Consider the following 103,884-nt stretch of genomic DNA (forward strand, 5'->3'; position numbering starts at 1 on the left):
TCTGAAACTTCCTTTTCTTTGCATTTTTGTCATACCTTAATTTAATGTTTGATTGAGAAGAGTGAAGATTAGTTTTTGTAACTTCACAAGCCTTTCACAACTGAAATTAGAAACATAGTTATGAATATTTATTTCTGAGTCTTCATTTGAAAGAAGTTTCTCATTTCGTCACGTCAATGTTCCACGGCGAGTATGTCCACAAACTAGTGCAAAAGAACGTAATCCTATGATTCTTGAACTGATTCCTAACATCAAGCAACAGTAAATAAACACATTATCGTTTTAATCCTTTCCGGTATCAAAACAATATGATCGAATCATACTTCTCTAGTTTGATGAAATGTTTCTAATACCCGTTGGATTTCAGGGTGATAGGCAGAAGATTAACCTTGCTGGATGCCTAATTCATGTTTAACTTGTTGGAAAAATGCAGACACAAAATTTGACCTTTGTTCAGATTGGACAGATTTGGAAAAGCCAAATAGTGTAAAAACATTATCAAAACTTTTAATATGGTTTTAGTTTTAATATTCTGCTCTGGGAATCTCGTGGACGTCAGCAAGTATTGGTTGCTTGACTTGGTCTTAAGTGGGAGAGCGACACGGTCTACCATTTTTCTGCTAAATGGTTCGTCAAATGGATTAATAGGTTGAAGATGAGCCTTAGGTCTGATAGGGTTTTCCTACCATTTGACAAGTGTTACAAAATCTACAGTATTTACAAAACACTTTTGATTCTTGGCCAATAAAAACGATTCAAGATCTTGTGATACGTTTTCTGACCCATAAAAGACCACTCAACGGAGTTTTGTGGGCTAGACTAAGAATTTCCTGTCTATACAACTTAAGACCAACAATCAGATATCTCACGGACCACTGCTCACCAGCGGGTACCTCAGATGGTATATATGTTCTCATAAAAACCCCATTTGTAACAAAATAACGAATAGGTACATGTATCGATCTCTGAAGCCAACAAGGAATCAGCAGTAGGGAGTGTGAACGCTTCAAAGTTTAGAAGGGTCCATTTGCGAAAATAAAGCTTCCTACGAAACAATGAAAACACAAGTGTCACGGAATTAAACTCTTTTATTTACTGATTACATGTACTAGGGGTTTCGATTTTTGTGTACAACCATACCCGAGGGTGATTTATGTATATTGTGTCGTATTTCGAAATAGTGAGTTCGGTTCATCCCATGCAGCGCGTGAGAAGTGCTCTCGATGGGACGAATCGTATGCCTACAATGCACAGACTGTCTGTGTATAAATACCTCACCGTACGAAACAGTCTTGTCAGCGGGCAGTCTGCTTCAAGGACTTCCACATCTTCAGCTGTAGACTTGTCTGTGACCAGAGTGTCTGTGTCTGGAGTGTCCGGAATGTCTAGTGTCTCTGTCAGTGACCGGCGTTTCTCTGTCTGTGATCAGAATACACTGGTCAACAGTGAAATCATTACTGACTTGAAAAGGCCCTAATCTGTAGTATTTTGGTGTGCCGAACACGAATATAACCGTGAAAAATTTGTATTGGCTCTCGTTTTGAAGATATTCATATACCTCATTTTCTATGTTTCACTGTGTAAATTTCTCCAGTAGGACTGCAGCAACATCCGGAATAATGATGTAACATTGCATAATACCATCATGCTCACATCATCCACAGTTGATTGCATCATTTTCTGATGCAATGCAATACTAATGCCATGTGGCTGCTGAAGTAAGTTGACGTCAGCAGTGTACTATACATGTGTAGGCCTATTATACTAATGCCAGGCGGCTGCTGAAGCTGACGTAAGCAGTGTACTATATAAAGCCCAATCAGATAGGTTCAGCATTTAAAATATTTTAGACGTTGTGCGAGACAGTTCAAGCTACTGTTACATAAAACTTATTATTTTATCCATTTACGTACAATAAAGAACAGTAATGCCTCGAAAGTGTGTTAATACCGCGGACAATTTTTGCTATATTTGTGGGGAAGTGACATTTGCCAACCAGAAGAAAAGTATCAATTCTCAAGTGAAGAAGGCATATCATCTTTACTTCGGATGCAAGGTTGGTGACCAAGACAAGCCTTGGGCTCCGCATATATGCTGTGCTACATGTACAACACAGCTTTCACAGTGGTTGAATTGCAAAAGGTCATCAATGCCGTTTGCAGTCCCAATGGTGTGGAGAGAGCCAAGCAACCACCTAAATGACTGTTACTTCTGCTTGGTTCCTCCTCTTTCCGGCGGAATAACGAAGCGAAAGAAGTCGAGAATAGTCTACCCAAACATTCCGTCTGCATTGAGACCAGTTCCACATGGTGAGGGACTTCCTATTCCAGAACCTCCAGCAGAATATTCTCTTGATTCATCTGACGAAGACAAAGGTGAGTCGACCTGTTCTTCTCCTGGTCCATCAGCATGCAGTGATCCAGATTTTCACTGTGGTGCATCATCAACCCCACACAGAATAACACAGGAAGAACTAAATGACCTGATTCGTGATTTGGAATTATCAAAGAACAAGGCAGAATTGCTAGGATCAAGACTCCAACAATGGAATCTTCTAGAAGAAGATGTCACAATTACTGCATATCGAAAGCGCCACCAGCAATTGGAGCCTTTCTTCAGAAAGGAAAGTAATCTGATATTCTGTTCCGATATTGAGGGCCTCATGAATGCTTTAAAAATCACTCATGACCCACAAGAATGGAGACTATTTGTGGACTCTTCGAAACTGAGTCTCAAGGCTGTGCTTTTGCACAATGGAAACATTCTTCCATCTATTCCAGTAGCGTATGCTGTCCACATGAAAGAGACATACGATAACTTAAGGTAGCTACTGAATTCCATTGAGTATAACAAGTACAGCTGGCACCTCTGTGGTGATTTGAAGGTAGTTGCCCTTTTAATGGGACTGCAGCAAGGATATACAAAATACATGTGTTTCTTATGCGAGTGGGATAGCCGAGCAAGGGAAATGCACTACATGAGGAAGGAATGGACTCACAGGCAGAATGTAGCCATTGGAGAGAAGAATATCCAACACCCAGCTCTGGTTGAGGCTCAGAAAATCTTGCTACCACCCCTTCACATCAAACTAGGTTTGATGAAGAACTTCGTGAAAGCCATTGACCGGACTTTGCCAGCATTCCGATACCTGCATGAAAAATTCCCTCGACTCAGCAAAGCAAAGATTAAAGAGGGAGTTTTTGTGGGTCCTCAGATTCGAGAGCTTTTCAAAGATGACCGGTTCAACAACTTGCTGGAAGGTGACGCGAAACAAGCATGGAATGCTTTTCGCCTAGTTTCTACAAACTTCCTCGGAAATGTTAGGGCAGAAAACTATAAGGAACTAGTAGAAGACATGTTGATGAAGTATAAGAAACTTGGCTGCAATATGTCTCTAAAGATTCACTTCCTTCATTCCCATTTGGATTTCTTTCCTAGCAACTGTGGTATTGTTAGTGATGAACACGGCGAACGTTTTCATCAAGATATCGCAACAATGGAACAAAGATACCAGGGAAAATGGTCCACTACAATGCTGGCTGACTACTGCTGGACACTCCTCAGAGATGCTCCCGAACAGCTGTACAAGAGACAGGCGAAGAAATCTAAGATGTAGTCAATGACTTGATTTTTTATAGGTAGGCTATTACAGTTGACCTTTTACTATTGGAATGCATTTCGTTATGTAAACATTAATTTCTTGCAGATTACAAAAAAACTAGAGCCAATTTTGCAATTTGACTGTCATATTCGTGTTCAGCACATAAAAATTGATAAGAATTGACTAATTTTATTTCAGTAACATGACTTTTGTAAAAATTTGTTGTCCAGTGATATCTGTGTCTGGAGTGACCAGAGTGTCCCTGTCTGTGTCTGTGTCTGGAATGACCAGAGCGTCTGTGACTGAAGTGACCAGAGTGTTTAATGCCCGGAATGTCTGGAGTGTCTAATGTCCGCAGTGTCTAACATCCGGGGTGTCCGGAATGTCTACTGTCTGTGTCCGGAGTGTCTAATATCTGGGATAGCTGGAGTGTCTAATGTCTGGGGTGTCTGGAGTGTCTAATGTCCGGCGTGTCCGGAGTGTTCCGAGGGTCCGGAGTCTGTAGCAGCTATGAAGCTGAACTGTAGCAGACGTGGAGCTGAAACAGTGTACTGATGACGGAGTGTATGTCTGTACATGTAATTTGTTAGCCGTGGGCTAATTTTGGGGTTCGTAAATCCCAGTGTATTTTTCGGGACTGTAAAGATAAGTTGTATATCTGTCCCTCTTTCTCTATCACCATGATGTCGCTACCTGAGTGAATGCATTTTACTACATGAGTAAAATTGTACATCGTTTACTACCTGAGTAAACTATATCCATCGTTTCATTGTCAAATCGTTGTGAACCATTCATTCCTTGTCTTTGTATTTGCTAAATTAATTTATTTGATTTTTTCATCATTAAGTCTGTGCATTCTTATGTTAAGTAAATCCATTATTTGGATTATATATACACGCACATTTTCATAATTAGTTGCTCATTCAAGTCATGCATTATTAGACATTGTATTAATATCATAGTCAAAAGTGTTCTGTTGTGAATCCGAAAATCCCACCCGGTTATCTTGTTACAACAAGGTCAATAACGCCAAACATAAGCCTCTAACCGACCGAGATTTTCTCTAATTTGGTTAGCTCATTTTGTTACTTTATTGTTGACACTTGTGTTTTCAATTTTTTATGCGTGTATGTTTACGCACCCGATTACTCAATTTATGTCGTTACCCTCCCTGTTGCTGTGTGTGGTGTAATTAAATCATTTTTATATCAATAATGGAATTTCACACAGCTAAACTAGCTCGAGAGCGACTAGAGGCAATTAAGAAATGCATTCCAGTCTGTGATTCAGTCAAAAAAATTATAATAACGTCAACAAGCACAAGACAAATTCATGGAATAAACAGAACAATTATTTAAACCGATTACGAAGGCTACCGAATGAATTACAAAGGCTACCAAAGATCTTCCTACGTTGGACCAAATCGCTTAAGCAACAGGAAAAATAGCAGAAAAAACTATAACACTAAAACGGTTTTAAGAGAACTTCCAGATAAAATAGCTGCTGCTCAACGAATGCGAAAAATAATTGAAGGTAGTGACCTAGCTCGTGCTGAAACGGGTGATGTAAAAGATCGTATACCAGAATCAGGAGAGAGAAACGCGCTGATCGATAAATTTACCAGAAATATTATTACTAATATCAGGAACACCAAAAACATAAAACAGCTGAGACCACCATGAGGAGTTTTAATGAGAAAGAACAATTTCTGAGTCTTGAGTACCATGATCGTTCTGTAGGCCGTGAAGACTGGTATAAATGGATATTTCGCATACACTACGGGTTAATCGGGCCCGAAATGATGATACAAGATATATTGAGTTTATCATTGAGATAAAAAAAACTATTTTGCAGGGTTACAACTATCACCACCACAACAACAACAAACAAAACAACGACAACAGAAACAAAACCAGCAGCCGCATGAACCAGTCCAAACAACAAGTGAGGAAGAAGAAGGGCGACAGGATGCAAGTTCTTGCAGATGTGGACAGACTAGAAATCCACATTGGTGGAAAAAGAGTCGGTAATAATTACCCAGAAATCATTAATTAAGCAGCTGCTATTTGTCAAAGATTACGTACAGGTGGTATTAATGTGTATCGGTCCGTTATTGATGAAATCGTTGATGACTACCACAGTGACTGAGGTATGCAATTAGATACAATGGCAAAAATAAGACGATCATACATGATGCTCAACGTGGACCTGTAATGGTCAGGATGATAAATTCCCGATTACCAACATATAAAGCGATCTACGGAGATGGACTCATTGATATTGTTCAGGGACTATTTAGAAGGATAGCCCCAAAAGCAATAGCTATTACAAAGCAACTGGGAATGAAAGCTATTGAGTTGCTCGTGATAAAGGTATTGGTGGTGTTGGTGATGTTGCTAGTAAAGCATTCTCGGTAATCAATGACAGACCAGCACGATTAATACGATTAAAACCGCAATCAGTAAAATTGCCAAGCACTGAAGTGATGCCTGCATATGTTGTAAATGTCAGTAAAATAATAAATCAAGCTGCAAATAAAAAACCTAGCAGAGTTGGCTGGTGTACCCCTATCAGAAAAAGAAGAAGAAAAAAGATAATTGCAAGTCTGATAGCAGGAAGTCGTCTTCGTGGTAGACGATAACAATTATAATAAAATGTTCAAAAGTGTATCTGATCGAGCATTTGAATGGACTCTTGAGTCCTCAAAGGTGAATCGATACGTGATTATCAATATTATTCTTATGACGCAAGACAGCCAAATCAGCGTGGGTGAATTGAGATGCAGGTTCAGGATACAAGCAGATATTTCTTACCACCGAGGCATTTATTGAAGTAGAAGGTGAAATTCTAAAAACAGATAATACTGATTACGTAGCTGATTCTAGTGTTGGTTTTGTTAATAATGGTATTATGGCGTTGTTCGACAGCGCTATTATGGACGGAAGAAATATTGAATCAATGATATTTGACAAACGTGGTATTACGGAGGTTTCACTGAGAATAAAGGGACATAAAGAACCTTCTGAAGAAGTTTTGCTACGTTTTGATCAAAATCATGTTTCACGTGCATTTCCTTGTTTGATGACATGAATGGGACTTGATCAAAATAGTGAATTCGTTCTGCAAATGTCACTTTTAGATTTTACAACGCTGTATCCGATCTTCTATTTTTCGCCGGAACACCATGATTTATTTAGACAATCAGTCGTTAATATACATTTTCGAGCTCGTGTGGCAAGAGGAGCTATTGATAATTTACGAGCAATCGGTGTTGTACTCTTGGATAAAACAATGATACTTGAAGGTGTTGGTGGATGAATGAAAGTTATTGATGCCCCAGTAGAAAACATGTAATTAAATATTATAATGTCATAGCATCATGTTAGTGTTACTCTGACACCTGGTCATAATAAAAATCTACAATCAGGATCAAACGAGAACCGTGGAATAAACATATCAGTAAAATAAAGAACATATCAAACGCGGTCGGAATAAACTATCATTGTCAGAACGTCATATCAGACACATCAATGAAGCCAAACGATCAAATACCGGCGTACGATTTAATCTTTCAGCGGGAGTCATCAAGGACATCAATAAAACGGCAGGTATATTTCCATTTCCTGCAGCTATACCAGCGTTAATAGCCGCTGAAGCCCTAGCTTTGCAAAAGCAGTTGCACTTGATGCTGTTGAAACTGGGATGATATTAAAGAAAGCAAAAGGTCACGGAATGAAGACTTCAAAGAAAAAGGGAATGGTCAAAGACTGCCAGGAACACCCCATTTGTGGTACCGAAAGGATTTAAGACTTACTGGGACACTTCCTTGATTCTTTCCATGTCCATGTTTGATTTAATTGATGCTGCTAAGCGGTTAAATATAAAAAATTCAGAGGTGTTTTTATGAGTGATCAATTACCAAAACAACCATATTTCTAGGAAACCGATATCATTAATCTCGATAAAGACTGTAAAAGATTCGATTGGGTTGCATACGCGATTGATCCAAATGGAATTATTTATTTCGATTCCTATGGACTGGCACCACCAAAAGAATTTTTAAAATAGGTAAGCACTGAATTACGTAATATTCCTGCAATCTGGTATTGAACATTACCAGCACAGATAATAACTGATCCTCCAATACGTGGCCGTGAAGTAACTGCTGTACCCGACGCTGTGTCAAAGTCCCTTATACCACCTCATAAAGTCGTGCAAGTGTATACCACGTTGTCTATCATATTAAACATGTCTCAGTTAATATACAATTTACGGAAGATCTTCTCGCCTGGATAATGAATACTAATAATGTCAACATCGAACGAATTACTACAACAGATCGTCGCTAACACAAATCCGTTGAAAACCACAATATCAGCAAGCTCAACCAATCAGGAGTTTAGCGTTAGCTTTCCAACTGAAATTACACCCAAATAAATAGCACTAGTACAATTACGAGTGCATCATAGTTGGCCAAATATTAGATCAAAGTCATTCTGTGGGTAGCAAGCAAATAATTCACTTGTGTTTGCGTATAAAAATAAACCCGATGGAACCCTTGATTGGCAAATTGTGAGCATACCCACGGGCAGTTATCAAATCTAGTAGATAAATGATGAATTCCAGCGCAGAATTAAATAAAAATAGCTATCACTGTTCACGAACCAATATTATCAGCGGCGATAGAAATAAACTCGCTAGATTATACCGTCGATATTTAACCAGCAAAATATCTCAGACTCAGTAATGATCCATACAGTGGAGGTCGTCATAGATCACGATGTGTTTTGCCATCACATCAACAATCGCAGACAATCTTGTCTGTGATGCAATTGATGGAAGTTATCAAGTAGATCTTGAACAATCCAGTCAGGCCCAGCAAAGATACGTATTTTTGTTATACATTTACACCGCAAGCGCCCCCTGGATTTTTGATTTGTTAGAACACGTTAATCCAGTTTATCTGCGATGCGATGTTATAATACGCTGTTATAACGGATGCATTTCAAACTTACTGATAAACGCGGATGCTCGCTTGATTTAAGAAATAAAGTTTTAAATATAAATCTGTATGTGCGTTCGTAGAACATTTTATAAATCTGTTTTTGAGTCTACGAACTCACAAACAGTTATATATGTGATGTTATATATGTACCAACACACGAGAGGTTTTGCAAACAACAAGGAGGTACTCGAAAGTGCCGTCAGAACTATACAGAACAATATAATTATTGATGAATACCGCGATGAAGAATTTTTGTTAACGCAGAAACAGTTAAATGAGCCACAGCAAGAACATATTATTACGATTGTGTCCGACAGAGATCAAATTTTGAATTATGCACATTCTTGAATTGAATTTGATCAGGTTAAATAATAGTATAATCTCATTCTGAATAAATATTATTATCAAATGAAAAATAAATAATTTAATCTGATTCAGAATAAAAATAAGGCCAATTTCTTCAGATTGATGGGTATATTACCCATAGTTTTTTTTCTTCCGATTATCAAATAATTTCATCAAATCGATTGATATAATAACAATAACAATACATTTTCAGATCATTAGTCAGATTCATTAACGATTTTATATTCAATGATTTTCTCATTGATTTTAGAATGCGTTTAATGCTATTACTATTATTTTGGATTAATGATTAATTTCGCATATTTGACGGGTATATTGCCCCATATGGTTTAGATTATCAAATAATTTCATCAAATTGATGGAATATTGCACAAATTAAATCAGATTATCAAACAATTTCACCAAATTGATGGGATAAATAATAATCAAAATAACACAAATCTCATCCTTGTCAAAGCCAAGGCAGAAAAGAAAAATACAACAAAGATTTCACAAATAACAAATAAATAAATTATAACATAGTTGTTTTTACTGATTCTCGGCCAGACCTCATAATTTGCTGTGGTAAATGATATTTAGAATAGAATATCTCGGTCCGATTTCATAAATTTGATAGGGTAAATGCTACTCAAAATAAGGAAAATTGCAGCCTTGATATATTCAAGGCAGATTTTTTTTATACATACAATAATACTTGCACAAATAATAAATAAATATTATCATCTGAATCAGAATAAATATAACACGCGTTCTTACTCGGTGTCAAGACTTTCACTTTCACAATCACTAATGACTGTATCACCACTTTTGCAATTGATCGTTTCACGATCAGACATAATTTTTCTCAACTGTCTTATGCGCGTATTCGCAATCTTTTAGATTTCTTATTTGTGATACAATTCTGATCTACTTTTCTCAATCTCGTGTGAGAGTGAAACGAATTGTGCAACTTGTGTATCTTTCACTGTCGCCAAGGACGTAACATAGACTGATGAATCAACTTAATGAATCGGTACTCTGCTGGTAATGTATATATATCTTCAAATTTTCGTTGTTGTAATTATTCAATATCACAAATATTTTTTTAAAGATCAAGTTGATGAGAAATTTGTATACCTTCATCATATAATTTTTCAATCGCTGAAATAATAGAATTACTTTTTTCGTAATTCATTATATAATAAATATATATTCAAAATCAATTTTATTTTACACAACACATACTTTTAGTATAAATAATCTTAGCTCTCAAGACGGCACTGCACAAAATCTTAACTATAGTAGCTTATTTACAGCATTAGATATAATCTTACATCCAATGATGGCACATCCCCCATTTGAATCCCTTCTGCATCCCTAGATTGTCAAACGACATTCTAGTAGATCCAGATGGTACATATATAATCTTAATTCTAAGGGGGGCACAACACATATATTTACAGTATTTACAGTTTATATAATCTTAATTCAATAGACAACACAATATACAATTCTAACTTAATTCTACTGACGGCAAAACACCCAGTTAAAACTTTTTATTACCAAACGATATTCTAGCAGGTCCAGAGGATTACATATATACATATTTACAGTATATATAGACTCTTAATTCTATGGCCAGAACAACACAACTATTTACAATATATTTAATCTTAATTCTAAGGACCGCACAACACTAACCCAATTTAATTTTTAATTCTATGGACGGCACAACACATACAAACGGCCTTTTTTACGTTCGGCAGATTTCTACACACTCTCCCACGATCAACCCCAGGGGTGCAAAAGAGCACATACCACGTAGTGACATGGTTGGAGGGTATATTTTTTCCATTGAATGTTGAGCAGTTAAGGCGAACCCCCAACGATAATACTGATTCTATACTATATAAGCTGACCAATACTTTGAAATCAAACATTAGCTCACACAACGTACGTGGTTTGTTCGCTGTTTGTATTTTTCTTTTTCATTGATTATTATTATTTACAAAATCTAGAGGAATCAAGAAACCTGACAGATTAAGAAAAAAAGATAATTTTTCTTGAAAACTAACAAAAAGAAAAAAGAAAAAATAATTATTTAGAAGTGAAAGTAGTGGTAAAATACAAGTAGGACATTTATTTAATCTTTCTACTCATCCCCTGACAAAGTCGTCACAGAGTTACATCCCTTGTTCTTGCCAGACAGTTACAACAAAATGGTCTGTATAATGTTTACCTGGATCAGCACACGAACGATATGATTCTTGTTTTCTGAATTTTATGCAAAAATGATGGACGGTCACCCTTTCAGAATCCCCTGACGTAGTCGACGACTTTGTCGATGGGGACAAGAAATACAATGCGTGAGCCACATACGAAACGCGACAGTCATATAATATTAAGCAGTAACAAGCGAGACTACTACATAATTACTCTATCGGAGAAAGTTTTACAGATTTATCTCCGTTCACATTTCTTGCAGTGTGTAGTACTTAACTATTTTTTTAAAATATTCGTTCAAAAATGCTGATTTGTTTATATTATCTGTGACATATTGTACCGAACGCGAGTAAATATCAAAATGTTTTCCAGCTGCATTGATTGGTTGAAATATTATCTCTTCGCTAGTCTCCATATTCAGAGATTTAACAGCTTTTGCGTGTTTATTGTGTTTTACAGTTATAACCAAAATCGCAATTCTGACTCTGTGTAACAGCTTCTAAATTACATAAAGAATTATTTTTCTGATCTAAATTAAAATGATCAATCACAAGACCTTTTTCTATTACTACATGGAAACACTCGTACACGATTTTCCAACAATAATATATTTTATTTTTCCCGGCATTGAATATGAGATAACCAGTACTATTAACAGCACCGATCGTTTTTTTTAGTCGACAGTTTATAATTACACCATCACGATATACCTCATAATTCTTGATGATGGGATGTTTCATTAATTTATTTTGCTCCATCAAGATAGTCCTCAACGTTTTTATGGGAAAATCATTGGAGATATTTTTTATATCATAATATCATTTTAACTCTCTGTATTTTTTACCACTGCATTACACACACAACTGCGTCTCTACTCTAACTCATTCGCTTCATTTCAAACACGGTTTTGGTCCTAGACTCCCTATCCGTACGCTTTGTAGGTGATATCAACATAATCTGTTTACGCAGGCATTGTTATAAGGGGTTGTAGAACCTGTCATTAACCATTTGCACCCCCCCATCTCCCCCCATAAATACACACACACACACACACACACACACACACACACATATATATATATATATATATATATATATATATATATATATATATATATATATATATATATACTTCATTCTAAATATATATTTGCCTTAATTATCATATGGATGAGTTTGAGATATTACCTGCGATTCAATACTCGCAAGTTAGATTCGATCTTGATAGAATATCCCCTGACTTGCCGAGGCGAGCTCTGGTTGATCCGACGAATAAAACTCTGATTAAAAGTATTTATGACGCCAAGAAATAAGTTCGCGACGATGGCGTGGTTCACTTGTGGTCAACATGCAGAATTATACAAGACGTTGAAAAACGTTGACTCGATGCTACAATGATTGAGCAACGAGCAGCGACGATTATTAATTGTCTCGACATTCACAGATTCTTTTTTAGAATAAAGTTTATTGCGGAGCTAGACAATACTTGGATTATCCGTGACAAACTTGACCCTGTTCGATTACATCACACTGGAAATATTGTTAGGTTAAATAAAAATTCCATACCAGGAATGTTGACTGTTATTGACAAACCATATTATGAACGAACTTATCTTGTGACTGCTTTTGTTTATGCAAGATATCCGCTGAATGATAAACCTAGCTTGATGATCTCAAACCGATGAAACTTTCAAGGCTCAACTAAGTTACTGAACCAGTTACAGAACACTTAACGGATTTATGACGTAAAAAAATAAACGAGTGGGCAGAAATAGTTAAAGACAACGGAGCGTCCATTAAAGACATCGCTGAATTAGAAAAAATATTAAGATTTCCAATGAGAGTGAAGACATTAACCGGAGAAATTTCGTCTGAATCGAAAAATAAAAAAATGGTGCTTCGATAGAGATTGTTGGTCATAACGCACTCGCGTGGACTTCGGATGTAACAATATTTCCACGAAACCGAACTAAGAAATTATATGACGGTGATAGTTTCGATAATATCATAAATATCAGTGAAAGCGATCCTGTATTCGTGTGGCTGTGTTAAAGTTCAGATGATGGAAACTATGATCAATTTGTACAAACTAATGTATATATTTATCGTACAGAATCTCTCCACGAAGAAATAATAAAAATCTTGCGCTGTAATATACCAATGATGAAGAACAATTAATGATTTTTTGTTTTATCGTTCCCTCAAATGCTACTCATTTCGTTCAGAAGGAAAATTCATGGAGACCAACATTGGTGCAATGTCTTGAAGACATACAACGTAGTTGTGTGGAATACGGACACGGAGGATTGTGGAATACTAAATACGATTATAAGGATGTTATCTCTATTGATATGGTTGCGTGTTACACTGGAAGTTTTCTTCGAATGGGAGACTGTTCTGTATATTTTAAGAGATTTGGATATCCAGCACACGAGATGACCAGAGTTGCGATAAACGCATCTTTACCAGATATTGACTTAATTCTATTTGCATGCATTGAGTCATTCGAATTTGAATCAAATAACCTTCATCCGACTGTGGCTGTTTGGTTTGGGAAACATTTTAACGAACGCGGCTTAGCTCCAATAGTTTTATTACGATATATGCTTGATATAAAAATATTAATATCGTTAATTGTAAGTGACGCAATTATATTAACAAAATACACAACAAGAAACAAAGTAACTGAATGTATGCCGCATTCCAAACTAAATACACAAGCGCAGATTCATCATTACACAACAACATTATTACTGCGCACATAACACATAAATTTGAACTTAGTCGCGCGCTAGACATAACTTACAAAAGAAAATGGCGTGTCTAGTTAAAATTTAAATTTGGAGTCATATTATGAATGAATGCGCATTGCAACAACTTTTCCATTTGATCTGGAATGAATCGATTTTGGTATTTGTGTCCATTTTACGAAATTTTGTGATTATGAACTGGATTTATATGCGACATTTCCACTTGAAATACATCGGATTTAAGAAGCGAGGGAGAAGCGAATTGACGTCTGCAAATGTGTTTCTGTTTCTGTCATTGAATCTTTGAAATCATAATGTGGGGGAAAATATGAAGTCTTTCAATTGCAATCATCAAAACAACGCTATGGAATTTAATGCTTATTTCATTTTGAGTGCAGTAAGGATGATGTAATTGCACTTATATTCGAAATTGCAGTACAATTTCGAAATGTATAATCAAGAGTGAGGACCTAAGACATGGCTCATGTAATTCGGATTTGCAGAAGCATGAAAGTACATTTTTAGGAAATTCAGGATGTAAAACTGAAAGTATATTTTTTGCCATCCTTACCAGCTAGAGAAGACAGTTTATGCCTTGTCACTTGCATGTTATTTGTAAGGACTTTTTGTGACGTCTGCTGTATAGCTAGACTAGATCCGATACATTGTATCAAAAGAGTTATCGCGGAATGTGCCAAAGCAGCTGGCATGTGGCAGTCCACGAAACATCTGCTTTACTTAATTCAGAAACAAATTTAATCAACCAAAACGTAAAATTCCTACTACGCGAGTGTACATGATTTGCTTACAAATAAAAAGTGCTAGCGTCTGCATCCAGTGTTTGTTTACAACTGAAAGTAGTTTCTTTATGAGAGCAATATGAAGTTGCGCGCGAGTTCAGTATCGCGAACTATTGAACAAGTCTGACAATGACAAGTTAGCGGAAAAGAAATGATCATATAATAATGTTAGGTTACCTAACGGAACTAAATTAGGTACAATTGTGAGTTTAACTCATGGTGACTCATCACAGTTTACTCATTTAAGATCTTCGATGCTTGCGTACGATTCGATAAACTTATTGTCGATGATAAATCGATTTCCAAATGCCGCTGTTAGAGTCGCCAGAGATTCATTTTATATCAATACAACCATACAGGATTTCTAGGACAATGACATATGCGCGGATGCATCATGGGGAGAATGGAGAATAAAACGAAAAAAGATACTTCGTTAGTTTGAATTTGCCGACATTGTAATCAAGGATATTTATTACAAAAATTAAAAACTGTGGCCATCGCAAGGGTCCCCGTTGATAAATTCGTTCGAACGCAGATGAACTTCAGTTGCTGCTTTAGTTGATGGTGGTACAGCTTCTTTATACCTACTTGCAACGTCAACGACAGTCAACGCGTATTTGTATGTGCGTGATTGACGTCTACCAGTTTTAACTCTAGCGTGTGGTAAAAGCAAACTATCTGCTTGATGAATTTCATTGGGAGTGCTGCCATCAAAATGTGCGTACTAAATCTGTTTACGTGGTGGTAGATATTTTCCATATTGCCTGTCGTGCTAACCGATTGGCAGCAACAGAATGTGCGACATTTGCTGCATCAGAAAGTTTACTAATCGCTGTTCTACCCCTCCAATGTCCTCTTGGGGTATAATAAATCGATTCCATTTATAATACTAATCGGTTGATTAATTGCCAGCCAATAGCACTAGCCTACCTTTCATAGCAGATTTTACTAGGAAGCTAGCAAGTATTTCTCTGAGAGATGTTTTATTTATGGAATTTAACGAATGAATCAGCTTCACATCTGCAATATGTCGCTGATGTGTTGTAAATCCTTATTTTATACGCTACATCATGAACGTAGCACGCTTGATCGATCACATTTATTGGAGACTCTCCAGGTCTTGATTGGTCTCGTTCGTCAAGTGGGATGTCAACTCGGGTTCCAGAACCACAATAATTATATCCAAGAAGATGTTTTTTTTCTCCTGGGTATTTAGCTGATGGAGCTCCTGGTTATTATCCCAGTGAAGCAGCGATATCATCACCTGTCTTCATACGTGACGATATAAATTTGTATTTTTTGTACCACATTTCACATATTTGCCTGTAAATGCACGGTTTTTATTTTTTGTTATTATTGTTGTTCTTCCACTTGTAGGGGTGGGTGCTCTGCATCAAGCACCATATAAATCCATATTATTTATTATATTCGTACAACATGGATATCATTGATTTCCCAGCGACACGAAAGCAAAAGCCAGTTAAGCATCACCCTGCGCTACCAATTTTTATCAGAGCAATTATCATAGGTCCAGCTGGGTCTGGTAAGACGCAATTGTTGTTTAATATGATAATGAGACTGCTCAAGTGGGTTAAGTTATATTTAGTGACGCCATCTGTAGATGATCAGGGATGCTACGATGTGCTTAAAGATTTTAATAAAAACGCGAAATGGTTTGACGAGGATGATAATGATATTATTGATTTCATCACCGATATTGATGAAGCCCCATCTGTAGATGACCTCGATGGATTTATTATTAATCTCGTAGTATACGATGATGTTTATAGTGTCGGGTTGCTAGCCCCACGCCCAACCATCCTCCGCTTACATCCGGGCTTGGGATCAGCAATGGCCACAGTTACGAGACGAGCAAGTGGGCTTCCGACAGAACAGATCGTGTTCGATCCAAATAGCTACTCTTCACGTCATGGTCGAGCAATCGTTGAGTGGAATTCTTCGCTTTACATCAACTTTGTTGATTATTAGAAGGCATTCGATAGCGTAGACCGAAAGACACTCTGGAAACCTCTTCGTCACTATGGCCAACCAAGCTGGTAAACCTGATCAAGAACGCTTATAACGGAATGTCCTGCAGAGTCAGTCATGCAGGACAGCACACAGGCAGCTTCCTAATTCTGACTGGCGTGAGGCGGGGCTGCTTGCTGTCGTCGTTTCGCTTCCTTCTCGCCATCTACTGGATTATTAAGACGTCCACAAATGGGCGGATAAATGGGATCCAGTGGACATTGTGGAGTCAACTTGAGGACCTGGACTTTGCCGATGACCTAGCGCTCTTGTCCCATAGTCAGCATCAAATGCAGGACAAGACCAACGTACTGGCAGCCACATCGGCTCAGGTTGGCCTAAATATCGACAAAGACAAGAACAAGATCCTCAAGATCAATTATGTCGTAACAGCCTAGTCACACTGCATGGAAGCCCCCGCCCCCCGCATGGGTAACGGGCAAAACTGAACTGAATACGATGATGTGATGCTGGACAAACAATCAATCCAGTTCGGATTTTTCGCGAAGCAGGTACAAAAACGCAAACGTGATTTTTGTTACCAAGCGATATACTTAAATGCCTATAGTGATCAGACATGACTGTCATATTTTAGTTGTGTTTAGCGGAGTTGCTGCACATACTATGCGAAACATTCATCAGACTTGGTGTTCAGGGGATATGGATATAATTAAGTTCAAAAACTTCTTTTCACATGCGCAAGCTACCCCACAACGATTTATCACAATACATTTACATGATCATCGGTCTCGATATCTTGTAGGTCTTGGTAAAATTGTCGGTTAAGAGACAGGATCAGGGTGGGTGAGGACAAAAATTGAGTGTCCGGGTGGGTAAACGAACACACAAGCGTCAAATATAAAGTAACAAAATGAGCTAACCCAGTTAGAGAAAATTTCGGTTAGAGGCTTCGGTTTGGGGTTATTGTCGTTTGTATGTTCATTTTTTCGTAGGAAGCTTAATTTTCGCACATGGATCCTTCTAAACCTTGTACGGTTCACCCTCCCTGCTGCTGGATCTCAGGGTCTGTATCCTGTTTGACAATGTCATTTGCCACCCTGATTAGAATGACGAGCATGAGTAGTAAAAAAAGAGGATCATTGTGATCAATACCCTTTGATTGATACGTACCAGTAATAAAAGTGACCTCATTTAAAGCCTAGGAAACAATGTGTCAGCTAAAGGCGTAATTTTCAGATCAATATCATTCGCAAGAGCTCTTTGAGTCATAGCTCTGATAACTGCAAAAACTGTATGAATCAGGGATTTCATTTTCAATGGGATCGACTTTCTGATCCAAACAAGACTTGTTATTTACAAGAGGATTGACCACAACCTTATATCCAGCCAGGTCATTGCCTGGTAATAAATAATAGGTAAAGACGGCACTGTACCGACTGACACGGGTCCTGAGACTAAGTCTGATGACAAAGTTTTACAATGGACATGAACATTAATGAAGCTGCATTCTGAACTCTGACAAAGAACACTTCAATCAGAAGAATACTTCTTATAAAAATTCATAGTACCTGATAATGAACGTTTCTGAAAAGCGCATGTGTCCCTTAAAATTTGAATAAGGATATGATTGGGGGGAATCACTAATAAGCGATACAGAACTTTTCGATATGAATGGTTCATATATTTCCATAATACAGAAGACTGGGGATTTGACCCAATAAGCTGTGTTGCTTTTAATACATGACATTGACCTTGACCCCTTTGAAATAAGAGCATTTCGAAAAGCTCTGTATTGATTCTGCGGGTTATATTTCGATCGGTTACATTAAAAAATAACGTGCTCTCTTTTCGTGCAACAAGTGCACGTAGGAAGAGATAAGGATTTTTATCAGTCTTATCAGACCCTTGATTCCTAAAAGTTGTGCCAGAGTGAGATTTAGAAGTACTTGTATGAGACTGAGCATGTTTTTTTTTTAAAAAGAAAATCAAAACATTGCTAAGAGAAAGACCTATCGATAAAAGAAACAAGGATTCAAGGAATAATTATCAGCTGTACGAGCAGCATTTTCTAATATTTCGACCTTTCGCTCATCAAGGTAGGTCTTAACGTCAATTCTCCAACTTAACTCTACAGTTATTATGAGTTATCTGAAATTATCGTAGTCTTGACATGCATTCTTGGCTGATCACACCTATCAAATAATTGTTCTTTTTATCGTGTTAGTGTTAAGAAAGAATTCCAATATTGTATTTGCTCGTCTACCAATAGACTTAACTACTTTGATGTACCAACTGTCTTGATGTATCGGAATGAAAAAACACAGAACGTCTTTGAATAAATTCGCAATAATCCCAAAAGAGTGTTTAGTCCAAAGAGTCAATAAGCACTCTGTTATTCCAATGAATAATCTAAATAAGTGATTTTTAAAAAAAATAAATTGTATTCGAACACAACAGTAAATAATTACACAGACTGAACTTAAAAAGGCAACGAATAATTTTGTATACTGTATCCTTATATAAAACTAAATCACAATAAAATGACCAGGATGTGGGTCAAAACGTTTGCTTCCAGAACATTCTAATTTGTAAATAAGCCCAGGTCCTGAAGTCAAATATCAGTAAATAACTTATTTATAACTTACAAACATGACAAAAGACAGGTGAGTAGTCAAGTAGGCTTCTACCATCAATTACGCGCATAACATTTTACTTTATACATGTAGTATTACTTCATACATGTAGTATTACTTTATACGTACAGTATTACTTTATATATGTAGTATTACTCCAAACATGTTTTATTACTTCAAACATATAGTATTACTTTATAAATGTAGTAATTATTACTTTCTACATGTTATATTACTCCAAACATGTAGTATGCCTACAAACATGTAGGATTACTTTATACATGTAGTATTACTTCAAACGTATATTATTACTTTATACATATATAATTACTTTATGCTTTCAGTATTACTTTGTACATATAGTATTACTTTATACATATAGTATTACTTCAATCGTCTAGCTGTTTTTTAAGATCTTCTTATGATTATCATTTAAACGAAATATCTTGTTCGTTTCTTTAACAATTTTTTCTGTACCTTGTTATGTATATCCAATTTATATTATGTGCTTAATTTTGTCTGTGGTAGAGTGTAGAGATTTTGCTCACCCGATATTTGTTAGTTGTATTTTTTGCAATCTGTATACTTGCCTAACCTTGTTTACAAGTTTGATATGTCTTGGTAGCGAACGTGTTGACAATATTTTGGAATTTTCCATTAGGTTTTCAAAAAATGTTATGGCGACATAGTTCAAATGGGGTGTATATAAAGAGATTTATTTAATCAAAGTCTTCATTCTCATCTTAAGTTTAGTCTGTGGTGTCATTGACTATTTTGTTTAACTACATTTTGACAGGAATTATGTTTTCAAATTATTCATTGGAATTACTAATGCTCATTAACGTTTTGGACTAAAACACTACTTGGGATTACAGAGAACTCATTTCGAAAACGTCCTGTATTACATCAGTATGCATCTTCAACACATTCAATGCTATTGGTATGTCAGCAGATTCAAAACTATTGAAATTCATACGGAACATCACATAGGTTTGGACTTGTGATAAAAAGTCCAGAATTATTAGGAATTTATTTCACAAATAAAGTTCATTTTCAATTCTCACTTTGAAGTCAGTAGAAATTACTTATTTGTTGATTTCGCTTAACTTGTTGGCTTTGCTTTTATGTTACGCAGTTTAAGATAATACAATCGTAACAACTGGGAACAAACATTTGGATCTAATGAGAATGAAAAATATAGGATGGTAACACGTGTTGATGCACTGTCATGAACCTATCTGAGGGACAAACTATTAATGCGGGATTGCGGAATTGAAAAGCGCATATAGCATTTACATTGGAATTACAAACATCGCCGTTCACCCACCCGAACGTAGTCGTATAAAGTTTCCAAATCAGTATGTAATAAGTATTATATACTGTAAGTTCGAATGTTTTGTACAGGGTATGAAAAAAATCAAAGAAAGAACTAGTGCTCTGTCCAGTTGAATTTGAAATGAGTCAGTGTAACACAATAGTAAATGTTATATTCTAATTGTCACTTATTTACACTGACTATTATCTATAAAAAAAAATGAATTACCTGCCGATTGTAGATATTTTGTTACGTAGTGGAACAAGATATACTTGTAAATTTTTTCTTCATTTTTAGCTTATTATGCTTACGAAACAGAAAACAAATTTTGTTTAAATTTCATAAATATTGAAATTGTATATGGACTGATTGATATATATTTCTTTAAAATATTTATAACTACCAAACAAATTTTCACCTAAATACTATAGAGTAAAATGTCTACTCCCTTCCTGGAAATGGACTGTATTCAGGTACAAAACAGGGAATTAGACATCTTGACTAGACAATGACAATAATAAAAGCAACCACTAAAAATACCGCTAACATGTTTCTGCTCATTATCATTGCTAATATTATCATTATTATCGTCGTTGTAGTACTAGTAATCTATTTATTTTTACATTTTATTATTTGGTCTAAAGACCTCCATGGAATGTAAACGTTTCTTATTTTAACGAGAATTATTTTAAATTAAATACTGTCGTGGGCGATCTCGCTCTGTAATCCCCGTGTGAAGTCGTGAACAATTAAAAGCCGATATGCAGCACGAGGGTGCCATTTATTTCCTAGACTGTAAAATAACATGAAGTATAACTCAGATGTACAGGTCATTGGCATAAGAAATTAGATCTTTATTGAATTGTTGCAAATAATTCTTTACTGAGACTCAGTTTTGAATCTTAACCATAAAGCTTTTGTTACAAAGTCAGATGATGAGTAAAATACATATTTCTGACACATTTTACTGTAATTTAACCTTTCAAACGCATTTACATTTTTGTATTGAAATTACATTCATCTTAACACAACTTGCTTTCCGACAATTTAGGCTGAATTTACTAAGCTTGATCGTATTCAATCAGATGGTAAACCCCGCAAATGATTACACGTATAAATACGACATGGTGGGAAACATTTCTTTTATCGATAATGATAGGGTATGGTTATTCTTTGCAAACTGATAATCTTATTAACAATAGCTATTGTAGAACGTATGAAGCCTTGGTCAAAAGTTCTAGAGTAACCGTTTATGACATGTATAACACAAAACCGAAATTTGCCCTACATTAACACATATCTGCCGTGGCAAAAGATGCGTGAAGATTAGTGTCTATGATATACGCAAAAACCGTGTGTAGGTCCAGATTTGCATGTGTAGGCTAAAATGGTGTCGAGAATATGATAGCATTCTAGATCGATCATACGATTTTGCTAATTAATCGACAATCGACCATTAATCGAGAAATATGGGCATCACGTCTTGCCAAAACCAAGCTGTTTGTTAAAAGCCTTAGACGTCCGAAAAGAGCAGAACTCAAATTATGCAACATTGATCACTTAAATTGCAATTGATTAATTTATTATTTTCTGAAACTGACCAAATGCTCGACAACATCAATTAATCCGAGCACACTAGATTTGGGTACGTGCTTATCGCATTTGCGTGAGCGTTATACACGAGCCAGGACAGCGGTATTTATAACATCGGCGGAATCACGATAATTATTCCAAAGGTCTCCAGAACGTGAACTTTTATCAGCGCATGTCAGATTCTCACCATGTAGGTGATTTCGATTTTTTTTTATAGATTGTCTTCGCTTTGATCCATACGAAGCATCATATGCACAGAAAATACGCCATATCGTCATGTTTTCGAATGATTCATAAAGCATTTTCTTTATAAGAACTCTTCAGCGTCAGTGTGAACGTCAGCATTAGCGCTGACGTCCAAGTCCATGTAAACTCCAGCATCACTGTTGACGTCAGTATCAGTGTTAACGTCAGCGTCAAGGTGACATATTTGTCCCTAATTATGGTTCTTTACAGCCATGTGCAAATTCATCTTGAAAAGGGCTACGCATTATTACCGCAAAATGGTCCCACTGGTGTTATTGGGGCCATGCGCTGATTAAGATAAATTAATTAAAATAATTAATAAATTAATAAATTATGCCTCCATATAACACGCTCTAAAAATAAATCATGGCGGAGACTGAGAGTAGTGAAGAGGTACGGGGTCTGTGCGTTGAGGCAAGGCGGTGTGTGCCATGAATAAGGGACCTGGTTCGATTTTTGTTGGAAATAAATTATTATTATTATTATTATTATTATTATTATTATCATAGGTCAAGTCAGGATATGCCTGCTGCCGAATGTAACAGTTGTAGGTTCTACCTATGACTGTTCACCAAGAGTGGACTGCTGCACCCGGCTCCCTGTGGAAAGTCCTCTCTGGTCTAGCAGGCGGCCAAACAGGTATTTTCATGGACGGAGAAGGGCGTCGGATCAGGTGCATTAGGACCATCCTGAACTACAGAGCAGCCGTATTTATGATCACACTGCTCATTTTCGTAGTACGAGGAAGGGGCTAGATAAGGTGCCCGAAGCGTTGCCTGCGTCACATTAACCATGATCTGCATACTGCGGTTGATGGGAATCTCACAAAAAGACAAAGGTAACGCCACTCATCATTGGAGCCTGGAATGTGCGGATACTGTCGGACAGTACATCAGCAAATAGACCTATGACACGTGAAGTATAGCGACGTGAACGTGGTGTTGGATTTGACATCAAGTCAAAACTAGTCACGAAACCCACAAATCTACCAAAGGTCACGAATAACTCACTAATGCAAATAAAGCGGTACCATCTTAAATCACGGAAATGCAGCATGTCTTTTGACTCAGGTATTTACCAAGATTACAACCATAACCTTTAGTTAGTAGAAATCTACATGGCTTTTGTGTACATCGTAAATATACGTCATGGAATTCGTGTCATCAATGTCAAGGGAACATTGTACATATGCCTGTGTGAGTCCGTTTGTACATATAATAACATATGCCTGTTTGAGTCCGTTTGTACATATATTGACACATGCCTGTGTGAGTCTGTTTGTACATATACTGGCATATGCCTGTGTAAGTCTGTTTGTACATATACTGGCATATGCCTGTGTGAGTCTGTTTGTACATATACTGGCATATGCCTGTGAGTCTGTTTGTACATATACTGACATATGCCTGTGTGAGTCTGTTTGTACATATACTGGCATATGCCTGTGTGAGTCTGTTTGTACATATACTGGCATATGCCTGTGTGAGTCTGTTTGTACATATACTGGCATATGCCTGTGTGAGTCTGTTTGTACAGATACTGGCATATGCCTGTGTGAGTCAGTTTGATTAATCAATATCATTTGAAGAAGGCCTTACAGTAGGAGACTTTCAGAAAAAGTAGTAAACTTGAGTATTTCAAACACACATACATGCTTGTGGTCTGAGAGAGAGAGAGAGAGAGAGAGAGAGAGAATCAGACAGACAGACAGGCAGACAGACAGACAACTAATAAACTTTGACATATTTCGATTTGAACCCATTTAAGAAAGTACACATCTGAGCTACGATAATTTTGTTTCTCGGACATAAACTATTGCATGAATGCATTAACATCGATTTTTGAGCACTGGAGGAGTTGACGTGGATCTCAGGCTTGCATTACTGTCGGTTGGGTTGAAATTTGAAATACATAAATAAAAAGAGACATAAATAAGTAGAGAGAGAGAGAGAGAGAGAAAAAAGATGGACATTAAATGAATATTCAGATAAGTTCAATACTTTAGATTGAATCTTACAGTAAATTATTATACACTTATTATAAATTGTTCTTCCCAATAAACATAAAGATCACTGGATAAATGGTTTGGACAGTTGTCATAATATTTTGAATATCAAAACTAAAACGTGTTTTTCCTTTATTTTTAAAAGTAAAAGTTATTTTATAATTGAATGGAAGTAGGCAACCAACTGACTTTATGCAACCAGCATGTTTGTCATACCATGCAACAGTAATGTTTGCCATAACGTAAATCAGCAATAATGTTTGACACATCACAAATCAGCAATAATGTTTGACATAGCATAAATCAGCAATAATGTTTGACACATCATAAATCAGCAATAATGTTTGACATAGCATAAATCAACAAAAATGTTTGACATAGCATAAATCAGCAATAATGTTTGACATAGCATAAATCAGCAATAATGTTTGACACATCATAAATGAGCAATAATGTTTGCCATAACATAAATCAACAAAAATGTTTGACATAGCATAAATCAGCAATAATGTTGGACATAGCATGAATCAGCAATAGCATGAATCAGCAATAACGTTTGACATAGCATAAATCAGCAATAATGTTTGACATAGCATAAATCAACAAAAATGTTGGACATAGCATGAATCAGCAATAGCATGAATCAGCAATAACGTTTGACATAGCATAAATCAGCAATAATGTTTGACATAGCATAAATCAGCAATAATGTTTGACATAGCATAAATCAGCAATAATGTTGGACATAGCATGAATCAGCAATAGCATGAATCAGCAATAACGTTTGACATAGCATAAATCAGCAATAATGTTTGACACAGCATAAATCAACAATAAAGTTTGCAAGAAAATAATAATGTAGGTATATCATTGCTTTGTGATTGTGCACACGCTTATGAGTTATCGGTGTGCTTTAGTATGTTATTTAACGTGTGGAATCTTCACAGATAAATGTCAGCCACTGTATCTATGTAAAGTCTACTGTCTCTGTCTTGTTAGCGAGATTGGGAGCACGGTAGCGAACTAGATACAAAGGATCTAAAGCGATAAAATGATTACTGCCGTGTGGTTCAAAAGATTAAGTCAAAAAACATTCAGTCAATCAGGTTAAGGAGGAAAATCCCCTAATCACCTTCTTTATAGCGGTCGAATATGGGCGTCCGTTTCGTATTGTAAGATTGCTCATTGGTTAGCCGCTGGACAGCAGACCAGAAAGGTTCGGGTCCAAATTCTGTCAGTAGATCAGTTTTGTTCAGCTACTCTGGTGTCTTTGGGCATAGCACTTTACTCCAATTGCCTTTGCACTACATTCATATGTTAATGTATTGTAAAATACCAAAGCAATCCCATCCAAACCCCTTATGCACTCAAGGTTGGGTTATCGAATCAAAATAGCATTAATCCCAAGTCAATATTTAGTTGCCGGAGTGGCTTTGGTTGGGGTAATAAATAAATTAAAACCACACCCACCCCAACCTATTTCAGCACAGTCGCATGAAAAAACTGACTTCACATCTTTTTTGAGCACGCTAAACACCACTCTCTATTACACCATTACATTGCCATACCCCAAGCACCATTTTTTGAACATTACATCGCCATACTTCAACACTCGTGTTCTGAGCCTTGCATCACCATGCCCCCCTCCATCTAAAATACAGGACTGAAAAGTCAGAGAACGGACATGTGTACAGTTAAAATTATTTAATGTCTTAATTGCCCTATTCAGTTCGAATCTTTTTATGCTACCATTTCCAATGACAGTGGATAATTTACACACAATATCAATCGGATATACATGCAAAAATCTTTGACAGCATGCTTGCAAAATTAGTCTGTGTTTCATTTTTAACTTGGAGGAGACGGTCTTATCCATTCTTAATGATACAAATTCTTCTACAAGTCTGCTACAATGAAAATAATTGTGTCACTCGGATTCATGAGGAAAAGAGGTGTAACATTTTAGAAATGTACATTTTAATTGAAATAATTTTAGTTTGAGACAAGGTCATCAAGTTACATCAAAAATAACTCTAGAACGAAAATCGTAGATAGTGCATAATCTTATCAAGTACGAAAGATGCACCGTGCACACATACGAGTCATTCGCCTGATAATAATCAGGTCATTGAATGACTCACACCGTATATGTCATAATGACCATCTTCCATACTTATACAACAGAAAACATCCTGAACATTGCATTATGCTGGAATTCACAAAATAACTCTTATTTTTCTGCTTTGCAATTTTAAAGCTTTCAAATGTCTTTCACACTATGCATCTCAGGCTTCGTCGTGAAACCAGTCGTAAAGTCTACTTAGCGTCACCACAAATGCGTGTCGTTAATTTGGGTCTAGATGGTAAGTATGACGTAATATGTAAACTATAACATCTGCTTTAATCCTCATCTAGCAGAACAAGACAAAACAAAATGCTGCTGATTGCAGTTCTCTTTGTATTACCATTCTATGGTAAGTTTTTACTACTACTACTATTGCTACTACTACTACTACTGCTACTACTACTACTACTACTACTAATAATAATAATAATAATAATAATAATAATGATAATAATAATAATAATAATAATAATGACCGCTCCGGTGGCCTAGTGGTTAGAGCGTCAACCTCGGAAGCGGGAGGTCGTGGGTTCGAACCCCGGCCGAGTCATACCAAAGACTAACAAAAATGGTACTAACAAAAATGGTACTAACAGCTGCCTCGCTTGGCGCTCAACTTTAAGAGGTTAGTGTTAGGACTGGTCGGCCTGGTGTCACGATAATGTGACTGGGTGGGGACATCATGCTACGTGTCTGCGGCATGATGCCCCAGTGTTAGACATCACTGTAAACTGCCACACTGCAGACATCGTATCGACATGACTGAAAAATTGTTAAGGATATATAAGGATGCTTCAATATCTCTTGTGGAAATGATTGTTATGATATAATAGAAATAATTTACTTTTGCCTGATGTAAAAATGGGTCTATCTATTTTACTGCTAACTGTACGAATGACAGATGGACCATGTGGTTTATTCAATTAAAATCCGAATCACTAGTTAGCATCCTGATTCTGATTTTTCGTTTTATTTTCGCCAATCAAAAGTATGATACCGAATCACGTGTATTCTGAATACGTAGTAAGTCAAGTGAATCCAAGATAGCGACACTGACCCTGATTTTTAAAATCACTGTAGGTAATTTATTTTATAGACAGTCCTGATTCTGACTTATGGCAGAATGGAAATCACGATTCCAAAAATGAAATGCAGCCCATCTTTCCTTAACGATCTAATACAAGTAAATCCACCCTGGGAGATCGAAGCACACACATGTAGCTGTACGTGAGAAAACAAAAATGCGGAAATACGCGAGACTTGCCAGCTGTTATTCCAAGTGTAACCAGCAATCGGGGTGTGGGGAATGTTGCTTTCTAATCTGTCAGATTCAGTGTTCGATAACGTTTACAGCAATATATGTACAACATCATGCATTTGATCCAAACAGCAGACAACGGGATCCCCTACTCTGATTAACCCGCAGAAAAAAAAATTCGTAGATAATGTCCATGTTGCTTTGAAAGTGGAGATGGTAAATATAAATATTTCATTATAAATATTCATCTCATAAGATCTTATAGATAAAAGGGAAACAGTGGTCACATGTAGGTCAGTGCTGTCTCGTTCGATTTATAATGTTAACCTATAAATTACGGCACAGTCTAATGCACGGAAAGTCATTTTGGAAAGAACTCATGCAAAGATTATGGTTCAGCAGTTTTCATTTTTGTCGGAAAGACAAAATATTGCATATATTATTGTTATGGTCGTGATGACTTGTTCTTCTGGGAGATACGCAGATAGAAATTAATGCAGTCACGTCAAAGGAAGAGACATGTCGCTTACATTTTGTAATAAATCTTCATATAAAAATATTTGTTTTTTTCTCTCTATCTTTCTGAAAAAAAATCATACTTTGGAAACAATTTTAAGATGAATTACAGTCACATTTTTTTTTATCCTTACAGTACTTCAAGGTTGTCGGAATTATGACATATTTATTCAATTCAATAATGATTGCAGGGTTTTGGAATATTGGGAGTACCTACTCTTTCGGTCCTCGTATCATTTATGCAAGGTTTTGTAATTAAAAGCATCCACTTCAAAATTTAATACTGATTCCAGAACGAGTCGTAAACCACTTATAAAGACAAATGAAAAATCCCATTCGTAACTAACCAAGATATATTTTTAGACAAGATTATAATATGTCTTACGCGATGAAAATTTTGCGTAACACATCATATCAAACTAAATGAATATTTCATAGAACATCATTTCAAACCAAATGAATATTGCATAACAGATCATATCGAACTAAACAAAATATATTTTTTCGCTGATAATTGGATTCTAAGTTGAAGTCTGTGCTAAGAATAAACAAACATGATATTATGTTCAATCTTCGCTTGCCCGTTTTGCCGAAACACTGAAAGTATATAATCCAAAAACTTGGTTGTTGTTGTTGTAGGGTTTAACGCCATTTTTCAGCACATGATAGGCTATACATAGCGGCCAGTATTAATGGTGGAGGAAGAACCCGAGAAAACCCCCGGAAAGAACCACCGACCCACGAGAAGCTACTGGCAAGCTTTCTCATATATCCACATCCAAAAACTTGGAATAAGCAGTTTAGTAAGACACTAAGGTTAGTTTAAACCGAACGGTACTTTTTATTGGAGTTAACATTAATGATAAACGTGAATGCACACAGGGCATTGCATGACCATGCATCCGTGTCAAACGTGAATGCACACACGGTATTGCATGGCAATTCATCCGTGACAAACGTGAATGCACACAAGGCATTTCATGGCCATGCATCCTTGACAAAGGTGAATGCACACAAGGTATTGCATGGCCATGCATCCGTAACAAACGTGAATGCACACAATACATTGCATGGCCATGCATCCGTGACAAACGTGAATACACGCAAGGCATTGCATGGTCATACATGAATCAGTGAAAGACATTGCATGGTCATACATAAATCAGTGAAAGACATTGCATGGTCATACATGAATCAGTGAAAGACATTGCATGGTCATACATGCATCAGTGACATTCGGGAATGCACACAAGTCAGTGCATGGTCATATATACATCATTGACCAATGCGAATGCACACAAGAATTTGCATGGTCATCCACGCAGCAGTGACAAACGTAAATGCACACAAGACACTGCATGGTCATACAGGCATCAGTGCACAACGTGAATACACACAATGCCATGCATGGCCATATATACATCATTGCCCACAAGACATTACATGGCCATGCATTCATCGATGACAAACGTGAATGCAGACAAGACATTGCATGGCCATGTATGCATGAGAGAAAAACGTGAATGCACACATGACATTGCATGGCCATACATGCATGAGTGACAAACATTTTAGCACACAAGACATTGCATGGTTATGCATCAGTGACAAACTGGGATACACACAAGACATTGCATGGTCATACATGCGCCAGTGACAAGCATGAATGCACACAAGACATTGCATTGTCATACATGCATCATACACTAATGTGAATGCACACAATACATTGCCTGGTCATACATGCACCAGTGACAAACATGAATGCACACAAAACAGTGCATGGCCATGCATACATCAGTAACTAATGTGAATGCACACAAGACATTGCATGGTCCTACGTGCATCAGTGACAAACGTTAATTTACTCAAGACATTGCAGGGCCAAGCATCAGTGACAAACGTGAATACACACAAGACATTGCATTGTCATACATGCACCAGTGACAAACGTGAATGCAGACAAGACAATGCATGGTTATACATGCATCAGAAACAAGCGTGAATGCAAACAAATCATTGCATGGCCATGCATGCATCAACGTACACATGACATTGCAAGGTCATATATGCATCGGTGACAAACGTGAATGCACACAAGACAATGCATGGTCAAACACGCATCGATGACAAGATTTAATGCACACAAGGAATTGTATGGCCATACATGCATCGGTGATAAATATGAATGCACACAAGACATTGCATGGCCATGCACGCATCAGTGACAAACGTGAATGCACACATGAAATTGCATGGTCATAGATGCATCAGTGGCTAATGTGGATACACACAAGACATTGCATTGTCATACATGCATCAGTGACAAACATGAATGCACACAAGACATTGCATGGTCATACATGCATCATTGCCCACAAGACACTGCATGTCCATGCATACATCAGAGGCAAACGTGAAAGCACACAAGACATTACATGGCCATGCATTCATCGATGACAAACGTGAATGCAGACAAAACATGGCATGACCGTGTATGCATGAGAGACAAACATGAATGTACACATAACATTGCATGGCCGTACATGCATGAGTGACAAACGTGAATGCACACAAAACATTGTATGAACCATACATGCATCAGAGAAAAAAGTGAACGCACACAAGACATTGAATGGTCAAACATGCATCGGTGACATACGTGAATGTACACAAGACATTGCATGGCCAAACATGCATCGGTGACATACGTGAATGTACACAGGACATTGCATGGTCAAACATGCATCGGTGACATACGTGAATGTACACAAGACATTGCATGGTCAAACATGCATCGGTGACATACGTGAATGTACACAAGACATTGCATGGTCAAACATGCATCGGTGACATACGTGAATGTACACAGGACATTGCATGGTCAAACATGCATCGGTGACATACGTGAATGTACACAAGACATTGCATGGCCAAACATGCATCGGTGACATACGTGAATGTACACAGGACATTGCATGGTCAAACATGCATCGGTGACATACGTGAATGTACACAAGACATTGCATGGTCAAACATGCATCGGTGACATACGTGAATGTACACAAGACATTGCATGGTCAAACATGCATCGGTGACATACGTGAATGTACACAGGACATTGCATGGTCAAACATGCATCGGTGACATACGTGAATGTACACAAGACATTGCATGGCCAAACATGTATCGGTGACATACGTGAATGTACACAGGACATTGCATGGTCAAACATGCATCGGTGACATACGTGAATGTACACAAGACATTGCATGGTCAAACATGCATCGGTGACATACGTGAATGTACACAAGACATTGCATGGTCAAACATGCATCGGTGACATACGTGAATGTACACAGGACATTGCATGGCCAAACATGCATCAGACACTAATGTGAATGCACACTTTACATTGCCTGGTCGTACATGCATCAGTGACAAACGTGAATACACACAATACATTGCATGGCAATGCATGCATCAACGCACAAGAGACATTGGATGGTCATGCATGCATCGGTAACTAATGTGAATGCAAACAAGAGATTGCATGGTCATACACGCATCAGTGACTAACGTGAATTTACACTAGACATTGGAGGGCCAAGCATCAGTGACAAACGTGAATACACACAAGACATTGCATTATCATACATGCATCAGTGACAAACGTGAATGCACACAAGACAATGCATGGTCATACATGCATCAGAGACAAGCTTGAATGCAAACAAATCATTGCATGGCCATACATGCATCAAGACACACAAGACATTGCATGGTCATACATGCATCGGTGACATTCGTGAATACTCACAAGACATTGCATGGCCATGCATGCATCAGAGACGAACGTGAATGCACACAAGACATTGCATGGCCATGCATGCATCAGAGGTAAACGTGAATGCACACATGACATTGCATGGCCATGCAGGCATCAGAGACGAACGTGAATGCACACAAGACATTTCATGGCCATACATGCATCAGTGACAAACGTGAATGCACACATGAAATCGCATAGTCATACATGTGGAAATAGTTGCATCGTGTAACATCCTCGGATTTTATCCAGTGTGTGTACATTTAGAGAAATTAACAAGGATGCTGCACTCCTCTTGATCTGGCTCAATCTCAGCTTGAAGGACATTTCCGCATCCGTTAATGCAATTTCAATATTATAGGAAACACAGTAGAAAAAATAATTACAGCCTAGGGAGGCTAACTTTTTAAAGTTCTCCGTAAGCAATAGGAATACATCGTTTATTTAAATTAGTTTATGGAAAATTAAATAGTATATATTGATGTTTTGGGGAAATATATGCAAAAGTTGCTCGTATCACTACAACTAGCTAATTCGAGATTATTCTCTAGGGAAGAGAGAATTGCCGAACAGTTATCATCGGATTTAGTTTTGTTTATATGTACATTTCATAGATGGAAATTATACAATGACAAATATTGCAGGTCTGGCGTTGGACTGCACCATGCTGCCGGACGGTGACTATGAAATCGGGTGTAAAATTTATGCCACCTGTACAAATCACGTGCTTCAGATCCACAAGTGTGTAGAGGGCACGGTGTACAACAGGAATACACACAAATGTGATGAGTATGTAACAAAGTCAGACAGACACACGCACGCACGCACATTCACATTGAAGCATATGAATAGATGTACATACCATACGCATCGATATAAATAGTGCAACCTTACTGACAAAATTTTATAAGTTATGTCTTTTATATCTCATTATTCAAGATATTTTGAGAATAATTCATATCAGATCCGAATTAGCTCTGTAAGGTACGTCATGACGATATAAAATTTCCAAGGCAACTCATTGCATACATACAATGAAAACTCTAAAGACCGAAAATTTATTAACGAAAATATTATTAGGACAACATAAATTTTTTTTGGACAAAATTGTTTCATATTTCAGTTACATACATTTAACTCAGTATCCGGACTAAAATACTCTGAACAACGAAAGATACTTTTGATCTCAAATTAAAATTTTGATCTCAAATTAAAATTTTGATCTCAAATTAACGTTATAAAACCGAGACTAAAACACGCATTACTAGTCAATGGGCTTTAGGAAACCCGTAGTTACACTGATTGAAAAGACCGCTCCGATGACCTAGTGGTGAGAGCGTCCGGCTCGGATGCGGAAGGTTGCGGGTTGGAACCCCGGCAGAGTCATACTAAAGACTTGTAAAAATTGTACTTGCAGCTCCATCGCTAGGCTGTCAGAATTAAGAGGTTAGTGTTAGGACTGGTCGGCCTGGTGTCAAGAAAATATGTGACTGGGTGGGACATGATGCTACATGTCTGCTGCATGATGCTCTAATGCTAGACATCACTATAAACTGCCACACCGCAGACATCGTAGCGAAATGATTGAACAATTGTTAAAGCTACGTTAAAAATCCAAATCACACACACACACACACACACACACACACACACGAGATAAAATCTTTACTATGTAATACGTTTTGTGTGTAAACTGACATTGATAAGGAACTAAAGAAGGGACGGTTATAACTTATGGATTGGAAATGTGAGAAACCTGTGTATGACAATCAGACAGACAGACAACGAACAGATAAATGGGCAAATAGAAACACAGAAAACAAAAATTATTGACAGGGAGACCGACTGACAGAGAGCACAGTTCCATTTGAAACGTTTTATCATGATTAATACATATTGTAACTAAATTATTGGATTTCTTCAGTCTCACAAATGTTGACTTTGTTTTTTTTTTTTGTTTTTTTTTTAATTTATTAAAGTCGCCTTTTCAATTGCAACTAATATATTTCACAAATTACCAGTCCTCACTTGGTGCCGCCCCCTTGTAACGAGGCAGACCACTGCGCCTTATTATCCGATGGATTATACCCTATAGCAAATGTGAACTGTACGTCATACTACACTTGCGTGGCCCACACTCTGCAAGGGATCAACTTTTGCGCGCCAGGTACGTAGCAATGAAGTGAGCGTGTTGGGCGTGCCCACTTTGCATACAGGTACGGCATGGGGGGGGGGGGAGAGGGCCTTTGCCCCCCCCCCCCTCCAATTTGCATGTGCTCTAAAATTGATGTAGCCTATATATGAAAATGAACGAGCCCGTCAAGTTTTGTCCCCCCCCCAATCAAGTTTTGCACCACCCCACCCCCCGAAAAAAGTTGAAATGGCGTCCCTGTTTGCATATATTGATTTTTTTTAATGTATGTATTCCCAAGACTGCTTTAGTTGGATTATGACAATTTTGATGTTCGTAAACAGTGCACAATGTTTTAAATTGACAATACCAGTAGTATTTTAGACAGTTCATACTAATAGTATTGTAAACATAATATGCCAGTGTGACATATACCTTAAGAGAGGTGTTTATAATGTGTCACATTCTTCAATGGACAAATGCCAAAATAAAGAGATCGCAGTTATCTTATGTTAACTGAGTCGACAAATATTAACTTTATTTTTGGCATTTTTCATTATGTCTCTACACCAATGTGAGCAAGAAATGAGTTTTACAAGGTTAATTTACACCTGTATTGTAAGAATAATGCACATTGATTGTAAGTCATACCAGTCTTTTAGTGGTTCAAACTTATTCTGACTTTTTCTGCCGTCCCACCTACCTGATTATACCCCAGACCACTGCAGGTTAACCACTACCGCCCCACCCCTTCATTCAGTTGTGTTACATTTTCAAATGTAGCCTAATATGGGTCACGAAAAGAACAATATATGTAATTCCAACATAGGGATAGTGAACTATGACTCACAGGTATCAATCTATGGCTTAGGTGAGACTCAACTCCGGGACCTTATGATCGCGAATCCATATCCCTACAGACTAGGTCATGTTATCTAGCTTGAAATAAATACATGCATTCCATCATAATTAGAACAGTGGAAACACTGAGAAAGCGTATGTGTGCGTGTGAGTGTGTGTGTGTGTGTGTATGTGACATGCTTCCATTATTTATTTATTTATTTATTTATTTATTTATTTATTTATTTATTTATTCTTTTAATTTGACTCTACTCAGACATTATTAACCAATCAGATTTTATAAGTTTTTGCGAGTCTGATTATATTTATGCCAATTTTTGTTTTCGTAACCTGCGTGGTTGGATTTTCTTATTTCTAGCAGGTCTGTACGACTACTTTTCTGCGTTAATGACAGCCTGTAGATAAAGAAACTACACAAGTCATATAAACTTAATGGCATTAGAAGAAACGAGTCACACGGATCAGCAGTTGGCACACAATTTACTGGATAATGACACTGGTACCCCTGTTTTGATATTAAGTACAGACAAAAATAAAAAAACGGGGATCCAGGACCCGTTTTAGAAGAAGCACAGGATGCAATACCTTAGAGAACTGGAGAATCCAGACTAGCTGTTAATGTTGTAGGTTTGAATTTCACCAGCATACTAAGTCTGGACTTTAATTTAAGTCTTGAATTTAGTAGTCCGTATGACCAAAATCTGAGTACGAGTTTAATTTGACAAATCAAGTCGGGATTTAACTCTGAGTCATACGTTTGTGAAAATTTGCCTTATCTTGGATTTCACCAACATGACTAAAAGCTTAATTTAAACTGAAGTGTGTAAGCCTGCGACCCAATGGCCTGAACTCTAAGACTGGCATAAAGCTAACCAATCAAATCTAGACCTAAATTTCAGAATTATGTTGATAAATTTCAAACCAGGACGCACAGGAAACGCATACAAACAGCTATCGGATTAATGGATGTATGTGTAAGAAGGTGTTTTCAATGTCAACAGGTTTTCGCCAGAAGTAAATTTTCTTGATATTTTAACTAGCATTGACAGTGTGCTACCAACAAAGGCTTCTTCACTCGAGAAGTTTTCTATTTACACCAGTTCTTTAAAATATATAAAAAAAACTTAAGCTGCTCTTCTGACGTAAGTTCTTCTGACGTAAGTTCTTCTAAGTTCTTCTGACGTAAGTTCTTCTGACGTACATAGAGGTATAGCGTATTACGATTCTAGGTCTTAAACAATATAACAGAAAAAAAGAAGTGAAACCATCAGTGAAATTAAAAATTGACAAACACTTATTTATCTTAAGTACAAAATGAAAATTCTAAAGAGATTAACAGTATTGTAAACTAAATTACCGAATAACCCTAAATGTCCAATGATAGTGTCCAATAATATATAATGTTTCGAATAATTTCAAATAGTCTTGAATGTCCTGGTATACCCGTTATCTTGAATATCCTAATATACAAGTAGTCCTGAATGTCTTGGTACATCAGTGATGTAATCCTAAATGTCTTTGAATGAATGCACAAAAGTCGAAAGTAATGTTTTAGTCCATCAGTCGATGAACACTTTGTAAGTTCCATTGAATAGTTTGAATAATTCCTCTCAAATTATATCTGAACACAAATGTAAGTTTAATAGATTCTCAGAAACTGATGATAAGACAGGAACGAACATACTTGTTCACTTCTGACTATACATACATATTTTCGCTTGACCTAAGACGCAATGGAGTACACTGGAGTTCCCGAAATTTCCTTCAAATTGTAAAAAATGTTCGCTCCGAAGCTTGTAACAAAAAGGGCTAGACCTTGAACTCGAATATCAGTAAACTTGTTTTATAACTTCCAAACATGACACAAATCCGGAACACAGAATCTTTTCCCCCAATCACGGACAAAAATTTAAAAAATCACTATATAATTAAATATGTATAAAAGTGCTTTTATTCCCATCTAACATTCCTTAAATCCTCCTATACTGTTCAAAGTAGAAATTGCATACGTTGGATTCTATTTGAAAAGTGATGTATATCTTAAAAATAGTTTCAAATTTGTATGAACTCGTCGGGTTGGGAGAAACAAAAATTAAAAGAGGAAAGTCAACTGGTACACGGCAGGAACTCAATATTTTGATGCAGATTATTGATTTATCTATTTATTTGCCAGACCACATTTCATTTCCTTAAGAGCGCCTTTCCTTGAAGTAATCGCTTAAGCTAAATTTTAATACCCTTTTATGATTTCTATATTTTATATGGCATTTTCACTTTAAATATGGAATACTGATTATCTCACAGATAAATATAAATAATACGTTTTTGTTTTCTTCCCAGGAACGGTATTCAACCAAGGCCTACAGACATGCGATTGGTCCATTAACGTGGCGCCCCCTTGTGGAACCAAACATTAAACACTCGCTGTATCAGTCACATATCCTGTTAAAACGCAATATTTCAACAAAAAAGAAAAAGTAAATATTGTCAAACAGGTTAGAGTTGTGTTTCGTCCAATATTTAGTTTTATAAACACGGGTGGGAAAGCCAAAGTGGCGAGAGTATTACTGCACAAAGAATATTTATTTTTTTTTTTAAACGGGAAGAGCGGCAATTGCCTTCCTCTCAACTGCGGACATCCATGTCTATTAAAGAAAGATAGATGAAACCGATCCGGAACCAAACATGTTAACAGCACACGCTCTCTCTCTCTCTCTCTCTCTCTCTCTCTCTCTCTCTCTCAGACACTTGATCTCTTTCAAATTGAACATACTTCTAAACGGTTATATTTTAACAAGAAGTTAGACGATTAAACAAGGCAAAGTAAATAATTCCACATGGCAATTTAAACAGGCATGACCATTGGTCTAATTTCCAATTATTTCTTAATATGAATTTATATATAGGGATCTGTAAATAGGATAATCGTCTAAACTCATGTCGAAACTGAGTTAGCAGTATCCTTCGCATCATATCTACAGTTTAAATCCAGAAGCCTATTAATGATTTTTGTGTAGATTGTCTGGATAAAATAGAAAACATTAGTATAATTGCCAGTTAAAAATGATTAATGTCTAAGAGTACAAATTTTCTCTGATCCAATTATGAAACTCAAATATATTCTTGCCAAGGAAGAAATAGAAAACGACAGTTGTGGCGAACTGGTTTGCTAATACCAAGCTGAGTCCAGCTTGGAGTCATCGCATTTACACGCGAAAACATCCGGTTGGGGACTTCACCACCAGGCCCGTAAAAAACACCGTTAGTTGTTTCTACAACATCGGGTAAATATTACCGTTAAGTCCATTGGGATAAGATTCTCCGATAATTATAAAAGAACAACATTAACTAGACTGACGACCACCCCCCCCCCCCCACCCCAACAGACTAATATTCAACAGAAATGCACATCCCCGTGTAGCAGTTCTTGGATAAAACTAGAACGATCTTTCACGGCATTAACAAATATGTAATCGTGTATTTCTAGGCCAACGTGACGGCGGGCAACCTATCGCTAGAGACATAAATATTCCCCTGGAAATTATTTCCTATGATAAAATTACAGTTGGATCAGTGAAGAAAGTTCATTGATTGGAAATGCATGTGTGTTTTCGTATGCGTTTTGCACCGGACATGATGAATTTTGCATAGGGTCTTCCTACCGAGCAATTATACTACGCCTTGACAATATTAGTAGAAAAACTTGATATACCCTAAAAATTAAAATAATCGAAGCAAAACAACAGCTGCTAGATGAAATCGCCATGAAAACCGTTTAATTTATAAAAAATAAAATCGCGTAAGTCTTGACGTGGATTTTATTTGTGGACTCACCGCAACATCATTCATGATCCTGGTGTGGCCGAAATTGCGACTACGTCAACTATTGTCGATTTACTAATCGGAATTGTTGTGGGATCCACATCAATTGTAACTGGTGTGACAGGCGGCAGCGAAAACTATTTTAATTAAGGTTTCATTAGCAAATATTTGTCTTTCGGAATTCTGCTGACCACCCGAATTAATCATGTCACAATTGCCAAGATGTAATAACGATTACAATGGTGGAGTTCCAACTATGCTGGTCGAAATGGAAAATCACTGCAAAAATCCCATGTGGGAAAACGTCATGGTGAATCTAGAAGGGGTTTATTGTGGGAGAAACGCAATGGACCAGCAGGTCTCAATGCATCATTATCGCCCGATTGGGCGCAAGTGAATGTCTTTATGCACAAATTCGATGCCACATGAACCCACCTAATAAAATAAATTAATAAAGTTAAAATACACCAGTAAAGTCAACAAGTTTATTATTTTTGGAGAGTTATAATAAAGAAAAATACAAGAATATCATTCAGTTGACCTGAAAAGTCAATGGAAGGTCATCGTAAAAGAAGTTGATGGGTCCCAGCCTCAGATTCATACATACACGTCCGAAGGTCATTTTTGACACCAAGTTTTATTCACGGTGCAAATGCAAAACTTTCCCTTACGTGGTATTTTTAAATATATTGTGTACTAAACAGTTTGATGCAATTCAAAATAGATGCCATCCAATCCGCTTTTTGTTAGGATTTCTACTTGCTTTGAACCCTTGTGTCTTTTGCAATTGGTGGCAGTCAGTGCTTATGATTAAAAATATATAGGTTGCTTTCCCCTCCTAACAAAGAGTTGCCTCCCAGTAGTACGTTTTTTCTTGTTATATAGTGAAACATGCACTATAATAAGACTGTCTGTTTGTTGTAGGTTTTTTTTTTGGGGGGGGGGGTATTTTTTGGGGTGAGGGGGTGAGTTGGGGTTTATTTTGTTTTTTTGCTTGTGGGTGGGTTGGTGTTTATTTTGTTTTTGGGGTGGGTGGGTTGGGGTTTATTTTGTTTGCTTCTTTTTTTTTGGGGGGGGGGATTACATTACTAGCTGTCAATACTTATGAAAAGTAAAACTACATAGTTTTGATTCCTTTGTATATATCTTCCGTTTTGTATCTATTGATTGACAGGTATAACTAATATGCAAGCGATACAATAATATTTTTCATCTAGATACTGTATAAAAAATATCTACTCCTTCCACAGAAAGGACACAACTCAATAAACAAAGTAGGAAAATTACAATTCTTAATGAGACAATAACGACAATCAAAGCAGTTACTACTATTACTACCCTTAATAGTAATGCTACTAATAAAGTACTTCTATTCATTATCATCACCAATATCATGATAATTAGCGTCGTCGTATTCATCGCTTTTATACTAGCCCTCTTTATAGTTTTCTACTTTGTTGTTTAGTTTTAACCCCTTGAGGAATTTAAAATTTTCATACCTTAGAATAACCAGAATTATTTTAAATTAAATATTGTTGCGGACGTCCTCGAGTTTTAATTCCTGCATGAATTCGTGAACAATTATGAGTCAGTGAGCAGCCTAAGTGTGCCTTTATCTGCTAGACTGAAATATAAAGAGAAGTGTAATTCAAAGAGAACGGTCATCTATGGGAATACTGTTAAATGCAATATAAATATTAATTCAGCGTCACAATCATAACAAGTTTATGACTCTTGCGTTGGTAGAGAAGTCGGCAGATATGTATGTATGTAGGTAGGCCCGCCGGTATCTAGGTAAGTAGGCAGATAGGTAGTTAGATAGGTAGGTAGGCCTTTCGGTGGTTAAGTAGATATGGTAGGCCCGTTGGTGACTAGGTAGGTAGACAGGTAAGTAGGTAGGCGCATCGATGGCTAGGTAGGATGATAGGTAGGTCCGTCGGTTACTAGGTAGGTAGGTAAATATACTAGTTGATGACTAGGTAGGTAGGTAGGTAGGCCTGTCGTTGGCTAGGTATGTAGGCAGGTATGGTTGGCCCGTCGGTAGATAATAGATAGGTATGGTATGTCCGTCGGTGTCTAGGTAGGTAGGTATGCAGATCGACACTTTGGTGGCTATGTAGGTGGGTAGGTAGGTAGGCCGGTCGGTGGCTATGTAGGTAGGTAGACAGGCCCGTCGGTGGCTAGGTAGGTAGGCAGGTATGGTTGGCCGGTCGGTTGATAGTAGTTAGGTGTGGTAGGTCCGTCAGTGTCTAGGTAGATAGATGGTTATAACTTAGTATATAGGATAGGTTGATATGTAGGTGGGTAATTTGGTAGCTAATAGATCTGTGGGTGGGTAGACAGGTCCATGAACCGACATGTTGCTTGAAAAGAAGGGGTAAAGTGTAGCATAGACCACCCATCTCTCTCTCTCTCTCTCTCTCTCTCTGTCTCTCTCTGTCTCTCTCTTATCCTGAAAATCTGCAACGAGGGAAAAAAACGGAAATAGCGAAGGTCAAAAATCAATATATATTTCAAACCGCTCATTAAGGTACTTGGGTTGTACAGCAATCAGTCATGTAGATTTATCTACTTTCTCGATCTTGTGACAGTCGAAGACGATTTCAGTCGAATTCATCAACCACCACTTACTCTGCACCGACTTACCGAAGGAAAATGAAATTTATTGCATCAATTTTGTCACCGTTCGTGCTTTTTATTTCGATTGAGGGGCATAAGTAAGTAAATCACCTGGAGTGCTATGAGACAGCCCACGTGAAGGCACTCTACTTAAGGATTACACCTGACCAGCATTACTGCTGACAATATATACACTAGTATGGCGAATTTGAGCCAGGTATTTTCATTTAAGGGCTAGACATAAAAAAATTAGACGGTACAGTCTACCAGTAGGTGTTCGTCTTGAACGTTTAGGACTGGCGGAAGATAGGATGTTTTCCCTATCTGTTTTAGGACGAGACCTGTAGTTAAAAATTACAACGGTATTCAACACGTAAGTAATGTAATAATCTACTAAACTGTGTCATTGGTGTATTGCGTTGTAATGTCTAATGATGTTTAATCTATAGAATGAGATTACTGGGATGTCATGAGAAAGTCTGTATATATAAAAATCCAAATCACACTCATATATATATATATATATATATATATATATATATATATATATATATATATATATATATATATATATATATATATATATATATGTATATATATATATATGCTTTTTCTTCTGACAACATTATTTTAATCATGCAACATATATTTTGTATGCATTACATGAATAAGTTAGGAAATGTTGAATTTAGCCTCGTGGTTGTTAATAGAGTTTAAATTAGCTTTGTGGATGTAATAAAAGTTTAAATTAGCCTCGTGGATATTAATACAGTATAAATTAGCCTCGTGGATGTTGATAAAGTTTAAATTAGTCTCGTGAATGTTAATACAGTTTAAATTAGCCTCGTGGATGTTAATAAAAGTTTAAATTAGCCTCATGGATGTTACTAAAGTTTAAATTAGCTTCGGGGATGTTAATAAGGTTTAAATTAGCCCTGTGGATGTTAATAAAGTTTAGATTAGCCTCGTGGATATTAATAAAGTTTGATTTAGCCTCGTGGATGTTGCTAAAATTTAAATTAGCCTCGTGGATGTTGATAAAGTTTAAATTAGACTCGTGGATGTTAATAAAGTTTAGATTAGCCTCGTGGATATTAATAAAATTTGAATTTGCCTCTTGGATATTAATACAGTATAAATTAGCCTCGTGGATATTAATACAGTATAAATTAGCCTCGTGGAAGTTGATAAAGTTTAAATTAGCCTCGTGGATATTAATAAAGTTTGAATTAGCCTCGTGGATGTTGATAAAATTTAAATTAGCCTCGTGGATGTTGATAAAGTTTAAATTAGCCTCGTGGATATTAATAAAGTTTAAATTGGCCTCGTCGATGTTAATAAAGTTTAAATTAGCCTCTTGGATATTAATACAGTATAAATTAGCCTCGTGGATATTAATACAGTATAAATTAGCCTCGTGGAAGTTGATAAAGTTTAAATTAGCCTCGTGGATGTTAAGAAAGTATAAATTAGCCTCGTGGATGTTAATAAAGTTTAAATTAGCATCGTAGACGTTAATAATGCTGATACAGCGAACACATCAGAGCGATTGCAAGATAGATAGATAAATAAATAGACGTATGAGCTACGAACGTGATTTGTCGATAATAAAATGCATTCGCCATCTGTATGGTATCTGTCATCCAGCTTTCCAAATTTGTTCCGCAATGTTCATGTACTAATTTTTTTCTTTCTTTTCGAAAGATTGTTATAATCGTCCATTTTTAACATTGAAAAGAGCTGGGATATTTCGCACAGTAGATGTTTGTTTCTCCAACACAATTTCCCTTTTATCTCATATAAGGTCGAGTCACGTTAATGGCGTTAAATTTATGAGGAATGTTTTGTAAATTGGTACATTCCTAAAGCCGACTAGTATTGAAATTGATGTAAATTGTAACATTTCCAATGTCTACTGAATAGAAATTGATGTATTTGATACATTCCTAATGTTAAATTTAAAAAACAAATTCACTTACTTCTTAGGTTTGTAATGCCTAGTGGTATAGAAATTGATTTATTTGATACATTCCTAATGTCACATTTTATTAAAAAAGTTATCTTACTTCATAGGTTCGTAATGCCTAATGGTATAGAAAAGGATGTATTTGATACATTCCTAATGCCGTATTGTATTTAAAAAAAGTATGTACTTGATACGATCATAATGTCACATGGTAAAGACATTATGTATTTGATACATTCCTGATGCCGAATTAAAAAAAAATAATCACTTCTTAGGTTCGTAATGCCTAATGGTATAGAAATTGATGTATTTGATACATTCCTAATGCCCTTTCGTATAAAACAATTCACGTACTTGATACGTTCATAATGCCTATTGGTATAGAAACTGATGTACTTGATACATTCTTCATGGCGAATGGTAAAGAAAGTGATACATAAACCTGTCCCCAAGGCACAGGTCACATACGTCGCTGGAGCATGTTCAGTGTATTTACGCTATTTTAAATCGGGGGGCTATTATTTCTTTGATATTTGTTTATTTAATGCGAGGGAGTTTAAAGAAACTATTTTGTTTGCCACGAATATGAAAATAACTCAGTTATTTACCAAGATAACGGCCAATAACCGGTGGTCAGTAATTAACGAAAATATATGGTTTTTGTTGACATTGTAAATATACATTATGGAAAGAATGTTATTAATGTCAGGGGAAGAGCGTATTTTACATATCTATATTGACATATGCCTGCCCGTGTGTGTCTGTTTAAGTAATCAACATCAGTTAATGAAGACACTGCAGTAGAACACTTTCAGGAAAAGTCCTAAACTTGTAATTACAGACACAAAGGTTTGGAGGGAGAGAGAGAGAGAGAGAGACAGACAGACAGAGAGCATTGACGTTGAACATACCTCACCCCCGTAGTTCATCTTGTTTAGTATCGAGACGTGAGCTATTTTGTATGAGTGCGTTAACTTCTAAGTTTGAACACGATAATACATTTAACTGACACTGTGGAGTTGACGTGGATGGTAAATATCATGTTTGTTTGCATTACTTCGGATAGGTTATAGTTTAAAGGAGAGAGAGAGAGAGAGAGAGAGAGAGAGAGAAAATCAGCGTTCAAATAAACCCATTAATGCAAGTCAGAACCGTATGAAAATTGTTATTAACTTCATATCAATTATTTATCATTATAAAACTTAAGCATCAGTCCATAAAAGGTTTGTAAAATTGTCATAAAATTTTGCAGATTGATTTACTTTGCCTTCAAAACGGGAAATGAAATTTTATAACTGGTTCAAAGCATCAAGCAAGTGACTTCATACAACAAGCATGTTAGCCATAGCATGAATCAGCAATAATGTTTGCCATAGCATACACCAATAATAATATTTTACTTTGTTTATATCAGCAATAATGTTTGCCATATCGTAAATTAGCAATAATGTTTGCCACAGCATAAATCAGCAATAATGTTTGCCATAACAATATCAGCAATAATGTTTGACATAGCATAACTCAGTAATAATGTTTGACATATCATACATCAGCAATAATGTTTGACATATCATAAATCAGCAATAATGTCTGACATAACACTAATCGGCAATAATGTCTGCAACAAAACAAGCAAACAAATGGGTAATTGATTGCTTTATAATTGTGCATGTGCTTTATGTGTGATCGACGTGCTTTAAAATGTAATTTCACTTCTGGAATCGTCACAACATACATATGCTAGACACTCTCTACCTATGTATAGTTTTATGTCTGTTTTACAAGTGAATGTGTGTGTGTGTGTGTGTGTGTGAGAGAGAGAGAGGGGGGGGGGGAGGGGAGGAGAGGCAGAGTAGGAGGGAGGGAAAAATCTTAAACGGATGCAATTATTTAACGCGTAAATGAAAAACACGATGCCATTAAACCAGCTGATTCATCTCTCAATCAATTAACAAATCAATGATCAATCCGCCAGTCATTATTTAGAAGAACACGACCTCCTGTCACCCTCCCCATGGGCGTCCTTTAAGGGTTGTAAGGTACATTCCTGGGTGCCCTAAGTCAGCTTTGTATCTAGGGTGTTCATTCACACGTTTGTACTTTAGCTAAATTAGTTGTAACGTTCACGACTCACAATTAATCCTAGAGCGCATAGAATTCTCAACATACACCGCAGAAGTCTTGAATAATCAGATATTTGTACACCGCCATCATTATCAGGTGTTTGCCCTTTATACTGAAAAAGTCTTCGTGTATTTGATGTACCTTCAAGTACTTCATTTCTATAAATAAATATGTCCGTCTTCTAGCTGAACCAGTTACATTCAGGATCAAAATCCATGTATGCACTGGATAGAACCCAATGTATTGCTGAAGAAAGTTTGTGATTAATCTGTACACTTTTATAAAACGTAAAATTTAGTATGTGTGTTTAGGATGACATTATTTTGCAATATGAATTTAGCATGCGTTTTTAGGATGACATTACTTTGCAATATGAATTTAGTATGTGTTTTCAGGATGACATTATTTTGTGATCTGATATCGGATTAATGGAAAGACGTTTGATGAAGAGCGATGACGAGCATATATTTTCAAAGTTAAAGAAACATTTTTAAAAGGTTTAGAACAAGATAAAAAATATTCAATATAATGTCTACGAATGAGAGTTTAGAACAAGATAAAACTATACAATACAATACAATTCCGAAGTACTAGTCCGAAGAAAAAACAAGTTAATATTTTTCCATACGAATGCAGTGACCATTTATTATACGCTGATTTCGTTTTCCTGCCTAAAGCTTAATAATTAAGAAATACACGCCAAGAAACAAAGTAATTGAATTGATGCTGTATTTAAAAAAAAAAAATACACAACCGTAGATTCATTGATACACAGTAACAATATTAATGCGCACATAGCCCCGCCGGCGTCCTTTGAGCCTTATCGCGCTTGACATTATTTTTGTGAATAACAATTCTCGTTTTGTTCTACTTAAACTTGAAATTTATTGTCACATTTGGAATGAATACGCATTGAAAAAACTTTTGCAGTTGGTCTGGAATGGATGGATGTTGTTTTTTGTTGGCCCATCTAAATTCTTTCTTTTTGCTTACGATGGACTGGATTTATTGGTTCAATTCAATGCAGTAAGGATAATGCTATTTCTGTTGGAAATGTAGTCGAAATTACAGTACGATTTCGGTGTGTATCAAGTTTTCCATGACACATGTCGTGCCATTCGGATTTGCAAAACCAAGAAATTACATTTTGAGGAAATTCAAAATGCATAAATGTAAGTATATTTATTGCCATTCTTATTACCAGCTAAGAGGCTATCCTAACATTGTATCAAAATAATTAAACGGGGAAAATTGCAAAGTACCTGTTGTGTGACAGTCCATTTAGGTATCGGAAATAATACTTTTTCGTCGTCTTGTCTCATTAACTCTGATGCTCTTAGCTTCCTACCTAAACCTTCAGTTGCATTTTTTTCTCGACTTTAGTATTTTGACTGATTAGTAAAATGGTACGTCTCCGATAGATGTGCGATGATAGCCCTTGGCCTCAGTATGCTTTTCTGTGTTATTTTTATGGACCTTATAGAACACTGGTCATAGTCTGAACCGTTCTATTTGCGAAACGTTAAGAATATTTCTCGTAAATAACTGTTTAAATGATCATACTAGTATTTTCAATTACTGCATCTCTCAAGTTTGTTGTTGACATTGCGAATATCACGTTCATTCGTTTGGTTGTTTAAAAGTTTCATTTGTGACTTAGTGAACTCTCCCACATAGTTAACTTTATCATCTCTACTTTCAAATGGACGAAACAGCTTGTTTAGTTTATTCACAAAAATGTAACAAATCGAAAGCTAAAGTGGTTTGCTACATGAACGAGCCCTGTTTGTTTACAAGCAAAGTAGTTCTTAATACACAGTACTGTTTATAGACATAATTTGTTCAATATGAATCATTACAATATGGAATACAAATTATAGATTTTACATATAATGATTTGTTAACCATTGCTATTTGTACAACTCTAAACATAAACTCAAAACGGTAATCGTCAAGAGCTGAAAAAGATACAAATGTACACAATACACAATCTTTGCAAAAACAAATTACTCTGGAAATAGCAATCCATCTCTTATTTTAAACGCTTAATAAACAAATTTTGCTAGTGACCACAGTATTTTCTAATTCTTTAAAGTCAACAGTTCCATGTGCTTGTGCATGGATGGTGTGTTTCAGTACTTTCGAATTCGGTTAACACACCCAAGCTAGTATATACAATGTATACTAAAATAAATGCTATTGATTTTCAATATCATGCTTGGCACAGAGCATGTAATCTTTCACAGTATCAGTCATATTGCTTCCATATGTCCCTGCTTCAGTTCTCAGATTATGGGAAGATACTAGAAATTTTGTCAAAGCCGCTCGATGTTTAACATATCGCAAACATCTGAAATGATCTTCAAAGTCTAAGTGGGTTTTTAAATGTTTTTATAAGGACAGTTTGTTACATTTTTGTAATTTATTATTCCAGTCTGATAGAAAAGCAGTTGTAACTCTTTGTTTAAAAATTGGAACAAACTTGGAGCCATTTATAGAATGAGGAAATATTCGCACTTAAACAAACCCAAATCTGTTTATTTAAATTCCATATGAGGAGTGTAACCTAGTTGATAATATTATTTGATTCATTATCAATATATAACTGTGTACATGAAGTGCCCAGTATATTATTTGCAGAATGTTTAATTGTAAACCAATATTTAACAACTTTGCCAGCCTTAAATATTTAATTGGGATTCTTCTACGTTCACCGTATACACCAACGTCAGAAGTATAAATTATTATACTTTGCAAATATTTTAGAAACCTTTGTTGTATACATTCAGTGGCGTCAGCTTGGTGAAAATGCCGTATCACTGATCTGTAATGTAACACTGGAACATCATAAATATAAAAAAAGTTTCAAACATTTATTATAGTATAAGTAAACAAAAATTCAGATTACAAATAAGCGTAGTGATTGCCTTTAGTGCTTTATCAGTCATTGTTTTGCTGGTCTTTATAGAATTGTCCATTGCTCGAGCAAACAAAAGCAAGGTAAATCATATTGTCCAGCACTTCAATAATACACATGGCTATATTCCTACTTCGTTTTTCCTTAATGGACAAGCGTTTCTAAAGACCATAACTTTTGTCAATAGTTTAAAAAAAGGTATTACATCTATTATACATACAAGGTATTACATCCATTACACATACAAGGTATTACATCCATTATACATACAAGGTATTACATCTATTATACATATAAGGTATTACATCCATTACACATACAAGGTATTACATCCATTATACATACAAGGTATTACATCCATTATACATACAAGGTATTACATCTATTATACATACAAGGTATTACATCCATTACACATACAAGGTATTACATCCATTATACATACAAGGTATTACATTATACATACAAGGTATTATGCATATTATATCTGTTATACATACAAAGGATTACATTATACATACCAGGTATTGCATTATACATACCAGGTATTACAATATACATACAAGGTATTACATCCAATATACATAAAAGGTATTACATTATACATAGAAGGTATTACATTATACATACAAGGTACTACATCCATTATACATACAATGTATTACATCTATTATACATATAAGGTATTACATCCATTATACATACAAGGTATTACATCCATTATACATACAAGGTATTACATCCATTATACATACAAGGTATTACATCTATTATACATACAAGGTATTACATCCATTACACATACAAGGTATTACATCCATTATACATACAAGGTATTACATTATACATACAAGGTATTATGCATATTATATCTGTTATACATACAAGGTATTACATTATACATACCAGGTATTGCTTTATACATACCAGGTATTACAATATACATACAAGGTATTACATCCAATATACATAAAAGGTATTACATTATACATAGAAGGTATTACATTATACATACAAGGTACTACATCCATTATACATACAATGTATTACATCCATTATACTTAGATGGTATTACATTATACATACAAGGTTTTGCATTATACATACAAGGTATTGTATTACATATACAAGTTATTACATTATACATGCAAGGTATTACATTATACATACAAGATATTTACATCCACTATAAATTTATTACAAATTCTACAGCACTAAAAAAATTGGGTTTAGACATCTCTTGCACTTTTGTCATCTTGGGTTGTTGTTCACAGTTTAAACTTGTCATGGAATTCTGTGAACAAATAATATTAGCAAACCAGACGTTGGAACTTTTAGTGTAGGCTTGATACTCTTTTGATATTCATTTGCCAGTGTGAGAAATTGTCTCTGTCGTAGTCATTAGGTCTCATACAAATGGAATAGTGATGGGAAGACCCAAAGTTCCATTTGTATTTTGAACGTTTTACTTTAAGGATTAAGAGTATTCAGTCCTTTCCTCAGGACAAATATTTCCATTGCCAATAGTATTCAGTCATTTCGTCCGGATACAGTTTTTCATTGCCAATTTCATTCTTTCATAGTATGTTTTGTGTTTATTTTCTAACATATGGCCGGATTGGAGGGGGGAGTTTCCGGTGTTAAAGAAAACCTCTCCCCCGGCGAAAAAAAAGGAAAAACAAACGTATACACACAGACGTACAGTTAATTCCCACTTTTAATTTCATCATCGATTTCTTCTTTAGTACGTTTTTTGGGTGTTATGCACACTTTGAGTATATAGACACATAGACGTTTGCTTTGATGCCCTTTCGACGAAAGTCAGAGCCAATTTGAAGTTTTGGAAACACCCCACTCCCCTAACACTTGACCTGGTCTAGTCCTGAATATGACCTGCATGAAGTAATTTTATGCGAAATACATAATACATGAATACATTTTACTTTGTCTTATACTAAGTACTTATAAGCTATAAAATCAGTTAGGATTTAATTTATCTCTTTTTATGGATAGAGAAAATCTACGAAATTAAACCCACTACAAAAAACAATATGTAGATTGGATGCTAAGGTAAATAAGTTGACCGAACGAAGTTGTATCAACACTAAATCGTCCGTAGACTCCCAACACCTTTTTCCACGCGCTTCAAAACAGGCAGTGGAAGAATTAGGAGAATGAAGTCTCTCGGAATATGTATTTGACAACAGACAATAGGAGAATCATGTCTCTTGCAAGATGTATTTGAAAACATGCAATATGAGAATCAAGCCTCTTGGAAGACGTATTTTACAACATACCATAGGTGAATCAAGTCTCTAGGAGGATCTGTTTGAAAATTGACAATAGGATAATCAAGTCTCTTGAAATATGTATTTGAAAACAGGCAATGGGATAATCAAGTCTCTTGGAAAACGTATTTGACAACAGACAATAGGAGAATCAAGTCTTTAGGACGATCTGTTTGAAAATTGACAATAGGAGAATCATGTCTCTAGCAAGATGTATATGAGTAATTTGAAGTCATATATCGTTATAATTCCTTCATTTGAAATCACCACCGACCGTAGACTGTATTGTTTTCTGCTAAGTAAAGAAATACAAATCATTACATAAAACATGCTAAATTTAAAGTAGCTTTCAAAGATCCAATGCTTATGTTAAGTATGTTACTGAAACTTTTTAGCTGTACTCGTGAAATCAGAACTGAAAATTACATTTGCTCCTTTCCTACCTTATCCCCACGCACTCCTACAAAATCAAAACATTAAAACCGACCCAGAATAAAAATTAAACAGCGTGTTGAAGCTTTTGATATAATTTGTGATTATGGCTTCTATAAAGAAAACTTGTTTATTTTTTAGTTAATGACTTAACCTTGTTTATTACCATACGCATTATACCCAGATAAAGTAATTAAGTTAATTACCATACTCATGAACTCATTTTTTTTATTAACATACGTATAAACGTGATTGTCAATTATAATACTTATGACGATATTGGTTGATTACCATACGTATGGCCTTAAGTGATAATTACACTACCTAAGACCGAAATTTGTCAATTAGCATAGGTACGACCTTAATTGTTAATTAGCATACACATAATCATAACTGTTAATTTGGATATGCATGGCCTTAATTGTTAATTAACAGATGATGATACTATTTATTAATTAGCACAAACACCACCCCATTTGCTAATAATCATGCAATAATATTTTTGGTGATTAACATATGCATAGCCTTAATTGGTAATTATTATACACATGACCTAATTTCTTAATTAGCACATGATGGCTCCAGTTGGTATTTTATGTAATTAACAGTATGAAGTATGGAGTTTTGATTTGGTTTTTTTTTTTTTTTTTTTTTTGCTTTCTGACGGCAAAGGGTTAATGTTTATATTCAAGGTTTGCGATATGCCTAGCTGTGTTATGAAGGCCATGGATTACAGTTTATATTCAGGGTTTGGGATATGCCTAGTTATTTTGTGTAGGCCTTGGATTACTGTTTATATTCAGGGTTTGGAATCTACCTAGTTGTTTTGCGTAAGCCACGAATTACTGTTTATATTCAGGGCTTGCGAATTCGTAGTTGTTTTGTGACGGCAAAGGGTTAATGTTTACTTTCAGGGTTTGGGATATGCCTAGTGACAAGGTGCTACATATTAGAAGTTTTCTTTCCTTTTTTTGTTATCATATGGTTGCATTTGTTACCTTTTTCTTACTTTCTGTCTGTAGATCTGAGGCAGAAAGTGTATATTAAATGTTTGCCCGTGAAGTTAAAGAACGCTTGCAAGTCGACCACTAGCTTCTACTAAATATAAAAGCTACTGCACCACCCCATTATGAGCGTCACTCATGTATCATTGCACCTCAACCATTCTTGCTTTCTATAACCTATACAACATTATATCTCATTGCAATTCAACCATTCTTGCTTTCCATGTCCTACACATCAATTTATATCACTGCATCTCAACCATTCTTGCTTTCCATGTCCTATACAACCATTATATATCATTGCATCTCACCCATTCTTGCTTTCCTTGTCATATACAACATTATGTATCACAGCATCTCAACCATTCTTGCTTTCCATGTCTTTTACAACCATTCTTGCTTTCCATGTCCTATACAACGTTATATATCATTGCATCTCAATCATTGTTGCTTTTCATGTCTTTTACAACCACCTTAGTTTCAATGTCCTATGCAACATTTTGGTTCCTTGCATCTCAACCATATATCACTGCATTTCAAACATGCGTGCGTTCAATGTCTGTACAAATTATATATCACTGCATCTTAACCATTCTTGCTTTCCTTGTCCTATACAACATTATATATCATTGCATCTCAACCATTATCACTTTCCATGTCCTATACACCATTTTATATCATTGCATCTCAACCATTCTTGCTTTCCATGTCCTATACAACATTATATATCATTGCATCTCAACCATTATCACTTTCCATGTCCTATACAACATTTTATATCATTGCATCTCAACCATTCTTGCTTTCCATGTCCTATACAACATTATATATTATTGCATCTGAGCCATTGCCACTTTCCATGTCCTATACAACATTTTATATCATTGCATCTCAGCCATTCTTGCTTTCCTTGTCCTATGCAACATTTTATATCATTCCATCTCATCCATTCTTGCCTTCCATGACCTATACAACATTATGTATCATTGCAATTCAACCATTCTTGCTTTCCATGTCCTATACACCATTATATATCATTGCATCTCAACCATTCATGCTTTCCTTGTCATATACAACATTTTATATCATTGCATCTCATCCATTCTTGATTTCCATGTCCTATACAAAATTATATATCATTGCATCTCAACCATTCTTGCTTGCATTTCCTATACAAAATTATATATCATTGCATCTCAACCATTCTTGCTTTTCGTGTCCTATCAGCATTATGTATCATTGCATCTTAACCATTCTTGCTTTTTATGTCCTATACAAAATTATATATCATTGCATCTCAACCATTCTTGCTTTCCATGTCCTATACCAAATTATATATCATTGCATCTCAACCATTCTTGCTTTTCGTGTCCTATCAGCATTATGTATCATTGCATCTTAACCATTCTTGCTTGCATTTCCTATACAACATTATATCTCACTGCATCTCAACCATTCTTGCTTTTTATGTCCTATACAATATTATATATCATTGCATCGTAACCATTCTTGCTTTCCATGTCCTATACAAAATTATATATCATTGCATCTCAACCATTCTTGCTTTTCGTGTCCTATCAGCATTATGTATCAATGCATCTTAACCATTCTTGCTTGCATTTCCTATACAACATTATATCTCATTGCATTTCTACCATTCTTGCTTTATATATCCTATACAATATTATATATCACTGCATCTCAGTCATTCTTGCTTTCCATGTTATATACAACATTATATATCATTGCAATTCAACCATTCTTACTTCCCATGTCCTATACAACATTCTTACTTCCCATGTCCTATACAACATTCTTACTTCCCTTAACCGCTCCGGTGGCCTAGTGGTTAGAGCGTCCGCCTCTAATACGGGAGGTTGTGGGTTCGATCCCCGGCCGAGTCATGCCAAAGACATAAAAATGGTACTAACAGTTGTCTCGCTTGGCGCTCAGCATTAAGAGGTTAGTGTTAGGACTGGTCGGCCTGGACTCAGGATAATGTGACTGGGCGGGACATCACTATAAGATGCCACACTGCAGACATCGCAGCGATATGACTGAAAAATTGTTAAAGCTACGTTAAAAATCTAAATCACACACACACACACACACACTTCTCATGTCCTATAGAACATTCATCCTCTCCATGTCTATACAGCATTCTTACTTCCCATGTCTATACAACATTATGTACTATTGCATCTCAACCATTCTTGCTTCCCATATTCTATACCTACTAAAAATTCACAAACTGTGAGTTATTTTTAATTCTTTCACTTTTTTATTGTTATATTTTATTTAAATAATATTTATATTTTGGAAACTTGAATGAGTGTTAGTTTGCCTTGTCCTATTATTTAAATTTAAACACCTACACATAACAGCTTATAAAATAGTTTAATTGTATTAGATAAATATAGCACGTCGTACCTCAGCTGTACTTCTGTGAGTGAGGGTCATCACTTAGCACACACAGTATTTGACGTAGCTAATAAACAGCGGCAACAGCAGCAATAATGTTAGCAAATTTACCCCCAACCCAAAGACAGGATTTTTTCATTAAGCCTTTAAACAGGAATATCTCTGACACCTGTATTTCACGCTTCAGCAATTTAAATGACGTCGTTTTAAGGTTGATGTCTCAGGCAGTGCTGATGGAGGAGTCTTACACTCGGTGATATGATGCGTCTATGTTAGCACTAGACCCGAGCAACCGAAGTTTTTGTGCCTTACTGCTTAAGCATTTTGTGACTGTGATTACCGCAGAATTTTTGCAAGCTAACAGATGTTGATTGGCCTTTTCTGACCAATGCTGTTGATAATTAAGAATAAATATTGACCCAAGATGTGGACACATAACAAATATAATATTTACATAGGAAGAGTGGAGGATATAATAAAACTAAGCGGTGATAAAACCTACATTTCGTGCATTTTTGAGACAGAGTAAATAAATTGGCTTTTCTATATATGTTATATTCGACACGTTTAACATGGTTGTTCAGCATTCATTCACTTATTGTACTCATACATTATTTAGAATCGTATACAATTCACTCTCGTATAAGTACAATATTTAATATCGTATACATTCACTCTCGTATAAGTACAATATTTAATATAGTATCCATTCACTCTCGTATAAGTGCAATATTTAATATAGTATACATTCACTCTCGTATAAGTACAATATTTAATATAGTATACATTCACTCTCGTATAAGTACAATATTTAATATCGTATACATTCACTCTGCTATCAGTACAATATTTAGTATAGTATCCATTCACTCTCGTATAAGTACAATATTCAATATTTTATCCATTCACTCTTGTATAAGTACAATATTCAATATCGTATCCATTCACTCTCGTATAAGTAAAATATTCAATATCGTATCGTATCCATTCACTCTCGTATAAGTACAATATTCAATATCGCATCCATTCACTCTCGTATAAGTACAATATTTAATATCTTATACATTAACTCTTGATTGAATACATTGACGTCAATGTATGGACGCGATATCTAGCTTAGTTGCATACGTTGAATCTGATATGAGTACTGTTATGTATATGTATTGCTTGTTAATTTTTGTTTCATTACATGCTATGGATATTTTGATTTTGGATTTGACCTTGTTTAAAATCAGGTTCATTTTCTAAACAACATGTTTATCTCAACAGAGCATTGGAAATTGTCGATGAAATGCCGAATCTATCTGTCATTTACCACATTTTATGTTATCATTTTAGTAATAGACCTTATAATTATCTTGTAAACATTAAGAACCGTCCACGATGAAATTTTCCATTAGGTTATAGTTTTTTAATAGAAAATGCTAATTGGAACCTGAAGTTTGATTAAGTAGAGGGTTATATAATTTTGTTTGTCTAGAAATCATTCATTCGTGCTGTAAGATCTCAGCAGAATTAGTTGTATTATTATTGTGTATACTATTTCATTTGGGCTGGAATTTATTTATTCAAATTATTTTATTCAAGATTATCTTCTCTGGAAATACAAAGTGGTCAAATATAACATTCTTGGAAATAAAGATTTGGATTTACATTGAAATTCAAACAAGGATATATTCTAGGATTGTATTATCGTGATTAAATAAAACTATTAGCACATCACTACGACACAGGCCATCACATGCAACTCAACACTTCCAGAGTTGGATTTATTTTGGAATGCCACAAAAGTTTAAGCAGAACTGTAATCAGTAGGACTTGTGTTAGACATTCTAGGATTATTTGGCATTTAATTCGCAGTACCTTAAGTTCTTGTTACGATTTTGCTTTTTGTATTCAAGGGAAATAAATTATTTGTGAATTTTACAAAACTTGTTGGTTTTAGCTCTTTCCTATTACTTAGTTTAAGACCATAGAGTCGTTATAGTACCTTGACGTCAAGGTTTGGACGCGATATCAGGCTTACTTGCATGCATGCACTCTTATATGACTACTTTGACGTCAAAATGGAAGCGATATCAGATTTGCTTGCATTATTTTAGTTTGCGGGTAAAATTTTAAATAAAGCAAAAGACTGGCATAAAACATCGTTCAGTCAAATTTATTAATGTAGGTTAAATCGTTCAGAAATGTTTTACATACATGTATAACAATTTTCTTTTTTACAAACCTTAAGGATCACTTGGTAAAAGGTTTGTGCTGTTGTAATAATATTTTCTAGATAAAAAAATAAAATATTGATTATTTTTTTTTTTGCTTTAAAAGGTGAATTATTTTTTTTTAAACGTTTAAAGTAGACAAACAATTGACTTTACACAGCCCGGCATGTTTGCGATGACATAAATCAACTGTAATGTTTGCAGGAAACATAAGTAGGCTTTTGTTTGTTTTGTAATTTTGCGCATGAATTATGAGTGATCGATGTTCTTTAAAATGTAACTTCACTTGTAGTATCTTCACAGCATAAATATGTCAGGGAGTAAAAAGTTATGTACAGTCTTCTGTTTTGTTTTCAAGCATGTGTGTGTGTGTGTGTGTGTGTGTGTGTGTGTGTGTGTGTATGAGAGAGAGAGAGAGATCTGAATTAATTACTTATTATCAATTGACTCTAAAGAGTATGCGAATAATCCAACGATTCACTCATCAATCAATGATCAAACAATCATAAAATAAATGTTTACGAGGAACAACTCCCCAAACAGGCACCTAGGCTGTGAATAACGTTCGAATGAGGACGTATGTTTGGTATTGTAAGGTAAAGTTTTAAATGCCAGTCTTGTATCTAAGCTGTTATTTATAATGTTTGTATTGCAGCTAATTGATTTTTGACGTCCACGTCTCACAGTTAAACCAATCTCTTTACAAGTGTTGACTTTTCTAAAAAGCTTTCTGTTCTTTATCGGAATCAACTGGGTTCCGGATCGAAATCCGTTGATGTACTAATAAACCAGGAATTACTGAATAAAGTTTTATACGCGTTTTCAAGATGGCAGCATTTTGTAATAAAATATTGTTTAAAGCCTCAATGCCGACATTTATCATAAATTTCACCATTCTTCCAATCTAACGAAAGTTTGGAAGGAAGGAAATGAATTGTTTCAAAAAAAGTTATTTGACAAACTGTTCTTTGAAATGATCAAAATGTTAGATTTTAATGAAATTCAAATAATCATTTTAGAATTTAAGAAGTGCCAGTCAACAAAATCACTTGGAATTCTGATCTTTTTCTGGAGTGCCCCAAAAGTTGTGATGTGAAACATTCGCAAATTCTGTTGTCGACTATTCTAATAACAACATTTAAACGTGGAGAACTAAAGGAATTGAGGGGATGAAGACAGACAGGCTCGCTTATTTTAAGCGGATCCGAGAGGAAAAAGCCCGCATTGGATAAAAGTAAGACTGGTAAATATTGGTGATCAGCTGGGGCGCTGTTATATACACTGAAGGGCGAACTTTGGCTGAAGACAATTCGATATAGCGCGGTGTTTGCTTCTTACGTTTTAAACGGTGACGTCATCAAAACTTGTGTGCCAGCATTCGTCTGAAATCGGCTGACCCACGAATGTCGCCGATCAAAATCGGATTGATTTGTACACGTGTAAAAGATGACAGGGTGTTTCAGTTCGAGGGAGAAATTACGTGGCTAATAATATTAAGAAACGTCGATATTATCTGGTTTTAATGGATCACAACGATGTCGATCCAATATCTTTAAAGATTCAATGTTATTCAGGGGATTTGGTATATATGACTTTTTGCACTTAATGGCGACATTGCTCTTCAAATGAAGCAGACTGTTTGGTGCAATGCAATGACAAAAATGCATAGGAATATTTTTTTCATGACGTTAACAAGTGACAGTTGGCTAAAGTTGAAAGCACGGCAACACTGTCAAAAATAAAGAAGGAGCAGACTGGGAACAGCATTGCATCATGAGAATATTGAGAGGCCGCACAATATTAAGATGCGCTTCTACATTTGGTTACTGTTGTGTTTAATGCCCAGAAACAACACGTACTTGGAATAATATATGAAAAAAACATTAAACCACACACACACACACACACACACACACACACACACACACATATATATATATATATATATATATATATATATATATATATATATATATATATATATATATATATATATATATATATATATATATATATATTTCTCTTCCATTTTCCTTTGGTCGGTTTGACTTAACTTGTACCATCATTCATATGTCCAGAGACCATATATATCGTCATAAGATACAAGCAAAACAACTATATACTCGTCTTTACGTGGATTTTCGCCCACATCTTGCTACGAGAGAGAGAGAGAGAGAGAGAGAGAGAGAGAGAGAGAGATTGAACTTACACCAAGATACCTACAAGAATATGGTTCGTCCTAGTGGTATTTGTGCACTTTCCTATACAATTATTTACAGTGTTTGTATCATCAATGATGCAAAGTTGCAATCCCTGTCGAGGGATGTTACTGGACAAAAACTGTCTCGGAACGGAACGCACAGAACAGTGACGTATTCCACCACACAAGGGCACATCATATTGACGTATTCCACCACACAATGGCGACTCCGGTTAAAAAGATATTACCTCGATATTATGTAGCAGAACGATTGATTTATCTGCTGATTAGTAAATAATGCCTTCTTGCATTGCCTTCCATAACTTAGAAGAATCGCTGCTTATTGAAACTACATTCTTAATCTTTTCACAAATTTGTATTTACGTAAAACAGTCACTCTTCAGTGACATGCATGTTTCTTAAGAAAAATATGCGCTTATGAAATGTAATTTTTTTTATGGACACGAGTTTTCTTCATGAAACAGGCCCTGGTGGGTGAAATATATTTCTATTAGGATGATAAAATTTGAGTCAAAGTAAATTTTATGAAATCTACATCTGTTTTTTTTTTTGGACAGAATCAGTGCTGATGGAATAGTCCAATTTTCAAGATATAATTTCACCAGTTTTGCGGACAAAATCGTTTTTCATAGAATAGTACAATATATTCATGGAATTACTTCGCCTGTGTTGCTTCACAGGTGTGGAATTTAAAATTTCAACGTCATGATAGATTTTGTTTATTCTTATAGAAACATCTGGAAATAAGTGCTCATATTCAAGTAATTACTCTTTAAGTTCATTCCTTTCTTGCTGTTGCAAATGTGAAAGTTTCTGGTCAAGAATATTCATAATTTTGGTTATTCCAAATCAATAGAGTTCGATTGCATTCTTTCGCTTAAATCCTCACTGAATGGGACAGGTACAACGAAATTAATTGCATGATTAACCTGGCTTTGTCTCTCAATGTACTCCTTTAATATATTTATGTGGCAGAGGTGGGTTTTTTTCGCCTCTCATGAGTGTTTATATATATAATTTAAATCATTTACTTTCTTTTCAACTGTGTAAGTACCACAATACTTGACCTGAAGAGGATTTTGTGGTATGGGCAAGTGAGTCAGAACTCTATCACCAGGCTGAAAACTCCTTTCCTTTGTATTTTTTTCATACCTTAATTTCATTTTTGATTGAGTATAGAGCATATTAGTTCTTGCAACCTCACAAGCCTTTGACATCTTATACTTAAAATTGGAAACATAATCGAGAAGATTGATTTCGGTATCTTCACTAGAAAGCAATTTCTCTTCTCAAATTCAATGGTCGACGCACAGTATGTCCAAAATTAGTTCAAATGGGCTGAATCCTAAAGATTCTTGAACTGATTCCCTAACAGCAATCAAAAGCAAATGAATGCTTTCATCCCAATATTTAACAGTATAGAAACAATATGACCAAATCATATTTTTCAAAGTTTGATGGAATCTTTCTAAAGCCCCTTGGCTCTCAGGGTGATAGGCAGAAGATTTGAATTGTTGGATGCCTAATTCGTACTCAGCTTGCTGCATTCTTCCAGACATAAAATATGACCCTTAATCAGATTGGACATATTTGGGAAGGCCAAATTGAGTAAAACAACTAAATCAAAGCTTTTACTATTGTTTTAGGTTTAATATTCCTCGTTTTAGTAGTCCTCAAAGGAATTCCTCTGGGAATCTTGTTGACGCACACATTATGGTCAACAAATATTAGTTACCAGAGCTGGTCTTAGGTAAGGGACCAATCTACCGTTATTCTGCTAAATGGTTCGTCAAATGCAGGAATAGGTTGCAGATGAGCCTTATGTATCTTCATATTAGGTTTTCCTACCATTTGACAAGTGTGACAATGTCTGCAGTAGTTACAAACGTCACTTTTAATATTTAGCCAGTGGAAGTGAGTCAAGATCTTGTGATAAGTCTTATTAATCCTAAATGACCAGCCAAATGGGTTTCATGGGTCAGACTTAGTATTTCCTGTCTGTATGATTTTGGAACTGCAATTTGATAGTTCACTGACCACTCGTCACCAGCAGGTACCTAAGGTGTTCTTGATTTTTCTCATAAGAATCCCATTTTTAATGAAATAACAAATTTGGACTTGTGTGGCTTCAGTTTCACTAATGACCATTTGAAGCTAACAAGAGATTTCGTGATCCTTTTCCAGTTAGACGACAAGTGATTGTCGTTTGTCACACTGGTTTGAATAAAGAGAATGATTATTTAAAAGAGGATCACTGTGATCAATACCTTTTAATTGATCCAAACAAGGAGTGAAAATGACCTCATCATAAGCCTGACCAATACTTGTGTCAGTTAAAGGAATACGCTCCTGATCAACATCATTGTCAAAAGCATTCTTTGCCATAGGTTTAGTAACTGCACAAGCTGGGTATAAATCAGGGAATTCTGCTTCAATAGGATCGACTTTCTGATCCAAACAAGGCTTATCATATACAAGCGGATTAACCACAACCTTATCTCCAGCTAAGTCATTGCCTAGCAATAAATGAACGCCTTCAATGGGTAAATAAAACACTGTTCCGACTATCACAATTCTTGATACTAAGTCTGATGACAAATTTACACAATGGAGAGGAACAGTAACTAAGCCGCACTCTACTCCTTGAATAAGAACACTCTCATTAGAAGAAGACTTCTCAGAAAAAGGCAAAGTACCTGATAATTAAAGACTCTGCGAAGCCCCCGTGTCCCTGAAAATTTTAGACTGGGGTTTATTTAGACCTATCAAATGTATTGCTCTTAATGCATGACCGTGACCTTGACCTCTTAGAAACAAGAGCATTTGGATTAGGTCTGTCTTGATTCTGATGCTTATGTTTTAATTTGTAACAATCAGAAATAACGTGTCCTTTCTTCTTGCAATTGTTATGTATATTTGATTTAATTAATATTTGGTTTAATTTAATTGTTTGTTTGATAGTATAATTTTTTGTATTCCATTACATTCTATTTTAATGTAACGTTATTTACTGGATTTGACATTTTTAAGAAATAAGTTTGACCTGTTTTTTCGTAAACACCTAAGAATAGAAACTTTGCATCAAATGCTGGCCTAGTTCCTGAACTTGATTAAGAAATCAGTGAGTTGAAGAAACAACTTTTTGTTTTCTTTATTAGTTTTGATTAATAATGTTAAATCGAGGCTATACTGGGAGTACGTGATGTTAGTGTACAACCGTTTTCGATAGAGAATTTTAAATTCTATTATTTGGAATTATAAATTCTTTTCCCTGGGAATATTTAAGTGCTCATACAGAATTCTTGGACAAAGACTATTATTGAAATTTTATTCGGAATTTAAAACTGGAATATTTTTTCTTGTGGTTCAATAAGAAACTGTTGACTCATCATGACAGCATTTACTACTGCATACGTCATTGTCCTCCATCTCGGAATTTTTATCAGGACTCCAATTCTAATACATTTAGGACCTTTTATTTCCATGACTTCTATTTTTTTAGTTTTTGGGTTATTCTTGGATTATTTTTGGATTTTATTCATAGAAACGTAAGTTCTTTTTATAAATTTTACAAAGCATGTTGTCTTAGCTCTTTTCTTGTTACGTTTATTAAGACCCTAAACGTAACACAATAGGTACACGTAGTAAGAGATAAGGACTTCTGATCAATCTTATCAGAAAATTGATTTCTGAAAGTTGGGCCAAATCAAAAGTTAGAAAGGCTCGTATTAGGCTGAAATATTCTTTTTATCAGATAACTGCTGAATTGAAAACGTACTTACAAAATAAACTTTATAAGCTAGGGAATACTCGTCAACAGTACGAGCGGCATTTTCTATATTTTCGACCGTGTGCTCATCAAGATAAGACTTAATGTCACCATGGACACAATTCTTGAACTCTTCAAGCAAATACGAGTTGTCTTAGATTTTCGTAGTCTTTAAAAACCTTTCTAAACGAGCACGACCTATCAAATTCTCGTACTTTTACCCATGCAAATTTGACATAGGACTGCTCAGTTGATTTTCTAGAATTCCTACAACCTTGTCGATAAGGCTCGAATACCAACTCATAACCCTTTAAGATGTAGTCCTTAACCACATCATTATCAATACACTGTCGTAGTGATAGTGAAATGTAAATATCACAAGCTTTACAAGTAAATACACATTATAATAATAGAGTGCAATACTCTCTTGGCCACTTCAAAATTTCAGGAATTTTCTCAAAATGTACAAAATACTGATCTACTTCTTTTTCCAGAAAAGGAGAACAAAGTTGATATTTCCTAAAACATCAAACGTGGGGGAGTGTTTTTCACTTGCAAGCTCTAATTACCTTAATCTAATTTGAAATTCTCTTCATTTTCTCTTGCATCTGCATCTCTCTCTCTCTCTCTCTCTCTCTCTCTCTCTCTTCATTGTCCACTTTCATTTGTATTTGTTTCTCTCTCTCCTCCTTCCCCAAGATAATTCTTTTTCTTCTTTTTGTAAGTGCGTTTGTTTTTCTCTCTCTCTCGTTTTTCTCCAATAGCATTTTCCTCTCTCTTTCCTCCTTATCTAATTGCATTTGATTTTCCTTTTCTCCCCCAGTTACATTCACCTTTCTCTTTCCTCTTTGTCTAATTGCATTTGTTTCTGCTCTTTCTCCAGTTGCATATGCATTTGTTTTTCCACTTTATCTTTCTAAAGTTCAAGCTTTCTTAACTCTAATGTTATTTTGTATTTTAATTTTAATTCCTTTAGTTTTGCGTTATAGTCTGATACAGACTTACTAATCAAAAGCAAAGTACATTTACCCAAAACATTCTTTTCCACCAAATATTGGACCAACATAGTTTTTATTTCTTGCTTCATTAAAGAAGCTTTTGACTCAGAGAGATCATATTTTCTGGCAAGTTGAAGCGATTCATTTTTTTCTCAAACAGCCTAAATGTTCCTGGGTAGGATCTGAAATAAAGATCTCAACTTTTGATGATATTGTAATAAGCTTGCTGATTTCACTATAGAATTCTATAACGTGAAATAATACTTGGTATTTTAAAATTCCGAAACTGGGGGAATTTTTATTTCAAAAACAAAGTTTTCTGAAATATTTTAGCAAAATTCGTATCCCAAGGAGTAGCGCGCAATTTTCTGCTAGGAACCTATGCTCTTAAAATTAATAGCAGAAAAGAGTGAAGTCAACAAGCTTTGTAAACTACAAAATGAAGAATGAGAAGAAGAAAAAAGAACTTACGAATTAAATCCAAACATAATCCAAGAATTAAAGACACAAGTCCTGGTAATAAAAAGTCCTGAATAAAACTCAGTTCCATTAGCGAAGAGATTCTATTTTGAAGGCGATGACGTGTCTGTTATGGCCGCGAATTGCTGATATGTCAACATTCTCTTGTTGAATCATAGGAATATTATTCCAGGTGTGAATTCAGTATAAATTCCAGTGAATGTCTTTATCCAAGAATTGTATCAGAGCTTTTTTTTGTATTGTCAGAGAAAAAAATCATTTGAAATTAATAATTTGAAGAAAATAAAATTCAACCCTAGCTGGTCACAACATAATACAACTTAAAGTGCTAGATGTTAAAGCACGACTGGTAATATGCTCGAAGTCACAAGATAATATATTTCTCTGTTTGACCTCAGGTCACATTTAGCATGTTCTAAAAGCAATCATTACCTAATGAGAAAAAAACTTTTAAAATAATCTAATGAGCCTTGTTTATTTACAACACAATAGCCTACAAAATTCACTTAAGAATCTACAAATCCCTGAACCTGATCAACATATGTACTCCTTCTTTGTTTACCTGAATAATAATCCTGATAATCAGCTCATACACATAGAGAATAATGAAGCTATTATTAGTTATTTACATAAATGAAATAAACAAAATGTCAATCAGGTCAAGCAGAAGTTAACTCATTCTTCGACAAGGTCAAAGTCCAGCAAACAATGTTACATTACAATACCATGTAATGAAATACAAAACTTAAAACCTAACAGATAAGCAATTAAATTAAATATACATAACACAAGAACATACGAAATAAGAGAGACAAAGATTGTCTAGCTACACGTACTTGTATACAAGCATACGGGGTAAAAACGCATTTTTCTTCTAATAGGTATCTGACGTTTTGCAAATATCCCACATGGTACAATAAACTGCTGACTTAGTCCGATTAATTATACCCCTAATCTATGTTGCCTCTGGTGGACGATATATGGGTTTGATGTCGCAAGTTCATTAAAATGTGCAATCTTGCTGACTGCACATCTTTCCGGGACAAACCTTTGTACACTTTAGACACATACTGGTAATTGGTAACAGCCATATCTTGCGTGAAATTCAAAATGGCCACATAACCGAGGATTGTGCTATTCCACGCGGACTTAACAAGTCACAAACATAGAATTTTCTACGAAAATATAATGAACATGTCACCAAAATAACCCTTCAGCCGACAGTTACTCCACAGCCGCGTGAAATAACCTGTAAGTGTATACAATGTACACTGATGTGTGCAGCCAAATTTACCTGCAGACTTTTAGATGACATCTGCCCTTAAACCGCCAATCAATATTATCACGGTTGAGGGGCTGATTTATCGGCCTACAACTGACCTAACCCATCTAACTGGAAATAACTTATTTCTTCTAAGAGCCCACTTGGCCGAATTGTTCAATGAGAAACAACCCCGAATTTTAAACAGGTTTTATTATTATTATTATTATTATTATTATTAATTATTATTATTATTATTATTATTATTATTAACAATTGTAAACACCTACGTAAACACTAATCTATAGATTTTGCGCAATCTACGCTAGTATTATCTTAAATAGAACATATACCCGTTTAAAAAGTTTAGCTATAGACAATTACTACAATTTACAGTCATAAACAAAATTTACAAAAATAGTATATGTACATAATATACTTTTTAAAATAAAAATTCGTAACCTAAATAAAAAACAGAAACTTTCATATTCATACCAATTATGCTCTCAAATGCATGATATGCTATATTATATTCTTGTAGCCGTATTACATTTACTATCTCTAAATAAAATAACCACGACATAAAAAAATTAAATTAAAAAATAGAAGAAAAAAATTAAAGAAGAGAATGTATGCGTGTGAATTTGTAATTATGGTTACTATGAAGAAGAAAAACTTAATTTAAATTCACTTCAGTGTGTTAATTACATGCCTTTAATTATCAATTTGCATTCGCGTGACCTTATTTAATTGGCATACGCATGACCTTAGTTATTTGGTATACGTATGATCTTAGTTAATTAGTATAGGTATGATGTTCATTCTTAATTAGCACGAGCTTGGCCTTTCTTAGTAATTTTAGCAACTAAGAACTTGGAGTATGGAATTAAAACTTGTGTTTGTTTTGCTTTGTGTAGAAAAATGGCTAATATCTGTATTCAAGGTTAATGTTTTTATTCATTGTTAATGTTTTGTATTCAGGGTGAATGTTAGCATTCAGGGTTAATATCTGTATTCAGGGTTAATATTTGCATTCAGGGTTAATATGTATTGTTACGAGTCTTTGCCCTTAAAATAGGGAACAGAAAAAGAGTGAAGACAACTGACTTTGCAAATTTAGCAAATAATTTATTTCCCTGAAATAAAAAGTGAAAAATTAGAAAAAAGAACTTACGGTATTGCGAATTAAATCCAACAAACAAAATCCAAGAGTTAAAGACACAAGTATTAGTAATAAAAATCCTGAATAAAACTCGGTTCAAGTATCGAAGAGATTGTAAATTGAAGGCGATGACGTGTCTGTTATGGCTTGTGAAGTGCTGATATGTCAACAGTCTCTTGTTGAATTATTGGTACATTATTCCAGGTTTGAATTCAGTAGAAATTCTAGTGAATATCTTTATCCAAGAATTTTATCAGAGCACTTTTGTATTGACAGAGAAATAAATCATTTGAAATCAATAATTTGAAGGAAAAAAAACCAATTCAACCCAAACTGGTCACAACATAATACAACTTAAAGTGCTAGATGTTAAAATCCTCACAGTCACAAGATAATACAGTTCTCTGTTTGATCTCAGGTCACGTTTAGCATTTTCTTTATATAAAAAAACACATTATCAAATGGAAAATACCCTACTAGAATGATCTAATGAGCCTTGTTTATTTGCAACACAATAGCCCACAAATTCACTTAGGAATCTCCAAAACCCTGATCTAATCAACATATTTACTCTTTCTTTGTTTAACTGAATAATAATCCTGATTATAAGCTCATACACATAGAGACTAATGAAGCTTTATTAGATGTTTACATAAATGAAATAAATAAAAAAAAGAAGAAAACAAGACAATCAGGTCAAACAGAAAATGAACTCAATTTTGGAAAATTTTGGACATGGTCAAGTCCAGCATACAATCTTACATTACTATAACATGTAATTAAATACAAAAGTTTTAAAACTAAAAACACACAATTAAATGAAATATACATAACACTTCCCCTCATGTGGAATGAAATATTTAAAACTAACAAACAAAGAATTAAATTAAATATACATAACCGCATTTAGGGTTAATATTTGTATTCAGGGTAAATGTCAGCATTCAGGGAATATGCCTGTATTCATTGTTAATATCTGCATTCAAGGTTACTACCTGTATGCAAGGTTAATTTTTGCATTCAAGGTTAATGTTTGCATTAAGGAATAATATTTGAATTTATGTCAGTGCTTGTTTTCAGGAATAATGTTTATATACATGATTAATGCTTGTATTCAATGATAAAGCTTATATTATCGAGTTAATACTTGTATTCAGGGTTAATGTTTGTATTCCAGGATCTATGTGACCCATATTTAGCGCCTAGAAAACTTTTTTTTACATTTTATTTTAAATTTATTTTCAAATTAATGTTCATGACAAAGTCACACTCCTAGATAATACTTGCGAAAAATCTGTGTTTCCCTCCAACCGTGGAGGTTTCAGCGCAGTCCATTTCATCCTTAAATAATTAAGTACATGTGTGCAGCTGTTGATTACATGGATGTTTGAGGCATTCCATCTAACCTAGAATGCCCTACATGGATATTTGGGGCACTCCATCTAACCTAGAATGCCCCACACGGATATTTGGGGCATTCCATCTAACCTAGAATGCCCTACACGGATATTTGGGGCACTCCATCTATTCGAAAAATGAGCTTTTCTCGCCAATGACCCAGATAAAAAACTAAGAGTGTAGGTTGAGGTGGGATACAATTAAATGGTGAGAAATCTTTTAGTTATCAACATTATGAAATTTTGTCCATCAACCCGTAATTCAGACGAGTCACAATGACTGCGACCTCATTTTGTCAGCCACAGTACTTGAGTATGTTGTAAACCAGATTTCCATCGGATCAGTATTTTCTTTCTCGACTACAAAATATATTCCATAACGATATGAACTGTTATGAGCGGCTGGCCAAAATTTTGTCCAACACATAAGCACCTTTTTGTGAATAATTATAAATATACTTAGTTGGATATTGTATTTCAAATATTTAGTCGTCCCACCGTTCGATCGTCGTGGTGGGTATACGACGAAGACACGTCCAAGTGCCTAGGCACGATCTGACTTTGTATTTGTTTGTGTATTATAAACACCAGTAAATTAATCTGTTAATCAATGGTTCAAACAATCAGTCGTATCAGTAATAGTGACTTTAACAGACCAAATGATAGCCTTGGGTAAATCTCCGTTTCATACAAGTATTCTGCTTGCGCTTCTGTGTCTGGTAATTGTATTTGCCTATTGTGAGTATTAAATTTAGCGTGCATTATCGGCTGACTTATGTGTCCAGTAATTCTTTTTGCCTGTTGCGAGTATTACATTTAAGCGTGTATTTTCCGCTGACTCCATTTCAATCCAAATCCATTTGTGTGGAATCTCACTTTTTAAGTTACTGTCATGAAATAGGGTTAGGACATGTTTGTTGAATCTGAGTATAGTGTATCATTATGGCTGAGTTAAACAGATGTGAAATAGTACAAATTCATAACTTTTATAGTGAAATAAATTTAAAATTCCGATATATCGAATCTTCATTTAAAATGAATGAATGAATGAATGAATGAATGAATGAATGAATGAATGAATGAATAATAATAATAATAATAATAATACAAAAGCACTAATAATAATAATAATACAAAAGCACATAACCTTGCTGGTTTATAGATGAGATTTTTCTTAAAAATGTGTAATCACAACATTTAAAGCTAAGGCAATTTGCAATCATATTTGTTTCCGCTAATTAGCCGATTTTATATCCTACAAGCATTTTGACAGAATTCTGATATATTCTTAACAATGTTGATCGATAAAACAGGATTCAATTTGCAAAAGGCAGTGGAATTCGCATGTGTAAGTACGGTACAAGACTAGATATTACCTATAACTCGATTACCTGCGGACTTGGTTTTGAATGGGTCACTGATTCGGTTGAATAATCACAAAAAAGCATTCCAAAATTCGTCCCCGTTTTGACGACTAACAACATTTAGGACGAGAGATAACATATATTTTACTTTCCCTGTAACTGATTCTTTTGTCCTTCAGTGCAAGGACGACAAAAGAAACGAGTAAATAGAGACGTATATCCAAACAAAAGCGGGACCTGTTATAACATGGACCTATGGAAACATGTTGAACCCGCTTTCAGGGTGGCCAAATGTAAAACCACCGAATGGGTTATCAGTTTACAGAATTGTTTGCCCAATCTTTTATCTCCTAATGGATTTTGTGCACTTTCCTCCAGATTATGTTGGCTATCTGAGTTAATGTGAATATAGTTATCGACAGACTTGTTTAACTGTGCTTTTAAACCTAGAGCAACCAAAGACCAGTTTCCGGGTATCCGTATAACCAACTAGCAGAGGCAGCCAAGGACTTAGTTTCGTAGGAATTCTGTTGTGCAGGTAAGACGTTTATCTCTCTTAGATTAAAGGGGATTTCAAATGTTAAGTAATTTCAAGATAAAATATATGCACCTAGAAATATGAAGGTCAATTACACGAGTTAAAAAATTCTGAAAAGCCGCTATATTGTTCTGACAGACACGCCATTCTGAACATGTAATTTAAAAGTCTCCAAAAGTTCACTCTATGTGATTGTTACATTTGGTGTTGACTGAGGAAAACACTAAATTAATTTAAATCGAACAACAAAACTAAAGTAAATTATACTGATTAAAAGTAAACCAAACCAAATCCAAAAATGTAAATGAAATAAATTTGTCTGTTGGTTTTTTGGGAGTGGATCCATAGGATTGCGGAGATAAAGTAGGCACTTAAATACACAAAATAAACCCATAAAGTTAAACATTTGAAATACACAAATTAAATATCGTACCGTGCAAACTGGTGACATGGCTGCGTGTTATGTGAACACAACATTAAACCATCATCATCTGTAACATTAGTGCACATATAGAACTCAAGTAGTAGCAGTAGTATCAGTAGTAGAAGTAGTAGTAGTAGTAGTAGTAATATCAGCAGTAGTAGTAGTAGTAATATCAGCAGTAGTAGTAGTAGCAGGAAGAGGAGGAGGAAGGGGAGTAGTAGTAGTAGTAGTAGTAGTAGTATGATATTAAACTATTGAATTCAATTTATATTGTAGCACCGTGCATTGAAGTGCTATTTTGACTGGTATATAAAGATCCCTATATTTGAGTACTGTTTTGATTGGTATACAAACATCCATGTACTGGAATACTATTTTGACTGGTATACAAACATCCCTATATTGGAATATTATTTTGATTGGTATACAATCATCCCTATATTGGAATACTACTTTGACTGGTACACAAACATCCCTATATTGGAATACTATTTTGATTGGTATACAAACATCCCAATATTGGAATACTATTTTGAATGATATACAAACATCCCTCTATTGGAATAATGTTGAGACTGGTATACAAACATCCCTATATTGAAATACTGTTGTGAATGTTATACAAACATCCCTATATTGAAATACTATTTTGATTGTTATACAAACATCCATACTTTGGAATACTGTTCTGACTGGTATACAAACATCCCTATATTGGAATACTGTTCCTACTAGTATAATAGCTCGCCTGTGTTGAAATTCTACTGCTGACATGTTGATATGCGAACAGTGGGAGCCATTATTGAACTAGTAACTCGGGAAAAATAGTGTTATAATTCAAGTGCACGTGTTATAACATGATGACATTATAGTGTATAATGTGTTTGTAATACAGTAACCCTTCATGTCTGATCAACTGATATAATCCGAAAATTCTATCTGTAAACACACACACACACACACCCAAAAAAAAAACCCAAGCAAAAAAGCAAACTAAACAAAGCATGGGTTTGTAATCAAGTAGGTGATAACATCGATGTCTTTGCGCCGTAAACTCTATAGGAATGTTGTTTTTTAAAATATATATTCTCTGTGAGTTTTAGTTTTATATAAAAGATGACAGGGTAATAACACTTTCAAATATATATTTCTGCAATACCCATTTTCCTCCCTCACCCATGTTAATTCACTGCGTCCACACTGTATGAACTCAATATTTATTATAGAAAAAGTTTCAATCGTTAAGTCTTTTCTTCTGAGGTAAACATTAAGAATTTTCATTACGTCTGTTTTGTCACAATATGTTTAACAAGAATAACAAAATTATTGAAAATTTTGACTCGGAATTATTTTGCGAATGACACATTTAATTATCTTTTTCCCGCTTTATTACTGATATTATCATTCAGATATCCTCTGACAATTTCGCTACTTTCTCAATGTCAAATTAAATCCATATATGTCTTCTATTGCCGTTCGGGTACACGTTTTGAATCTTATATGCTGACTTGCTGAAATACGCTTTCGCCCTTTCTCAAAAATGTTTTGCAATGCCGCCGAATGACTCAACAGTTTAAAAGATTCCAGCAAATATTGTAGATGTGCATAGCACATTTCTTAATGATAATCCTTCTAATCTTAATCCGATTTAGTATTCAGATGAGATCATGGCCATATTATAAATGTAATCAGCAAATTAATTCAACATGTGAGCTGTATTGTGATGCAGATAATTATTGTAATGTAGATAATTATTGTAATGTAAATAATCATTGCCTCGTATGAAATAAAATAATACCGTCTTTAATACACTCTTGAACTTTATGAATATAAACTTTGCAGGTCACATTTGTGTGGTTTCGTGTATACAGGCTCATGTTATGATTGATGTAGCTAAACATGTCAAATATATTCGGCTATATCTACACAAAAGTCCCCAATATTTGCAAAAGCTGATGAATGTTTCTAGTCCTCCATTGTTTCGTTTGAGGTGAGAAAATGGTGATGACAACGAGTGCACGACATTACATACATATTATTTAGTAGGTAGTCCAATGAAATAATCAAGATTGTATACGTGAGTCTTTAAATGAATATATACGGTATTTTAAAAAGCAATCGACTTGAAACAGTACACCCCAACTAATTGAACACGCTCGTGCCGATAAGTACATAAAGCACATAAATCGAACAATTGACCGCAACTCACCAAATAATGGTTCCTATTACCAAGTATTTATCCCATCGCTCCTCCCAGAAAATACGTGGATTTCATGCAGAACGAGAATTGGATGTAGATTGCTTTACATAAAATCGATGTAAGCAAACTGATTGCACGATCATGGTCTCGTTTTCTTAAAGCCCCACTGCAACCACATGTCAATAGATTAAATAATTTTGCGGTATTTAAACATGTTTACCCTGCTTTCCACTCAATTTATTAACAGCATAATACTGGTTTAACAGTTTACCAAAGATTCTGGAAAGGTTCTACTTGATGGAACAGATAAATAAAATACAATTCATTACCTTTATTATGATCAAAGATAATGGCTTCTTAAGTTCGTGAAGAACATAAAAGCTTTTAAAGCTTTATGCCGTGATAATATTCTCAAAAAGTGTGCGGAACAATTGTAATTGACAACATTCTCAAAACAGGTGTAGAATAATTGTAATTGACAACATTCTCAAAATAAGTGTAGAACAAATGTAATTGACAACATTCTCAAAATAAGTGTAGAACAATTGTAATTGACAACATTCTCAAAATAAGTGTAGAACAAATGTAATTGACAACATTCTCAAAACATGTGTAGAATAATTGTAATTGACAACATTCTCAAAACATGTGTAGAACAATTGTAATTGACAACATTCTCAAAACATGTGTAGAACAATTGTAATTGACAACATTCTCAAAATAAGTGTAGAACAAATGTAATTGACAACATTCTCAAAATAAGTGTAGAACAATTGTAATTGACAACATTCTCAAAATAAGTGTAGAACAAATGTAATTGACAACATTCTCAAAATAAGTGTAGAATAATTGTAATTGACAACATTCTCAAAACATGTGTAGAACAATTGTAATTGACAACATTCTCAAAACATGTGTAGATCACCTATTATTGACAACATTCTCAAAACATGTGTAGAACAAATGTAATTGACAACATTCTCAAAACATGAGTAAAGCACCTATCATTGACAACATTCTCAAAACACGTGTAGAACACCTATCATAGACAACATTCTCAAAACATGTATAGAACAAATATAATTGACAACATTCTCAAAACATATGTAGAGCACCTATCATAGACAACATCCTCAAAACATGTGTAGAACAATTGTAATTGACAACGTTCTCAAAACATTTGTAGAGCACCTATCACAGACAACATTCTCAAAACATGTGTATAACAATTGTAATTGACAACATTCTCAAAACGTGTAGATCACCTATCATTGACAACATTCTCAAAACATGTGTAGAACAATTGTAATTGACAACATTCTTCAAACATATGTAGAGCACCTATTATTGACAACATTCTCAAAACGTGTAGAACAAATGTAATTGACAACATTCTCAAAACATGTGTAGATCACCTATCAATTACAACATTTTCAAAACATGTGTAGAACAATTGTAATTGACAACATTCTCAAAACATGTGAAGAACAACAGTCATTGACAACATCTCAAAGCATGTGAAGAACAAATAACTTTGACAACATTCTCAAAACGTGTAGAACAAATATCATTGATAACTATATCAAAACGGGTTTAGAAAATATGTCATTGATAACATTATCAAAACATATGATAATAATATCCAAATATGCGTAGAACAAATGTCATAAAGGATTGATACTATATTTCAATACTCTCCTAACAGCATTTTCCTGAAAGTATACGGATGAAATAATTAAACACATTTTAATAGGGAAATATGTTGCTAGATGAGAGTAACTTTTGAATATTGCTTTCTAAAACATCAATAATGTAGATTGTTTGACTTGATCTCGTCATGTGACAGGTTCGTGTTCATGAATGACATTCAAATAGCTGCCTCTACGACACTTTTGCGTCTTCTCACGGAAAAAACCGATGATCCTCCGACTGAGTTCACAAAATGGGCACGATCTGCACTTGAGATTACATAATGGCTGATGGAATAGGCCCAAGATTTCCGAGTGAGAGATCATATGATATTTCACAGAATAGACTCAAGATTTCCGAGTAGGAGATTATGAGATATTTTACAGAATAGGCCCAAGATTTCCGAGTGGGAGATTATATGATATTTCACAGATTAGGCCCAAGATTTTCGAGTGGAGATTCTATGATATTTCATAGAATAGGCCCAGGATTTCCGAGTGGGGATTATATGATCTTGCCAATCCGGATGCTAATGTGTATATCAATATATCAGTATACGCTTTTGCACGTTTCCAGATGAGATGTAAAAACTGAAAACAGCAATGGGAAAACGTAACATTAACGCTAGACATCCGGATACCAATTTCAAAATGAATAATTGTCGTCACTGTTTCCATGCCATTTCCTTTTCCATATATACTACAGGAAAAACAGCGATAAACAAAATAAAAAATATGAATAAAATATAATTCAAAAAAGGTTATATTTGACTGTTGACAATAATAAAATGGATTTTTCTTATCACTTTCATCCAGGTATTATTCTAATGTATTGATTACCAAATGAATGTATTCATTTTGCAGAGGTAACATGGAATTGAATTTCTAGTACTCAGAACCTCCAGGTATTGCAAATATAGTCACTTATGTTGTTATTATGGGATGGTATGTTTTATAGTTAAAAATAACAGTCACGTCGATACAATTTGAGGACCTGTCCTCAGATATTTGCCAAGAGTTTGCTTATCACCAAGCAAATAATCTGCCAGGATTGACGATTCTCGATGAATATAGTAAATGAAATTGGTTATTGATGCCTTTGACTTCATGTATGGGCTATGAAGTGTTTACCATGCAAATATTATATGATTCAAGCCCCAATGTCTTGAACAACATTTTACATTCACCACAAATAAATAAAGAATTATTATAAAATTTATCACATCTTTAAAATTTATGTTTAAAAAAAAATATCTCAACATTTTCTTTCTTATAGTCAAATAAATTCACCAGAGTAAATCTCTGTCCATGAACTGACAAATCAAATAAACTGTCTCTGTCTTGGCAATTGACCTATTCCTAGAACACGAATCAAATAGACTGTATCTGACCTGGCAAGTAACCTATTACTAGAACACAGATCAAAACGACTGTATCTGGCTTGGCAAATGATCTATTACTAGAACACAGATCAAATAGACTGTATCTGGACTGGCAACTGACCTAGTACTAGAATACCAAACAAATAGACGGTACCTGGCCTGGCAAATGAGCTATTCCTAGAACACGAATCAAATAGACTGTATCTGACCTGGCAAGTGACCTATTACTAGAACACAGATCAAAACGGCTGTATCTGGCCTGGCAAATGACCTATTGCAAGAACACAAAGCAAATAGACTGTATCTGGACTGGCAACTGACCTAGTACTAGAATACCAAACAAATAGACTGTATCTGGACTGGCAAATGACCTATTACTAGAACACAGATCAAAACGATTGTGTCTGGCCAGCAAATGACCTACAGCTAGAACACAAAGCAAACAGACTGTATCTTGCCTGGCAAATGACCTCTTGGTAGAATAGACATAGCCACCCCCTTCTCATTAGCATATCACAACATATAAAATAAAAGCATTTGTTGCGGACACTTGCGCATAGGAATTTGCGTTATTTTTTTCATGTCATACTGCAAATTTTGTGAAACATGGTTGAAAATTGTCTCAGGTATGATATGTTTGAATGTCTTTTTATGTTTATACAGCACAAATGTAAATCACAAGATGCTTATATTGGTCTGCGTTCCGTGCTATTATCATGTGTTTTAGTAACATATGACATTAGGTTACATTCATTGTATCTGCCAATAAAAAAATTAAAAACCATTACTAAACAGGACACCAACGCAGTATTATTGCTGGACTGATAGATAATAATACACTTATAACATCACCTGCCTGCAAAAACTTTTCAGCTGAAGTTGTATTTATGTGTGGCGTGTAAACCTATAATTAAAGCATTATGTTGGGCATAGCAAAATGATCTCTTCTTTTGGAACTGTTAGGAATTGCTGAGTCTTATCATCCTGTATAGACCGCTCCGGTGGCCTAGTGGTTAGAGCGTCCGCCTTGGATGCGGGAGGTCGTGGGTTAGATTCCTGGCCGAGTCATACCTAAGACATACAAAAATGGTGCTAACAGGTGCCTTGCCTGGCGCTCAGCATTAAGAGGTTAGTGTTAAGACTGGTCGACCTGGTGTCAGGATAATGTGACTGGGTGGGACATCATGCTACATGTCTGCGACATGATGCCCCAGTGCTAGGCATCACTATAAACTGCCACAATGCAAACATCGTAGCGATATGACTGAAAAATTGTTAAAGATACGTTAAAATCCAAATCACACACACACACACACACATCATCCTGTATAAATATATCGGTATATATATGGCAGGCCGTATCAGGTCAAATGTTTGGAGGGTGGTGTCCAAAATTTCAAAAAGGTCCCAACTTTCCTCAAAAAGGCACCAAAACAAAAGTCTGTGTCAATACTCAATAAAATTGGTGCAGGAATAAAACGATGGTCAACTTTCAAGAATGCGCGCGTGTGTGTGTGTGTGTGTGTGTGTGTGCGCGCGCGTTTTGTTGCGGTGTGTGTGTGTGTACGGAAACCCTGGACCCCCCTCCCGAGCGAATCGTGCCCAGCACAGTCACACTAAAGACCTGTTTATATAGATCGTTTTATACACAGCCGCGCTGTCTATTAAGAATGACCTAGTCTAAGAATGGTCGAGTCCTATGAGCCTCTTTATATAGATCTTTCCATACAAGGACACGCTATGGGCCTGTCTACGTATATCGTTCCATACACGGATATGTTATGGGCCTGTCTATATAAATCGTTCCATACACGGACACGCTATGGGCCTGTCTATGTATATCGTTCCATATACGGACACGCTATGGGCCTGTCTATGTATATCGTTCCATACACGGACACGCTATGGGCCTGTCTATGTATATCGTTCCATACATTGACATGCTATAGGCCTGTCAATGTATATCGTTCCATACATGGACACGCTATGGGCCCGTCTATGTATATCGTTCCATATACGGACATGCTATGGGCTTGTCTATGTATATCGTTCCATACACGGACACGCTATGGGCCTGTCTGTGTATATCATTCCATACACGGACACGCTATGGGCCTGTCTATGTATATCGTTCCATACACTGACATGCTATAGGCCTGTCTATGTATATCGTTCCATACACCGACACGCTATGGGCCTGTCTATGTATATCGTTCCATATACGGACACGCTATGGGCCTGTCTATGTATATCGTTCCATACACTGAAATGCTGTGGGCCTGTCTATATAGATCGTTCCATACACGGCATCGCTATGGGCCTGTCAATGTATATCGTTCCGTACACGGCCACGCCATCTGTCAGAGTTCAAAGGTCAAACACAATATTGCATGCGTTAACCAATTTGAGTTATTCTTAAACATCTAAATGGTAATGAAATAGACAAACGACTTTAATAGCGCATGCGTTAACAATTTGAGCAATTCTTAAATAGCTGTAAGGTAATGAAATAGATCTGCTCCAACCACTTTCAACCCATTCCTCTTCATTTCCTATTTACATTTAACAATTGTTGCATTGTACCATTGGTTACATTATGATTTTCAAATCGAAAACGTCTCATTTAATGTGACCAGCTTTCTGCTATACGTTTTTGGATATGGTTACTCAAAGTTTTACAGGGCAGCCAAACAGTTACAGAACTTTATGTGGATTAGATTATTCAAGGTGTGAATTTTGAAGTGACTCAGTCACCAGCTGTTTCGTAAATTTAATAGTCTATGGAATTTCAATGCGTCGGGGAGTTTTGCAGGTAGTTGCAGATAGTAGATACACATAGCCCAGTACACAAATTCGCGTTCATGTGATGCTTATTTTCTGTGGTTTTGTTTGAAGGTAAGAAAATCTTATTTTCTTGTAAAAAGCATATTTGCTCGACTGTTGTTTTACGGGTATTTCCTATGCGTTTAATTGGAATTCTTACTGTCATTTTGTTCAATATTCCGTGTTGATGCACACAAAAAGTATACAGGCAAATATGAAGGCAAAAACTCCGTGTTGATGCATGCACGACGTATATAGGTAAAAATGAAGGCAACTCCGTGTTGATGCTTGCATGAAGTATGCAGGTAAATATGAAGGCAACTCTGTGTTGACGAATGAATGAATTATACAGGTAAATGTATATAGACTAATATCAAGGCAACTCCGTGCTGATACATGCATGAAGTATATAGGCAAATATGAAGGTATCTCCGTGTTGATGCACACATAGAGTATATAGGCAAATATGAAGGCAACTCAGTGTTGATGCTGGCACGAAGTTTTTAGGTAAATAGGTAGGCAACTCCGTGTTGATGCATGCCTGAAGTATATTGGTAAATAAGATGGCAACTCCGTGCTGATCCAAGCATGAAATATATAAATATGAAGGCAACTCCATGTTGATGGATGCATGAAATATATATAGGTAAATATTGTTATGTATATTTGGTTCAATTTATAACTGAGTTAATTATTTATAGGTTTTACATTTTTTTAAATTTTATTATTTCATTATATGGTAAAATAATGTAGTTCTGTTTACTATGAACTCGTATTTTTTCCCGAAAATAGTCTGACCTTGTCTGTTCATTTTAGTAAACACATATGGCTGACCTGATTCCCGAGCTTGATTCAAATTTAGTAACAGTCACGTGAACAAGCTTTTTTGTCATAAATTTATTTTTATTGTGGTAATATTAAGGTTGAGATCGAGGCTGTGTTGATAGGTGACCCTCGTCTTGTAAATAGGTTTTAGTGAAGTAAACAACTTTTATTATCATCGGAGTAAAATGATTGGTTTTTATCAAGGACATACATGGGCTACGTGATTTTTATATGTAAACATGATCACGTGATCCTCTATTTTGCAATTAGGCATTTCCAAAATTGCGCATTATTTAGTTTAATAGTGATGCTGAGAGAGAGAGAGAGAGAGAGAGAGAGAGATCACAGATGGGCTTAAAAACGCTTGATGTCAATTCGTTTCCTTCTGTTGAAGCCAGTTTTCGAGTGATATGTTTATTTTTCTTCAGATTATTTGGATTCTAAAAGATTAATTCATTTCTCTGGAAATAATTTTGTGCTCGTACCGAATTCTTGAACAAAGACATTTTTTTAAAAAAATTATTCGGATTTCCAACACCAGAGTGTTACTTCTTGTGTTTTTACAGGGAGTTGTAGACCACAACACAATACAGGATACGTCATAGCCTTCCATCTTGGATTCTTCGTCGGGACTCGAACTTGATTTCATTAGAACATTTCAATATTAGGACTTCTAAAATTTTATTCGTGGATTATTCTTGGATTATTTTTGGATTTGATTCTTAAAACTGTAAGTTCTTGTTTTTTTTCGCTTCATTTTTACAGTATTTTTCCAGGGAAATAAATTATATGCTGATTTTTTCAATGCTTGTTGTTTTCACTCTTTCTTGTGTTACAGTTTATTCGAGCCTAAACACGTAACACTATGAAGGCAACTCCGTGTTGATGCATGCATGAAGTGTTGATGCATGCATGAAATATACAGGTAAATACGAAGGCAACTCCGTGTTGATGCATGCATGAAGTGTATAGGCAAATCGGTAGGCATCTAGGTAGGTTTACAGATACAGTTGCTTCCATTTTTAAGCTATCGAATGTCCAAAGGAATCGTTGTTTCGATGTCCTATTTTAATAATATTTTAGCACTATTTTAGAGCCTTGATGTGTCAGTTACGGCATATAAAGCCAACATGTGTAAATCATGACATATACAGCCAACATGTACGAGTCACGACTTATACAGCGATCATGTGTAAATCACGACTTTATACAGCCAACAGGTGTAAATCACGACTTACACAGCCAACATTTGTAAACCACGACTTTTTGGCAGCCAGTATGTGTAAATCACGACTTTCGCAGCCTGCAATTGTAAATCACGCCTTTATAGCCAATATGTGTAAATTACAACTCTTACAGTCAACGACTTACAAAATCAACATGTGTAAATCATGACTTTTACAGCCAAGACGAGTAACAACATTTAAAAAGCAAACATGCGTAAATCATGACACTTACAGCCAAAACGTGTAAATAATGACACTTACGGCCAACACATGTTAATGACGACACTTAAAGCCAATATGTATGACAGCTAACATGTGTGATTCACGATTCTTATACCCAACACGTATAAATCGTGACTTTTACAACCAACACGTGAAAATCACGAATCCTACAGACAACACGTGTAAATCAGGACATATACAACCAATATCCACAATATCTCCATATGTTTTGCTTTAAGTGTGACAGTAGGCACATGTATGTATTACACATCAATTCAATCTTACATGGTCGATCTTGCGTTCGAAATATAAGTGCGTATTTCCGTACCACGCACACGCACACGTGCACTCTCTAACACAGAGACAGGAGCTATTTAGATGTTTTCACTGATACTTATCAAAATTCTTAGAAGCAACGAATACAATTTATATAAATCGTATTCGCTTTGAAATTTATTCATGCCCTAAAACCACAAATGGTAGTAATAAACGCAAAACTACATTATGTTTCATTCCGAGCTTGGGAAAAGATAAAATGAATGAACGCACATCGGCTACAAGGACACAACATATCTGTACGCACTCATTGTACTCTTATCTAGCTTTGTGTATGTATTTGTAATTGTGTGTAAGAAAGCAGTGTTTACAGGAAGTTGCCTCTTATGCGTGTAATTGTATCCGATAGCTTTTGGGCCACAAATTCCTTGAGTTTTATATTGGAAATTTGCATCTATTTTATACTGAAAACACGCATACATTTATATGGAAAATAAACATAATTTTTTTCTCCTTGAAAACTAGAATATATTTTCAACTACACATTTTCAAAGAGTTCCGATATTTTTACGTACTTCGAACAAAATCTACAGAAAAATTACATCGAGTGTTTTCCTTTATATTCATGCATCAGTTTGACTTCAGTAGTTGCCATCGTGGTATCAGCTAAAACAATACAATAAATACTAATGGCAACTTCTCCACATATTCCAAATAATTCCTAGCTATTGATAAGCGTATAGTGTCGTAGAAGAAAAGTGAATGAAAGCCGATTTAACGGTGACATAAACGATTTTATAGTAATTGAAGGATATTCGAGTCTTAGGATTAATTTACAATCCATCAAACTTTCGTCATAAAAAATATCTGAGTTAATAATAGAAATAGATATGTACTTTATATATTAGCTTTTAAGCACATCAAAATAGTAATGGCTATATACATTTAAAGAAAATGTTTAAAGTTGTATAACGATTTTAGAAAACGTTTAAGCACATCAAAATAGTAAAGGTTATATACGTTTTTGAAAGAATGTTGAAAGTTGTATAACGATTTTAGAAAACGTTTCCAAATTAAAGCAAATATAACACACTACAAGATAAAATAATTATGGTCATAATGTTACAATTCTGTTACACACACACACACACACATATATATATTATATATATATATATATATATATATATATATATATATATATATATATATATATATATATATATATATCAGTCTTTAGGAAGACACGTGATTACCATGCTGTGATGATGGAGTAAGGCCTTCTAATATGTTCAACGCAATTCCAGACAGTTTAATGTAGAGAATGCACTATAATGTATAACAACCAATGTGTTTAATATAGAGAGTGTAGTATACTTTATAACAGCCAATGTGTTTAATATAGAGTGTGTAGTATACTTTATAACAGCCAGTGTGTTTAATATAGAGTGTGTAGTATACTTTATAACAGCCACTGTGTTTAATATAGAGTGTGTAGTATACTTTATAACAGCCAATGTGTTTAATATAGAGAGTGTAGTATACTTTATAACAGCCACTGTGTTTAATATAGAGTGTGTAGTATACTTTATAAAAGTCATGTGTTTAATATAGAGTGTGTAGTATACTTTATAACAGCCACTGTGTTTAATATAGAGTGTGTAGTATACTTTATAACAGCCAATGTGTTTAATATAGAGAGTGTAGTATACTTTATAACAGCCATTGTGTTTAATATAGAGAGTGTAGTATACTTTATAACAGCCAGTGTGTTTAATATAGAGTGTAGTATACTTTATAACAGCCAATGTGTTTAATATAGAGAGTGTAGTATACTTTATAACAGCCATTGTGTTTAATATAGAGTGTAGTATGCTTTATAAAAGTCATGTGTTTAATATAGAGTGTAATATACTTTATAACAGCCAATATGTTTAATATAAAGTGTGTAATATACTTTATAACAGCCAATGTATTCAATATAGAGTGTGCAGTATACTTTATAACAGCCAATGTGTTTAATATAGAGTGTGTAGTATACTTTATAACAGCCACTGTGTTTAATATAGAGTGTGTAGTATACTTTATAAAAGTCATGTGTTTAATATAGAGTGTGTAGTATACTTTATAACAGCCACTGTGTTTAATATAGAGTGTGTAGTATACTTTATAACAGCCAATGTGTTTAATATAGAGAGTGTAGTATACTTTATAACAGCCATTGTGTTTAATATAGAGAGTGTAGTATACTTTATAACAGCCAGTGTGTTTAATATAGAGTGTAGTATACTTTATAACAGCCAATGTGTTTAATATAGAGAGTGTAGTATACTTTATAACAGCCATTGTGTTTAATATAGAGTGTAGTATGCTTTATAAAAGTCATGTGTTTAATATAGAGTGTAATATACTTTATAACAGCCAATATGTTTAATATAAAGTGTGTAATATACTTTATAACAGCCAATGTATTCAATATAGAGTGTGTAGTATACTTTATAACAGCCATTGTGTTTAATATAGAGTGTAGTATACTTTATAAAAGTCGATGTGTTTAATGTAGAGTGAAGTGTACTTTATAAAAGTCGATGTGTTCAATATAGAGAGTGTAGTGTACTTTATTACGCCGGTATGTCCAATGTGAAGAGTGCACTATACTATATAAAAGCCGATGTGTTTAATGTGGATTTTGTAGTATACTTTATAACTGCAGATGTGTTTTTCATGCAGAGATCACGACGGAAGGCATTGGAATTGGGGTTCATTTGGATTCCTACCAGGTCCCAGATTTGTAAAATATGTGAAATCTGCTTCCTCTAAATTGAATTGTACTATCTTATTGCTTGGTGGGAAGCGATTCATATTTTTTGTAAGCAGAGAACATGCATCAAGGATTAAAACAGAATCAAACGTGTTGAAGTTTTTGGGCAGAGAACAAGAGTCAAGGTTAAAAATAGGTCTTAAGGATTAAAACAGGCATCAAGGATTAAAATGGGTATCAAGGATTAAAACATACACTACCGTTTAAAACAGAGTAAATGCTTTTAATGTTTTTATGAGATTACAGGCGTCAAGGATTAAAAGAGAGTAAATGTTTTGAATGCTATTTCAGCAGCGAACAGACATCAGTTTAAAACATGTATCAAAGATTGAAATAGGCCTCGAGGCTGAAAACAGACACCAAGGTTTAGAACGTACATCCAGGAATAAAACAGGAATGAAGGATTAAAATATGCATCAAGGATTAAAATAGGCATCAGGCATTTAATAAAGGTATCAAGGATTAAAATAGGCATCAAGGATTAAAACAGGTATCAAGGATTAAAAACAGATATCAAGCATTAAAACAGGCATCAAGGATTAAACAATAGATATCAAGGATTAAAATATGCATCTAGATTTTAAAAAAATAGGTATCAAGGATTACAAAATAGGCATCAAGGATTCAAAAATAGGTATCAAGGATTAAAAATAGTTATCAAGGATTACAAAATAGGCATCTAGGTTTAAGTGGACATCAAGGATTAAAATAGGCATCAAGGATTAAAAAATAGGTATCAAGGATTACAAAATAGGCATCTAGGTTTAAGTGGACATCAAGGATAAAAAACCAGGCATCAAGGATTAAGATAGGCATCAAGGATTAAAAAATGGGTATCAATGATTAAAAAATAGGCATCTAGGTTTAAGTGGACATCAAGGATTAAAATAGGTATCAAGGATTAAAAAATAGGTATCAAGGATTACAAAATAGGCATCTAGGTTTAAGTGGACATCAAGGATTAAAATAGGCATCAAGGATTAAAAATAGGTATCAAGGATTACAAAATAGGCATCTAGGTTTAAGTAGACATCAAGGATAAAAAAAATCAGGCATCAAGGATTAAGTAAGGCATCAATGTTTAAAAAAATAGGTATCAAGGGTTACAAAATAGGCATCAAGGATTAAGTGGACATCAAGGATAAAAAAACAGGCATCAAGGATTAAGATAGGCATCAAGGATTAAAAAATGGGTATCAATGATTAAAAAATAGGCATCTAGGTTTAAGTGGACATCAAGGATTAAAATAGGTATCAAAGATTAAAAAATTGGTATCAAGGATTAAAAATAGGTATCAAGGATTACAAAATAGGCATCTAGGCTTAAGTAGACATCAAGGATCAAAAAACAGGCATCAAGGATTAAGATAGGCATCAATGTTTAAAAAGATAGGTATCAAGGATTACAAAATAGGCATCAAGGATTAAGTGGATGTCAAGGATTAAGATAGGCAATGAGGAATGAAATAGTTAGAAGTTCTGGTATTTTCTTTTATATAGCATTGATTTATCTCTAATAGTCAGAGAGTCGGACTCATAAACCAATGGTAGTGGGTTCGATTCCTGCCCAGGTCGACTGACTCGTGTCCTTGGAAAGCACTTAGCTTCCATTTCCCCGTCATGATATAGTCAATGATGTGTTAAAATGTTGTTACCCCTCCCCATAATTTCTGAGTAATATTAAAGGGTTTTCTCAATTATTGGAAAATCGTCAACTCATCATTTTTATGATTTCTACTAAAGGCATTTTGTGACAAAAATCTCAGCATACCAAGTTAGTGAACTTAAATGTGTCAGTTTGAGGGAAAAAAATCTAAGAAATATTATAAAACCCAGTTCGGTCGAATAACTAATAAAAATGTTTCTCTGACGTGTAAATCTTGTATCTACGTCAAACTATGAACATAATTTCTTGTAGATTCTGAAATAATTTTATGTTGAGATAGATAGGCATAAAACGATGCAACCCTTTGTCAAATAATCTAATAGATGCAAAAAGATGTATTTAATAAGCAATTTAAATGTCAGTTACTTTGGTGTCCATTTCTGAGGACAACGTTATCGACTAGCATGTCCGAAATATCGACTAGTGTGTCCGACATATCGACTAGTGTGTCCGAAATATCGACCAGTGTGTCAGAAACATAAACACAATTTTAAGATGGTAATGTTTGTATATGTCAGACATTATTGGAAGAGGGGATTTGGGTTTTACCAGTTGGAACACATAGCTACTTCTTTCTTTCTTTCTCAGTCAGTTTAATTTGCGCACATGCGTGTATATGTATTTATTTATTTATTCTTAGACGTTCTCTTGAGAACGGGCAAAATATCCTTTCTGAACGCCCAATAAAACAACAAATAGCAACTACAACAACACCAAACAGCAACAACAAACAGAGCAACTAAGCCAAGAGAACTAGCAAACATTTTAAAAAGTTTTCTTCTTTTTTCAGTAACACCCCAAACAGTGTATGGGTTGCATGGCAGCATCCTATGGTTACAATGGGAACACAAGGTGTCTGGGCGTACGATTTAACTGGATTGAACGTACCGAAATTGTCTGCAGGACTGCAGGTCTTGTCATCTAAAGTGGCATATAGTATGCCCCAGATATCTCAACCCCCAAATGTTCGTACCCACGTCATCGACAACCCCAGAGACGATGGCATGAAACAGCGCGAAGAACTCTGGAGCTTTCAGCAACGTTATAGAGGTGCAATTGGAAAGCTGAAGTCACTTTCAGAAACCATTAGGCCGAAGGACAAGTCCGATCTTGACCCCTTCGAAAAACATGATGAAGAGAAACGTTCAAAAACTAGTAGTAGCAATAGTCATTCTACGCGGAGTCATCATCGTATCAGGCGGATCAATCCCCGCTTAAAGGTTTTCCACAGACTGCCTGATAGTTTGAGTGTGGACAGATTCGAAGGAAAAGATGACATTGATCACCTGAGAGACACTGATCATCCTGGGATACAACGTATGTACTCCTCCGGCCTAATAGTGAGGAATTCATTGTATCACCAGATTCGTGATGGTGGCAATAGAAATGATCAAAAACTAGTTCAAAGCATAGATAACCAGAAATTAGTGCAAAGTTTAGAGAGATTAGGACCACTAGAAAAGTTACCCGACATAGCGGTTGCAAAGGTTAGGACTGGACTTAAGTCTTATTACGGAAGAATGGGAGAAAGTACAATCCAAAAACGTTATCTTCATCTTCGTCGTTCGTATTCTAATATAACGGATATGGAATCTACTAGACGAAAATTGTTGCTTGTGTCTAAAAGAGAAGGACAGCATGCCTCTTTGACTGGACTGGACTGTATCGACAGTAACGATGGTGACGAGGAGCAGTCATCTAATAGTGCTGAGGCACGTGAAGCAAATGACACTCGAGAAAACACGCGTGGAAACCTCGTGCCAATCACGCGTGACACACACAAAATTGCTCACAGTCCCATACTGGAGACAGATACTGATGTAAGCAGTTCGGGAAAACAGACTTTATTAAAAACTGAAAACGCACATTCTAGTTTAGTTTCACAATCACAGCTAGCTTCACAACCAGTCACACAAAATACATCAAACAATAGAAATATGCAAAAGAGAAATGCAAGTCCGCGTAAAGATAACAATTCTAATTTGAAAAGTAATATAATTAATTCTTCCCTAAAGCCACCGGATACGGAAGCTGAACAAAAGACTGGTCAACGAACACCATCCGACCTTAGCCTGGATATTCCAAAGGAAAGGTTCGGTTCGACGACCCATTCCGAGGACAAAAAGCCCCATCTGCGTCGAAAGCCGTGGGAATGGCGCCCAAACATGTACAGGTGGACTGACAAAACGGTCCGCGAAAGTGATAAACCATACATTGAGAGAGTGATAAACAAAGGTGAAGTTATTGATGAGCTTATATACGACTCCTTTGCCAGAACGAAACCTCTACACATACCGAAAGCTAACGACTAGAGTCCAATGATGGAGTTACTTTTGGGTACCACTAGTGTCCAATGATGGAGTTACTTTAGGGTACCAGTTGTTAAAGACCACATGGTTTCGGTAGAATTTAGAACTTAATTGTTATGGTGCCAAATGGCTTTATGTACAACCTTCCACTGCAACAGTGCCAATGTCATTCATTGTTTATTTGTTTGTTTGTTTTTTTATATATATATAAAAACATTAGTTTCTGATGTGTGCCATTTTGTCATAAAATTAAACTTAATTCAGCTGAATGCAATACGCATTGATCCCTTCCCTTATTTTTTGTAAAGAATTGATTTCTAGACAAAATACGCCCACGTCAGTATATTATAGTACTGTTATCTATTAAAATATAGGATACAAAACGGACTCAGTAAACCTGTACTAAATATATGGACATGGCGTTGTTTAGGATACAAAACGGACTGGGTAAATCTGTACCAAATATATAGACATGACGTTGTTTAGGATACAAAACGGAATGGGTACATCTGTACTAAATATATAAACATGGCGTTGTTTAGGATACAAAACGGACTGGGTAAATCTGTACTAAATATATAGACATGGCGTTGTTTAGGATACAAAACGGACTGGGTAAATCTGTACTAAATATATAAACATGGCGTTGTTTAGGATACAAAACGGACTGAGTAAACCTGTATTAAATATACGGACATGGCTTTGTTTAGGATACAAAACGGACTGGGTAAATCTGTACCAAATATATAGACATGACGTTGTTTAGGATACAAAACGGAATGGGTACATCTGTACCAAATATATAAACATGGCGTTGTTTAGGATACAAAACGGAATGGGTACATCTATACTAAATATATAGACATGGCGTTGTTTAGGATACAAAACGGACTGTGTAAATCTGTACTAAATATATAAACATGGCGTTGTTTAGGATACAAAACGGACTGGGTAAATCTGTACTAAATATATAGACATGGCGTTGTTTAGGATACAAAACGGACTGGGTAAATCTGTACTAAATATATAGACATGACGTTGTTTAGGATACAAAACGGACTGTGTAAATCTGTACCAAATATATAAACATGGCGTTGTTTAGGATACAACACGTACTGGGTAAATCTGTATTAAATATATAGACATGGCGTTGTTTAGGATACAAAACGGACTGGGTAAATCTGTACTAAATATATAGACATGACGTTGTTTAGGATACAAAACGGACTGGGTAAATCTGTACTAAATATATAGACATGACGTTGTTTAGGATACAAAACGGACTGGGTAAATCTGTACTAAATATATAAACATGGCGTTGTTTAAGATACAAAACGGACTGAGTAAACCTGTATTAAATATATGGACATGGCGTTCTTTACGACACAAAACGGACTGGGTAAATCTGTATTAAATATATGGACATGGCGTTGTTTAGGATACAAAACGGACTGGGTAAATCTGTGCTAAATATATAAATATGGCGTTGTTTAGGATACAAAACGGACTGGGTAAATCTGTACTAAATATATAAACATGGCGTTGTTTATGATTCAAAACGGGCTGAGTAAACCCGTATTAAATATATAAACATGGCGTTGTTTAGGATACAAAATGGACTAGGTAAATCTGTACTAAATATATAGACATGGCGTTGTTTAGGATACAAAACGGACTGTGTAAACCTGTACTAAATATATAAACATGGCGTTGTTTAGGATACAAAACGGACTGGGTAAATCTGTACTAAATATATAGACATGGCGTTGTTTAGGATACAAAACGGACTGGGTAAATCTGTACTAAATATATAGACATGACGTTGTTTAGGATACAAAACGGACTGTGTAAATCTGTACCAAATATATAAACATGGCGTTGTTTAGGATACAACACGTACTGGGTAAATCTGTATTAAATATATAGACATGGCGTTGTTTAGGATACAAAACGGACTGGGTAAATCTGTACTAAATATATAGACATGACGTTGTTTAATCTGTACTAAATATATAGACATGACGTTGTTTAGGATACAAAACGGACTGTGTAAATCTGTACTAAATATATAAACATGGCGTTGTTTAGGATACAAAACGGACTGAGTAAACCTGTATTAAATATATGGACATGGCGTTCTTTACGACACAAGACGGACTGGGTAAATCTGTATTAAATATATGGACATGGTGTTGTTTAGGATACAAAACGGACTGGGTAAATCTGTGCTAAATATATAAATATGGCGTTGTTTAGGATACAAAACGGACTGGGTAAATCTGTACTAAATATATAAACATGGCGTTGTTTATGATTCAAAACGGGCTGAGTAAACCCGTATTAAATATATAAACATGGCGTTGTTTAGGATACAAAACGGACTGAGTAAACCTGTATTAAATATATGGACATGGCGTTGTTTACTATACAAAACAGACTGGGTAAATCTGTACCAAATATATAGACATGGCGTTGTTTAGGATACAAAACGGACTGGGTAAATCTGTACTAAATATATAAACATGGCGTTGTTTATGATTCAAAACGGGCTGAGTAAACCCGTATTAAATATATAAACATGGCGTTGTTTAGGATACAAAACGGACTGAGTAAACCTGTATTAAATATATGGACATGGCGTTGTTTACTATACAAAACAGACTGGGTAAATCTGTACCAAATATATAGACATGACGTTGTTTAGGATACAAAACGGACTGGGTACATCTGTATTAAATATATGGGCGTGACACTGCTTAGGATACAAAACTGATCTAGTAAATATGTAACAAATATATAGGTATCGCGTAGTTAAGGATGCAAAACGAACTGGGTACATCGATATTAAATATGTTGGTATCGCGGTGTTTAAGATACAAAACGGACTGGGTACATTAGTATTAAATATATTGGCATGGCGTTGCTCAGGATACAGAATTGACTGGGTACATCTGTATGACCATGGCGGTGTTTAGGATATAAACAGACTGGGTTTATCCGCTGAAAAGTGTTTAAATCCTAACTTTTCAGTAAAAAAAATTAAACTGTATCGTGGATGGTTGGGAAATCTTTCACTGAGAAATAATTTAATCCAGTATTTTGGACATGTTTTTAATAGTCTCGGCTCTTATTAGAGGGAGACACGGTCGCCTTTTTAAGACAATATTCCAAAGCATATAATATGAAACAAGATACCTAATGATAATAATACCTAATACTCATGACCTATTTTATAAGATTTCTTACCCTTTTTTAAAAATTCAGTCTCAAATATTTTCAAACATATTGCTTTAGAGCTTGTAATATGCATGAATAAAGGGGGTGGGGGTGGGGGATGAGGGAAGTGGATTTGAAGGTCATATAAATGTATTTAATTAGTATTTTTCTTTTTCCCAGGGGAACATTGCTAAATGAGAGTTTATTATAAACAAGAAACATCGTGTTTGTATATATTCTACACTTCAATTAAAAAGTTGCCTTCCCGTTTGTCGTGTAACAAATACCAAACGCATATACCCAGTGCAAAATATATGTTTAGTCTGGTGAGGTTTGAATGCCAGTGGCCGAGTTAAAACTTAGGTTAAGATAAAATATTTTTGAATCAGGAGGTCAGACGTAATAAATCTGAGCCGATACAGCATTGTTTTCTTTTCATGTTCCTTCCCACGAACAAATTGAAGTTCCAGGATCAACAATACCAATAACAACAAGATAGAGAACCAAGCCAGGTTTATGTAGACCTGAGTGACATCGGTACAAACATGCATTAAGTACACTTTTATTAATGAAACATCGCATTTTACTCTTTAATGTATGGTGAGACTTGCCATGCATCACAAGTGTACACTTGACATGCATCAATGTTTTATTCAAAATAGGTAGATCTAATTAATATGGATCTAAAATAGAGAAAAGGGTCTTTGGTCATATTTACTTTATATTGTTTATCTATGTATATATGTATCCATTCGTCCTTCTGTCTGTCTATTTATTTACTATATATAGGATTCATTTTGTCCCTGCGGCCGTCTGTCCATCCAAACCTGATCTCTGGGTATAACTCCAATACTGCTTCACCTATTAACATCAAGTTCGCATTGCAAGGGCATCTGGGAATGAACAACGCACCAATTCTGGATCGCCGTTACCTACTTTTCAAGATTCTATTAGCAACGGGATAAGTCGTGTCCCAGTCCTTAGTCCGATACCAGTTTTACTGTCTGCCACAAATCTTACGCTAAAGGTTCATCATAGAAAGGACGGATAAGTGTACCAAATGTGTTAGATGTTACTTACTGTCCATGATTTATTGATCTTGCTTAAAACTGTATTTATCCTCTGTACCTAAGCTGTAAATATTTTACTGTTGCAACTATTGAGATCAAGTTTAAACAGCGTGCGTATCTTTGAATTAGCGTCTGTCTCGCACTAAAATCGAGCCACTGTAACCTACTTTAATATTTGTTATCAAATATTGGTTAAAAATAGCTCCCATGCAGTAATATTGATACCTTTTCACTCGGTGTCACTGCATTTTAGATAGGGACGTGTAACGCGAATCAACAATAGACCGCTATGAGTTGTTTTCTAGCATTTATTCAAAACTGCTTAAAAATGATTCCATCCGCCATGTTGGTGCCGTAATTACTCTAGAACTACACCTTTCGATATCAAAACTAATTACTATAGAACAACATAAATCGACATCAAAGGCACACCATTTTCTACACATTTCAATGAGCACGTGCTACACATACAAATTTAGTCAAAGTGACAGTTTTGCAGTATTAGGGAAAAAATGGTTCAGATTTGCATAAACTCTAATCGTATTACCTTTTCACTACACAAATCTATTCTGAAGGTTTCATCTTATGTGAACGCATTTCACTCACAACAAATATTGGTCACTGTGACCTATGTTCTAACATATTAACATTTCTTGACGATGATGTCTGCGCCCTAACTTCAACACCTTTGAACATAATGTAACAAACAAAGGGTTTCATGACCGAGCGATATCAAAACCTGGAGCGAATCCCGCTAGAAGTCATAAGTTTCCCCTCGAATCCAAAGACCCCTATACAACTACTGTTGTAAACTGGAAAGTCCAACGTGTCCAATCAATGAATAATTTTATTCTAATTAATACATGACGACAAATCTCACAACTTCCCAATTGTCTGTCAACCGCTTGGTTTCTCCTCATTAACTTTCCGTAACATACTGCCAGTATTTCACGCCGTGAAATCTATACAACTCAACCACCTAATACAGGGAACTACTCTTTACTACGCTACCTTACGCCAGTCAAATCATGATTTTAAAGCACATATCACCTGAACATCTACACCAACATTTACCACCATAACAACAATAAACGGCACCTGCCGACGACGGGACAGTCCCTTCTTGTTTATTCCACTGTATAATTTACCACTCTCCAATCATAAACATTGCACCTGGAGTCACACGATCAATTCATACAACTAGATTTTAATAGGGACTACTGAGCGACAGGGACACTCATGCGGCTCTGCCATGATGTCACCAAAAGTAAACTATGGCATCATGGAAACTCACTAACACTTCACTCCGTGACATTTGCCCCTAGCAATTGGCTAATTATTTCGGTCTGAGGACTCTCTCCTCAGCACCGACTTCCCATAATCAAACAAATAATTTTAAAAAACTAAGAAATCCTTAAAATGGAGAGCTATAAACAAATGCGCATAATCCAAATTTATTACAGTGTCGCTAATAAGCGAACAACAACAAAAATAGTCGTATTGCCTACTTACTACCATCAATTTTGCTCTTAAAATTACCGACTCGTGCCAAGGAAGCTAGGGTATCTCGCTCACTAGCGAGGCATAGTTGATTTGTCTTAATTATTTAATTTTACAACAATAAGAAGTGGAAAACTATTAGAGTGATTCATGTTACATTGACTTTCATAACGTACAAAACAGTCTCTTGAAAAATTGAACTTTGGTCTACCTTTCAGACAATAAAAGCTATTGCTGCAAATTTCCAGCAATCATGCTGTGCCTCACTAAAGAGATCTTTACTTTAAAATATTTTATAATGCAAGTCAATATCATATAAAATGGACCTTCTATGCAGTGCGAGACTTGGCGAAACCTTAAATGAGTCATTACAAGTTATTTAGCCTTGCAAATAACTAATAAATCAAAATATTGACCGAGAGGCCAGATATTTACTTTTCTTGACCTTCTTTCAAAAATGAATTTACTTTCCATTCAAAGCTTTTCGAGCATTCGTTTGTGCCGCATATGTACCTTCGTAATTTCATTGTGCTACAAAACGAGACTCAGCAAATGCATCGTGGTCTTGAATATTACGACAAAACTCACATGTATTGACACTCATTCCTTAGTTTATGATATATATATATATATATATATATATATATATATATATATTTATATGTATGTATATATATTGTTATAAACTGTTCGTGAGCAGTACACAATTGATAATACGTTATGAAAAACGAGATTTACATGTACATAATACGGTAAATAAACGGATTGTTTTCAAGCAGAATCATATAGTGTTACCTTTCAATAATGAAATCATGAACCATTTAACAGACAGGTGCATCGAATTACTCTCAGTGACAAAATATTCCAAACTCTGTTCTTTAATGTTAAAAAGTTAACTGATTTCACTGAAGAAAGAAAGCTGTAGTAGTTTGCCAAGTTTTTGTAAATAGTTCACGCAATCATCATTTGTGTATTACTACCTCGAATCCCCTATATATAAAGTTTAACATTATAAACATTCGCACAGGAAGATCTAACGTTAAAATTATAAGAAATTAATATTTGTTCACACCGGCACACTATTATGACATGCACAATATAATTCAAATAATCAAAGTTACTAGCGCAGTCGGACTATAAAGAATAATTAGGAAACGCAAAATTTAAATTTTGTTTAAATATAACGAATAATGGCAAAAAATAGACACGGTGATGAATCGAGAGTGTTGCAGGTGTTAATAGAAATATTTCACTTTATGTAATCAGAAAGCAATTTTTTGGTATCTATAGATAGTTCTTATTTGCCTTCAAGTTTGGAGTTGAAAACAACGTAATCACAGTTCGTTTTCTAGAACACGAATTGCAAACTTTGAAGAAAAAAATCTAAAACTTTCCATTTGTTGGAATGGCTTGAAGAAAGATATAGTTGAAAATAAAATTGCCCATCCTCATTTTGGCTTGTTCATAACATCTAAAAACAGTAGATCATGCTTACATCCTGAATGTTTTCTTTCATTTTAATGATCGAGAAACGTCAGCATTACAGTCATTTTTGCTGCCACCGGGACAGTGTAGATGATTTAACACATTCAATCAATTTTGGGAAAAAATTAAATAGGACAAGAAAAAACCACCCCCACCCCAAAAATCAAAACAAAACCCCCAAACCAACACCCCCCCCCCAAAAAAAAAAAACAAAAAAACAAAAGAAACAAACCAAGACACACTCTATTGAAACAATGGCTAATTAAACAATTAACTTGCACATTACACAAGAAAGTGGAGAACAATGATCATATAATTAGTTTGTCATTTACGTCAATTACCAATGGCAGGCATAGATTGTCGACATGCAAGCATATGAAAACGACAACACTGAATACAACTAAACGTCGGAGGTGATACACTTAAACTGAAAGAGTGAAAACAAAACGTTGTGATGACGGAACGGTTTTTCTCGCTGAAATCTTCAAGGAGCCAAAACCTGAACAGATATAAGTTTATAGACGAAAATAGTTAACAACATACAAGTCAATAACATGCTGGGAAAGGAATAATGTTCAATTTACTATGAAGAAATGTATGCAGAATAATGGCATAAAAAAACCTAAAGACAAGAATCAGGTCCGGCCCTAGAATGTGCGAGGCCCAAGGTAGCAAGCGATGAGCGCGAGGTCCCAAGCAAGAAAATTGATTTGCGGAGTTGATTTCCTGAAAGCGCGGGGCCCAAGGCAGTTGCCTCGTTCGCCTTGCCCTAGGGCCGGGAATGACAAGAATATAGAAGTATTTCACTCAAAATGAACGCAGACAATGGTTTGTTATTGGGAGATACAATATAATTCGTCGTAGATCTATAAAAAAGGCCCCAGTTTGGTAGAACATATAAAAGCACGGATTCAGTTATCTGATTTGCATTTAAACTGTCATATTTTAAACACTTTCGTACAAAATAGGCGAAAGAACTAGGATTTAAAAGCAAAACAATTTTGTGAAAGGACTAACTTTCTGAGTTATTTTAGAAAAAAAGTAAAATAAAAGTACTTTTAGGTGCTTAAGTTGTTTACAAAATGGAGACCTTGAAGAGAGAGGATACGGAGCACGAATTATCTCTGCAATGACACATACACAGGTAAAATATTAATAAACACTACTCGTCAATGATAAAAAGCATAGGATCGGGGGGGGGGGGTTGGGTTCTTACAATCCTTTGGTGCGTGCCCTGTCACCTTGCGCCTAGGGCATGCATGCTCCATTTCGCAATCCTTATACCACGATTTCAATAGAAATCCAAGCACATAGAAAAATGATGGTACTTTTATGGTATCTTCTTTTACGACTGTCAGTACTCTTATCCGTCTTATCTGTTTGAAATCCCCAAACAGTTGTCGTGCGCTACCCGCTAATATTCACCTTAAATTTCTGTTGCAGTTTGTCGATAAGAATGTCATTGTCAATTTCGAGAGGTAGCCCCGCGATAAAAATGTCTTTGGTTTTGGGCTCTATCGCTCTCTTTTTTGGTGGTGCGTCTGACACCGACGCACTAAGTCCTTTGACTTCGATTTCATCACTTTCTATTAGTGATGTTTTATAATCCCTTGGGTAGATGATATATTTATTCTTACCCCCCATTTTGGATCCCCTCTATCTTAATTATATCAATCCCCTTGACTTTTAAGGCCGTGATAATATCTGACTGCCTGGGACAGTCATTTACCGCCCCAAAGTCTAACTGTTTGCAGCCTTTGGGATGAGACGCGATTAGAAACTCTTGCTCATCTCCCTTTTCTAATCTACTGCGAAATGGTTGTCGAGTTTTGCTCCCTTGTAGAGCTGTTTCTTTGGATTGATTTCCATTTCTTTTTCCTAATTGCGTTTGAGTCCAAACTGACATAGTTATCCAAATGTAAATGGGTTTGAGTAGAACTCACTTTAAAAATGATTTTGAAATGGTTGGTCTCACACTACTATTTCAATTAGTATTAGTGAAAAACAGTTTACACATACCGAATCCTACAAAACAAGATTGAAAATGGCGGTAAGGTATATGAAAAAACATATGCAAAATGCTCAAAGCAGTTTGCACAACATGGAGATGTGAAAAAAGGAACAAAAATTTGCAAAAACATATAAAGAAAAATAATCAAAAAGATCAAAGTCAAAACCATGAAAACAAAAAAGTGTGTGCGTGTGTAAGGCACTCCTCAAGTATCCTGGGTTCACAGGCACTCTCCTCCTTGCAGTTTGCTTCGTACGTGCCATTGCCAATGATAAAACAGACTTTACTTCTCAAAATGGAGCATTAGAATCATTTTCATGGTTTACAAATGCTATGGTCTATCTGGAAATTTGCTAATGACAGACTCCCTGATACCTTAAATGACACTAATAACTTGATTGTGACAGACTCCCTGCCAAAATGTTTCCAAATTGATTTTTTTCCCCATTTCGCTTTAATGGCACATTTCATATATTTATGGCTACATCATGCCAAGAAAAAATGGAGGTTAGTGCCTTTCATAAAGACACACCAAGGCAGCCATGGACTGGCCTGAGTGGGTTACCAAATGGTGGATTACAAGTCTGACAGTCTACCAACTTAACTACAGCATTCAACTCTCCTGCATGTTAAGCTGGGGCAGGACAACATGAATGGCAAGAAGTTAACATTAATAGTGAGTATAATTCACTACTTTGTGTTGAGCATGAGTTAAGGCAGTATAACACCTAAGATGAGTTAGTTAATATTGAGTTGAGCCTACAAGACAACTGCACTTGTGTTGCACGAGTCAATACTTTAATGCAATGTTAACCCAATATGGGGGTAGCATCTTGCAATGACAAAGTTCTAATGCGTAACACAGGTTCACTATAAGATATATCTATGTGCAGAATTTTTGGTGATATTGAATTAAGAACCTTAAGAAGATTATTGTAAGCAATATTATCTACACCCTCAAAGTAAGTCAAACAGACAAAATGTAGGTGTACAGAAAGCCCTCATCCCATGAATTAACCCTATTCAAGCTTTAGTCCTCAAGAATATTGTACTAAACAGCCATATCCATACTATTCACAGCCAAGTTTAAAGTAGTTTTAATCATTAACTTCATTAAATAGCTCAAGCTTTTTACAACAAAGTTTAAAGTAGTTTTAATCATTAACTTCATTAAATAGCTCAAGTTTTTTACAACAGAGTTTAAAGTAGTTTTAATCATTAACTTCATTAAATAGCTCAAGTTTTTTACAACAAAGTTTAAAGTAGTTTTAATCATTAACTTCATTAAATAGCTCAAGCTTTTTACAACAAAGTTTAAAGTGGTTTTAATCATTAACTTCATTAAATAGCTCAAGCTTTTTACAACAAAGTTTTAAATGGTTTTAATCATTAAATAGCTCAAGCTTTTTACAACAGTTTAAAGTGGTTTTAATCATAAACTTCATTAAATAGCTCAAGCTTTTTACAACAGAGTTTAAAGTGGTTTTAATCATTAACTTCATTAAATAGCTCAAGCTTTTTGCAACAAAGTTTTAAGTGGTTTTAAACATTAACTTCATTAAATAGCTCAATCTTTTTACAACAAAATTTAAAGTGGTTTTAACCATTAATGTCTGGTATATACATTAAAACTTTTGTTTCACTGAACATACATTCAAACAAACTTTGCAATGTTGCTATGTGAGACCTTTACCATCCATATTTGCTTATAAGTAGAATCCAACTATAACCTGCACAGACCCAGATCTGCCATCACATGTTGCACAGACACATCTTGGTCTATGCAGCTTGTTAGGAGTAATTAGTATAGCAATGTGAAGACAAATCAGGGTCTATGTTGTTTGCAGTTGGACTGGACTTAGGACTATATGGTTGCTGTTCTAAATGTTCCTTATCCAAATCTCTTGACTCCTGAGTACGAAACTTTCAACAAGCCTCTCAGATATTTGGCTCTTGAGTACAAAACTTTCAACAAGCCTCAGATATTTGGCTCTTGAGTACAAAGAAACCTCTTATTTCCTAGTATAGAACTAAAAAATTATGGTAATTGTGAACCAATAAAGGAAGGAGTTACTGTATTATGACAGTGACTGTCCACTTATATTAAGGGATTTTAGGTTCAAGAGGGCCAGAAATCTGCTGTTATGGGCCTTTTAATTTGATTATTGTAACTCATATGAAAATCCTGCAAAAATTCATTCAAGGTTTAAACTGGCCCAAGTTAAAATATATGAAGAAATACCACAGAACTAGTCACAAGTTCCACATTTCTGGAATCTGGCAGCTCTGCTGAATATATCTATGCATCTGACTTTTAAGTTAGCTCTAAGATCCCTACCATCAGTTTAGGAAATTTGTTGTACTAAGGGCTGTTCCATTTAAACATACGGATACCCAGGGAAGGTGGTTCCATTTAAACATACACAGTACCCAGGGAAGACAGTTATTTAAAAATATATGCCAGGGTACTTTGATTTCACAGAGTTCATATTAAAATAAGAAATCTCTAAATTGCATCTATGAGTACCCCACTTTCGAAGTACCTTCTCTGGGTCCCATGTATGTTTTAATAGAACAGCCCTAAGGTAATCTCTGACAGTCAAGTTAACCTGCACACAACAAAGTATTTGTCAAAGAAAAGTCACTGTGATCTACTTCCCCTGGATCTCTTCAACTAAGTTCCATGTATAAGGCATGTCTATTGCCATAGATCTGTCAAGAGAAAATGAAGTACCTCATTGCTATGCTAACCTGTAATTAGCAAAGTCATTATTATAATAAAAGTGGGTCACTATGACCTACATTCCACTGGGGAAAAGGGTCGTTCAGAATGTTGCAAGGAATATTCTAAAAATGTTCTGTAAAGACATCACACCCAATACATGCAGCAGAGGCAGCCAAACAGACTTCTGCATCATATCAACCTGTCTGTGACATAGGAGAACCAAAAAGACAAGACATATCTATCATATATGATTTAATCAGATCTTTGTTGCATTTTTGTTGTCGTGGAAACTGTATAAAATGAACATACATAATGACACTGACATGTTTACATTTCTTACACACAAGATCAATTTAGAGAGATCTCCATAAAAATTAACGAGTAAAACAAGGAATATGTGCTGGGTGTAAACCTGCATTCTCTGCAATAAATACTGAATCTGTTCGAACACCTTTCACTTCCTATCAGCCAATGTTTTATTAATACTGAGTAAGGTCAGCTGTGATAAATCTTCTATGTGTTTATGTAAATAATGTAAACACACAATGATATAATATAATTACAAGGAAAGAAAGGCGTATTATCTTTCTTTTTTCTAAGTAATGAACAAGTCATAAATAATGAATTTAGGTACATTACTACTGACATTCATTTTAGTCACAACTATACAGTGAGGATAAAGTTGTCAGTAACTCTCTGAAATTTGAATACATTCTCTTTTTTTTATCAGAGATGAACTTGACTCATTGTCTGGTACTTCAAACATACCTTCCATTAGCTAATGACCCATTGTCTGGTCCATCAGACTTGTGTTCCATTAGCTAGTGACTCAGTGTCTGGTCCATTCAACTTCTGTTCCATTAGCTATTGACCCAATGTCTGGTACTTCTGACTTGTGTTCCATTGGTTATCAAAGTCCATAACTATTTAAAATAATCATTTGATAAAAGTTACATTTCCTCATTCATCAGGACATTTACATCTGGGACAGTGCATGTATATACTGAGTCACATTCACTCATTAGGACATTTACTTCTGGGACAGTGCATGTATATACTGAACCACATGGGATTCATAAAATGTGTCCAATATTTATAGGTTACTGCATTTGTATGGGAAATATAAACAAGTTTTTCGGATGGAAATACTGCACGACCTTGGGATTGCAGTATATCCATTTGACAAAATGAGTTCATATTTTCCCATACAAATGCAGCATGTGTGTGTGTGTGTGTGTGTGATTTGGAATTTTAACGTAGCTTTAACAATGTTCAGTCATATCGCTATGATGTCTGCAGTGTGACAGTTTATAGTAATGTCTAGCACTGGGGCATCATGCCACAGACATGTAGCATGATGTCCCACCCAGTCACATTATCCTGACACCAGGCCAACCAGTCCTAACACTAACCTCTTAATGCCGAGCACCAAGTGAGGCAGCTGTTAGTACCATTTTTGTAAGTCTTTGGTATGACTCGGCCAGGAATCAAATGTACGATCTCCCGCATCCGAAGCATATGCTCTTACCACTAGGCCACCGGAGCGGTCTACAAATGCAGTGATCTTTTTATTATAGGCTCATTTTCTTATTCTACATAAGTCTTAATTATATGAAGAAAAATACATTACAAAAAACAAAGTAACTGAATGTATGCCATATTCCAAACTAAATACACAACTACAAATTCAACATTACATAACTACATTATTAATGCGCACATAACTCCGCCTTGATAAATTTGAACTTAGTCGTGTGCTAGACATAACTTTCGAAAGAAAATGGCATTTTGGTCTACTTAAAATTCAAATTTGGAGTCATGTTGTTAATAAATGAGCACTGCAACAACTTTTCCATTTGATATGGATTTTATGGATTTTGGTATTTTTGTAGATTCTATGTAATTTAGTGATTATGGACTGGATTTATTTGTGCCACTTCTACATGAAATACATCAGATTGAAGCAGCGAGGGAGAAGCGTGTTGACATCTTTAAGTGTTTCTGTTCTGTCACTGAATGTTTTAAATCATAATAATGGAAAAATATGAAGTCTTTCAACAGCATTTATCAAAAAGACGCCATAGAATTTAATGTTTATTTCATTTTGAGTGCAGTAAGGAGGATGTAATTTCACTTGAAATATAGTCGAAATTACAGTACAATTTTGAAATGTGTAATCAAGCTTGAGAATCCATGACATGGCTCATGTAATTCGTATTTGCAGAACTAAGAAAGTACATTATGAGGAAATTCAGGATGTAAAACTGAAAATATATTTTTTGCCAATATTATCACCAGCTAAAGAAGACAGTTGATGCCTTGTCACTTGCATGTTATTTGTAGGAACCCAGCAATTTTATGAAATCTGGCATCTATCACCGCCTAAATCCGAAACACTATCAAAAAAGTTAACACGGAATGTGGCAAAGCAGCTGCCACATGGCAGTCCACAAAACATCTGCTTTAGTTCATTCAGAAACAAATTTAATCAACCAAAACTTAAAGCGCCTACTATGTGGGTGTACATGATTTGTTTACAAAGTAGTTTTCCTACAGCCATCGCTGCACATTTCTGATATCACGTTCGGTCAATGCTTTATTAAAAGTTTCTTTTTTAGTCTATGAATTCATCCACATTGTCAACGTTGGCATCTCTACTTTCAAATGGCTCAAGTAGTTGATTTACTTCATCCACAGACAAATAAAACAAATCAAAAGTGCTGGCATCTGCTTCCATTATTTGTTTACAAATAGAAAGTAGTTCCTTTATTCATGTGAGTTCAATATGATGTGCGTGCGAGTGCAATATCATATTATATTGCACAATTCTGACAATGTAAAGTTAACGGAGAAAAAAATGAACATATAATAATAGGAATTTTGTGTTATAGAATGAGAAACATAATAAAATACTATTACTTTCTAAGGTAGACCTTCATCAGTCTTTTAATAAACAAGCACATTTTCATTATTTTTTCACTAAAAAAAAGGCTTTACTGTATGTGTACAACAATAAGTCTTCAATGATACTTATTTCCTTCATTTTTGATCTTGTAATAAAGTACAAATCTGACAAAAATGTGTTTGTTTTTATAGTAAACATTTTAAGAATCCCCCTCAAGCTTAATGTAAATTACTTATTGTCCTCTGAATTTTAAGTATCAAGCTGTGAATATTTAAGACTGAACAATGAAGTGGTAGATTAAGGAACAGCTGCATGCAGTTGGACATGACCAAATATGGTACAGCGGTAATCACTGTCGAGTTTTATGGTACATTATAATTTAGATCACTGTAGGGTTTTAACGTACAGTACAATGATCATCACTGTAGGGTTTAGTTGTACAGTAGAATGATCATTGCTGTAGGATTTTGTTGTACAGTACAATGATCACTGTAGGAGTTTGCTGTACAGTACAATGATCACTGCAGGATTTTATTGTACAGTACAATGATCATCACCGTAGAATTTTGTTGTACAGTACAATGATCACTGTAGGATTTTGCTGTACAGTACAATGATCACTGCAGGATTTTATTGTACAGTACAATGATCATCACTGTAGGATTTTGTTGTACAGTACAATGATCATCACTGTAGGATTTTGTTGTACAGTACAATGATCATCACTGTAGGGCTTTGTTATATACTATAATCATGATTACTGTAGATTTTTTAAAAACTGCAATGGTGATTACTGAGGGCAGGCTTGTGCTTACTACATCCTGTATGTCCAATCTTACTAGAGACCTGGTTTTATGCTAACTTGCATCATATGGTGTGGTTT

At 35.2% G+C, this 103,884-nt stretch overlaps 2 protein-coding genes across 4 annotated transcripts; both read left to right on the forward strand.

Annotated features, from left to right (window-relative positions):
- The first annotated feature begins 26,879 nt into the window (after positions 1-26,879).
- Positions 26,880-37,724, forward strand: LOC149777219 (protein obstructor-E-like). Its single transcript, XM_089942828.1, has 4 exons — positions 26,880-26,979; positions 32,878-33,022; positions 34,255-34,400; positions 37,566-37,724. Exons 1-4 carry the CDS (start codon positions 26,940-26,942, stop codon positions 37,640-37,642), a joined length of 408 nt encoding a protein of 135 aa, XP_089798954.1. The 5' UTR covers positions 26,880-26,939; the 3' UTR covers positions 37,643-37,724.
- Positions 37,725-41,888: 4,164 nt separating this feature from the next.
- LOC149777220 (uncharacterized) lies at positions 41,889-88,369 on the forward strand. Of its 3 annotated transcripts, none has more exons than XM_089941958.1 (2): positions 41,889-42,039; positions 86,571-88,369. In XM_089941958.1, the coding sequence occupies exon 2, from the start codon at positions 86,611-86,613 to the stop codon at positions 88,090-88,092; it is 1,482 nt and encodes a 493-aa protein (XP_089798084.1). In that variant the 5' UTR covers positions 41,889-42,039; positions 86,571-86,610; the 3' UTR covers positions 88,093-88,369. The 3 variants fall into 3 exon arrangements, with proteins under 3 accessions (XP_089798084.1, XP_089798085.1, XP_089798083.1); XM_089941959.1 differs by lacking the exon at positions 41,889-42,039 and adding an exon at positions 69,994-70,227; XM_089941957.1 differs by lacking the exon at positions 41,889-42,039 and adding an exon at positions 80,430-80,494.
- The last annotated feature ends 15,515 nt before the right edge of the window (positions 88,370-103,884 follow it).

The sequence above is a fragment of the Sinohyriopsis cumingii genome, chromosome 18 (genome assembly GCF_028554795.1).
Source record: "Sinohyriopsis cumingii isolate HCF-2022 chromosome 18, ASM2855479v2, whole genome shotgun sequence".
In the NCBI taxonomy this organism is placed as follows: Eukaryota; Metazoa; Mollusca; class Bivalvia; order Unionida; family Unionidae; genus Sinohyriopsis; species Sinohyriopsis cumingii.

Excerpts from the sequence above, each read along its gene's own strand:
- LOC149777219 (XM_089942828.1), top strand. The coding sequence starts at position 26,940 with ATGCTGCTGATTGCAGTTCTCTTTGTATTACCATTCTATG. Across the intron at positions 26,980-32,877 it reads CTTTGTATTACCATTCTATG|GTCTGGCGTTGGACTGCACC; the intron begins GTAAGTTTTTAC and ends CAAATATTGCAG. Across the intron at positions 34,401-37,565 it reads GATCAACTTTTGCGCGCCAG|GAACGGTATTCAACCAAGGC; the intron begins GTACGTAGCAAT and ends TTTTCTTCCCAG.